This window comes from Oncorhynchus keta, chromosome 11 (genome assembly GCF_023373465.1).
Source record: "Oncorhynchus keta strain PuntledgeMale-10-30-2019 chromosome 11, Oket_V2, whole genome shotgun sequence".
Taxonomy (NCBI): domain Eukaryota; kingdom Metazoa; phylum Chordata; class Actinopteri; order Salmoniformes; family Salmonidae; genus Oncorhynchus; species Oncorhynchus keta.
This window is the reverse complement of record NC_068431.1, coordinates 16,637,407-16,751,784: the sequence shown is the minus strand read 5'-3', so window position 1 is coordinate 16,751,784 and position 114,378 is coordinate 16,637,407. Positions and strand designations below refer to the sequence as shown.

At 44.1% G+C, this 114,378-nt stretch overlaps 2 protein-coding genes across 2 annotated transcripts; one reads left to right on the top strand and one right to left on the bottom strand.

Moving 5' to 3' along the window:
- Positions 1–822: 822 nt before the first annotated feature.
- Positions 823–10,341, top strand: LOC118389830 (S-phase kinase-associated protein 1). Its single transcript, XM_035779704.2, has 6 exons — positions 823–988; positions 1,767–1,863; positions 2,026–2,099; positions 3,087–3,230; positions 4,323–4,463; positions 9,687–10,341. Exons 2-6 carry the CDS (start codon positions 1,767–1,769, stop codon positions 9,720–9,722), a joined length of 492 nt encoding a protein of 163 aa, XP_035635597.1. The 5' UTR covers positions 823–988; the 3' UTR covers positions 9,723–10,341.
- A 46-nt stretch (positions 10,342–10,387) lies between these two features.
- On the bottom strand, positions 10,388–92,048 carry LOC118389828 (lymphoid enhancer-binding factor 1-like). The gene is made up of 12 exons (XM_052529607.1): positions 91,639–92,048; positions 91,432–91,501; positions 90,530–90,633; positions 35,082–35,205; positions 30,775–30,862; positions 23,453–23,539; positions 21,687–21,797; positions 21,234–21,396; positions 20,450–20,557; positions 14,096–14,144; positions 13,588–13,660; positions 10,388–12,340 (listed from the first exon to the last, which is right to left on the bottom strand). The coding sequence occupies exons 1-12, from the start codon at positions 91,819–91,821 to the stop codon at positions 12,055–12,057; spliced, it is 1,446 nt and encodes a 481-aa protein (XP_052385567.1). The 5' UTR covers positions 91,822–92,048; the 3' UTR covers positions 10,388–12,054.
- Positions 92,049–114,378: the final 22,330 nt, after the last annotated feature.

Below are 114,378 nucleotides of genomic sequence, written 5' to 3'. Positions count from 1 at the left end.
TGTAGGGAAAAATACTTCGGATCCAACAACCAGTAAACCACTGCTAATTTCCCAAACATGTGTAATTGTTGATAGTTGTCGAAAGGTAACATGGCAATACACAAATTATGGTGAAAGCGTGCCATCTAATGGCAGGACTCGAAGTTACAACCCGGAATGTGTGTCAAGGTAAAGATTTAAGCAAACCAGACGGCACTAATTTCTTATTTTTGTTTACATTTACGGCTAGCCTGGGGCGATCTCTCACGCTCAGACAATTTTATAAAAGAAAAAGCATGTGTTTAGTGAGTCCGCCAGATCAGAGGCAGTAGGGATGACTAGGGATGTTTTCTTGATTAAATGAAAACCTTGTACAATTTTCCTGTCATGCTACGCATTCAAAATGTAACGAGTACTTTTGGGTGTCAGGAAAAAAATACCTTATTTTCTTTAGGTATATAATGTAGAAGTTGTAAAAAAAAAATACAAATGGTGAAGTACAGATACTTTCCATCAATGCTGTAAGGTACCTACTATTAAAATAACGTTCCAAAAAAGGGTAACAGTGATTGATTAACCCCATCACTGACATGGGGTTCAAAGAATATGTTAACGTATTTTTTACTTGGCAAACAAAAGGACTGCACAAAGAGTGACACAATTACGCTGATTTGTTTCATTACGCTGGGACCATTGAGAGTAACATGCGCAGATATAATTTTATACATTTTGGACGCAAAAATGTACATAAATGTTACGTTACAGGATATTAACATATTAGCATAAAAATAGATACTGGGTGAAATTCTGTTTTAATGTAGCTAAATGGGGAAAATCACTCCTAATGTACAGGCATATCACAAGACTACTTATTTGCTTCCCCACATTTGACAAAGCGAAAGCTTAGCTGGCTGGCCATCTAATATAGGTCCACTGGCTGCCTGTGCTTCGGTCTGGCCCTGTTGACGTTTAAAAAAAAATCATCTGAATTTGCTTTAAAACGTTCATAGTAAGTAACGGCCATTTAAATATGATGTAGTTATGTCTTTGTGGAATAATGGGTGTTTTGAACGTATTATTCGTATGTCTAGCTAAATGGAAATCGGTTGAATATGATTGCTAGTAAGACGCGGGGCCTTGCTGACAACGCTGAGTTAGCTAGCCGCGTTAGCTTCGTTTCCTGGCTGTCGTTCGCAGTAACCGTTAGTTACTGTTACCAAAAAGTATTATTGTTAAATGTTATGCGTAACGCTAGCTAGCTAGCGTTGAGTCGGTCTTATTTCAGCATTGGACCGCTTCAGACTCCCTTTTTGTTGACAGTTGCCCAGACTGTAACGTTAGCTGGAATCGAGGTTAGCTCATGTAATATTCAACCTATACTAATGGATAGCTAGTAAGTTAGTGCGTGAACTGGTAGTTAGCGAATTAGCTTGCTACCGTTTGCTAGCTAAGTAACCTGTCTACCATGCCATGTAAGATTTTAAAACATGTTAAGTGTTTCGGTAACGTTAGGTACCGACTAGCGTTAGGATACTTCGCTAGTTAGCGAACGTTAACGTTAGTAGCTAACAGCATCCACGGAAATGGCCTTCTAGCTAACATTAGCTAGCCACCTTAACTAATGTCGCTAACGTCAGCTAATTGTTAGGTACTTGGTTTGTTAGCCAAGTAGGTCTCTGTGTCACCTAGCGATATAAAATGTACTTTATGGCCCCCGATATTAGTCATCACTCTGCTCGGTAACGTTCAAGTCTGAAGCTGACAACCGTTTTCCTCTTATTTTACAGATGCCAACAATTAAACTGCAAAGTTCAGATGGAGAGATCTTTGAGGTGGATGTGGAAATAGCAAAGCAGTCTGTGACAATAAAGACAATGCTGGAAGGTATGTAGCTAGCTATGCACTCTGTAGTTAGGCGTTTGTAACATGAGGTTGAACATCATTGACGTAGCATACATAGCTATCAGTAGTTCAGACGGTAAAATACATTTATCAAAACTGTCTTGCAGCATCTGTGTGCACTTGTCTAATGGTTGTCCTTGACAGATTTGGGTATGGATGATGAAGGAGATGATGATCCAGTCCCCCTCCCTAATGTGAATGCGGCTATCCTCAAGAAGGTAAGTGGAATGGACACACTGTCACAAATCCCATATTTGGTGCAATGGACTGAGGGACAGGTAAACTGTGTGGAGATGGCCATGGAGAACCTTAGTAAAAAGTGCCTGCTTCCAACCAGAGCTTGCTTTATTATCAATAATTCCATTCTCTGTTGTATTGTACATTCATTCTATCCATAGTGGTACAATTCAGTTGAACCCAAACCAGGCTTGGCTTTTCTCCAAGAAGTGCAACATTTTGGCACAATTAGAAACTGATAAAAGTTAAACTTGTAGACCGAAGGATGGTCTCAAACCTGTAACAGAGATCCTTACCTATGTGGGAGGCACTGTGAGAGTCCACGCTGATGGTAGGGATTAACACCACAGTCCAGTGTTCATGTGGCCATGGATGATTTGAAGAGTATAACATAACAAAAGCACCTCTCATAATCACGATAAACAAAATGCTGAGATTGTCTGCATCAGGTGTTTCGTCCATCCAACCAGTGCTAGTTGGATTAATACTGTGTGAAGGGTTGTAGGATTAAAGTTTACTTTACTTATTTCCTCCCTGTCAAATTGTACAATGTCTTGTGTATGCGTCTCTCCAACTGAGAGACAAGCTGCTTTGTTCAGCAACTGTATCCATGTAATTAATGGATCTAATTTTGTTTGGGGGAAATTACATTTTGTTTGGAGAAATGTGTTTGCATAGTTAGACAACTTACATGTCCTGCCTGGCTTGTGGTGAAACTTGAAGTTCAAGTAAAATGGAAAACCAATCTTGATGGCTGTCAGTTTGGCGCTTACACCTGTAGAATAGCATTTCTATCTCTGCCAGAAGCATGAAGCTCCATACAGAAACTTTCCTGTGTGCTCTGTGACCTCCTTCCTCGACTTAGGCCTTTTTAAACGGGACTGAATGGAAGAAGGACGCATGGCATGTCTGACTGTTGATTCTCTCAGTGTGCTTGGACTAGTTGTTGTTCACTTTCCTCCCTACAGGTTATCCAGTGGTGCACCCATCACAAAGATGATCCCCCTCCCCCCGAGGATGACGAGAACAAGGAGAAAAGGACGGATGACATACCCGTCTGGGACCAGGAGTTCCTCAAAGTGGACCAAGGGACCCTCTTCGAACTTATTCTAGTGTGTACATACCGCCTCCCACTCACAGGTAGCCTAGCGGTTAAGAGTGTTGGGCCAGTAACCAAGAAGTTGCTGGTTGGAATCCCCGAGCCGACAAGGTGGAAAAGTCTGCTGTTCTGCCCTTGCGCAAGGCAGTTAACCCCCAACCACAACAACTGCTCCCCGGGTGCCCGATGACGTGGATGTCGATTAAGGCAGCCCCCCACACCTCTGATTCAGAGGGGTTGGGTTAAATGCGGACGACACATTTCGGTTGAATGTATTCATTTGTGCAACTGACTAGATAACCCCTTTCCCACTCACAGAAAGAGTTTGACACCTGCCCACTTACAAGGAGGTAGTGTCTCAGATCTTGAATTTAATTTAGGCAATGGTTAGCTCGCTGAACATACTGTTGTACAGCACTAGTGAAGTGCTTTGAGTGACAAGTAGGTGCTTAATAACATGTTATAATTAGAGGGCCTATAATTACTAAAGGGTCTTACACACAGGGAGTCAATAACACCGGCGACGCCGCCCAGTTTATAAAGCATCAAACTTTGGTGGTACAAGTAGTGGCTGTTATACCTCTGGATTATCCCAAAAAAACAACCCAGAAAAAGGCATCCAGCCCCTGTAATTTGATTGGTCAATGAGGGGAGGCAAAAGTAACATTTTTGTATTTATTTTTTACCTTGAGCGTCCAATAAATTTCCTATGTGGGCGGCAGGGGAAGCCCCTACCTGTGGTAGTGTCAAGGTGCTTATCTGCCGCCGGCTTTGCATTGAAACATATGGAGGCGGCTGCGTTTTCTTTTCCTATCTATATGTAGCTCAGGAAGTCCGGTATGTGTATTACATGAAACAAGCACACTTAATGCATTGGTTATTTTGCAGGAATTGTGCAAAACATTTTTGTAGTGCTGGGGGCTCTTAGGATCTGTGACACAAGTATATCATTTGAGCAGCAGGTTTGACCCATTTCCTGAAACCTGTTCACATAGCCTAAGCTTAGGGCTGAAATAGTTCACGTGGAAGCCAGGCATGTCAAAGCATTTGCAGTTGCTTTCATTCATCCTCATTCTCCTTTAATTTGATCTTATTTTATGTTTAGGCTGCAAACTATTTAGACATCAAAGGACTGCTAGATGTCACCTGCAAGACGGTGGCCAACATGATCAAAGGAAAGACCCCAGAGGAGATCAGGAAGACGTTCAACATCAAAAATGACTTCACAGAAGAAGAGGAAGCCCAGGTAATAAGACCTTCTGTGGTTCTCAGGACTCCTCCCAAATGGCACTCTATTCTCTACCAGTGGTACCCCTTCAAACATTCAACCTCAAGCTGCGTACCCCCTCTAGCACCAGGGTCAGCACACTCTCAAATGTTGTTTTTTGCCGTCATTGTAAGCCTGCCATGCGCACACTATACGATACATTTTTTAAACATAACGAGTGTGAGTTTTTGTCACAACCCGGCTTGTGGGAAGTGACAAAATAGCTCTTATAGGACCAGGACACAAATAACAATATAATCAAAGAGTCTGTCTTAAATAATTTTCCACACAGTCTGTGCCTTGATGTTTTGATGCTAGCGAGGGACGAGAATCCGCTCTAACATAGGTACGTGGTTGCAAAGGGCATCAGTGTCTTAACAGCGCGATTAGTCAAGGCAAGACACTGAGCGCAGCCCTATCCAGAAGTCTGGCACTGGCTTCTGATTTAAATTATATTCTTTACTGAACCGCTTGTTGCGATTTCGATGGGGCTCTCTTGTTCAGATATTGGTAAGTGGACTGGAGGCAGGGCATGAAAGGGATAACGAATCCAGTTGTTTGGGTCATCCGTTTCGGGAAAGTACCCGCGTTATTGCGCATCCAGCTCACTCGGGGGCTTCGCTATATCACATTTGACATTGTTCGTAAGCTTGAGTTCATTTGCACGCAAAAAAATCATATAATTATGGAAAGACCTGTGTGTTGTCCTTGTTAATGCAGACAGAAAAGAGCTCCAACTTCTTAATGATAGCCCCAATTTTGTCCCGCACATTGAATAAAGTTGCAGAGTCCCTATAATCCTAGATTCAGATCATTCAGACGATAAAAACATCACCCTGATAGGCCAGTGGTGTGAGAAACTCATCATGCAAGCGTTCAGACTAGTAGAAATTATGATCAGTAAAAAAATGTTTTAACCTCATCTCTTAATCTCTCAATTAAAAAAGTATCAATACTTTGCTTCTTGATAACCAGCACACTTTTTCTGTATGTTGTAAAACAGACCCCACATGGTCGTTGCCCATATCATTGCATGATGCAGAAAATACACGAGAGCTTTATCAAAGTTAACCATTTTCACTGTAGTGTCTAAAACCTTTTTCAGGCTGTCAGGCATTCCCTTGGCAGCAAGAGCCTCTCGGTGGATGCTGCCGAGTACCCAAGTGGCATCTGGAGCAACTGCTTGCACGCCACTCCACTATGACTCCCGATCATGGCTTTTGCGCCATCAGTACAGATACCAACACATCTTGACCACCAAAGTCCATTTGATGTCACAAAGCTGTCTCAGTCTTAAAAAATATCCTCCTATGTTGTCCTGGTTTCCAGAAGAGGATCTCCTCCTTAATTGAACCCCCCCCATAAACGTACCGGACATACAGTTGAAGTCGGAAGTTTACATAAACCAAATACATTTAAACTCAAGTTCTTCACAATTCTTGACATTGAATCCTCGTAAAATTCCCTGTCTTAGGTCAGTTAGGATCAACACTTTATTTTAAGAATGTGAAATGTCGGAATAATAGTAGAGTGATTTTATTTTTTTAGCTTTTATTTCTTACATCACATTCCCAGTGGGTCAGAAGTTTACGTACACTCAATTAGTATTTGCTAGCATTGCCTTTAAATTGTTTAACTTGGGTCAAACATTTTGGGTAGCCTTCCACAAGCTTCCCACAATAAGTTGGGTAAATTTTGGCCCTTTCTTCTTGACGTTCCTGGTGTAAACTGGGTCAGGTTTGTAGGCCTCCTTGCTCGCACATGCTGTTTCAGTTCTGCCCACATTTTCTATAGGCTTGAGGTCAGGGCTTTGATGGCCACTACAATACCTTGACTTTGTTTTCCTTAAGCCATTTTAACACAACTTTGGAAGTATGCTTGGCGTCATTGTCAATTTGGAAGACCCATTTGCGACCAAGCTTTAACTTCCTGACATGTCTTGAGATGTTGCTTCAATAACTTTCTTACCTCATGATGCCATCTATTTTGTGAAGTGCACCAGTCCCTCCTGCAGCAAAGCACCCCCACAACATGTTGCTGCCACCCCCGTGCTTCACGGTTGGGATGGTGTTCTTCGGCTTGCAAGCATCCCCCCCTCTTCCTCCAAACATAACGATGGTCATTCTGGCCAAACAGTTCTATTTTTGTTTCATCAGACCAGAGGACATTTTTCCAAAAAGTAAGATCTTTGTCCCCATTTGCAGTTGCAAACTGTAGTCTGGCTTTTTTATGGCGGTTTTTGAGCAGTGGCTTCTTCCTTGCTGAGCGGCCTTTCAGGTTATGTTGATATTGTACCCGTTTCCTCCAGCATCTTCACAAGGTCCTTTTGCTGTTCTTCTGGTATTGATTTGCACTTTTCGCACCAAATTACTTTCTTCTCTAGGAGACAGAATGCGTCTCTTTCCTGAGCGGTATGACGGCGGCGTGGTCCCATGGTGTTTATACTTGCGTACTATTGTTTGTACAGATGAACGTGGTACCTTCATGCGTTAGGAAATCGCTCCCACGGATGAACCAGACTTGTGGAGGTCCACAATTTTTTTCCTGAGTTTTTGGCTGATTTCTTTTGATTTTCCCATGATGTCAAGCAAAGAGGCACTGAGTTTGGAGGTAGGCCTTGAAATACATCCACAGGTACACCTCCAATTGACTCAAATGATGTCAAATAGCCTATCAAAAGCTTCTAAAGACATGACATCATTTAAAGGCACAGTCAACTTAGTGTATGTAGTACACTTCTGGCCCACTGGAATTGTGATAGTGAATTATAAGTGGAATAATCTGTCTGTAAACAATTGTTCGAAAAATTACTTGTCATGCACAAAGTAGATGTCCTAAGCGACTTTCCAAAACTATAGTTTGTTAACAAGAAATTTGTGGAGTGGTTGAAAAACAAGTTTTAATGACTCCAACCTAAGTGTATGTAAACTTCTGACTTCAACTGTACAGTTGTGGCCAAAAGTTTTGAATGACACAAATATTAATTTTCACAAAGTCTGCTGCCTCAGTTTGTATGATGGAAATTTGCATATACTCCAGAATGTTATGAAGATTGATCAGATGAATTGCAATTAATTGCAAAATCCCTATTTGCCATGCAAACGAAATGAATCCCCCAAAAAACATTTCCACTGCATTTCAGCCCTGCCACAAAAAGACCAGCTGACATGTCAGTGATTCTCTCGTTAACACAGGTGTGAGTGTTGACGAGGACAAGGCTGGATATCACTCTGTCATGCTGGTTGAGTTTGAATAACAGGCCGGAAGCTTCAAAAGGAGGGTGGTGCTTGGAATCATTATTGTTCCTCTGTCAACCATGGTTACCTGCAAGGAAACATGTGCCGTCATCATTGCTTTGCACAAAAAGGACTTCACAGGCAAGGATATTGCTGCCAGTAAGATTGCACCTAAATTAACCATTTATCGGATCATCAAGAACTTCAAGGAGAACGGTTCAATTGTTGTGAAGAAGGCTTCAGGGCGCTCAAGAAAGTCCAGCAAACTTTTGGAGGATGGCCTGGTTTCAGTTCAAGAAGGGCACCAAAGAAGCCGGACCTACTGATATTCTGCAGAAGGTACAGGGATTGGACTGCTAAGGACTGGGGTAAAGTCATTTTCTCTGATGAATCCCCTTTCCGATTGTTTGGGGCATCCGGAAAAAAGCTTGTCCAGAGAAGACCAGGTGAGCGCTACCATCAGTCCTGTGTCATGCCAACAGTAAAGCATCCTGAGACCATTCATGTGTGGGGTTGCTTCTCAGTCAAGGGAGTGGGCTCACTCACAATTTTGCCTGAGAACACAGCCATGAATAAAGAATGATACAAACACATCCTCTGAGAGCAACTTCTCCCAACCATCCAGGAACAGTTTGGTGACGAACAAAGCCTTTTCCAGCACGGAGCACCTTGCCATACGGTAAAATGATAACTGAGTGGCTCGGGGAACAAAACATTGATATTTTGGGTCCATGGCTAGGATACTCCCCACACGTTAATCCCATTGAGAACTTGTGGTCAATTCTCAAGAGGCGGGTGGACAAACAAAACCCCACAAATTCTGACAAACTCCAAGCATTGATTATGCAAGAATGGGCTCCCATCAGTCAGGATGTGGCCCATAAGTTAATTGACAGCATGCCAGGGTGGATTGCAGAGGTCTTGAAAGAAGAGAAGGGTCAACACTGCAAATATTGACTCTGCATCTACTTCATGTAATTGTCAATCCTTTGACTCTTATGAAATGCTTGTAATTATACTTCAGTATTCCATAATAACATCTGACAAAAATATCTATAGACACTGAAGCAGCAGACTTTGTGAAAATTAATATTTGTGTCATTCTCAAAACTTTTGTCCACGACTGTATACCAGGAGCTGTGCCAGGCCCGCCACGTCTATTGACACATCCAGCTGTAACGCATATAATTCACTGGCTTGTACGCAAAGTAGTTATTGTTTCAAAACATCTCCTGCCATGTCACTGATGAGTCGTGAAACAGTGTTGTTTGATGAAGAAATTGTCTGTATAGTTTTTTGAGGCCTTTTCCTCCAGCATTGTTCCAGCCATATCTGCGGTAGCAGGAATAATGAAGTCCTCCACAATAGTATGGGGCTTGCCTCTCTTAGACACTTGGTAGCTCACTATATAAGACGTTTCTAGCCCTTTCTAATGAATGGTATCTGTTGCTTTTATACATGTCTTACAACTCGGAAGTCGTCTTTATCCTCACTCAACTCCCGTGGCTTCACTTTTTAAATGGTATGCTTTGTTTCTGAATGTCTGCGCAAGAGTGGAGGTTTCCAGTGAGAGAGTAACAGTTAATGTGATTGGATGTTAATTATTTGTTATTTCACTGAACACTAGATGGTTTAATTTTATTTTTGGCAGTGAAACGAGGCTCCTCAGGCGAGAACCATATGCATAGCCCTGTTGGAAAATATAAATGTACTGTTTGAAAATGTGAAGTATTCATTTAAAAATATATATAATTTGCGTACCCCAGTTTGGGAATACCTTCTCTATACTATTCTAGTCTATACAGTGCCTTACTTTTGATTTGACCAGCGCCTGTAGTGCACTATATAAAAGGAATAGGGTGCCATTTGGGTCATAACCTCAGTCCTGAACACAGAGCTCTTGTGATATTATGCATATGACTTGATGTGACACTCTGTGTTGCCTTTCCATTGTCTCCCCCCTCAGGTACGCAAGGAGAACCAGTGGTGTGAAGAGAAATAGAGGAGGAGTCTTCCAACACTAACACACTGAAAGGATTGTTCTAGTAATTGGTTGCACTGCGTTGTTCATACTTGTTAATATTACATTTAGTCTATTAGAGTGACAGACCTCCCCCGTGTACTCATCGCATGACCATTTCCATTGCTTGTATGGTGTGAAATAATAAAATTAGCTATTTCATGTTTTTACACATTTTACTTCACTTTATATTCACGAGTCTGGGTTCTGGGTTTTCGTTCCAATTTCTAGAGTAGCTGCACCGCTCTCTCCGTTTTCAATTGCTATAGTATTTTTTTTTAATGAACATGTTTACATCTTCTTTTTGTTGAGTCAACTGAAATGATGGCTCAATACTGAATTTTATAATCGCAGCCTCTTCTGTGCCGTAGTTTTAACGTCATCTTAGGGAGACGGGCGTTAATAGGACATTAGAAGTGGGGGTAAATGTGTGAAATGTCCCGTGGACTGGAAATACTTGTTGAAGTGTCTGTGCCGTCTTTCACACAACTTATGGTATTTGGATTGGAATCTTTAATCAGTTCTGCTCTGAAAATGACATTTAGGATTACTATTCAATTCCAGGAGTAAGTAAATGAATTAAAAGAATGTCTGTCTGCTGTTTTGATTGCTTGTTCATTTGATGTGAAATAGTAAGGAGACTGATCCAGATTTTCAAAATACTTTAATACACAAAACAAAAATGAGTATTACATCGAGAGCAGAAGTTGTTCAATGTGTTAAAAACAAATACAAAAGGTGGACTGTTTAGTACACAACTTTTTCCTATGTGCAGTTCTTTATATGAGCTGTGTGGCATCTTATGGACTATCAGCCTATAGTATCTCCAATGGAAGCAGTTTAATGCTTGCAAGCAGTAAATGAACCATTGTTTTTTTCACATGTATTTTTGGTACACTAAGGTGGAACATGCACACACTGAAAATGACATCTGTGGTAACTTCAATGAAAGGCAAAGCTAATGCAAAACTCATCCACAAAATGTGTTTTCTCTGAGAAGGAAAATGTAAAAAAAAACATGTATTGCTTCAGAAATGGTTGAGAGACTAAACAGAACTTTTAAAAACCCTTTACATAACATAAAATGTTATTTATAGAGGGAATTCAACATTTATAAAACTTTACAACACAATGAAATATGGTACCCATTTGGTGTTTAGTTTACAGAATAGAACGTTCATTCAGTGTGAGGCAGGCCAGAGACTGCTGAATGTATTGTCCACCTTGATTAAATCTATCTGGCGTTGTCTACATCCATACATTAGTCCCGCGATATCTGACACCACTGGATCGATTTTTACAGAACCTGGGTGAATGATGCGTCTTGCCATAGAGATCTGGCATTTACAAAATGACAGATTGGCCCAAGGGGGCCACTATAGTAATCAACTAAATTTCCAAACTTTAAACAAGCATATGTCCTGTCCCGTTTGAGCCACTCATTACTTTTTAACATTTTATTTTTTACATATATGCATCTCCTTAAGAGCAACACATTTCCCATTAGAACCTATAAGCTCGGTCCATTACATACAGCGAAGGATAATTATTACTTAAAAAAAAAAAAATAATACACAGAAAATACGTTCTAATTGTCACTACCTGGGGGTGGGACACTGAATCATTCGTGGGGATGACATGTTTACTGTTGCCTTGTTTTTTAGTTATATAACTGCATCCATATGAACAAACACCAAGAATGTTGTAATTCTGTGTGAGAAACCTACATCAAAATAATGTATCTCAAGAATTTAACTGACAAGCAGGAAGTGCCTAAAACAAATGAATATAACATAGAGATGATTCTCTCCAAGGGGAGACAACATGTTTACTCAGCGAAAAAAATATATAATTTCTACCTTATAGTTTCAACCTTATACCACATTGTTAATCAATATAAATACTATATGTTGGAAAAGGTTCCTTTGACACATCTGAATGTAAGTCTTATGAAAAGGAGGAGCACAGTACTCTGTAAAAATCTTTGGAAAAGGAATCAATTTGACTTGAGGCAGTTTGAATAGAAGCAGTCATCCCTGTACATACAGTACTGCCTTCAGTACAGCAATGTGAAAATGACATGAGCACTTAATAAATCAGTCATGTGTCAGTCAGTCATATTGATGTGAATGTCATCCTTGATCCTCTCCCTGACTCGTTGGCTCCCTTGTTGTTTGGGGATATTTGTGGTGAAGGTCTGTCTCCAGTGTGTTGCTTCCCACTCCAGGTCTGGTCCTGATTGAGTTGGGTTGTGTCTGTGTGTTGGAATGGTGGGAGGCAGTGTGAGAGGGGACAGGGCAGGTGAGGCTGCTGGCTAGTGAGACTTGGGCAGGGTACAGTCATGATGATGATGGATATTGTCGTGCTGTTGGGATGATTCTATTAAAGCTTTGAAAGACAGTTCTGTGGTCGTGGATTTTGAGAGGATAAGGGGTGTGTGTTTGCTGGGCAGGAGGTGCAGGGGGTTGTGCAAGGGGGAAGCAGGCTGAGGGGGGATGCCGTCAACGGGGGAGAGGGGCGAGTCTATAGCGCTTCCATCGGAAGAAGTGGGGCTGGTGCACCATCCTCCTTGAAGGTATCGAATGCACTTCTTTTTCCTCCTAGGAACAGTCAAGAGAGTTATCTGTGAATAAAGCGTGGATGCAAAGTGTCACCAGAATGAACTTTTTACTGTTTTCAACATGATTGAATTGAGTTTTCGGTCAAGTCGAGAGATATTTAACTGCAAATCCATTGAATACCATTGAATATGTATAGATCATTCAATGCCATTTCCTTGATATTTGTGGTTGTTGTAATGAACATTAAATGTTGTGTTCTAAGCTTAATTGTTAACAAACAGCAGCTGTTTGCCTCTTCTTCAACCAAATGCAAACCAAAGTAGCACACCTTATCTCATGATCATTACCAGAATATAACGTGAGTCACTTGGTGCCACCGCAAGTAAAGGCGCGAGGACATATTTAGAGAGAGAGAGGGAAGGAGGAAGAGAGGGAGAGCGATTCTAAATGTCAGAGTTCACCATCAAAAGCTGCACTGCCTGACCACATGAATGGAGAAAGTTGAGGGCTGATGAGCATGAGAAATGCTATCAAAGTGCAGAGCAGCAGTGCATGTGCAAGAGATTGCGTTCATCTGCGGTGATCAGGATTCTCACTAACCACATTCGCCTCCCTTTGTTCTCTCGCAACACACACACAGTGGTAAGGAGATTTCCATGATGTGACAGCGTGGTGGGGAAGACACTGGCATGATGGAGTTGAGGGGAGTGGTGGCACAGTTGGTAGAGCATGGTGCTTGTAACGCCAGGGTAGTGGGTTCGATTCCCGGGACCACCCATACGTAGAATGTATGCACACATGACTGTAAGTCACTTTGGATAAAAGCATCTGCTAAATGGCATATATTATTATTATTATTATGAGTGGCAGGCTTTCTTCACACCTCTACACTGATGTTAACAGATTGAGTTGGTAAAAAAGGTGCTGATGATGAGCATGACCCATCCTCCATCCACTGCTTTGTCATTTCCACCGATAGCATAACCAAGAAATGGCTGTTTTAAGCAGAGAGCACCTCTGTGTGAAACCTCTTTCTCCCCTCAGACATACAGGACCCCTCCCACTTTCCTTTGATCAGCATCACCCACCAATCCCTGAGGAGACACCCCATCACCAGCCAGTAAAGCAGCTTTAGCCCCCCCCTGCTGGGGTTCTCTACCTGTAGGGGGCAATGTGGGTCACAAAATAGGTTAGTGAGACGAGTGCATGCAGAGCGGAGCACAGCAGTAGGCTGAGGCGCGCTCACAGAGGAGGGAGAGAGAGGTAGCAGACCAAGAGGTACACACCTGCAGGGACCGCACCAGTCCGTTTGTTGGTTGAGGCCGAAGCGAGCTCTGCATTTCTTAGGAGAGCCAGGGTCTGAGCACAAGGCAGCATGCGCACACAAAATAAGTTATGAAAGAGAAGGAGATGAAGAAAGAGAGAGAGGGTGATGGAGAGAGAGATCAGATCAAGAGGTCAGGGCAGAAGTTGAAGCATTGACAGAGATGGTAAATCAGAACGCCATCAAATCAAACTGTTAGTGCCCAATTACTGAGTAGGAGCCAGAACAGAGTAGATGGAGCAGGACTCCATTCAGGACACAGACCATTAGAGAGGAGAGGAAAAGCTTTCACACCCTGTTAGTTAGAGCAGCAGTGACCCAGTCAGAGTACAAACCAATAATAGACGTGGGTACGGCTAGGGGACCAGGAAAGTTGTTTCAAGCGATTGAATAAGGGTTGAATAGAATATCGTATTGAAGCTCAGGGTTGGTCCAGGAGTTTGGCAGAGAAGAGAGAGAGAGGACATTACCTGCTGAGGAGTCCTGCTGCTTCTCTCTTTTTCTTCTCTTCTTCTTGCCCTGTTGGAACACACAACCAGACACACAGAGAGTCAGTAGGGGAAACACAACCAGACACACACAGAGTCAGTAGGGGAAACACAACCAGACACACAGAGAGTCAGTAGGGGAAACACAACCAGACACACAGAGTCAGTAGGGGAAACACAACCAGACACACACAGAGTCAGTAGGGGAAACACAACCAGACACACAGAGAGTCTGTAGGGGAAACACAACCAGACACACAGAGAGTCAGTAGGGGAAACACAACCAGACACACAGAGAGTCAGTAGGGGAAACACAACCAGACACACAGAGAGTCAGTAGGGGAAACACAACCAGACACACAGAGAGTCAGTAGGGGAAACACAACCAGACACACACAGAGTCAGTAGGGGAAACACAACCAGACACACACAGAGTCAGTAGGGGAAACACAACCAGACACACACAGAGTCAGTAGGAGGAACACAACCAGACACACACAGAGTCAGTAGGGGAAACACAACCAGACACACAGAGAGTCTGTAGGGGAAACACAACCAGACACACAGATAGTCAGTAGGGGAAACACAACCAGACACACAGAGAGTCTGTAGGGGAAACACAACCAGACACACAGAGAGTCAGTAGGGGAAACACAACCAGACACACAGAGAGTCTGTAGGGGAAACACAACCAGACACACAGAGAGTCTGTAGGGGAAACACAACCAGACACACAGAGAGTCAGTAGGGGAAACACAACCAGACACACAGAGAGTCTGTAGGGGGAACACAACCAGACACACAGAGAGTCAGTAGGGGAAACACAACCAGACACACAGAGAGTCAGTAGGGGAAACACAACCAGACACACAGAGAGTCAGTAGGGGAAACACAACCAGACACACAGAGAGTCAGTAGGGGAAACACAACCAGACACACAGAGAGTCTGTAGGGGAAACACAACCAGACACACAGAGAGTCAGTAGGGGAGACACAACCAGACACACAGAGAGTCTGTAGGGGACACACAACCAGACACACAGAGAGTCTGTAGGGGAAACACAACCAGACACACAGAGAGTCAGTAGGGGAAACACAACCAGACACACAGAGAGTCTGTAGGGGGAACACAACCAGACACACAGAGAGTCAGTAGGGGAAACACAACCAGACACACAGAGAGTCAGTAGGGGAAACACAACCAGACACACAGAGAGTCAGTAGGGGAAACACAACCAGACACACAGAGAGTCTGTAGGGGGAACACAACCAGACACACAGAGAGTCAGTAGGGGAAACACAACCAGACACACAGAGAGTCTGTAGGGGAAACACAACCAGACACACAGAGAGTCTGTAGAGGGAAACACAACCAGACACACAGAGAGTCAGTAGGGGAAACACAACCAGACACACAGAGAGTCTGTAGAGGGAAACACAACCAGACACACAGAGAGTCTGTAGGGGAAACACAACCAGACACACAGAGAGTCTGTAGGGGAAACACAACCAGACACACACAGAGTCTGTAGAGGAAACACAACCAGACACACACATAGTCAGTAGGGGAAACACAACCAGACACACACAGAGTCAGTAGGGGAAACACAACCAGACACACACAGAGAGTCTGTAGGGGAAACACAACCAGACACACACAGAGTCAGTAGGGGAAACACAACCAGACACACACAGAGAGTCTGTAGGGGAAACACAACCAGACACACAGAGAGTCAGTAGGGGAAACACAACCAGACACACAGAGAGTCAGTAGGGGAAACACAACCAGACACACAGAGAGTCTGTAGAGGGAAACACAACCAGACACACAGAGAGTATGTAGGGGAAACACAACCAGACACACAGAGAGTATGTAGGGGAAACACAACCAGACACACAGAGAGTCTGTAGAGGGAAACACAACCAGACACACAGAGAGTCTGTAGGGGAAACACAACCAGACACACAGAGAGTCTGTAGGGGAAACACAACCAGACACACAGAGAGTCAGTAGGGGGAACACAACCAGACACACAGAGAGTCTGTAGGGGAAACACAACCAGACACACACAGAGTCAGTAGGGGAAACACAACCAGACACACAGAGAGTCTGTAGGGGGAACACAACCAGACACACAGAGAGTCTGTAGGGGAAACACAACCAGACACACACACAGAGTCAGTAGGGGGAACACAACCAGACACACAGAGTCTGTAGAGGGAAACACAACCAGACACACAGAGAGTCTGTAGGGGAAACACAACCAGACACACACAGAGTCAGTAGGGGAAACACAACCAGACACACAGAGAGTCAGTAGGGGAAACACAACCAGACACACAGAGAGTCAGTAGGGGAAACACAACCAGACACACAGAGAGTCAGTAGGGGAAACACAACCAGACACACAGAGAGTCTGTAGGGGAAACACAACCAGACACACAGAGAGTCAGTAGGGGAAACACAACCAGACACACAGAGAGTCAGTAGGGGAAACACAACCAGACACACAGAGAGTCTGTAGGGGAAACACAACCAGACACACAGAGAGTCAGTAGGGGAAACACAACCAGACACACAGAGAGTCTGTAGGGGAAACACAACCAGACACACAGAGAGTCAGTAGGGGAAACACAACCAGACACACAGAGAGTCAGTAGGGGAAACACGTTTCTATGTTATCTGTACGTGATATCTCTATGAAGACATGGGAGAACCATGTTATGAAGTTCACCATGTTCATGAGCCTCGTGTAGCAGAGACGCCCAATTCACAAGTCATGGACTGGGGTCTGAGGACAGTTGATGATCATTCAGGCCACAAATGACTATATTTAAGTGTAAATATCCACAGTAATGGATTCTCCTGCCACCACCATACTAGAGGTCGACCTCTACACCATGCTGTTTTAAAGTCCATGGGCTATACAGTGGGACCTTAATGGCAGCACAGACACGGTCGGGGTTGTATTGCTGAAGAGAGTTATTCAGTCTGGAGTGGCATATTGTGGAGAGGATGTGGGAACAGCTCTTTGATGCCTACGTAGAGACTTGTCTACCCTCGCTGCTCCCTGAAGCAGAGTGTGTGTGGTTATGACCTATGGGAGAAAACCCCACGACTGTGTGGGTGGCCTTCCTTTTCCTGTTTTGCTAACAGATCACATGACTACCCTTGTTTTCTGGCTTGTGTTTGGGAACGGTAGACTATAGCAGGGGGTAGACTATAGCAGGGGGTAGACTATAGCAGGGGGTAGACTAGAGCAGGGGGTAGACTAGAGCAGGGGGTAGACTATAGCAGGGGACTATAGCAGGGGGTAGACTATAGCAGGGGTAGACTATAGCAGGGGGACTAGAGCAGGGGGTAGACTAGAGCAGGGGGTAGACTATAGCAGGGGGTAGACTATAGCAGGGGGTAGACTAGAGCAGGGGGTAGACTAGAGCAGGGGTTAGCCTATAGCAGGGGTAGACTATAGCAGGGGGTAGACTAGAGCAGGGGGTAGACTAGAGCAGGTGGTAGACTATAGCAGGGGGTAGACTATAGCAGGGGCCTAGGGGTAGACTATAGCAGGGGGTAGACTAGAGCAGGGGGTAGACTAGAGCAGGGGGTAGACTATAGCAGGGGGTAGACTATAGCAGGGGGTAGACTATAGCAGGGGGTAGACTATAGCAGGGGGTAGACTAGAGCAGGGGGTAGACTTGAGCAGGGGGTAGACTAGAGCAGGGGGTAGACTAGAGCAGGGGTTAGCCTATAGCAGGGGGTAGACTATAGCAGGGGGTAGACTAGAGCAGGGGGTAGACTAGAGCAGGTGGTAGACTAGAGCAGGGGGTAGACGAGAGCAGGGGGTAGACTATAGCAGGGGGTAGACTATAGCAGGGGGTAGACTATAGCAGGGGGTAGACTATAGCAGGGGGTAGACTATAGCAAGGGGTAGACTATAGCAGGGGGTAGACTAGAGCAGGGGGTAGACTATAGCAGGGGGTAGACTATAGCAGGGGGTAGACTATAGCAGGGGGTAGACGAGAGCAGGGGGTAGACTATAGCAGGGGGTAGCCTATAGCAGGGGGTAGCCTATAGCAAGGGGTAGCCTATAGCAGGGGGTAGCCTATAGCAGGGGGTAGCCTATAGCAGGGGGTAGCCTATAGCAGGGGGTAGCCTATAGCAAGGGGTAGCCTATAGCAAGGGGTAGCCTATAGCAGGGGGTAGCCTATAGCAAGGGGTAGCCTATAGCAGGGGGTAGGCTATAGCAAGGGGTAGCCTATAGCAGGGGGTAGCCTATAGCAGGGGGTAGCCTATAGCACGGGGTAGCCTATAGCAAGGGGTAGCCTATAGCAAGGGGTAGCCTATAGCAGGGGGTAGGCTATAGCAAGGGGTAGCCTATAGCAGGGGGTAGCCTATAGCAAGGGGTAGCCTATAGCAGGGGGTAGGCTATAGCAAGGGGTAGCCTATAGCAGGGGGTAGCCTATAGCAGGGGGTAGCCTATAGCACGGGGTAGCCTATAGCAGGGGGTAGCCTATAGCAGGGGGTAGACTAGAGCTGCAATTAGTTTTAATGTGTTTTGGGACAGCATTTTCTCAGACTATTTTTTGCATCTTTGGTGAAATCAGAAGATAGATACACAGAAATAGACAAAGTGTTAAAGAGTAAAATGTATGTTCACATAAAAAAAACTTCATCCATAGTACATTGCGTCATATTAATCTGATTTATACTAAATCAGATGCAGTCGTAAAAGCTTCATGCACAACCTCATTGACAATGCCACCACTACCAGCCCGTAACCCTCTTCACCCTAACCAGCTAATCTCACAACTATCCACAGCCAAGAGAGAGAGAGAGAGAAATGAGAGAGCCAAGTCCCTGTCGTGTGTTATGATACAGAAGCCCAAACTCTATCAAGCCAAGGAAAGGAAATAGGATGTGTAAAAGATCTCCAGGAAGGAAAGAAAGTGACCGTTCTCCCTTTGAGACTCATCCTGTGTGTTTTCATATGGGGTGAGAGAAGACTGGCAATTCTAGTCCAGAAAAACCACCTCCCATAGAAATACATGCAGATACATAGCTTCCATAACATTAGCCACCTCCCCTCTGTGCCGGCCCTAAGGGAGGATATAGCCTAACAGTGGTCCCCCAAAGCCCAGAATCCTCTCCAGCCCAGCTCCCAGCTGTCCTCTCTCTCTCAACAGTCCGAGCCTCACTGCCTGAGGAGAGCAAGCCAAAGCCACCCTGCTGTTAGTAGAGCGGGTAAGGGGGGTAAAATGTGTGCCCTACCCAATCAGCTTTACTCTTTTCCCCCGCGCACCCTCTAAGGCCTGCATCCTGGAAGAGTTCAACAGCAACTTCACAATTGAGCATAGCACAGAAGAGTAGTTAAGCAGCAACAAACATTACATAGAGACGTTAACATGTCTCTACTACACATCATATTTATCTGAACAGTATTTAAAGAAATTCTCTCAACTACTTATTAACTCATTTTACAAGCAAGCCCACTACTAATTACACATTTCATAGTCAGTGCACTGTTACAACAGAAAAAGGTGCCCTCCATGCATAGAACTACCAGTGAAATGAAAACCTATTCAAATAATACAGAGATGAGGGGAGCGGGAGGTTTGCAGCTGACTGTAATGCTATGTTTAATAAAAGCAAAACTCATCGTGCGTCACTAACAGCGAAGCACTCAACAGCCAATTAAATCACCTCCCTGAACAGCCATTAATGACCAACTAATGTCTAGTACCATCTATCTCATTCTCAAACCCCACTAAAGGAATGGCATGCCAAGAGGTTATAACACTGTTCATAACACTACAGTCATAGACTAGTCCAACATTTCCCAAACTCTGTCCTCAGGACCCCAAGGGGTGCACGTTGTGGTTTTTAACCTAAAACTACACAGCTGATTCAAATGATCAAAGCTGGATGATTAGCTGATTATTTTGGATCAGCTGTGTAGTTCTAGGGCCAAAACCACAACGTGCACCCCTTGGGGCGGTCCCCAGGAGCGAGTGTGTCAAACCCTGGACTCGTCTCTCTAACATGATCTGCACTGATACATTACATACAATGTGCCAAATAAATACTGTCTAGATCGGATAGAATAGGTTCTATTTCTATGTGTAGACACTAGCCTTAATGATTGACAGTTGGCAGGGTGGGGTGATCATGCTGTGTGTGTGTGTGTGTGTGTGTGTGTGTGTGTGTGTGTGTGTGTGTGTGTGTGTGTGTGTGTGTGTGTGTGTGTGTGTGTGTGTGTGTGTGTGTGTGTGTGTGTGTGTGTGTATGTGTGTGTGTGTGTGTGTGTGTGTGTGTGAGCAGGAAGAGGCGGCCCTTACGTAGTTGTCTCTGGCGGACCAGCTGGGGTAGAGTTGCATGTGTAGCTGCCGCTCCTTCCTGGCCAGCTCATAGTACTTGGCCTGCTCCTCCCGGGTCAGGGCGTGCCACTGCAGGGGAGACACACACACACACACACGCAAAATAAAGAAACCATTTAGATGTTGTTCATTAACCTAGCCAATGATGCAGAGACAATGATGAGATCAGAACTGTGTCATCAGTTCCCATGACTACAACCTCTGTGCAGATCGTGTCTAATAGGTGGATGATATAAACACAATTATAAACTGGGTGGTTCCAACCCTGAATGCTGATTGGCTGACAGCCGTGGTATTTTTAAGCAAAACGGCCCGAGGAGGTGTGATATATGGCCAATATACCATGATTAAGGGCTATTCTTAGGCACGATGCACAACGTCGTACATAAGAACTGCCCTTATCCCTGGTATATTGGCCATATACCACACCCATATAAGGCATTATTGCTTAAATGACTAACAAATAAAGGAAAGCCCACTGTTCCAAGTTTTGAGACAATACAGACAACATCACATAGGGTATTCATCACATTTAGATAATTCTGCATCCTGGTCAATGGTATTGTGTCAGCAGTCAGTCAGGTGAAGGGGGTAACTCACAGGGTAGTAATTCACATTACTGACATATTCCTCTCAAGTCCATCTCTCATGTGTGAAATTAACAGCAGGGGATGAGATGAGGGATTTGGGAAAGAATCTGTCTATGCTGCGTGAGTATTCATGGATGTGTGTTCTTGCTGCTCACCCTTCGGCCCAGTATCTGGTTGATGGCAGCGCTCTCCTTCAGTGTGCACTCAGCGATCACCTTGGCCCTCATCTCCTTCATGTACAGCATGAAAGCATTCAGAGGCTTCTTGATCACCGGCTTCTTGGGCTCCTTCTCCCGCTTGGGCTCCTGGTGAGGCTTACTGAGTGAGTGAGTGAGTGAGTGAGTGAGTGAGTGAGTGAGTGAGTGAGTGAGTGAGTGAGTGAGTGAGTGAGTGAGTGAGTGAGTGAGTGAGTGAGAGAGAGAGAGAGAGAGAGAGAGAGGGACCCATGGTGAATATGTACACAGGAGCATTCATCCATCTACGCTTTTAATACACTTTAAATGAATGCAGGAATGGGAGACAACGGTACACATTGTATGCCATGTAGATCCCACATTTCCTTTGATAGACAGCTCTAGGAGGTAGTGTAGAGATGTGGCGGTACTTACGCGTACATGTTCCTGTCATAATGGTCCAGTTTGCCTGAAGGGGGCATGATGGCTGGGTGGGGGATCCCTGTGGGGTGCATGCCTGGCCCCAGCATCAGAGAGTGAGAGAACCTAGAGGGAGGGAGGGAGAGAGAGAGAGAGAGAGAGAAGGGAGTAAAATAGAGGAGGGAAGGTGGTAGAGAAAGAGAGACAGAGACCATAGCATCAGAAAATACGCTTCATTTTTATATATGTCTCTACATGGCCATGAAGCGCTGAAGCACGAGGGTGGTTTGTTGGCCCTTTAAGCATAGGCTTCCAGACAGTCCTCTCAGGGCAGTAGGACTGTGAGCAGTATCACTCAATGCCAGTAGATGGAGCTCTAGTCACTCTCAGAAAAAAAACTAGGAAACGCTGGTAGATACTCTATGTTTCATTAAATACTTATTTTCAGTTTGTGGAGTTGTTCCCCACTTTGCTGCTATAACAGCCTCCACTTCTGGGAAAGCTTTCCACTAGATGTTGGAACATTGCTGTGGGGACTTGCTTCCATTCAGCCACAAGAGCATTAGTGAGGTTGGGCACTGATGTTGGGTGATTAGGCATGGCTCGTAGTCGTCTTTCCAATTCATCCCAAAGGTTTTCGATGGGGTTGAGGTCAGGGCTCTGTGCAGGCCAGTCAAGTTCTTCCACACCCATCTTGACAAACAATTTATGTATGAACCTCATTTTGTGTATGGGGGGTATTGTCATGGTGAAACAGGGAAGGGCCTTCCCCAAACTGTTGCCACAAAGTTGGTAGCACAGAATCATCTAGAATGTCATTGTATACTGTAGCGTTAAGATTTCCCTTTACTGGAACTAAGGGGTCTAGCCCAAACCATGAAAAACAGCCCCAGGCTATTATTCCTCCTCCACCAAACTTTACAGTTGGCAGTATGCATTTGGACAGGTAGCGTTCTCCTGGCATCCACCAAATCCAGATTTGTCCATCGGACTGCCACATGATGAAACGTGATTCCTCACTTCAGAGAACATGTTTCCGCTGCTACAGAGTCCAATGGCGGTGAGCTTTGCACCCCTCCAGCCAATGCTTGGCATTGCGCATGGTGATCTTAGGATTGTGTGCGGCTGCTCGGCCATGGAAACCCAGTTCATGAAGCTCCCGACAAAGAGTTATTGTGTTGACGTTGCTTTCAGAGGCCGTTTGAAACTTGGTAGGAGTGTTGCAACCGAGGACATACGATTTTTGTGCGCTAAGCACTTCAGCACTCGGCGGTCCCGTTCTGTGAGCTCGTGTGGCCTACCACATTGCGGCGGAGCCGTTGTTGCTCCGAGACGTTTCCACTTCACAATAACAGCACTTACAGTTGACAGGGGCAGGTCTAGCAGGACAGAAATTTGACAAACTGACTTGTTGGAATGGTGGCATCCTGAAGTCACTAAGTTCTTCAGTACGATCCATGTTTGTCTATGGAGATTGCATGGCTGTGTGCTCAATTTTATACACCTGTCAGCAACGAGTATGGCTAAAATAGCCGAATCCACTCATTTGAAGGGGTGTCCACATACTCTTGGCCATGTAGTGTATGTGTTGATATACAGTTGCAGCGCATAGCAGTTGGCACACACACAAAGCCAGGACACAGACATGTTGCAGAGGCCCCTGTACAAGGCAATAGCAAAGGGCACATGGGGGGAGCAAAAGCATTGGTCTGGAATAGTGGTAGGGGGTATGTATGATGCCATGCCCTCCCCAGACTGAAGCAGCTCAGCTCATACTGTACCTGGGGTAGGAAGAGCTGTTGGGGAGACTGGAGGAGTAGGGCTGTCTGAATCCACATGAGGACAGGGGATAGACAGGCTGACTTTGCCTGTGGTTGAGGGGGGACAAATAGGGATGCAACAGGGGTCAACTAGGCTGCTGGCCAAATCCTCACTACCTGACTTCCTAGAATATATTTAGATAGTCTATTCCCACAGGGTACCGTATCTCAGATGGGACGTTAAACGGGTGTCCTGACTCTCTGTGGTCACTAAATATCCCATGGCACTTAATCGTAACAGTAGGGGTGTTAACCCTGGTGTCCTGGCTAAATACCCAATCTAGCTCTCATACGATCATGGCCACCTAATAATCCCCAGCTTACAATTGGCTCATTCGTCTCCCCTGTAACTATTCCCCAGATCGTTGCTGTAAATGAGAATGTGTTCTCAGTCAACTTACCTGGTAAAATGAAATACATGCCTCTCTGACTGGTAGTGTGTTATGTCTAATGGAAGTCTGGCTTCTCAGTCTACTAGCTAGCCAATGAGGGGCTTGATCCTGACTGGTTAAGGAGTGAAGCCCATCCTAATAAGGTCACCTGGGGAAGGAGAGTTGTTTGTTTAAGAGACAAGAGAACCTCATCCATGAGCTTCATGTCAGTGAGAGCTCCATGTGGGACTGTGTAGGGTCCTCGGCCAGCAGAGGCTAGACTGGGTTAACCTCACTGAGGGTCCTGCTGAGTCCCAGGCCAGCAGAGGCATGACTGGGTTAACCTCACTGAGGGTCCTGCTGAGTCCCCGGCCAGCAGAGGCATGACTGGGCTAACCTCACTGAGGGTCCTGCTGAGTCCCCTGCCAGCAGAGGCATGACTGGGTTAACCTCACTGAGGGTCCTGCTGAGTCCCCGGCCAGCAGAGGCATGACTGGGTTAACCTCACTGAGGGTCCTGCTGAGTCCCCAGCCAGCAGAGGCATGACTGGGTTAACCTCACTGAGGGTCCTGCTGAGTCCCCTGCCAGCAGAGGCATGACTGGGTTAACCTCACTGAGGGTCCTGCTGAGTCCCCTGCCAGCAGAGGCATGACTGGGTTAACCTCACTGAGGGTCCTGCTGAGTCCCCTGCCAGCAGAGGCATGACTGGGTTAACCTCACTGAGGGTCCTGCTGAGTCCCCGGCCAGCAGAGGCATGACTGGGTTAACCTCACTGAGGGTCCTGCTGAGTCCCAGGCCAGCAGAGGCATGACTGGGTTAACCTCACTGAGGGTCCTGCTGAGTCCCCGGCCAGCAGAGGCATGACTGGGCTAACCTCACTGAGGGTCCTGCTGAGTCCCCTGCCAGCAGAGGCATGACTGGGTTAACCTCACTGAGGGTCCTGCTGAGTCCCCGGCCAGCAGAGGCATGACTGGGTTAACCTCACTGAGGGTCCTGCTGAGTCCCCAGCCAGCAGAGGCATGACTGGGTTAACCTCACTGAGGGTCCTGCTGAGTCCCCTGCCAGCAGAGGCATGACTGGGTTAACCTCACTGAGGGTCCTGCTGAGTCCCCTGCCAGCAGAGGCATGACTGGGTTAACCTCACTGAGGGTCCTGCTGAGTCCCCTGCCAGCAGAGGCATGACTGGGTTAACCTCACTGAGGGTCCTGCTGAGTCCCCAGCCAGCAGAGGCATGACTGGGTTAACCTCACTGAGGGTCCTGCTGAGTCCCCAGCCAGCAGAGGCATGACTGGGTTAACCTCACTGAGGGTCCTGCTGAGTCCCCTGCCAGCAGAGGCATGACTGGGTTAACCTCACTGAGGGTCCTGCTGAGTCCCCTGCCAGCAGAGGCATGACTGGGTTAACCTCACTGAGGGTCCTAGTCCCCAGCCAGCAGAGGCATGACTGGGTTAACCTCACTGAGGGTCCTGCTGAGTCCCCAGCCAGCAGAGGCATGACTGGGTTAACCTCACTGAGGGTCCTGCTGAGTCCCCTGCCAGCAGAGGCATGACTGGGTTAACCTCACTGAGGGTCCTGCTGAGTCCCCGGCCAGCAAAGGCATGACTGGGTTATCCTCACTGAGGGACCCGCTGAGTTCCCTGCCAGCAGAGGCATGACTGGGTTAACCTCACTGAGGGTCCTGCTGAGTCCCCAGCCAGCAGAGGCATGACTGGGTTAACCTCACTGAGGGTCCTGCTGAGTCCCCTGCCAGCAGAGGCATGACTGGGTTAACCTCACTGAGGGTCCTGCTGAGTCCCCAGCCAGCAGAGGCATGACTGGGTTAACCTCACTGAGGGTCCTGCTGAGTCCCCTGCCAGCAGAGGCATGACTGGGTTAACCTCACTGAGGGTCCTGCTGAGTCCCCTGCCAGCAGAGGCATGACTGGGTTAACCTCACTGAGGGTCCTGCTGAGTCCCCTGCCAGCAGAGGCATGACTGGGTTAACCTCACTGAGGGTCCTGCTGAGTCCCCTGCCAGCAGAGGCATGACTGGGTTAACCTCACTGAGGGTCCTGCTGATTCCGCTGCCAGCAGAGGCATGACTGGGTTAACCTCACTGAGGGTCCTGCTGAGTCCCCTGCCAGCAGAGGCACGACTGGGTTAACCTCACTGAGGGTCCTGCTGATTCCCCTGCCAGCAGAGGCATGACTGGGTTAACCTCACTGAGGGTCCTGCTGAGTCCCCTGCCAGCAGAGGCATGACTGGGTTAACCTCACTGAGGGTCCTGCTGATTCCCCTGCCAGCAGAGGCATGACTGGGTTAACCTCACTGAGGGTCCTGCTGAGTCCCCTGCCAGCAGAGGCATGACTGGGTTAACCTCACTGAGGGTCCTGCTGAGTCCCCAGCCAGCAGAGGCATGACTGGGTTAACCTCACTGAGGGTCCTGCTGAGTCCCCTGCCAGCAGAGGCATGACTGGGTTAACCTCACTGAGGGTCCTGCTGAGTCCCCTGCCAGCAGAGGCATGACTGGGTTAACCTCACTGAGGGTCCTGCTGAGTCCCCTGCCAGCAGAGGCATGACTGGGTTAACCTCACTGAGGGTCCTGCTGAGTCCCCTGCCAGCAGAGGCATGACTGGGTTAACCTCACTGAGGGTCCTGCTGAGTCCCCTGCCAGCAGAGGCATGACTGGGTTAACCTCACTGAGGGTCCTGTTGATTCCCCTGCCAGCAGAGGCATGACTGGGTTAACCTCACTGAGGGTCCTGCTGAGTCCCCTGCCAGCAGAGGCATGACTGGGTTAACCTCACTGAGGGTCCTGCTGATTCCCCTGCCAGCAGAGGCATGACTGGGTTAACCTCACTGAGGGTCCTGCTGAGTCCCCTGCCAGCAGAGGCACGACTGGGTTAACCTCACTGAGGGTCCTGCTGATTCCCCTGCCAGCAGAGGCATGACTGGGTTAACCTCACTGAGGGTCCTGCTGAGTCCCCTGCCAGCAGAGGCATGACTGGGTTAACCTCACTGAGGGTCCTGCTGATTCCCCTGCCAGCAGAGGCATGACTGGGTTAACCTCACTGAGGGTCCTGCTGATTCCCCTGCCAGCAGAGGCATGACTGGGTTAACCTCACTGAGGGTCCTGCTGATTCCCCTGCCAGCAGAGGCATGACTGGGTTAACCTCACTGAGGGTCCTGCTGAGTCCCCTGCCAGCAGAGGCATGACTGGGTTAACCTCACTGAGGGTCCTGCTGAGTCCCCAGCCAGCAGAGGCATGACTGGGTTAACCTCACTGAGGGTCCTGCTGAGTCCCCTGCCAGCAGAGGCATGACTGGGTTAACCTCACTGAGGGTCCTGCTGAGTCCCCTGCCAGCAGAGGCATGACTGGGTTAACCTCACTGAGGGTCCTGCTGAGTCCCCTGCCAGCAGAGGCATGACTGGGTTAACCTCACTGAGGGTCCTGCTGATTCCCCTGCCAGCAGAGGCATGACTGGGTTAACCTCACTGAGGGTCCTGCTGAGTCCCCTGCCAGCAGAGGCATGACTGGGTTAACCTCACTGAGGGACCCGCCGAGTCCCCTGCCAGCAGAGGCATGACTGGGTTAACCTCACTGAGGGTCCTGCTGATTCCCCTGCCAGCAGAGGCATGACTGGGTTAACCTCACTGAGGGTCCTGCTGAGTCCCCTGCCAGCAGAGGCATGACTGGGTTAACCTCACTGAGGGTCCTGCTGATTCCCCTGCCAGCAGAGGCATGACTGGGTTAACCTCACTGAGGGTCCTGCTGAGTCCCCTGCCAGCAGAGGCACGACTGGGTTAACCTCACTGAGGGTCCTGCTGATTCCCCTGCCAGCAGAGGCATGACTGGGTTAACCTCACTGAGGGTCCTGCTGAGTCCCCTGCCAGCAGAGGCATGACTGGGTTAACCTCACTGAGGGACCCGCTGAGTCCCCTGCCAGCAGAGGCATGACTGGGTTAACCTCACTGAGGGTCCTGCTGATTCCCCTGCCAGCAGAGGCATGACTGGGTTAACCTCACTGAGGGTCCTGCTGATTCCCCTGCCAGCAGAGGCATGACTGGGTTAACCTCACTGAGGGTCCTGCTGATTCCCCTGCCAGCAGAGGCATGACTGGGTTAACCTCACTGAGGGTCCTGCTGAGTCCCCTGCCAGCAGAGGCATGACTGGGTTAACCTCACTGAGGGTCCTGCTGATTCCCCTGCCAGCAGAGGCATGACTGGGTTAACCTCACTGAGGGTCCTGCTGAGTCCCCTGCCAGCAGAGGCACGACTGGGTTAACCTCACTGAGGGTCCTGCTGATTCCCCTGCCAGCAGAGGCATGACTGGGTTAACCTCACTGAGGGTCCTGCTGAGTCCCCTGCCAGCAGAGGCATGACTGGGTTAACCTCACTGAGGGTCCTGCTGATTCCCCTGCCAGCAGAGGCATGACTGGGTTAACCTCACTGAGGGTCCTGCTGAGTCCCCTGCCAGCAGAGGCATGACTGGGTTAACCTCACTGAGGGTCCTGCTGAGTCCCCAGCCAGCAGAGGCATGACTGGGTTAACCTCACTGAGGGTCCTGCTGAGTCCCCTGCCAGCAGAGGCATGACTGGGTTAACCTCACTGAGGGTCCTGCTGAGTCCCCAGCCAGCAGAGGCATGACTGGGTTAACCTCACTGAGGGTCCTGCTGAGTCCCCTGCCAGCAGAGGCATGACTGGGTTAACCTCACTGAGGGTCCTGCTGAGTCCCCTGCCAGCAGAGGCATGACTGGGTTAACCTCACTGAGGGTCCTGCTGAGTCCCCTGCCAGCAGAGGCATGACTGGGTTAACCTCACTGAGGGTCCTGCTGAGTCCCCTGCCAGCAGAGGCATGACTGGGTTAACCTCACTGAGGGTCCTGCTGAGTCCCCTGCCAGCAGAGGCATGACTGGGTTAACCTCACTGAGGGTCCTGCTGAGTCCCCTGCCAGCAGAGGCATGACTGGGTTAACCTCACTGAGGGTCCTGCTGAGTCCCCTGCCAGCAGAGGCATGACTGGGTTAACCTCACTGAGGGTCCTGCTGAGTCCCCAGCCAGCAGAGGCATGACTGGGTTAACCTCACTGAGGGTCCTGCAATGTGTATGACATGGCTGTGTGGAGGCTGGATGGATGGGGGGTGGACTTAAACAGGATCCTTTGATATGCTGCAGCCCCCCCAGCCCCATTCGTCCCCCTCCCCAGCCCTCCTCAACCCCAGGAGGTCCCTGGGATCACGGTAAGTAAAGCAGGCTCAGTGTTAGGGATGCTCCCATGTCCATAGGCCTCTCTCAGGGAGAGGCCCATTAGGAGCAATTTGTCCTTCTCCTATCCCTGTAAGAGTATCAGCTATTCAAACCATATGAGTAATCTTGATCAATTTCTTGCTTAACCCTGTATCGGAACGTCTTTGAAACAAATTAACTGTGTATCTTAGTGCAGTCTGCTAAAGTAGGCTGTCCCTAGAGTGGGCTGTCCCTAGAGTGGGCTGTCCCTAGAGTGGGCTGTCCCTAGAGTGAGCTGTCCCTACAGTGAGCTGTCCCTACAGTGGGCTGTCCCTAGAGTGGGCTGTCCCTACAGTGGGCTGTTCCTAAGAGTGGACTGTCCCTACAGTGGGCCTTCCCTAGTGGGCTGTCCCTACAGTGGACTGTCCCTACAGTGGGCTGTTCCCCAAGTCACGTGCCATATAGTGGCCAGAGAGGGACACACCACACCACACAGTGAGTCCTATCCAGCTCTTTGTCATGACAAAGGAGTCCCAGTGGCTGACATCTCTTCCCCAAACAAAGAGGGACACAAGAAAACCAAACAAACATGATCTGCACTAAGAAGATTACAAGTTTGTAAACAAGATGATTTTTTGACAATACCACAGCAAGTCTGTAGTGACTGTTAACTTAAGTGTCTGAAACAAAAGTGAGTTCGGTGGTGGAGGGACAGACCAGGGAAACAGCAGCAATCTGCCTCGTGCCGAGCGGAGTCTGTTTAGGGATTGCCAATGTCCTTCACCAGCTTTAAAGACACACAGCATGGATGTGAATGGAAGTAGTCTTAGCTGACATTCCATTGGAGTAAACCAAATCCCCATCACATTTAAGAGAAGCCAACAACTGTTCAGGGGGATTTACACAAAGTTATTCTGACAATATAATAGCAGTTATAATAAAATGGATTTGTAAAGTTGAACTCAAGACAATGGATGGATTGTTAGCCAGAACGTGTGTTTCAACAATGTCATCTGAGATTATGGGTGTTAAAACATGCTCTGATTTGGCATCGTCTACACTTTCTGTGATGCTGGGAAGGCAAGGGAAGGCAATAGTTTAATTCTGAGGACTCTAGACTAGATATGACCACTGAATCCAAGGCAGGGCATTCATATCCTAGGAGGTGACCTGTTCATTACTGTATGTGTGACCCCAAGACAACAAGCTATAGAGGGATGAAGTGGTTGCTATAGAGTGATGAAGTGGTTGCTATAGAGGGATGAAGTGGTTGCCATGCAATTAATGTGGCTTAGGTGAGACTGAACTGGTGGATGTAGCTAGCAGGGGCCAGTGGTGCAGGTCAGTGTGGTGTATGTGTTTGTGTGTATCTGTTTGTGTAAAAAAGGAATAGTAAAATAATAATGTTTTATCGTCACATACACAGGATAGGTGCAGTAAAATGTGTAGTTTTACAGGGTCAGCCATAGTACTAAGGCGCCCCTGGAGCAAATTGGGGTTAAGTGCCTTGCCGAAGGTCACATCGCCAGATTGTTCACCTTGTTGGCTCGGGTATTCGAACCAGCAACCTTTTGGTTACTGGCCCAACGCTCTAACCGCTAGGCTACCTGCCGCCTGTGTGCCCATGTGTGTGTGTGTACGAGAGAGTATGTGAGTGTGTGTGTGTGTACGAGAGAGTATGTGAGTGTGTGTGAGTTTGCATAAGACTTACCAGCCCATGGAGGGGGGCATCTGTCCTACACCGCCAGGGGGTAGGGAGTAGAAACCTGAGATGTCTTGGGACTGGGGCCTGTGAACGCCTGGAGGGGACACGCAGGAGAAGACACGCTCATTAACTAAGGGCCCCTGACTCAGCAAGGGCCTCATTACCTGGCTGGGCACCTACCATTACACACACAGGTCACACACACACATGCACACACACACGCATACACACACAACCACCCCATTCTCATACATCCCTGCTGTGTGTGTGTGTGTATGTATGTTGGAAGGGTCAAGGGGGTGTTGATGTAAGATGTACGAGAACTAAGGTCAAAGGTTTCCACCAGAGGCCCCCAGCATCTTGTTGATCCAGTACATCTGACTCACTACCAAGTGAAGTGGAAAAAAACTCTGTGAACTAGGTCTTTCATTCCACTCCTTTGTAACAGCCTGCCTCCTGAGAAAATAACATTGCCATTCTGAGCTTCTGTCGTCTTCTCCTTGGGCCAGCTGTTTTTCTGTTTGGTCCCTGATGCCTGAATCGCACCACCAACAATAGCTTTATAACAAAGGGATCTTGATCCAAGTTCCTTCCCATGATGTGTCAGTCAGTCAGAAGCTCCTGAGAAGACGTGATGTTTTCCATTATGGAGATGGAATCACATAAAAGAGCAGCGTCCCAACACAAAACAAAATGGCTTTCTCCGTGCCTTTCAAAGGAAGTCATTTGTCAACAGCGAGCACCTAGCACTTAAGCACAACCCGAAGGTAACCTATATTTGTTACAGAAGAATGCTGCAGATGACTGTAATTTGCCATTGCTGTAGGCCTGTTTCTGCACTGGACCATCTATAAATCTGAAGGACTGGAATGTGAATGAGTCAACGTGACTCTCTCATCCTCCCCTCCAGACCCGTCCCTCCCTCCCTCCAGACCCCTTCCTGAAAAAGCCCATGTCCTTCGTGTAGCTTGCAGTCTCAGTCTCTACTCTCCAGAGTCCAAACACAGTTACATCACACAAACGTCTGATGAGATTGCACTAGTAATACCTACATTTAACTTCAACTTCCAGTTATTCATTTCTTGCCTATTTTGTTGCTCTACTAAGTCTTACAGTAAATAACAACATGAAATACTCCTGGAATGACCATTTAAAAACATATGTGAAATGACATTAGACCCAGAATCAGTCGCCAGTAAAAGATCAAACTGGTTAGTCATATAACTTCAAGATGTTGTTAGGATATACTGTTTAAAATAGCATTTCAATACTGATGACCTTTTACTGTTACCAAAACCACAATAAGTGAAACTGCTATCATATCACAGTTCTAAATGAGTGGCCAGTAGCTCAGGTGCTGTGCCCTGAAAACGTCTCAAAGACAAACCCCAGTACAGTACAGTAGTTTTGGTTTCTATTGAACTTCTCTCTTTTTCACCCTAATGCAGCAAAACAGTCACATCTGACAACTGCACACGTGAACAAATGTGACAAGATGGTGTGACTTTGGTTCGGTATGATGGTTGACACACTGAATGACTAATAGTACAGGTCTGTACTGAATGCACTGACTGACAGATTAAATGACAGACTGACACGTTGACTGATATGCAGGCAGAATGGCAGAGTGAGGGAAAGGAAGATGGATGGAGGGTATGTGAGGGGCCTATTGTCAGAGAAGCTGCTGGAAACTCACACTGTCAGCTGTAGTCTCTGTACACTGCATTATGAGGTATGATGTGAAATGTGAGCTTCCTGCAGTGTAAGGTGTCAGGTAAGTGGGGTGTGATGTGATTATGTGTGAGCTAAGAGGGTGAGGTGAGAGGGTGTGAGAAGGGGGTAAGGACTAGGAGGTATCAGGTGTGTACAGGGAGGTCTAGACCTCTCATTATGGGGTGAGTCACTGGCATCAACCCTCACATCACTCCTGGGCATTGTCATGTTTCTTAGCTAATACACTGCCCAGCCCCAGTATAGACAAGGAGTGGCAGAGCAGGGGGATTCCCAGCTGGAGACAGAGAGATTGTCTGGGCTGATGCCTGCTACCATGTACTGTTCTGTGAGAGGGGCCTTCACTCTCTTCCCCTGCCCCCGTCTGAGTGGTCAGAGAAAGGTTGGGGCCTTCCTCTGACCACAGGCAGTAGTACTGACAGACAGACACAGTCTTGGCCACACTCCAACACTGATCGCTATTCAGCCCAGGTCAGTCTTCATCAGATCACTACAGGAGGGCATTTTCATCAGCTCGTTTTTTAAAGCTGTGTTTGGGTTAAAATGTAGTTTTTCCCTTCCACTGAAAATGAATCAGATCTATAGAATTGATAAAAATGAAATTGAACACGTGTGTCCATCGCTATCTCTCTGTATGTGAGTAGTAAGCTCATGTGAGGAGATGTTGAGGAGAGTGATGGAGAGCTCGTGGTGTGTAAGTCTCTGAGGGACTATGTGAGCCAAGTGTGCGAGCGACTGTGAGAGCGTCCTAAGCAGAACCTTGTGGATGGCCCTGTGTGATTGTCACCCTAATTGCTTCCAGCTCTCTGTGTGTGTGTGTGTGGCAGGCAGCCCCTCTTGGGGATGCGACCACTTCAAGTGCGGTGGTGGGACAGCCGGAGGCTCCCTGGAAAGAAGGGCTTGTCTCTAGCCGGCATCCCAAATGGCACCCTTTTCCCTACATAGTGCACTACCTTTGGCCAGGGCGCATAGGGCTCTGGTGTTAAGTAGTGCACTATACCGGGAATAGGGTGCCATTTGGGATGCAGATCCTGTCTCTGGGCTGCAGCTGCTGCTCGGCTCCACACGGCTCCACTGCTGCAGCTCAGGAATCAGGGGTGGAGTTTGTGTGCGTGTTAAAATTAAGCAGGAAGTACCACTTCACGTTTGTTCAGGAGAAGGTTAGAGGATGATTATGCTTCTCTGCTGTGGTGACTGACAGGAGAAGGCTAGAGGATGATTGTACTACTCTGCTGTGGTGACTGACAGGAGAAGGCTAGAGGATGATTGTACTACTCTGCTGTGGTGACTGACAGGAGAAGGCTAGAGGATGATTGTACTACTCTGCTGTGGTGACTGACAGGAGAAGGCTAGAGGATGATTGTACTACTCTGCTGTGGTGACTGACAGGAGAAGGCTAGAGGATGATTGTACTACTCTGCTGTGGTGACTGACAGGAGAAGGCTAGAGGATGATTGTACTACTCTGCTGTGGTGACTGACAGGAGAAGGCTAGAGGATGATTGTACTACTCTGCTGTGGTGACTGACAGGAGAAGGCTAGAGGATGATTGTACTACTCTGCTGTGGTGACTGACAGGAGAAGGCTAGAGGATGATTGTACTACTCTGCTGTGGTGACTGACAGGAGAAGGCTAGAGGATGATTGTACTACTCTGCTGTGGTGACTGACAGGAGAAGGCTAGAGGATGATTGTACTACTCTGCTGTGGTGACTGACAGGAGAAGGCTAGAGGATGATTGTACTACTCTGCTGTGGTGACTGACAGGAGAAGGCTAGAGGATGATTGTACTACTCTGCTGTGGTGACTGACAGGAGAAGGCTAGAGGATGATTGTACTACTCTGCTGTGGTGACTGACAGGAGAAGGCTAGAGGATGATTGTACTACTCTGCTGTGGTGACTGACAGGAGAAGGCTAGAGGATGATTGTACTACTCTGCTGTGGTGACTGACAGGAGAAGGCTAGAGGATGATTGTACTACTCTGCTGTGGTGACTGACAGGAGAAGGCTAGAGGATGATTGTACTACTCTGCTGTGGTGACTGACAGGAGAAGGCTAGAGGATGATTGTACTACTCTGCTGTGGTGACTGACAGGAGAAGGCTAGAGGATGATTGTACTACTCTGCTGTGGTGACTGACAGGAGAAGGCTAGAGGATGATTGTACTACTCTGCTGTGGTGACTGACAGAAGAAGGCTAGAGGATGATTGTACTACTCTGCTGTGGTGACTGACAGGAGAAGGCTAGAGGATGATTGTACTACTCTGCTGTGGTGACTGACAGGAGAAGGCTAGAGGATGATTGTACTACTCTGCTGTGGTGACTGACAGGAGAAGGCTAGAGGATGATTGTACTACTCTGCTGTGGTGACTGACAGGAGAAGGCTAGAGGATGATTGTACTACTCTGCTGTGGTGACTGACAGGAGAAGGCTAGAGGATGATTGTACTACTCTGCTGTGGTGACTGACAGAAGAAGGCTAGAGGATGATTGTACTACTCTGCTGTGGTGACTGACAGGAGAAGGCTTTCCCACTGGCTTGGCTGGTGTGTGTTAGGATGAGGGAGATGGTAGGTTGACCTACCTTTCTGACTCATGTCTGTGGGCAGGTGAGGGGGGCTGGGGTTGAAGTGGTCGTTGCTGTAGGGCAGCAGGGACGTCAGGGGGTGCATCCCGTGAGACTGTTGGACCACTGAAACTTTGTTGGACTGCAACAGAGAGTGAGGGGGAGACAGACAGAGAGAGAAAGACAGACAGACAGACGTAATTTTAAGCATGGCTTGGAACAAACAGATGTGCTTTGGAAGCAGAATACATTTGCTCCCATTCGGTTGGCTGGGGATTCGGGGAGGGGTGGAGGGTGTGGGGGTACATTTGATCGATAGGACTTTGATGATCAAGGGAGGCTGCGTGAGAGCTTGTTTGCTTTCATGTTTCTGTTTACAAATGGCTTTCAATAACTTAGGTGAAATCCAGTTATTTCTAATGCCAACAGCATGCTGTGTGACATATGATATGTCACAGTGGTTACCATGTTGGAGGTATTCACCCGTTCTTGGACACAGTTCCAATAGCAGAGCCTTTCATATGTTGTCAGTGTGTGTATGTGTTTGAAAGAAGTTTGGCTGAGGCATTGATTTTCATGTGTATGTACATACTTCAGAAAAGTTCTGTTTCTCTCTGCTGCTCTGAAGACTCCAGCAGCAGCACAACAGGGAGAGGCTGAAGCTCGCCTGGCCGGCTTCACATTGGCCCCCTGCTGTTTTATAAAGTCAATGCCTTATCACTTTAAGGAAGTCCTTCCATGCGTGCCGACACACATTACTAAAACCCACTTTCAACATTACCCCTATCCCCACCTGATTACATCACATCTAAACCTCTTAACACAGGTTCCCATCAGTATGATGTGGGAGAGCTAAAACAAAATACTACCACTACTTGTAATGTTCCAAACACACAGCAACACAACATCAGAGCTGAGAGAGAGAAAGAGAGAGGTATCGCAATAACTACCGTGGGATATGCATCAACAGCAACCATGGGAAAATCCGCTGCATTGCCATTAACAGCAGACTCGTACATTTCCTCTGTGAAAACAATGTACTGAGCAAATGTCAAATTGGCTTTTTACCAAATTGCCATATGATAGAGAACGTATTCATCCTGTACACCCTAATTGACAAACAACCAAAACAAACCAAAACAAAGGCTAAGTCTTCTCATGCTTTGTCGATTTCAAAAAAGCTTTTGACTCAATTTGGCATGAGGGTCGGCAATACAAATTGATGGAAAGTGGTGTTGGGGCACAAACATACAATATTATAAAATCCATGCACACAAACAACAAGTGTGCGGTTAAAATTGGCAAATAACATACACGCAGAAACTGGCCCAAGCCCCCCTGCTTCTCCGTCGCCCAAATCCAGACAGCTGATGTTCTGATAGAGCTGCAAAATCTGGATCCCAACAAATCAGCTGGGCTAGACCATCTGGACCCTCTTTTCCTAAAACGTTCCACCGCCATTGTTGCAACCCCTATTACTAGTCTGTTCAACCTCTCTTTCGTATCGTCTGAGATCCCTAAAGATTGGAAAGCTGCCGTGGTCATCCCCCTCTTTAAAGGGGGAGACACTCTAGACCCAAACTGTTACAGACCTATATGTATCCCGCCCTGACTTTCTAAAGTCTTCGAAAGCCAAGTTAACAAACATCACCGTCCATTTCGAATCCCACCGTACCTTCTCCGTTATGCAATTGCAATTATGCAATTTCCGAGCTGGTCACGGGTGCACCTCAGCCACGCTCAAGGTCCTAAACGATATCATAACCGCCATCGATAAAAGACAGTCCTGTGCAGCCGTCTTCATCGACCTGGCCAAGGCTTTCGACTCTGTCAATCACAGTATTCTTATCGGCGACTCAACAGCCTTGGTTTCTCTAATTCCTCGCCTGGTTCACTAACTACTTCTCAGATAGAGTTCAGTGTGCCATTCTTTGGACGCTGTGTTAACAAACCTCCAAACGAGCTTCAATGCCATACAACGCTCCTTCCGTCGCCTCCAACTGCTCTAAAATTCTAGTAAAACTAAATGCATTCTCTTCAACCAATCTCAGCCCGCACCCGCCTGCATCACTACTCTGGAAGGTTCTGATTTAGAATATGTGGACAACTATAAATACCTAGGTGTCTGGCTAGACTCTAAACTCTCCTTCCAGACTCATTAAAAACTTCTTAGGGATAGCCCCCTTTTTTTTCAATTTTCACCTAAAATGACATACCCAAATCTAACTGCCTGTAGCTCAGGCCCTGAAGCAAGGATATGCATATTCTTGGTACCATTTGAAAGGAAACACTTTGAAGTTTGTGGAAATGTGAATTGAATATAGGAGACTATAATAAAATAGATCTGGTAGAAGAAACTACAAAGAAAAAAAACTAACAAAAATTCCCTTTTTTCTACCTTTTGAAATGCAACAGAAAGGTCCCACTTCTAACCATTACTCTGGTTGTAATTCCGATGGTGTCCACAAGATGGCGGCAGTGTATGTGCAACGTTTCAGGCAGATAACTTGAAGTATGAGCGAACTACATGACATTTAGTGTGAAGTCACCCAGGTACATTTGGGCAAATTGTGAAGGAGACATTTGCATTTATATAAAAGATTTCTGCAAGAAAATCGTCAAATCTGTATACTTGGACTTTTCCAGTATTAGTATTTCCAGTATTAGTAGCCATATTATAAGCTCAACATTTGCAAAACAACCAGTTTTCATAACTTCATAACTCTGAATATTCTTATAATTTTTGTCCAAAAGGAAAAGGCATGCTGTCGCACAAGGTTAGCAGCTACATTGTGTGACAGATACAGGGTTTCCGTAAATACTCCAGTAAAGCCCAGCTCATTGGCTATCTAGCTAGTTTTGTTTGACAAAGTTAGAGTCGATCAAGTGAAGACCGCCCACGTCATCGGTGTGCCATTGGTGTGCCATGTCTGACCAAATTTTGTGTCCTATAGGATATACTACACCCCAAATGATATAGTGAAGTCTGGTTACGCTCTAGGATCACTGAGGAATACATACAAACATGATTTGACTGGTCGAAACAACGTTCAGGGTTAGATTTTCACAGATTTCTTTCTTTGCAAATTGATCGAGTGGAAATACAAAATCGATCGTGTATGCCATGTGGAACTCTTTAGGATATGAAAAGGGATTTTATCTAACAAAACAGCTCTTCATGTTATCTCTGGGACCCTTTGGATGATAAATCAGAGCAAGATTTCAGAATGTAAGTACAAATTTCACCTTCAAAGGTGAATTTATCAAAACTATCGCGGTGAAAAAGTGTTTTGTTGTTAGGAGCTTTCCTCAAACAATAGCATGACATTTTTTCACAGTAATAGCTACTGTAAATTGGACAGTGCTGTTATATTAACAAGAATTTAAGCTTTCAGCCGATATAAGACACTTACTGTGGGGAGAACATGTATTTGATACACTGCCGATTTTGCAGGTTTTCCTACTCACAAAGCATGTAGAGGTCTGTCATTTTTATCATAGGTACACTTCAACTGTGAGAGACGGAATCTAAAACAAAAATCCAGAAAATCACATTGTATGATTTTTAAGTAATTAAAATTGTTTTACGTTTATTTCACTATTGTTTATTATCTACATTCCTTTGGCAATGTTAACATATGATTCCCATGCCAATAAAGCCCTTAAATTGAAACTGAATTGAGAGAGAGAGGGGGGGTGGGGTCTACAGTATATTCAGGAGTGAAGGGGCTTTATTGGCATGGGAAACATATGTTAACATTGCCAAAGCTCTCGCTCTCTCTCTCTCTTTGCGTAGCTCTCTTTCTCTCTCTCTGAGGGTCTGAGGGTGATGTACCATCATAACATTATAGCCACACAATTTAATATTTACATCTTTGCCTTCCTAAAGGCAATTAGCCATCCTTGAAGTGGTTCTCTATGTGTGTTCCTTTTCTACACACACTCATAGAGACCAAATTATTATCACCCTCCCTCTATTAAACCACGTTGTAACGGGATACACGCATAGGAGCGAGTGCACACAAATATGCCTCCCCACACACACACTCACACTCACACTCACACTCACAGAAAGGTGAATTAACTCAAGACTTCAATCTAACTCGTATCTAAATCTTTGGTCTCCGATAACATCAAAGACAAAATTCCAATTAGATATTAAACCTTTTAAAGTACGGCAAACGCACTGCGCTCATCCTTCAGTAATCTAATTTCACTTAAAAGGACATATATTAGCATATTGATATTGCCTTTTATCTGGCGGGGTTGTGTTTGAACAGGAATCCGGTGTTAAATAAGAGGTAATGGTGTTTGAGACATCACTGGGAATTAATGATGGATGATGACCTTCCCCCCCCGATGGCCAATAGGCTACACCTTGACCCTTGTCTCTGCCGCTTCATTCCCTATGCTGATGAAACACTTTACACATAATGTATTCTTTGGTGTTCATAGACCTAAGAAGGTTTTTTGAAGCGGAAATTAGGGGTCCTGTTCGCAGCACGGCCAGAGTGCTTTGAGAGTAACGTCTTTAATCTCTATTTCATCGTTGATACATTAAACACACTCACTTCTCCATTGTTCATCATCTTGGCCCTCTGCTATATATCAAGGTTGAATGAGCTACAATCATTTGGATTGAATGGTCTCGTTTGGGGCTTTCAAGTAGGTTAAAAAATACATTGTTCTTAATCGACTCACCTGTATAAATAAAGGTTGAAAAAAAGAGAGATAAAATCCAAATCAGAGTCATGTTGTTAATTTGTAGTTTTGTAACATTGTCATGAATTAAGATAAAAGATAAAATAGCACTAATAAAACACTCATTTCACACGTGAATCAGTTGCAAGTTCCCATGAATTGCCGTTGTGTTAAGTACAGAAAACTGCTATGGTTGTAATGTCATGTACTGTTCATTACGTTACAGACCTTGTTCCCACTGCACTGCATACAGTGTCGGCTATCTGACGCCCCTGTGAAATCCCACATTGAGTGGCTGGGATGCAGACACAGACAGGCAAGTACACAGATGAGCAGGACGGGCGACAGATGTGACTTAACCCATCCACTGTACCAGCGCCACACTGAGCCAGAGCCTTGCTGTGGTGCACTAGGCATTACTCATACACACACCCTCAGGTTTGTGTGTGAGCAGTGGTATAGAGGGGAAAATTACCCACACCTGACTGTGTGAGAGTGAAAGGGCTGGCTGAAGGGGCACCGAAAGTCATCAGAATGAGACCTGAGACATTTACATTCTGTTTGATCCTGGAACTGGCTCTGTGCTATATATGGATACAGGTCAGCTAGGGATGGAAATCATTTTAGGAGTGGATGATTAGGTTTCTATAAAAAGACTGAGACAGTAAAACAACAACAACAGCAAGTAGAAGGTTGTTGTGGATAAGAGTGATGCTGTTTGGACATTTGTGTGTGTGTGTGTGTGTGTGTGTGTGTGTGTGTGTGTGTGTGTGTGTGTGTGTGTGTGTGTGTGTGTGTGTGTGTGTGTGTGTGTGTGTGTGTGTGTGTGTGTGTGTGTGTGTGTGTGTGTGTGTGTGTGTGTGTGTGTGTGTGCTTTTGTGGATGTGTTTATGAATGTGTCCCACTGGGTACAAACTGGTTGAATCAACATTGTCAATGTATTGTGATGTGGAATCTACGTGGAAAATACATTGGATTTGAAAAATGTAATCTTTATAAACTGTTGTTTTGAGGTGAAATTTCTACCACAGGATTATGTCATCGTGGTAACCAAATTTCAACATAGACAAAGGTTGTATAAAATATGTTGAATTTGGACCTTTAAAACAATGTCAGATCTTCAAGGTTATAACCACTATCAGAAAAAAATATTTATCAATCTACAGCTACACTTTGGGCTCCTATCCAGGGTTTTAACAGCTCTGTTTAGCTATGATATTAGTCACTTACTATTACCAATGTGCGTGAGAATGATTGATGAGAGATCTCCACTTAAAAATGAAATAGATTCACTGTTCCTATCAAACTCATTCCAAAGCGCAGGTGAAAGCAAATGAAATGTAACCATATATCATCAATGATGCTATTTAGAACATTATAGTGCCTTCAGAAAGTATTTACACTCGTTTACTTCTTACACATGTTGTTGTGTTACAGCCTACATTTGAGATTTTACTGGTCTACACACAATACCTCAAAATGTCAAAGTGGAATAATGTTTTTATTTTTTTATTTTTACAAATTAATAAAAAATGAAAAGCTGAAATGTCTTGCGTCAAAAAGAATTCAACCCCTTTGTTATGACAAGCCTAAATAAGTTCAGGAGTACAAAACAAGTCACATAATTAGTTACTTGGACTCACTCTGTGTGCAATAATAGTGTTTAACATGATTATTGAATGACTACCTCATCTCTGTACCCCACACATACAATTATCTGTAAGGTCCCTCAGTCAAGCAGTGAATTTCAAACACAGATTCAACCACAAAGACCAGGGAGGTTTTCCACTGCCTCACAAAGAAGGGCACCTATTGACAGTGGTGGAAAAAGAACCCAACTCTCATATTTGGATAAAAGTAAAGATACCTTAAAAGAAAATTACTCATGTAAAAGTCACCCAGTAAAATACTACTTGAGTAAAAGTCTAAAAGTATTTGGATTGAAATGTACTTAGGTATCAAAAGTAAAAGTATAAATCAATAAACATGTCTTATATTAAGCAAACCAAACGACACGATTTTCTTGTTTTTTAAATGTACGGATAGCCAGGGGTACAGTTCAACAATCAGATGTCATTTACAAATGAAGCATTTGTGTTTAATGAGTGCCAGATCAGAGGCAGTAGGGATGACCAGGGATGTTCTCTGTTTAATGAGTCTGCCAGATCAGAGGCAGTAAGGATGACCAGGGATGTTCTCTTGATAAGTGTGTGAATTAGACTGTCCTGCTAAGCATTCAAAATATAACGAGTACTTTTGGGTGTCAGGGAAAATGTAAGGAGTAAAAAGTACATTATTTTCATTAGGAATGTAGAGAATTAAAAGTCAAAAGTAAAAGTCAAAAATATAAATAGTAAAGTAAAGTACAGATACCCCCAAAAAACGACTTAATTAAGTAGTAGTTATTTTAAAGTATTTTTTACTTAAGTACTTTACATCACTGCCTATTGGTAGATGGGTTAAAAAGAAGAAAAAAAGACATTGAATATTCTTTTGAGCATGGTGAAGTTATTAATTACACTCTTTGTGGTGTATCAATACACCCAGTCACTACAAAGATACAGGCGTCCTTCCTAACTCAGTTGGCAGAGAGGAAAGAAACTGCTCAGGGATTACAGCATGAGGCCAATGTTTTCAAGCATGGTGGTGGCTGCATCATGTTATGGGTAGGCTTGTCATCGGCAAGGACTATGGAGTTTTTTAGGATAAAAAGAAAAGGAATAGAGCTAAGCACAGGCTAAATCCTAGAGGAAAACCTGGTTCAGTCTTCATTCCTGGGAGACAAATTCACATTTTAGCAGGACAATAACCTAAAACACAAGGTCAAATCTACACTGGGGTTGCTTACCAAGATGACATTGAATGTTCCTGAGTGGCCTAGTTACAGTTTTGAGTTAAATCGGCTTGAATCTATGTCAAGACTTGAAAATGGCTGTCTAGCAATGATCAGCAACCAACTTGACAGAGCTTGAAGAATTTTCTGGAGAATAATGTGCAAATATTATACAATCCAGGTATGGAAAGCTCTTAGAGACTTACCCAGAAAGACTGACAGCTGTAATCGCTGCCAAAGGTGCTTCTACAAAGTATTGACTCAGTGGTGGGAATACTTATGTAAATGAGATATTTCTGTATTTCATTTTCAATACATTTGCAAACATTTCTAAAAACATGTTTTCACTTTGTCATTCAGGGGTAATATGTGTAGATGTGTGAGAAAAAAATTAATACACAACAAAACATGTGGAATAAGTCAAGGGGCATGAATACTTTCTAAAGCCACTGTAGCATTTACAAAGTCATCACCAGTGATTGTTTCAATTCAACCCAGAATTCAACAGAAATAGACAATACAATAAGCCTATGGTTTCAAGCTCTGGTTGATTTCAAATGTAATGATAATAATTGATGTTGTATTGTGTTTAGTTGTCAACGCAACCAAATATCAGCATTTGAAGGAGATCTACTGCTTGGATAGTTGTACCACTGGCTTTAATTCCAGTCTACAAATGTATTATTATTATGTTGGATTCACGTCTCCATCTCAAACAAAAATGTGCATTTAAAAGTGCCTTTCAAGTTTGATTTGATTTAGTCCTGTTCTTTAACTTTGATTTTTGGTTGAGAACATACATTAATCCAACATATCAATAATTAATTTGTAGACAAACTGGAATTTCAAGCCAGACTAAGTTAGTGGCACCTAGTCTTGACCTACACTTGATTTAGACTAAATAAATTGGCCTACACTTGATTTAGACTACATTATTGCAAGCTAAATGTTTCTAATCAGTGACAGATTAGCAAACTAATAGACGAGCTATACCACCTCCACGTTTTAACCAAATGTACAGACGGAGGCCGAGGCTAATAAGTGTCTGGAGTGAAGAGCAAAATAATCCACTTATTAACCAAATGTACAGACGGAGGCCGAGGCTAATAAGTGTCTGGAGTGAAGAGCAAAATAATCCACTTATTAACCAAATGTACAGACGGAGGCCGAGGCTAATAAGTGTCTGGAGTGAAGAGCAAAATAATCCACTTATTAACCAAATGTACAGACGGAGGCCGAGGCTAATAAGTGTCTGGAGTGAAGAGCAAAATAATCCACTTATTAACCAAATGTACAGACGGAGGCCGAGGCTAATAAGTGTCTGGAGTGAAGAGCAAAATAATCCACTTATTAACCAAATGTACAGACGGAGGCCGAGGCTAATAAGTGTCTGGAGTGAAGAGCAAAATAATCCACTTGTTAAACTACTTATATAACATTTTGGCAAGATTATCTGAGCAACACTCACCTCAATTTAGCTAACATTTCCCCAGCCTAATTGTAGCATAACCAATATCCAAAAAACTAAAATCTGTCATTAATTGATTCATCAAGACGAGTCCACACGCTTGTCTCATAGCAGGATGATGTCACTTTCCCAATCAAAGCGGTGCTGAAATTATCATCTAGTTGACCACACGCAGCCTGAAGCAGGTAGGCTATTGCTTAAAATGTATTACAACGATTGGATAACTTTGGGAGTTTCAGTCAACAACAATTTGATACATGCCTTCAATTGCATTAGCCTACTTTATTGCATTATTTTCATCATTCAGTGATATTTATTAACACATAAGAAAACAGTGCATGTTTAATGGTGGGCTGTGCCAAGAGATGGGTGAAGTGACATGCCTTGCCAAGTTTAGAACTGCCAGGAGGCTGGTTAACGGGCATTGCCTAGCATAGTGAATGCAAATTATGGCTACATTTCATACTAAGCCGTAGGCATAACTTAACCGAAATTATTACTAGATTGTTAGGTCAGAAATCAAACGTTTTGGTTTTAATATCGGCAATACCTTTAAGATATAAAGAAAAGTCTGAAACAAGTTGGCGGTATGGTAAAGTTGGCAGAAAAAGGTCTTCGTATGGAAGGGAGGAGGAAGAACTGCGTAACCTGAGTGATAGGGGGCGGGCTTGGTGTGTGTGTGGGAAGCAGCCACAAGAGAACAAAAAGAGAGTAAACTATAAAAACTGACGTTACACACGGTTGAGTGGCGTTTTAAAATGTTTTACACACGGTTGACTGCCGTTTTAAAATGTTTTACACACGGTTGAGTGCCGTTTTAAAATATTTTACATACGGTTGAGTGGCATTTTAAAATATTTTACATACGGTTGAGTGGCGTTTTAAAATGTTTTACACACGGTTGACTGCCGTTTTAAAATGTTTTACACACGGTTGAGTGACGTTTTAAAATATTTTACACACGGTTGAGTGCCGTTTTAAAATATTTTACATACGGTTGAGTGGCGTTTTAAAATGATTTACACACGGTTGAATGGCATTTAAAATATTTTACATACGGTTGATTGACGTTTTAAAATGTTTTACACACGTTTGAGTGGCATTTAAAATATTTTACATACGGTTGAGTGGCGTTTTAAAATGTTTTACACACGGTTGAGTGGCATTTTAAAATATTTTACATACGGTTGAGTGGCGTTTTAAAATGTTTTACACGCGGTTGAGTGGCATTTTAAAATATTTTACATACGGTTGAGTGGCGTTTTAAAATGTTTTACACACGGTTGAGTGGCATTTTAAAATGTTTTACACACGGTTGAGTGGCGTTTTAAAATGTTTTACACACGGTTGAGTGGTGTTTTAAAATGTTTTACACACGGTTGAGTGGCGTTTTAAAATGTTTTACACACGGTTGAGTGGTGTTTTAAAATATTGCATATGATATGGATCTCTTGCGATATGTATATTGTGCATGCCAATATTAATCATTTTATGTGAATTTGATTAATTGTGCAGCCCTAATTCAACCTTAAAATGAGTAACACATCCATGGCCACATTTCGAGGTTACTGTAACTATACATTTCTTATGCACTGTAATCATAAAGTGAGGATTTTCAAGATAGCATACATAGGTCTGTGCAGGTCTGTGCAGGGCTTCACAGTTGATCACCATGTACTTGTAATGTAATCTCAACTGCAACCCTGGTCATTTGGTTCTGCTATCAGATGCACAGTGATAACACATCAATCTGTTGTATAAATAAACCAAACATTTGACATGGATTTTTCCACTGGAATTTGGTTGTGCTTTTAGATGGTTGAAAGCATAGTGGTAACAACACATTGGAAATTCAACTAACTTTTGGCTGTCTTTTTGATTGGGTGAATATAGGCTGTAATCTCATTGATCAACGTCAGCACCAAATATTACCCAATGAACCACATTGATATGATGTAGTGTGCCCAGTAGGGTGTGTTTGTGTATACATGTGTTCCACATGAGGCTGCTGAGGGGACGAAGGCTCATATTAATGTCTGGAATGGAGTGAATGGAATGGCATCAAACACATGGAAACCATGGAAACCATGATGTATTTGATTTCATTCCACTGATTCCGCTCCAGTCATTACCACAAGCCAGTCCTCCCCTATTAAAGCGCCACCAACCTCCTGTGATGTGTTCTCCATATGTGTGTGTGTACCCTATGTGGATATCCACTGCCCTGGGTCCATGTCCAGTGGCTGACGGTCAGGCAGAAGTACTCCTGTCACTGACACTCCCTGCCAGTATAGCACCAACAACAGCCAATCACACAGAGTAGGAGGCCCAATCTGGAAGTGATTGTGCCTCTCCAGAGTTACCCAAAATGAGCACCACTTAGTTTGAGGTTTGAGAACATCAAAGCCCAGGCAGACATAACAACGCACTGAACGCAGCCATGTATAAAGACTAAAATACGCACACACACAACACTGTGGACATCTATGTTGGTGGGGCAGATGCTGGGCTATGTTGGTGGGGCAGATGCTGGGCTATGTTGGTGGGGCAGATGCTGGGCTATGTTGGTGGGGCAGATGCTGGGCTATGTTGGTGGGGCAGATGCTGGGCTATGTTGGTGGGGTAGATGCTGGCTATGTTGGTGGGGTAGATGCTGGGCTATGTTGGTGGGGCAGATGCTGGGCTATGTTGGTGGGGCAGATGCTGGGCTATGATGGTGGGGCAGATGCTGGGCTATGATGGTGGGGCAGATGCTGGGCTATGTTGGTGGGGCAGATGCTGGGCTATGTTGGTGGGGCAGATGCTGGGCTATGTTGGTGGGGCAGATGCTGGGCTATGTTGGTGGGGCAGATGCTGGGCTATGTTGGTGGGGCAGATGCTGGGCTATGTTGGTGGGGCAGATGCTGGGCTATGTTGGTGGGGCAGATGCTGGGCTATGTTGGTGGGGCAGATGCTGGGCTATGTTGGTGGGGCAGATGCTGGGCTATGTTGGTGGGGCAGATGCTGGGCTTTGTTGGTGGGGTAGATGCTGGGCTATGTTGGTGGGGCAGATGCTGGGCTATGTTGGTGGGGCAGATGCTGGGCTATGTTGGTGGGGCAGATGCTGGGCTATGTTGGTGGGGCAGATGCTGGGCTATGTTGGTGGGGCAGATGCTGGGCTATGTTGGTGGGGCAGATGCTGTGCTTTGTTGGTGGGGCAGATGCTGGGCTTTGTTGGTGGGGCAGATGCTGGGCTATGTTGGTGGCGTAGATGCTGGGCTATGTTGGTGGGGCAGATGCTGGGCTTTGTTGGTGGGGCAGATGCTGGGCTTTGTTGGTGGGGCAGATGCTGGGCTTTGTTGGTGGGGCAGATGCTGGGCTTTGTTGGTGGGGCAGATGCTGGGCTTTGTTGGTGGGGCAGATGCTGGGCTATGTTGGTGGGGTAGATGCTGGGCTATGTTGGTGGGGCAGATGCTGGGCTTTGTTGGTGGGGCAGATGCTGGGCTTTGTTGGTGGGGCAGAGTGTCACCTCTGTGCAGCACTATGGAAATGCTCCATTGCAGAGCCATTCTGTCTCTAACTTAACAATAGATGGGACTGAGGGACAGGCGGACAGGCCAAACCACTGTACAAACATGCAGACTAACCATCTCAATCTAAATCTAAATGAGCGCAGACAGACAACAATAAAGATGTGTTCAGCTCCACTGAAATAGTCTTTAATGGTCTGGTTTAAAACTTAACTAACATAGTCACAGGAAGTAGGGGTGCTGAGGGTGTCTCACAAAGTCTCACAAAAGCAGTGCACTGAGGCTTTACTAGTCCTGTATTAGCGGAATGATACAGCCGGCTGAAGACCGAACCCCCCTCACGTCATTGAAAAAAGGTCAGCCCCACACCCCCAAACTAGTTCCCGCTGCTATTTTAACTAATGGTCTTCCTGTTCATATCATCAGAGGAGTCATCCGTAAACATAATATTGACGCAGAATTAAGGGAAATGAGATGACCACAGAAGTCATAAATCCTGGTGAAAACACACACTTCCTCCTCTTTATGGTTTATCAACACAATAGATAAACATTTTAACACAGAGACCCAGAAATATTTGTTTTTCTAGTGGTGTTCTGTTCACAGAACGAGACATATTTGTTTTTCTAGTGGTGTTCTGTTCACAGAACGAGACATATTTGTTTTTCTAGTGGTGTTCTGTTCACAGAACCAGACGTTTGTTTTTCTAGTGGTGTTCTGTTCACAGAACCAGACATATTTGTTTTTCTAGTGTTCTGTTCACAGAACGAGACATATTTGTTTTTCTAGTGGTATTCTGTTCACAGAACCAGACATGTTTGTTTTTCTAGTGGTGTTCTGTTCACAGAACCAGACATGTTTGTTTTTCTAGTGGTGTTCTGTTCACAGAATGAGACATATTTGTTTTTCTAGTGGTGTTCTGTTCACAGAACGAGACATATTTGTTTTTCTAGTGGTGTTCTGTTCACAGAATGAGACATATTTGTTTTTCTAGTGGTGTTCTGTTCACAGAACGAGACATATTTGTTTTTCTAGTGGTGTTCTGTTCACAGAACGAGACATATTTGTTTTTCTAGTGGTGTTCTGTTCACAGAACCAGACATATTTGTTTTTCTAGTGGTGTTCTGTTCACAGAACGAGACATATTTGTTTTTCTAGTGGTGTTCTGTTCACAGAACGAGACATTTGTTTGTTTAATGACGTTTTATACTCAGAACCAGACCATAAGCAGTGAAATAAGAGCATTGTCAAAGCGGCTGAAAGTATGACTTGTCTGGTTATTATTGGGTGTTCATTGTTTGTGTGAAATGTCAAGACTTCCATATGGACCGTAGTCTCTGACCTCGTTGGGGGCTGTGGTAGGGAATGGGGTTGGAACCACGTTCTGAGTCCCATACAACGCACGTGACCTTTTGTGAATCCACCCTTTAACTTTACAGGGTAAAGATCCCCCTTCTAAATGTTCTTAAAGATCCCCTTTGAATCAAATCCCGTCAGTTAGTGGTTGAATGGTCTGACTGTAATAGTGTTCAACAGACTATACATTCAGCACTGTGTGAATCATAGTGAAACCTGTCCTCTACGGCGGATGGGACAGCTTTCACTCACAGCATGTTTCTGAAAGCAGACTTGGCAGCCCGCTGGGAAATACCACAGCATATCAAAAAACCCTGCCATGAACTAAAAATATACTATCATCATTAGACTTATTGACTTCTAAAACTGATCACAACTTCCTTTATCAATGAAAACCCCCTCTATACTGTTTCACTGTCATCCTTTTTCTAGAAAAGTACAAGAATGCTGAGGGTTCTGGCATTAGAGAGAGAAATTGAGAAGATATGCGAAGAGTGGGGTGAGAAGGAGAGAAGTGAGAATAGATGAGAAGAGGGGGTGAGAAGGAGAGAAGAGGGGGGTGAGAAGAGATGAGAAGAGGGGGGTGAGAAGAGATGAGAAGAGGGGGTGAGAAGAAATGAGAAGAGGGGTGAGAAGAGATGAGAAGAGGGGCTGAGAAGGAGAGAAGAGGGGGTGAGAAGAGATGAGAAGAGATGAGAAGAGGGGGTGAGAAGAGATGAGAAGAGGGGCGTGAGAAGAGATGAGAAGAGGAGGGTGAGAAGAGATGAGAATAGATGAGAAGAGGAGGGTGAGTAGAGATGAGAAGAGGGGGTGAGAAGAAATGAGAAGAGGGGTGAGAAGAGATGAGAAGAGGGGGTGAGAAGGAGAGAAGAGGGGGGTGAGAAGAGATGAGAAGAGGAGGGTGAGAGGAGATGAGAAGAGGAGGGTGAGAAGAGATGAGAGGAGGAGGGGGTGAGAAGAGATGAGAAGAGGAGGGTGAGAAGAGATGAGAAGAGGAGGGTGAGAAGAGATGAGAAGAGGGGGTGAGAAGAGATGAGAAGAGGAGGAGAAGAGATGAGAAGAGATGAGAAGAGGAGGGTGAGAGATGAGAAGAGGGGTGAGAAGAGGAGGGTGAGAAGAGATGAGAAGAGGGGGTGAGAAGAGATGAGAAGAGGAGGGTGAGAAGAGATGAGAAGAGGAGGGTGAGAAGAGATGAGAAGAGAGGAGGGTGAGAAGAGATGAGAAGAGGAGGGTGAGAAGAGGAGGGTGAGAGGAGATGAGAAGGGGGTGAGAAGAGATGAGAAGAGGAGGGTGAGAAGAGATGAGAAGAGGAGGGTGAGAGGAGATGAGAATAGAGGGTGAGAAGAGATGAGGAGGGGAGTAGAGATGAGAAGAGGAGGGGGTGAGAAGGAGAGAAGAGGGGGTGAGAAGAGAGAGAAGGAGAGAAGAGGGGGGTGAGAAGAGATGAGAAGAGATGAGAAGAGGGGCGTGAGAAGAGATGAGAAGAGGAGGGTGAGAAGAGATGAGAAGAGGAGGTTGAGTAGAGATGAGAAGAGGAGGGTGAGAAGAGATGAGAAGGGTGAGAAGAGATGAGAAGAGGGGGTGAGAAGGAGAGAAGAGGGGGGTGAGAAGAGATGAGAAGAGGGGGTGAGAAGAGATGAGAAGAGGGGGGTGAGAAGAGATGAGAAGAGGAGGGTGAGAAGAGATGAGAAGAGGAGGGTGAGAAGAGATGAGAAGAGGAGGGTGAGAAGAGATGAGAAGAGATGAGAAGAGGGGGTGAGAAGAGATGAGAAGAGGAGGGTGAGAAGAGATGAGAAGAGGAGGGTGAGAAGAGATGAGAAGAGAGAAGGGTGAGAAGAGATGAGAAGAGGAGGGTGAGAAGAGATGAGAAGAGGAGGGTGAGAAGAGATGAGAAGAGGAGGGTGAGAGAAGAGATGAGAAGAGGAGGGTGAGAGGAGATGAGAAGAGGAGGGTGAGAAGAGATGAGAGGAGGGGGTGAGAAGGAGAGAAGAGATGAGAAGAGGAGGGTGAAAAGAGATGAGAAGAGGAGGGTGAGAAGGATGAGAGGAGATGAGAAGAGGAGGGTGAGAAGAGATGAGAGAGAGAGGGGGTGAGAAGAGATGAGAAGAGGAGGGATGAGAAGAGATGAGAAGAGGAGGGTGAAAAGAGATGAGAAGAGGAGGGTGAGAAGAGATGAGAGGAGGGGGTGAGAAGAGATGAGAAGAGATGAGAAGAGGAGGGTGAAAAGAGATGAGAAGAGGAGGGTGAGAGGAGATGAGAAGAGGGGGTGAGAAGGAGAGAAGAGATGAGAAGAGGAGGGTGAAAAGAGATGAGAAGAGGAGGGTGAGAAGAGATGAGAGGAGGGGGTGAGAAGAGATGAGAAGAGGGGGTGAGAGAGAAAGAGAAGAGATGAGAAGAGGAGGGTGAGAAGAGATGAGAGGAGGGGGTGAGAAGAGATGAGAAGAGGGGGTGAGAGAGAAAGAGAAGAGATGAGAAGAGGGGGGTGGGAGAGAAGAGAGGGAGAGACATGAGAGCGAAAAGAGAAAAGACAGAGAGAGGGGTGATCTCATCCCAAAGTAACTGAAATAATACCCAGAGGTAAGGCATGGTAAGTTAGGCACCAGCCCTCTCTCTGGTTTACCACTCAGACCTTCCCTCAGCATGGCTACTGCTTGGCCGTCTCAATCCTCAGTGAGCCGCCCACCAACATACTAATTACAGAGTCACACGACAGCCCTCTGTAGCTCCCCCTCACATGATAAGACCTAGCGGGGTCTGCTACTCGGTCTCCAGGAGTGTGTGTGTGTTGTGTGTGTGGGTTGGGGATCTGTCAGGGAGGGTTGGTCCAGTGCACCGCAGGGCAGGGTAGGGGTGGGGTGTGCCAGAGTGTCCTCTACTCTCCACACCACTTACTGGGCTCTTTATTAAATGGTGGGAACATCAAAGGACTGGGAGAAGAGAGGAGTGTCTTTGATGGTGGGTGGGGGGGGGGCACTGTACTTCCACTCTGAACTTTGGACTACATTTGTCATAGTATGGAAGTGGTAACTGTTTCAGTCCAAGAGGTCCCTTTCAGTTCAGACATCTCAACACTTCCCCTCAGAATGACATGACCGAATTGTGTAAACTCCACCCCAAGTTCCCGTGTCATGAATCAGTCTATAAAGTGTAAATGGTGTACTCTACTTTCCAGTGTTTACAAACAAAGCAATGTGAATGTCTCTGAAATATTTCTGTCTAGTCAGAGAGCTCCACTGATTTGAGATTAGAGATGAGCCTCTTCTTTCTATCAGAGGGGATGATGAAAGAGGAGGGTGATCGAGGAGGATGATAGAAGAGGGTGATAGAGGAGGATGATAGAGGAGGATGATAGAGGAGGGTAATAGAAGAAGATGATAAAGGAGGATGATAGAGGAGGATGATAGAGGAGGGTGATAGAGGAGAGTAATAGAAGAAGATGATAGAGGAGGGTGATAGAGGAGAGTAATAGAAGAAGATGATAGAGGAGGGTGATAGAGGAGGGTAATAGAAGAGGGTGATAGAAGAAGATGATAGAGGAGGATGATAGAGGAGGGTGATAGGAGGGTAATAGAAGAGGGTGATAGAAGAAGATGATAGAGGAGGATGATAGAGGAGGATGATAGAAGAGGGTGATAGAGGAGGGTGATAGAGGAGGATGATAGTGGAGGGTGATAGAGGATGATGATAGAGGATGATGATAGAGGAGGGTGATAGAAGAGGGTGATAGAGGAGGATGATAGAAGAGGGTGATAGAGGAGGGTAATAGAGGAGGGTGATAGAGGAGGATGATAGAAGAGGGTGATAGAGGAGGGTGATCAAATAGGGTGATAGAGGAGGGTGATAGAGGATGATGATAGAGGAGGGTGATAGAGGAGGATGATGAAATAGTGTGATAGAGGAGGGTAATAGAGGAGGATGATAGAGGAGGGTAATAGAAGAGGACGATAAGAGGAGGGTGATAGAAGAGGGTGATAGAGGAGGGTGATAGAGGAGGATGATAGAGGATGATGATAGAGGAGGGTGATAGAGGATGGTGATAGAGGAGGGTGATAGAAGAGGGAGTGATAGAGGAGGGTGATAGAGGATGATGATAGAGGAGGGTGATAGAGGAGGGTGATAGAGGAGGATGATAGAAGAGGGTGATAGAGGAGGGTAATAGAGGAGGGTGATAGAGGAGGATGATAGAAGAGGGTGATAGAGGAGGGTGATAGAGGAGGATGATGAAATAGGGTGATAGAGGAGGGTGATAGAGGATGATGATAGAGGAGGGTGATAGAGGAGGAGGATGAAATAGGGTGATAGAGGAGGGTAATAGAGGAGGATGATAGAGGAGGGTAATAGAAGAGGATGATAGAGGAGGGTGAAATGTCTCAGAAGAGGGTGATAGAGGAGGGTGATAGAGGAGGATGATGATAGAGGAGGGTGATAGAAGAGGGAGTGATAGAGGAGGGTGATAGAGGTGGGTGATTGAGGAGGATGATAGAAGAGGGTGATAGAGGAGGGTGATCAAATAGGGTGATAGAGGAGGGTGATAGAGGATGATGATAGAGGAGGGTGATAGAGGAGGATGATGAAATAGTGTGATAGAGGAGGGTAATAGAGGAGGATGATAGAGGAGGGTAATAGAAGAGGACGATAAGAGGTGGGTGATTGAGGAGGATGATAGAAGAGGGTGATAGAGGAGGATGATGATAGAGGAGGGTGATAGAGGAGGGTGATAGAGGATGGTGATAGAGGAGGGTGATAGAAGAGGGAGTGATAGAGGAGGGTGATAGAGGAGGGTGATAGAGGAGGGTGATAGAGGAGGGTGATAGAGGAGGGTGATAGAAGAGGAGGGGTGATAGAGGAGGGTGATAGAGGAGGGTGATAGAGGAGGGTGATAGAGGAGGGTGATAGAGGAGGGTGATAGAGGAGGATGATGAAATAGGGTGATAGAGGAGGGTGATAGAGGATGATGATAGAGGAGGGTGATAGAGGAGGAGGATGAAATAGGGTGATAGAGGAGGGTAATAGAGGAGGATGATAGAGGAGGGTAATAGAAGAGGATGATAGAGGAGGGTGATAGAAGAGGGTGATAGAGGAGGGTGATAGAGGAGGATGATGATAGAGGAGGGTGATAGAGGAGGGTGATAGAAGAGGGAGTGATAGAGGAGGGTGATAGAGGTGGGTGATTGAGGAGGATGATAGAAGAGGGTGATAGAGGAGGGGAAGTGAGGAAGGAGGAGTAAGTAAATAAGGAGGAGCGGTTGGTTCTCCCCCAATCAGTGAAGTGAGATAAACAGATAATTCGTGGACAAAAGAGACCTGAGGCAAGTGACCAATCAGAACATTCTTCAATAAGACTCCATCTAGCTGTCACAGTTATTACAGCGTAGCTCTCAACACCCTGCACTTTACTGCTGATGAAGATGAACACTGTATGTCTAGCTGACTGTCTAACTCAATCCTGAACTCCCTGCTCTTCATAGAGGCACAAACAAACTAGTGCTGATTGAAACGAGACCCACCACCCCTGATGAAATCTACCCTGTCCCTGATTCTGCTTTCAGCTGCTCAGTTCAATGGCTATTGCTAAAATCAACGGATTAATCCATTCAAAACCAGCACAAACAGTCCACACACATCCTAGCTGACTAGACTCCATTTCAGTGTGAATGAAGTCTCTGATGAAGTCTACCTAACGGAGTGGAGCAGAGACAAGCTTTGCCGAATTTAGCTCTGACTACATCGATTTGCCCAAAGTGAATACTTAAAAAAGAATAATAATGAAATGCTTACCTTGCACCTATGTTCATCCTCTGTATTTGCTTGCCATTCTTTGTTTGCTGAATTCCATACAACCACAGACTGTTTCCTTGTTGAGATTCAATTGGCACATGCGCATTTTCGCTGAGTTGCCATTTTAGAGCAACAGCAATGAGCAAACAGTCTGTGGTTGTATTTGATAACGTTTATTTAAAAATTATGGATTTCAGCAAACAAGTAAAGGCACGCAACTACGCACGCCTGGTCTCTGCTCCACTCCGTTGGTGGAGTTCATCAGAAACTTCCTTCACCACGGAACAGCATTTAGTATAGGCCCTCAAACCATCACGGTCACCTAATAATCCCCAGTTTACAATTGGCTCATTCGTCCCCCTCCTCTCCCCTGTAACTATTCCCCAGGTCGTTGCTGAAAATGAGAACGTGTTCTCAGTCAATTTACTTGGTAAAATAACGAATATATAAATAAATGAGGCAGCTACACATGCCCAAGTCTTATCTTTCTACAGTATCTATCTATATATCTATCTACAGTATCTATCTATATATATATCTACAGTATCAATCTATATATCTATCTACAGTATCTATCTATATATATATCTACAGGATCTATCTATATATATATCTACAGTATCTATCTATATATATATATCTACAGTATATATCCATATATATATCTACAGGATCTATCTATATATATATATCTACAGTATCTATCTATATATCTATCTACAGTATCTATCTATATATATATCTACAGTATATATCTATATATATCTACAGTATCTATCTATATATATATATATATATATATCTACAGTATCTATCTATATATATATCTACAGGATCTATCTATATATATATCTACAGTATCTATCTATATATCTATCTACAGTATCTATCTATCTATATATCTACAGTATCTATCTACAATATCTATTTAAATATCTATATACAGTGTCTATCTATCTACAGTGTCTATATATATATATATATCTACAGTATCTATCTATATATCTATCTACAGTATCTATCTATAAATATATCTACAGGATCTATCTATATATATATCTACAGTAACTATCTATCTATCTATCTACAGTATCTATCTATATATATCTACAGTATATATCTATATATATATCTACAGTATCTATCTATATATATCTTTCACAGTATCTATCTATATATCTATCTACAGTATCAATCTATATATCTATCTACAGTATCTATTTAAATATCTATCTATCTATCTATCTATCTATCTATCTATCTATCTATCTATCTATCTATCTATCTATCTATCTATCTATCTACAGTATCTATCTACAGTGAATATCTACCTAAAAAAAATGTTGTGTGCATATGTATTCACCCCCTTTGCTATGAAGCCCCTAAATAAGATCTGGTGCAAGTCACATGTCAAGTCACATGATTAGTTAAATAAAGTCCACCTTGCAATCTAAGTATCACATGATCTATCACATGATCTCAGTATATATACACCTGTACTGAAAGGCCCCAGAGTCTGCAACACCACTAAGCAAGGGGCTCCACCAAGCAAGCGGCACTATGAAGACCAAGAAGCTCTCCAAACAGGTCAGGGACAAAGTTGTGAGAAACAGATCAATGTTGGGCCATAAAATATATCTGAAACGTTGAACATCCCACTGAGCACCATTAAATCCATTATTTAAAAAATGGAAAGAATATGGCACCACAGCAAACCTACCAAGAGAGACCACCCACCAAAACTAATGGACCAGGCAAAGAGGACATTAACAAGAGAGGAAACAAACAGACCAAATTCCTTGAAGGAGCTGCAAAGCCACAGAACAGCATTTGTCCATAGGACCACTTTAGACCACACACTCACAGAGCTGGGCTTTACCTAAGAATCCCCATTGCTTAAAGAAAAAAATAAGCAAACACGTTTGGTGTTCCCCTGTAACATGTGGGAGACTCCCCAAACATATGGAAGAGGGTACTCTGTCAGATGAGACTTAAATAGAGTTTTTTGGACATCAAGAAAAACACTATGTCTGGCGCAAACCCAACAGCTCACATCACCCTGAGAACACCATCCCCACAGTGAAGCATGGTGCTGGCAGCATCATGCTATGGGGATGTCTTTCATCGACAGGGATCTGGTCAGAATAAGGAATGATGGATGCTAAATACAGGGAAATTCTTGAGGGAAACCTGTTTCAGTCTTCTATATTTGAGACTGGGACGGAGGTTCCCCTTCCAGCAGGACAATAACCCTAAGCATACTGCTAAAGCAACACTTGAGTGGTTTAAACATTTAAATGTCAGGCCTCAATCCCAATAGAATATGTGGTATGACTTAAAGATTGCTGTACACCATAACTCATCCAACTTGAAGGAGTTGGAGCAGTTTCTAAGAATGGGCAAAAATCCCAGTGGCTAGATGTGCTATATAGAGACACCCCAAGAGACTTGCAGCTGTAAGTGCTGGCAGCTGTAAAGGTGGCTCTACAAAGTATTGACTTGGGGAGGGTTTGAATAGTTATGCAAGATCAAGTTTAAAGTTTTTTCTATTATTTCTTGTTTGTTTCACAATAAAACATATTTAGCATCTTCAAAGTGGTAGGCATGTTGTGTAAATCAAATGATACCCCCCAAAAAAATCTATTTTAATTCCAGGTTATACAGGCAACAAAATAGGAAAAATGCCAAGGGGGTGAATACTTTAAGCCACTGTATGTAGCTCCAGGGTGCCAATATTTTGTCCATGCCATTTGTCTTTATTTTCTAAAATAAATTGGTTCATCAATGTTGAAAACCAATAACAAGGTGTGGAGACCAAATGTTTCTTTCAATTTCAAGTTATTTTAGAAGAAATAGGGAATTATTTTAGAAAAGTGCAAGGTTGCCTATCTATCTATCTATCTATCTATCTATCTATCTATCTATCTATCTATCTATCTATCTATCTATCTATCTATCTATCTATCTATCTATCTATCTATCTATCTATCCAGAGATAGTTGGATCGAGGAGGGGTTCTCTCCTTTCATACCATAATTCAGTCTGTGATTAATTCCCTTTGCCCATGTGGCTGAAGTTATTCCAGTGGATATGCCTCCCCCCCCCCACCTTCCTCCATACAGCCCCCCTCCCTTCTTCCTCCTCCTCCCCCCCACCTTCCTCCATACAGCCCCCTCCCTTCTTCCTCCTCCTCTTCTCCCCCCACCTTCCTCCATACAGCCCCCCTCCCTTCTTCCTCCTCCTCTTCTCCCCCCCACCTTCCTCCATACAGCCCCCTCCCCTTCTTCCCCCCCACCTTCCTCCATACAGCCCCCTCCCTTCTTCCTCCTCCTCTTCTCCCCCCACCTTCCTCCATACAGCCCCCTCCCTTCTTCCTCCTCCTCTTCTCCCCCCACCTTCCTCCATACAGCCCCCTCCCTTCATCCTCCTCCTCTTCTCTACCCCCCCACCTTCCTCCATACAGCCCCCTCCCTTCTTCCTCCTCCCTCTCCCCCCCACCTTCCTCCATACAGCCCCCTCCCTTCTTCCTCCTCCTCTCCCCCCACCTTCCTCCATACAGCCCCCTCCCTACTTCCTCCTCCTCTTCTCTACCCCCCACCTTCCTCCATACAGCCCCCTCCCTTCTTCCTCCTCCTCTTCTCTACCCCCCACCTTCCTCCATACAGCCCCCTCCCTTTCTTCCTCCCCCCCCCACCTTCCTCCATACAGCCCCCTCCCTTCTTCCTCCTCCTCTTCTCTCCCCCCCCACCTTCCTCCATACAGACCCCTCCCTTCTTCCTCCTCCTCTTCTCTACCCCCCACCTTCCTCCATACAGCCCCCCCTTCTTCCTCCTCCTCTCCCCCCACCTTCCTCCATACAGCCCCCCTCCCTTCTTCCTCCTCCTCTCCCCCCCACCTTCCTCCATACAGCCCCCTCCCTTCTTCCTCCTCCTCTTCTCCCCCCACCTTCCTCCATACAGCCCCCTCCCTTCTTCCTCCTCCTCTCCCCCCACCTTCCTCCATACAGCCCCCTCCCTTCTTCCTCCTCCTCTTCTCTACCCCCCACCTTCCTCCATACAGCCCCCCACCCTTCTTCCTCCTCCTCTCCCCCCACCTTCCTCCATACAGCCCCCTCCCATCTTCCTCCTCCTCTTCTCCCTCCCCACCTTCCTCCATACAGCCCCCCTCCCTTCTTCCTCCTCTTCTCTACCCCCCACCTTCCTCCATACAGCCCCCCACCCTTCTTCCTCCTCCCCCCCACCATCCTCCATACAGCCCCCAACCCGCTATTCTCTCCTCTCTCTCAGAGCCCACCTGCTGGGCTGGGGCCCTCTACGTGCCCGCCCGTGGCACCAGGAACAAGGCATGCCGTACCCATGGTTACCGCCCCTGCACTGTGTGCTGTGCGCAGCAAGGCCATGAGGCCCGCTCTGTGCCGACTCACCCCTCTCAGTTCTCAGCCCTCAGTGTGTGTGTATGTGAGAGAGAGAGAGAGAGAGAGAGAGCACTGCCCTGTTCTGAAGCATAGTCTGCTGCTCCCGGACAGACAGATGAGAGGTGGAGCTCCACAGCCGGAGCATTTAGACTGGGTGTGAGTGTGCTGCTGCATCATCAAACCACTTAATGTGACTTAATTAAACCTAAACTTAAGCCTGTGAGGAACCTCCTGTTGAGAAACATCCTAAACCCCTGGATTTTCCTGAAGTAAGACCTTGGACGTACTGTACTGTATATATTCGTTGCCCTACCAATATGATCAACCCCTATGCTTGATACACTACATATACATTGATTAAAAGGTTTAGAACTTGTTGGCAAACCATATAAAGTTTTGAGCATGTCGTTCCATGTATTTCATTTGATTCCTAAGAAGTGTCTTTACGGTAAGCATTAAACACACCTGGAATCTCACTGCTATCTGCGTTAGCTGGCTAATTAGTGCAATGTCCTTAGCTAGCTAGCTATGTTGTGCCAGCTAGCGAATATAATAACAATAGCTAGCTAAAAATGTGTCTATGTGCTGGCAATATGGGATTATGGCAAGTAAATACAATTGTTTCTTCACCATCTTGCTAGGTAGTTATTTAGATGTGGCCATCTGACTAGTATCAACAAGAGCTTTCTACAAATTAGCAACATTAGCGCAGATAGCTTGGAATCTAGACCATAAGCAATACACATGGATATGCATTGCCAAACAATGCTACTGCCACCTTCTGGTGTGGAGTATTTTAACAAGGCTGAGTTGCTGACGAATTCCGAGGTCTTTGCTGTGTGAACACAAAAGAGATTGATGGCTGACACTCTGTTCAGAGGTGCTAAGTACTGCCGTCAGTTTGACAATCCTACCAGTGTGTGAGCTTTTAGGAAACAGCCTCAGTAATTTGCTGCTTTAATTGTAGATTTGAGACTCAAACCCCAGCTGTTTGTTTGTTTGCTCAATCCTTTGAGTGAGGAGAGAACGGCGACGCAAGTCGAGATAGATAGAAACTGAAAGAAAGAGCGAGAGAGAGAGAGCTAGTTCCCTCTGTGGAAATGGGACCGTTAAAACATATGTGAGCCTGCCTGGAAGGCTAATGGTTTGTTATTGAACGAGCGTTCGATTATTGACCAGTCTTCCAGAGCTGGACCTCATGTTAGGCTTTAAATCCACCAGCCATTCCGATTTAAATCCACCAGGCTCAGATATCACAGGGCCCAACGCTCTGATGTGGCCACAGATATCATTCAAACTCAACCGAGAAGAAGCCAGCTTGAAGGAGCCTTGTTCTGTGGGTTCTGTCTATGAAATAATATTTTGGAATGCCTTGTATACTTGCTAACCAGAACTCCCCCTAGCTGGGCCCGACATACTGTTCCCATTTTCATATGAGCGGAAAAAAACATCGCCTGACATCACTCCAGATTAGGAATATGTTTGGGTGAGTAGTTATGACAAGTTAGTCAAAGTGATGCATACAGTATTTCAGCAGTTTTCATTCTTGGGCTGGAGAGTTTCGCAAAGGCATATAGTGGCTTTCGTGCTCGATAAATAGTGTCAGTTCGGGTTTTAGAAGCTATGTTGAATGCATGGAAGGCCCCCAAACCATTGAATTGGGGAATGGGGATCATGAAAAACCTTTGCTCTGTTAAATGATCATCACCACATTTATGCATTCAGCTAACTCCGAGTAGGGGTTTGAAGTGAAGACGAGCAACAGACTGAGGCCTTTTAGATCACTCCTCCAGGGATACAATACAAGCTGTATCCATCCTAGGGTTGCAAAGGGAGGGTATATTACTGGTAACTTTCAACGTTTACCAGTAAACTAACAGAATTTTGGTAACTTTTAAATATTTTATGGAATTTTATCACATGACATCTAGTGGTTGTTTTAGGATACTTCAGATTATCACAGTTGTCTGTAATCCTCTCTGGCCCTCTGTGTGGCCTTATTACATGTAAAAAATATATATATCAATTAATAAAATAAGATTATTTAAAAAATACAAAATTGAATGACAAAGCTGTAAAACACTAACCTAAATATAAACCATCAACTAACACATTTCATTGCAGCTATCCGGTGTATGTGACAATTAACCATTTATGTCTATGGGTAAACAGGGTTGACGTGTTATTCTAGCCTGTCTGTCTATGGGTAACAGGGTTGATGTGTTATTCTAGCCTATCTGTCTATGGGTAACAGGGTTGATGTGTTATTCTAGCCTGTCTGTCTGTGGGTAACAGGGTTGATGTGTTATTCTAGCCTGTCTGTCTGTGGGTAACAGGGTTGATGTGTTATTCTAGCCTGTCTATCTATGGGTAACAGGGTTGATGTGTTATTCTAGCCTGTCTATCTATGGGTAACAGGGTTGATGTGTTATTCTAGCCTGTCTGTCTATGGGTAACAGGGTTGATGTGTTATTCTAGCCTGTCTGTCTATGGGTAACAGGATTGATGTGTTATTCTAGCCTGTCTATCTCTGGGTAACAGGGTTGACGTGTTATTCTAGCCTGTCTGTCTATGGGTAACAGGGTTGATGTGTTATTCTAGCCTGTCTATCTATGGGTAACAGGGTTGACGTGTTATTCTAGCCTGTCTATCTATGGGTAACAGGGTTGATGTGTTATTCTAGCCTGTCTGTCTATGGGTAACAGGGTTGACGTGTTATTCTAGCCTGTCTATCTATGGGTAACAGGGTTGATGTGTTATTCTAGCCTGTCTGTCTATAGGTAACAGGGTTGACGTGTTATTCTAGCCTGTCTGTCTGTGGGTAACAGGGTTGATGTGTTATTCTAGCCTGTCTGTCTATAGGTAACAGGGTTGACGTGTTATTCTAGCCTGTCTATCTATGGGTAACAGGGTTGATGTGTTATTCTAGCCTGTCTGTCTATAGGTAACAGGGTTGACGTGTTATTCTAGCCTGTCTATCTATGGGTAACAGGGTTGATGTGTTATTCTAGCCTGTCTGTCTATGGGTAACAGGGTTGACGTGTTATTCTAGCCTGTCTATCTATGGGTAACAGGGTTGATGTGTTATTCTAGCCTGTCTGTCTATAGGTAACAGGGTTGACGTGTTATTCTAGCCTGTCTATCTGTGGGTAACAGGGTTGACGTGTTATTCTAGCCTGTCTGTCTGTGGGTAACAGGGTTGATGTGTTATTCTAGCCTGTCTATCTGTGGGTAACAGGGTTGACGTGTTATTCTAGCCTGTCTATCTGTGGGTAACAGGGTTGACGTGTTATTCTAGCCTGTCTATCTATGGGTAACAGGGTTGACGTGTTATTCTAGCCTGTCTGTCTGTGGGTAACAGGGTTGACGTGTTATTCTAGCCTGTCTATCTATGGGTAACAGGGTTGACGTGTTATTCTAGCCTGTCTATCTGTGGGTAACAGGGTTGACGTGTTATTCTAGCCTGTCTATCTGTGGGTAACAGGGTTGACGTGTTATTCTAGCCTGTCTATCTGTGGGTAACAGGGTTGACGTGTTATTCTAGCCTGTCTATCTATGGGTAACAGGGTTGACGTGTTATTCTAGCCTGTCTATCTATGGGTAACAGGGTTGATGTGTTATTCTAGCCTGTCTATCTCTGGGTAACAGGGTTGACGTGTTATTCTAGCCTGTCTATCTATGGGTAACAGGGTTGATGTGTTATTCTAGCCTGTCTATCTCTGGGTAACAGGGTTGATGTGTTATTCTAGCCTGTCTGTCTATAGGTAACAGGGTTGACGTGTTATTCTAGCCTGTCTGTCTGTGGGTAACAGGGTTGATGTGTTATTCTAGCCTGTCTGTCTATAGGTAACAGGGTTGACGTGTTATTCTAGCCTGTCTATCTCTGGGTAACAGGGTTGATGTGTTATTCTAGCCTGTCTGTCTATAGGTAACAGGGTTGACGTGTTATTCTAGCCTGTCTATCTCTGGGTAACAGGGTTGATGTGTTATTCTAGCCTGTCTATCTATAGGTAACAGGGTTGATGTGTTATTCTAGCCTGTCTGTCTATGGGTAAACAGGGTTGACGTGTTATTCTAGCCTGTCTATCTATGGGTAACAGGGTTGATGTGTTATTCTAGCCTGTCTGTCTATAGGTAACAGGGTTGACGTGTTATTCTAGCCTGTCTATCTCTGGGTAACAGGGTTGATGTGTTATTCTAGCCTGTCTGTCTATAGGTAACAGGGTTGACGTGTTATTCTAGCCTGTCTATCTCTGGGTAACAGGGTTGACGTGTTATTCTAGCCTGTCTATCTGTGGGTAACAGGGTTGACGTGTTATTCTAGCCTGTCTATCTGTGGGTAACAGGGTTGACGTGTTATTCTAGCCTGTCTGTCTATGGGTAACAGGGTTGACGTGTTATTCTAGCCTGTCTATCTATGGGTAACAGGGTTGATGTGTTATTCTAGCCTGTCTATCTATGGGTAACAGGGTTGATGTGTTATTCTAGCCTGTCTATCTGTGGGTAACAGGGTTGACGTGTTATTCTAGCCTGTCTATCTGTGGGTAACAGGGTTGACGTGTTATTCTAGCCTGTCTATCTATGGGTAAACAGGGTTGACGTGTTATTCTAGCCTGTCTATCTATGGGTAACAGGGTTGATGTGTTATTCTAGCCTGTCTGTCTATAGGTAAACAGGGTTGACGTGTTATTCTAGCCTGTCTATCTATGGGTAAACAGGGTTGACGTGTTATTCTAGCCTGTCTATCTATGGGTAACAGGGTTGATGTGTTATTCTAGCCTGTCTGTCTATAGGTAAACAGGGTTGACGTGTTATTCTAGCCTGTCTGTCTGTGGGTAACAGGGTTGATGTGTTATTCTAGCCTGTCTGTCTATGGGTAAACAGGGTTGACGTGTTATTCTAGCCTGTCTATCTATGGGTAACAGGGTTGATGTGTTATTCTAGCCTGTCTGTCTATGGGTAAACAGGGTTGACGTGTTATTCTAGCCTGTCTATCTCTGGGTAACAGGGTTGATGTGTTATTCTAGCCTGTCTGTCTATAGGTAACAGGGTTGACGTGTTATTCTAGCCTGTCTATCTCTGGGTAACAGGGTTGATGTGTTATTCTAGCCTGTCTGTCTATAGGTAACAGGGTTGACGTGTTATTCTAGCCTGTCTATCTCTGGGTAACAGGGTTGATGTGTTATTCTAGCCTGTCTATCTATAGGTAACAGGGTTGACGTGTTATTCTAGCCTGTCTGTCTGTGGGTAACAGGGTTGATGTGTTATTCTAGCCTGTCTGTCTGTGGGTAACAGGGTTGATGTGTTATTCTAGCCTGTCTATCTATGGGTAACAGGGTTGATGTGTTATTCTAGCCTGTCTGTCTATGGGTAACAGGGTTGATGTGTTATTCTAGCCTGTCTGTCTGTGGGTAACAGGGTTGATGTGTTATTCTAGCCTGTCTATCTATGGGTAACAGGGTTGATGTGTTATTCTAGCCTGTCTGTCTGTGGGTAACAGGGTTGATGTGTTATTCTAGCCTGTCTGTCTATAGGTAACAGGGTTGACGTGTTATTCTAGCCTGTCTGTCTATAGGTAACAGGGTTGATGTGTTATTCTAGCCTGTCTATCTCTGGGTAACAGGGTTGACGTGTTATTCTAGCCTGTCTATCTCTGGGTAACAGGGTTGATGTGTTATTCTAGCCTGTCTGTCTGTGGGTAACAGGGTTGACGTGTTATTCTAGCCTGTCTGTCTCTGGGTAACAGGGTTGATGTGTTATTCTAGCCTGTCTATCTCTGGGTAACAGGGTTGATGTGTTATTCTAGCCTGTCTGTCTGTGGGTAACAGGGTTGACGTGTTATTCTAGCCTGTCTGTCTATGGGTAAACAGGGTTGACGTGTTATTCTAGCCTGTCTGTCTCTGGGTAACAGGGTTGATGTGTTATTCTAGCCTGTCTGTCTCTGGGTAACAGGGTTGATGTGTTATTCTAGCCTGTCTGTCTATAGGTAACAGGGTTGATGTGTTATTCTAGCCTGTCTATCTCTGGGTAACAGGGTTGATGTGTTATGTGTTATTCTAGCCTGTCTGTCTATAGGTAACAGGGTTGACGTGTTATTCTAGCCTGTCTATCTCTGGGTAACAGGGTTGACGTGTTATTCTAGCCTGTCTATCTCTGGGTAACAGGGTTGATGTGTTATTCTAGCCTGTCTATCTATGGGTAACAGGGTTGATGTGTTATTCTAGCCTGTCTATCTATAGGGTAACAGGGTTGATGTGTTATTCTAGCCTGTCTGTCTGTGGGTAACAGGGTTGATGTGTTATTCTAGCCTGTCTATCTCTGGGTAACAGGGTTGATGTGTTATTCTAGCCTGTCTATCTCTGGGTAACAGGGTTGATGTGTTATTCTAGCCTGTCTATCTATGGGTAACAGGGTTGATGTGTTATTCTAGCCTGTCTATCTATGGGTAACAGGGTTGACGTGTTATTCTAGCCTGTCTGTCTGTGGGTAACAGGGTTGATGTGTTATTCTAGCCTGTCTGTCTATGGGTAACAGGGTTGACGTGTTATTCTAGCCTGTCTATCTCTGGGTAACAGGGTTGATGTGTTATTCTAGCCTGTCTGTCTATAGGTAACAGGGTTGACGTGTTATTCTAGCCTGTCTATCTCTGGGTAACAGGGTTGATGTGTTATTCTAGCCTGTCTATCTATAGGTAACAGGGTTGACGTGTTATTCTAGCCTGTCTGTCTGTGGGTAACAGGGTTGATGTGTTATTCTAGCCTGTCTATCTATGGGTAACAGGGTTGATGTGTTATTCTAGCCTGTCTGTCTATGGGTAACAGGGTTGATGTGTTATTCTAGCCTGTCTGTCTGTGGGTAACAGGGTTGATGTGTTATTCTAGCCTGTCTATCTATGGGTAACAGGGTTGATGTGTTATTCTAGCCTGTCTGTCTGTGGGTAACAGGGTTGATGTGTTATTCTAGCCTGTCTATCTATGGGTAACAGGGTTGATGTGTTATTCTAGCCTGTCTGTCTATAGGTAACAGGGTTGACGTGTTATTCTAGCCTGTCTGTCTATAGGTAACAGGGTTGATGTGTTATTCTAGCCTGTCTATCTCTGGGTAACAGGGTTGACGTGTTATTCTAGCCTGTCTATCTCTGGGTAACAGGGTTGATGTGTTATTCTAGCCTGTCTGTCTGTGGGTAACAGGGTTGACGTGTTATTCTAGCCTGTCTGTCTCTGGGTAACAGGGTTGATGTGTTATTCTAGCCTGTCTATCTCTGGGTAACAGGGTTGATGTGTTATTCTAGCCTGTCTGTCTGTGGGTAACAGGGTTGACGTGTTATTCTAGCCTGTCTGTCTATGGGTAACAGGGTTGATGTGTTATTCTAGCCTGTCTGTCTCTGGGTAACAGGGTTGATGTGTTATTCTAGCCTGTCTGTCTATGGGTAACAGGGTTGACGTGTTATTCTAGCCTGTCTGTCTATGGGTAAACAGGGTTGACGTGTTATTCTAGCCTGTCTGTCTCTGGGTAACAGGGTTGATGTGTTATTCTAGCCTGTCTGTCTCTGGGTAACAGGGTTGATGTGTTATTCTAGCCTGTCTGTCTGTGGGTAACAGGGTTGATGTGTTATTCTAGCCTGTCTGTCTATGGGTAACAGGGTTGATGTGTTATTCTAGCCTGTCTGTCTGTGGGTAACAGGGTTGATGTGTTATTCTAGCCTGTCTGTCTATGGGTAACAGGGTTGATGTGTTATTCTAGCCTGTCTATCTCTGGGTAACAGGGTTGATGTGTTATTCTAGCCTGTCTGTCTGTGGGTAACAGGGTTGATGTGTTATTCTAGCCTGTCTATCTATGGGTAACAGGGTTGATGTGTTATTCTAGCCTGTCTGTCTATGGGTAACAGGGTTGATGTGTTATTCTAGCCTGTCTGTCTATAGGTAACAGGGTTGACGTGTTATTCTAGCCTGTCTGTCTATGGGTAACAGGGTTGATGTGTTATTCTAGCCTGTCTGTCTATGGGTAACAGGGTTGATGTGTTATTCTAGCCTGTCTGTCTATAGGTAACAGGGTTGACGTGTTATTCTAGCCTGTCTGTCTATGGGTAACAGGGTTGACGTGTTATTCTAGCCTGTCTGTCTATGGGTAACAGGGTTGATGTGTTATTCTAGCCTGTCTATCTATGGGTAACAGGGTTGATGTGTTATTCTAGCCTGTCTGTCTATAGGTAACAGGGTTGACGTGTTATTCTAGCCTGTCTGTCTGTGGGTAACAGGGTTGATGTGTTATTCTAGCCTGTCTGTCTGTGGGTAACAGGGTTGATGTGTTATTCTAGCCTGTCTGTCTGTGGGTAACAGGGTTGATGTGTTATTCTAGCCTGTCTGTCTATGGGTAACAGGGTTGATGTGTTATTCTAGCCTGTCTGTCTATGGGTAACAGGGTTGACGTGTTATTCTAGCCTGTCTGTCTGTGGGTAACAGGGTTGATGTGTTATTCTAGCCTGTCTATCTATGGGTAACAGGGTTGACGTGTTATTCTAGCCTGTCTATCTATGGGTAACAGGGTTGATGTGTTATTCTAGCCTGTCTATCTCTGGGTAACTAGCCTGTCTATCTCTGGGTAACAGGGTTGATGTGTTATTCTAGCCTGTCTGTCTGTGGGTAACAGGGTTGATGTGTTATTCTAGCCTGTCTGTCTGTGGGTAACAGGGTTGATGTGTTATTCTAGCCTGTCTGTCTATGGGTAACAGGGTTGATGTGTTATTCTAGCCTGTCTATCTCTAGGTAACAGGGTTGACGTGTTATTCTAGCCTGTCTGTCTATGGGTAACAGGGTTGATGTGTTATTCTAGCCTGTCTGTCTATAGGTAACAGGGTTGATGTGTTATTCTAGCCTGTCTATCTCTGGGTAACAGGGTTGATGTGTTATTCTAGCCTGTCTGTCTATAGGTAACAGGGTTGATGTGTTATTCTAGCCTGTCTATGTCTGGGTAACAGGGTTGATGTGTTATTCTAGCCTGTCTGTCTATGGGTAACAGGGTTGATGTGTTATGCTTGACCTGTTCAGTTTTCCACCACAAAACACCAGCAAATGGCCAAAAAGTGTAGAACCAACTCACCTGCTTTTACACTATGATTTTACTATTAGATGTTCAACGTTTCTTTAAAACAAGAGTTATCCTCACGCAACAGGGTTAACCTCACGAAACAGGGTTAACCTCACGAAACAGGGTTAACCTCACGTAACAGGGTTAACCTCACAAAACATGGTTAACCTCACGAAACAGGGTTAACCTCACGTAACAGGGTTAACCTCACATAACAGGGTTAACCCCACGCAACAGGGTTAATCTCACGCAACAGGGTTAATCTCACGCAACAGGGTTAACCTCACGAAACAGGGTTAACCTCACGTAACAGGGTTAACCTTAAAATGAGAGACAGGTGTAAATGAATCACTAAGGCTTTACAATGATGGTGAAATTTTGGGTTGATGGACAAAATGCTTTCATAGACTACATAATATCTTCACTATTATTCCACAATGTAGAAAATAGTAAAAAAATCAGGACAAACCCTGGAATTAGTAGGTGTGTCCAGACATCTGACTGGTACATACATATAACAGGAGAAAATAAACATGGAGTGTGTAAGAATGACATCATACAGACTTCAGTATATTAGATCTTACATGTTTTAAATATTACCCCTTGAAACTCATTATCAAGGGATTTAGTAAAAACCGTTCTGTTCTTAATGCTCCACATAATACAACCACTCTGACGAGAATGAGCAGACTTCAGAGCAACACAGACAAGAGCCAGACCACACACAAAGCAGAGGTGACACTACCTACGGATAACTCCTTGTAATTTGATGTCTCTGTTTTATCCAGTGAGCACATGAGCTAGTAATGTTCCTAATCAGATTGCATTTAAAACCAGAGAAGAATTCAGTCAAGATTAAGAATGTCGTCTCTCGTCTTCGTTACTAAATCTACAAATGTATTTGACTCTCCATAAAAGTTAGTTACAGCAGAAAATGAATATACAAGGTGTCGTCAACATCTACAGATGGCTTGGGCTATGCAGAAGAGTGGGCTGTTTTCCTTCTTCACCGCGTATTATAACCAACCATTCTATTACAAAATCTCATTTATAATAGAAAATCCACACTATGAACACTCAGAATATCCTCATAATTGTTATACCAAATAATAGCATAAAAACAGGCCACCAACCAAATAGAGTTATAAAGCTCCATGGAGTGGAACCTTAATGCATTTTGAGTGGAGAGAGAGAGCCAGATCAATTGATTAAAGAGATCAATGGCACCGCTACACCGACCGGACACACAGCTCGTTCTGAGGGTCCGCTGCTCGCCATGAGGGTGTGTGTCTGTAATGTACCATTTTACCACCTTCGCCCCCCACTTCTGTATCATCCACCCCATACACATCACACATCAATTAAAGCCTTTCCATTTGCCTGCCCTTGTACACTATTAGCACCCGGCTCTCCATCTCTGTGTGTCTTTAATCTCCAGGAGATGTTCCCATTGATGCTAGTATTGATTTGATGTTCAGGCTATTCCTTTCATCTTGTAGAACTCAAAGACCTAGAGAGGAGAGTCATCCCATCCCCATCCTCAGCATGTTGGGAGAGCTTTAACCCTCTATTGGCTGTCTATGTTGCATTAGAAGACAAGCTACCTATCACATCTATCCACCGCCGTCCTCAGAGAGAGATGCTGCAGATGATCCTCAATGATTTAAAGACTGAGGGGATTCTTAGCTTCAGATCAGTGCGACCAGTAGTGTAGTGGAGGGTATATGCAGGTATACGTTGTATAACCACTTTCTTTCAGTGGACGTTGCATACACTCACTTCTTAAACCCACTGACGAGAATCAAAGTAGTGTAGTGGAGGTAAAAGACATCAATTAATAAGGCTAATGGAACAGATCACAATGTTTAGCTTACGCCTGAATGGTCCAAAATGCAATTAGTAGGAAAACCATGTCCTAAAATGTGCAACATACGACCTGTTTCTTGGACAGAGATGGAAATATCAGAGGAAGTGTTTCTATGGTCAGATTTAGGCTTGGCATGCCTCATAATATAAAGTACAACGTCCAGGTTTCAAACAATTAAGGAACAGGAAAAATATAGACACTAATGATAGGAGTAACCGTCTTCTGGCAGATGGAAAGGCTTTCCCCAAAACCTTCTCAATTAAATGTTAACCTACCTGGCAGAATGATATCAGGATTATTTGCATCAATCCAGTGGCCATTTGTTTTGCAAACTCCATCTCATGTGCGCTACAGACACACCAGTAACCAAACAGTGCTAGGTGCCTGCACACTTCAATTAAAGGCTAACGATATTCAAAAATCGACATTTCTGGATTTTTACAGACCTCAAAAGTGGTCTCCTGATGTGGTTTAAGCATTTTTGTGAAGTTAGAATATTCAATTGTGTTGTTTTTCTATTAAAAAAAGTGTGACCTTACAGCGAAAACCAGATTTAAAAAAATTATTATCAGAAACCTGTGAATTTCTGACTCAATTGACAGCCTCAATTATCTATTTCAATAGTATGCCTATTATTAGCTGTGAAAGACCAATATGGGATTTATAATTTTAGGTCATTCAGAGTACAGACATTTTCACACAGGGCGCTATTTCTTCGCCGGGCGGGCCTTTTCTTTGCTGGGCGGGCCATTTCTTTGCCGAGCGGGCCATTTGGGAAATTTCTGGCAAAATTAGAGTATATCCACTGCTCCAGGCACCACTACACACTGAGGGCATCAGTGGAAGTGACGGACGCTAAGACACTATAGACAAGACAGAGTTCGCTGGGCAAAGTTTTGCATCTGAGCAGTTGAGGAACTAATTACTGTTTTGCATGGTGGAAAGCTCAGCACGGTCCAGTGAGTGAAGGCAGACAGACCAGCTTCTCCCCAGAGCTCTGTGTAAAAGGAGTGACTCACACTGTCTGCATCCCAAATGGCACCCTATTCCCTATATAGTGCACTAATTTTGACCAGGGGCCCATAGTGCAATCTTACTGGCCACTTCTGAAAGAGTCAGCTTCTCCAGCAACAGTCAGTGCACTAGGAGCCAGGAGTCAGCAGAGCTTTGTGAGAGCCAGCAATGAGCCAACCCAGCGAGGGCACAACCACAGAGCAGTACTCCCAGCCCCAGGGGCCCCCCTGCGGCCCAGCATCACAGAGAAGCACTGTCATCACTGGGTTACTCCTCCCGGTCGGGCCGCTTGGCCTGAATGCTCCCCTCCGCTCCACCCGGGTTTTCTAGAGAACATGTTGCCAGTGATTCTGGGGACGCTGCCAAGCTGCCTAGCAAGAGGGTGGTATTGGGCAATCGATCATCTGTACAAATAACATAGTCAGCCTCCTCACTGTAATTTTCACCCCAAAATAAAGTGCCATGCAAGGCCCTTCTCCTTTGCTCTGCCTCTCTCAATCTCAACCTAAAATAGTTGCTGAGAGGGCCGGAAGGTACTGCATGGCTGGAACATGGTCTGGCACGACCCTGTGCACTCCTTCCATCCCTTCTGAAACAATAGGCCTTATTTGTCCTGCAGTCGGGTGAATTGTTTGGCGATGATTTGTAATGTAAATATGCGGTTGCACGTGAACACTGCTCCCCCCGAGTGAGCTCCCCGGCCGCTGCTGCATCCCATAATTGCTCCCTGACTCTCATCTTCCAGCGTGGGGTTTGGCGGAGCCAAGACTCTAACCAGAAGCAGCCTCCCAGATTTACGGCAACAGTGTGGTCCTCAGATGCAGCCGTAGATATGTCCCCCGGCCTCGTTTCATCGCAATCCAAAAGAAACATGGAAAAGACGAGTGTGTGTGCCTCGGCACCGCCGGCCGAACCCGCTCCTTCCAGGCAGGCTTCCCTCCCTGCTACTGCGCCTGGGACGTGGGATGTGCTGGGAGGGAGGCTGCTGGGGAGAGGGCATGGTTCTGACACAGACCTATCGCTCTCTCCTCACATCCCATTATCCATGACCACAGCACACAATGCCACAAATCTAATATCTGACATTGTTGCCTTCTTATACATGGAGTGCTCCCTTCTGAACTAAAAACCCTCTGAATTTAATGAACTTTTGTATACACTGCATCTAATTTAGTTCTTCATTCAGAGCTGAGGGTTCACAGCTCCCTCAGATGGTGCGGCCGAAGAGAGAATAATGTACCTGACAACTGGGTTTAAAATAGAGTAGCTACCTGCAAAGGTGTAAAAAAATAGATTTTGGGACATTTTGCTCCATTTGTGACAGCCGCAGTAGGAAAGATGCAGTTGTGACAGAGCAGGTCGGACCTCTGAAATGTTTCCGTCGTCCTGCGCCCTGTTGAGGAACTGCTGTGTTGTGTTGCTCAGGTGACACACTAACAAACCTGAGCTTTATTTTCCATGGTAAACCACGAGAGGTTTACCTTCGCACAACTGTACAGAATGAGACGAGCGAAACACACAGGACAAGCTGCAGACAAAACCATCTACAGTGTACCTGGAATCTATTCTTAACACAACTTCCTAGCAACAAAGCACAGTATTCAGTAAATCACAAAGGTAACATTTACTGGGTAATACAAATACCAGAGATCACAATCACAGTCTTTTAGAGGAAAGTCGTTTCTTCATGCATTTCATCTCATGGTACAGAAGTTTCATAGTGAGGATATCGTCTGTGTCCGAAATGGAGTCCTATGGGTCCTGGTCAAAAGTAGTACACTATATAGGGAATAGGGAATAGGACCTGCCTTATGCTATACATGCACATGCTGCACAATACTGACACACACACACACACACACACACACAGACACACAGCAGCCATGGAACAGTGGCGTCTTTTTCTCATCAATGTAACTCACTTTAAGATGTCCTGTGTTGCATGACGTTGATTAGCCAATGTCCTCATCCATGTCGCCAATGTAACTCACTTTAAGATGTCCTGTGTTGCATGACGTTGATTAGCCTATGTCCTCATCCATGTCGCCAATGTAACTCACTTTAAGATGTCCTGTGTTGCATGACGTTGATTAGCCTATGTCCTCATCCATGTCGCCAATGTAACTCACTTTAAGATGTCCTGTGTTGCATGACGTTGATTAGCCAATGTCCTCATCCATGTCGCCAATGTAACTCACTTTAAGATGTCCTGTGTTGCATGACGTTGATTAGCCTATGTCCTCATCCATGTCGCCAATGTAACTCACTTTAAGATGTCCTGTGTTGCATGACGTTGATTAGCCAATGTCCTCATCCATGTCGCCAATGTAACTCACTTTAAGATGTCCTGTGTTGCATGACGTTGATTAGCCAATGTCCTCATCCATGTCGCCAATGTAACTCACTTTAAGATGTCCTGTGTTGCATGACGTTGATTAGCCTATGTCCTCATCCATGTCGCCAATGTAACTCACTTTAAGGCATCTCCCTCTGGTAAAACCACTGCAGAAGTAACCCAGAATCACATCGAACAAAAGATGCCCTGAAACAAATGCTTTAAAAGTTGTCAGGTTTTAAGAAATAATAATAATAAACAGTTGTTTATTATATTAGTTAAGTTAGGCCTATGAAATACTATGACACTCATATCCATTTGTAAACTTGGCATTAGAAGCTGACCGTACTATGGACAAAAGGGACGTTCGGAGACTTTCTTCCTTCCTTGTTGTAAAATCAACAGTCATCACCCTTGTTTCCCCTCATCAAAAATGTTGGCTTGAATTAATGAGAAGGGACATATATTTGAGCTGGGATGGCTCTCTGCTTTTAATGAAGACAACTTTTTGGCACATTAACTTGGAGCCCTCTTTCTACAAAAAACCCCAAGAGAGGATAGAAGTAGGACGACGATGGCGTCCCTTTGAGACTTGGACCACAGAGAGAGGAGAGGGGGCCCGGGGTCCTCTGTCACAATGATCTCATTCTAATACGACAAGCTGCTGAGATGGAGCAAGGGGAGCATAAAACGCCAGGGAGTCGATGGCTTCCTAAATGACACCCTATTCCTTATATAGGGGCCAGTAGTGCATTATGTAGGGAATAGGTGCCATTTGGGACGCAACTTCCTCTGCGCTTCCAGTCAGTTTGACTTGATAAAAACCATCCACTCTCTGGCTTCCATTCAGAAAAGGCAGCCAACCACAGTGAGCGGCCTATTCCTCCAGGAACACAACAGTGCTCGCTCTCTCTCTCTCTTAGTCATCATGGCATCTACTCATGACTGTTTCCTTTCTGCTAATACACACATGCTCTCCCATTGCATTTTAAACAGCAGTTTAAAACTGCACGAACGAACCCTTCTCATATTTCATCTTTAGATAGGATAAAGGGAGGAACACGATGATCAGACAGACTCGGTACTGGTACCCCCTGTATAAAGCCTCATTATTGTTATTTTGTTAAAACTTTTTTTATTTTTTTAACTTTAGTTTATATAGTAAATATTTTCTTAACTCTATTTTTCTTAAAACTGCCTAAGTTCTTGGAAGTAAGCATTTCACTGTAAGGTTTACCTGTTGTATTCAACATCTGTGACAAATAAAATGTGATTTGATTTGACTCACACAATAAAATACTTTGTTTACAATATGACAGAGTGTAAGTGACCAGAGAGAGGCGTAGGTTAGTTACTGTGTAGGGCCTGACAGGGGAGTTATGCTGTCTTAACGGATTACGGTTACGGTTGTTCCCTGTGTGCTGCTTGCTGTGGACGGCCGTGAAATGGTTAAGGTGCTGCGAAGGTGCCTCTGACTGTTTCAAGTCGTTCGCAGTGAGGTGTACCAGGTGCACACGCGGTTACTGGCTTCTCATTGTTTACTGCTAACTCTCTTCCGCTAGCGCTCTGCTGTACACTCCCTCTCTTTACTCCCCCTCTAGAAATCAGATAAGGTACTGAGAGAAAGGAGAGGAGAGAGAGAAAGAGGCTTGTTTCACCCTCTCTCTATCCTACCTCCCTCACTGTCTATGTTGAGTGTTTTCCGCATGCATACACGTTAACGCACACACTAACACAAAGAGTAGATAAGTCGTCTAACCACACTAGACATCACTGTATTCACACAAGCTCTTCGACTTGGCATTGATATACAGGATGTATGTCAGAGGCCCAGCCACCACAATGCCTACGCACACACACACACACACACACACATACACACATTAACGCTATAAAACCTGCACATCAATGTCCCAAACTACAGTGATATGTGAACTAGGTCTGACATCCTAAATGTTTCCTAACTCAGACAGCAACAATTGGAGGTGTGACAGAGGTGAGTGGCAGGGACTTCAAACAGGCGTCATTACATCTGAGGCAGGAAGGGTCTCCCTCTGTATCCACAGCACACAGGCTGTGTCCCAAATGGCACCCTATTCCCTATATAGTGCACTACTTCTGACTAGAGGCTCAAGTGAATAGGGTGCCATTTGGTACGCAGACCGTCTGTATCCACTACACACAGTCTTTCCGTTACAACCTCCCTTTAAGCTCAGGCACGAAAGCACAGATCCGCGGCAGGGCTCTGCGGTTCCAGCTGAAATGGTGGAGCGTTTTACGTTAATAACTTTCATGTCCATTATTAAAAATGTTGATGCTATTTTTTGAAGCAAGATATTCATTTTTTCCTTCGCCTCAGCTTGTTTGATATCTACAAAGACCTTGCTCCCGATCCCATAAGCAAAGCCCTATTTTTAGACATGAAATGGTTTCCAGTTGGCTCCAGACGATCATAGAGGGAAAACCACAGAGAAAACCACATTCCATAACATTTGAAAGGAAGGCAGCGAGCAGCTCGGCGGAACTGGGATGCCTCTTGTTTAACTGGTAGAGCGACTGAGGCTCCGGCTCTGAGATGAAATGTCTTTTACATCCCCACAACAGCATTGCCTCAGTAACTACCACCACACCCACCTACTCTCTCTAAAGACGCCCCAATCTAAAGTGTGTGTGTGTGTGTTTGTAGGAATGTGTGCTTCCCCGTCTAGGAAAAAGAGAAAAAGAAAAGAGTAGAAATTAACTTTGGCTATGTCGTTTTTTCTCTCTCTCCCTCTCTCTCTCCTCATCTCTCTCTCTCTCTTTCTCCTCATCTCTCTCTCTTTCTCTCTTTCTCCTCATCTCTCTCTCTCTCTCTCTCTTTCTCCTCCTCATCTCTCTCTCTGTCTCCTCATCTCTTTTTCTCTCTCTCTCTTTATCCTCATCTCTCTCTCGTTCTCCTCCTCATCTCTCTCTCTCTCTCTCTTTCCTTATCTCTCTCTTTCTCCTCATCTCTCTCTCTTTCTCCTCATCTCTCACTCTCTCTCTCTCTCTCTTTCTCCTCATCTATCTCTTTTTCCTTTTCTCTCTCTTTCTCCTCATATCTCTCTCTCTCTCTCTCTCTTTCTCCTCATCTCTCTCTTTCTCCTCATCTCTCTTTCTCTCTCTCTCTCTCTCTCTCTCTCTCTCTCTTTCTCCTCATCTCTCTCTCTTTCTCCTCATCTCTCTCTCTCGTTCTCCTCCTCATCTCTCTCTCTCTTTCCTTATCTCTCTCTTTCTCCTCATCTCTCACTCTCTTTCTCCTCATCTCTCACTCTCTCTCTCTCTTTCTCCTCATCTGTCTCTTTTTCCTTTTCTCTCTCTTTCTCCTCATATCTCTCTCTCTCTCTTTCTCATCTCTCTCTCTCTCTCATCTCTCTCTTTCTCCTCATCTCTCTCTCTTTCTCCTCATCTCTCTCTCTTTCTCCTCATCTCTCTCTCTTTCTCTCTCTCTCTCTCTCTCTCTCACACACACACACACACACACACACACACACACACACACACACACACACACACACACACACACACACACACACACACACACACACACACACACACAGCTGCTTTTATATGGCTGTGTGTGTTTGGGAGCCCTCCCTGCCTGCAGTAGGAAGTGCATCATTATATCCGGGCCCCTGTCTCAGAGATGAGTACACACACGAGGAACCGGCTCTGACAAGACATATCAGCTTACTCTTCAGGGACTGTCTGAGACCTACAGGAATGATACAGCTCCACGCTGCTTCAAACAAACCACAGTCTCACCTTGGAAAACAATCCAGGCGGGCACATATACTCATTTCATTGTCTTCTACACACAGTGGAATGAAGTTCACAATGTGTGGACGATTATCCTTTCCCTATCTAAACATTGTTTCAGAAACATTGTGAAGGCAAAAAAATGAAATAAACATGGCAATGGATGGATATAAGACCATAAGAGATGTTAGCTGAAAATGTTAGGGGACATTACTATTAATGTTGAACAAAGATTGACTTTACCCTTTGGAGTCAAGGATATAAAAATAAACTAACTAATTCATTGGAGAAATGAATCAGCCTGTTTAAAAAAATTAAAATAAATGTTCACCCCCTTTTCTCCCCAGTTTTGCTAGAGCACAATGGGACAAGGACATCCTGGCTGGCCAAACCCTCCCCTAACCCTGACGACGCTGGGCCAATTGTGCGTTGCCTCATGGATCTCCCCGTCACGGCCGGCTACGACACAGCCCGGGATCGAACCCGGATCTGCAGTGATGCATCAAGCACTGCAGGGCCTTAGACCGCTGCGCCATGTTCAGCCTATCTGGGAGTAGAATCTGTCTCTCTTTCTCTCTCTTTGGGATTTTGTTCCCATATGATTTACAGGGATTTTTTTCCGTCTGTCTCCCTTTGACAGTTAGATGCTCTTCCAAACACTCACACTTTTAGAATTCAATAAAATACCTTTCTAATGAAGTTATTTTAATGTTGGTAAGTATGGGGCTGACTGTCCCCAGCCCTCCAACTGCCCTGCTCTCTACCAGAACACACACGTAGTCAAGCACAACATATGACCTTATGTGGTTACATGCGACAGATACCCTAACATGCCTCTTCTAACAAGCCTCTTCTTGGATGGCTTGGCAGAACCCCTAAAATCCAACATGTTTGCATGTCAACACAGATTTCAATGCCAATCTCCCCTTTCAACACAATACAGTTCAACATGCAACTTTCAATGCCATTGCAGTATCTGTGTAGTACGTCTCTGGAAGTGGTCCTACAAGGCACCCTATTACCTATATAGTACTACTTTTGACCAGGACCCATAGGGCTCAAAATAGTGCACTGTATAAGGAATAGGGTGTCATTTGGGATGCAACCAAGGAGTGGTCGCACAAGGCCTTGGGCTTAACCTTCCCTTTGCTGGGGTCAAGCCACGGCTCATCACCACCACCACCACCACCATGGCTGCCCAGCCCACCCTCTAACCCCCGCCCATCCACCCAACCCAGCCCCTGAATGAGCGAGTGCCCATCCCCAGACCCAGTGGAGCCACCCCAGCCGCATGGGCAAGGCACACATGGGTGTGATCACAGCGGCTTAATCCTGCCCCATCTGATACCCATCTAACAGCAGCCTTCACCCACGGCCTCACCCACCCACCACCACCACTCAGCTCTGGTTTCCTCCTGCTGCTGTGTGGCTCTGCCGCTCAGCTTTGCCACGACTGGGCCTGTCCCTCGCAGCAGAGGACAAACGTCACATGACCATAGCTGAAGTGGGCAGCACAACCTGTGACTGAAGGATGTGTTCCTGTGTGGCCTCTTGAAAGGAACCTACAAAGCTTGTAATCATGTTACAGAATGTGTTTATGTAATCTATGCATTTCCTGTCCCCTACCCCTTCAGTCTAATTATAACCATTTGATGATTGGCTGACAACCATGGTATATCAGACCGTATACCACGGGTACGTCAAAACACTTAGTTTTACCGATCCAGTTACGTTGGTAACCAGTTTATAACAGCAATAAGGCTCCTCAGGGGTTTGTGATATACGGCCAATATACCACAGCCAAGAGCTGTTTCCTGGCACTCCTCGGGCCTTATTGCTTAATTAGAATACACACAGACCCCAAACACATAATAGTCCTAATCTGACATTGTGACGTACATGACACACCTTTATAACATGCCTAATCCACATAGGATAGGTAGCAGGAACAGAGTGTACATGCATGGCCAACACAGCCCAACACAGTACCACTTTCCTCACTGTTAGAAGGCATAGGACTGTTAATCCTGACCGGAGCAACAGTCAGTCAGATAGCCTAGTGGTTAGAGCGTTGGACCAGTAACCGGAAGGTTGCAAGATGGAATCCCCAAGCTGACCAGGTAAAACTCTGTCATTTTGCCCCTGAACAAGGCAGTTAATCCACTGACCGTCATTGAAAATAAGAATTAGTTCTTAACTGACTTGCCTAGTTAAATAAAGGTAAACAAATAAAAAGTAATGTGTGTCACTCTGTGATGCTACGGCTAACTCTGAAATGACAGTGATTAAGGTACCGGTGATAAGGGACAGTTTCATGTTGTGGTGAAACATTCCACCCCAGCAGGCCTGTGCAAAGGAAGCACATCAAGCTGAGATTTCCACCCTGCTCTAAGCACACATGGTACAGCCCGTCGACAGAAGACACACGTGGTACGATCCGTTGTAGCTGGGTAAGACAGAAGACACAGCAAAAATAGGTAGTAAAGTTTCTTACAGAGCCAGATGAGAGAGAGCACATGGAAAATCCTCCTGACCAGTCAGTCATCATGTCAACAAGAGAGTGGACAACAAGCTCTCAAACAGGCTTGTGAATGGTCACACCCCATCATCCAACACACTTCTATTTCAAAGTGGAAAAACCAATGACTGATTTCCTGGCCCAGATGCTATAGATGAGATGACATCACAATGGATGAGCTAATTCACAAAGGAGGCATCCACTCACTCACTCCTGTCCTGCTAGCTAGCACCCAGGAAAACAATGGTAACCTGCCTGAATGTCACACCTCTAAGTCTCTCCAGGGCCCAGCATTCCAACATCACCCCTCCTTCTCCGCCTGGCCCTCTTCCAGGGGTGGGTCACGCTGCTGATTTCCCACCCCAACCTGACACATACCAAATGGCCAGGGAGTTAGACACAACAGGGTGAGAATGAGACATCTGTGACCCAGGCAGGCCATTAAAGCTGCATCCATCAGCCCAGTGTCACTCACTCTACCCAGGATACAGTGTCCCCAGCCTGGACACCCCAGCTCCAGAGAGCCCCATCCCAGACATACACGGCCTCCCCCTCCCTCCCCACCAACCCATAGAGCAGAGGCTCGGCGAGCTCTAAGGTGCCCACATGTTTTGTTCAGCCATCTTCAAGCTCTCTTTCCTCTTGCTTTTCCTACACAACAATGATGTTTTTTTCATAAACATCATCCTAAAACATAAAAGCGATACCACCCTCTGACAACAATAATCTAAAGTCACCGTTCTATAACACTTTTTCTCTCCCTCTTCTAAACAACTAGTGGCTGTATATGTATATCCTGTAAAATAGGATTCATCTGAGTAGGTGATGCTGTATGAAGACCGCATGTGACGGCACTGTGAAATACAGTAACAAGAAATGAAACAAAACCTGCTTCGCATATGTCACATGGTCACCCTCGTCATTTCATTTCAATTAGGTAAACAGCAAACAATATCAACATGTGTAAAACTACAGTGTCTTAGTAACACAGGTACCTCAGCCCCAGATGGAGAACTCAATGTTTTGATAATTACACATTGACTGGGTAAAAAGCAGGTTACCTCGTGTTCCTGTACTTTGTTATGCTTCGGTAACCCCAGACAGGACTATATTTACACCTATTTGCATAGTGGAGACTTAGAAGGAAGGCGTTCTATTTAAACCCTGTGCTGTGCTGTTCTCTGCTGTGCTGTGCTGTGTTCTGCTGTGCTGTGCTGTGCTCTGCTGTGCTGTGCGGTGCTGTGCTGTTCTGTTCTCTGCTGTGCTGTGCTGTGCTGTTCTCTACTATGCTGTGCTGTGTTCTGCTGTGCTGTGCTGTGCTGTTCTCTGCTGTGCTGTGCTGTTCTCTGCTCTGCTCTGCTGTGCTGTTCTCTGCTGTGCAGTGCTGTGTTCTGCTGTGCTGTGCTGTTCTCTGCTGTGCTGTGCTGTTCTCTGCTCTGCTGTGCTGCTGTGCTGTGCTGTGCTGTTCTCTGCTGTGCTGTGCTGTGCTGTGCTGTGCTGTTCTCTGCTCTGCTCTGCTGTGCTGTGCTGTGCTGTTCTCTGCTGTGCTGTGCTGTGCGGTGCGGTGCGGTGCGGTGCGGTGCTGTGCTGTTCTCTGCTCTGCTCTGCTGTGCTGTGCGGTGCTGTGCATCCCTGAGTGATCAACATGTTCCTGTAGTTTATTCACTGCAGTCTGAGAAGCTGAGCATCTGGGCTGGATGTGGGACGATGCTGCTCTCCCACCTGCTTTATTCAGCCCGGCTCTGCAAACAACCCCAATGGAGCCACTGTTTGGTTTTCTCCCGTCAGCCAATGAGTTACCTGGGTGCAACCCCCCCCCCCCACCCCCCCCCATCTCCTTACCCCCCTGCCCACCTGTAAAGTCCTTGCAGACAAACACAAACAGGGGCCCAGGAAGACACAAGCAGCGCTGAGCGGCTCCTGGTGGAAGATTTAGAAGACTGAACAGTGTTTATTACAGACGTGCTCTGCTCACTGCTGAGCCTCTCTCCTCGGTGAGTGGCACTCTTGTAAAAAACGTTATTAAACCTGCCATTGAAACTGAGATTTTTGAGTCAATGACTATAAAAGAGAAACGTCAGGAGCAGACGCTGGAACACCCCCCCCCCCCTTTCAGGAGAGCTCTTTAATGGACTAAAAATTGGTCGGAAATCAAGGAGCGCGTCTTATAAGTGGCGTGTGTGACAGGCAAAATATCAATCAGAAAAACACACACTTCCTCTACAACACCTGTCTTTTACTCTGCTTCTCCTTCTTCTTCTTCACCCACCAGAAAATAAATAAGTGCATGAATAATTACAGCTATAAACACCTCGGGGGATTCAACAGGTTTTTGATATTTTCTAAATGTTTCCGCCTCTTAAAATAGGCTGCTACACATTTTCACTTGAGGCTTATTTACAGCCATCTACTTCAAAGCTCTGAGGATGAAGGCCCCTTATCATCATTTGTATTAAAATCTGCAGCCTCTCTGTCATTTCCTGCTGTTCCTTTTTAAAGCGTTTGCTAACTTACCTGAGGGTCAGAGAGAAAGAGAGAGTGTGGTCTCACCCTTTGCGTCCAAAATGGCACCCTATTCCCTATATAGGCTTGGTCAAAAGTAATGCACTATATAGGGAAACGGTTGCCATTTGGGACAGAGTCACACCCTCACTGTTAGCCTGCCCTGTCCCAGTACGGAACTGCAATGTATTGTCAGCATCACTACACAATGTGTACCAGCATGCTTTAGTTGGTCTCAAAGTCAAAGTTCAGTACATAATGTACATTCTCTGACTGACACGGCTTTCTCGGAGTGTTCTGCTACGGTCAACACATCTATTAGACTATTCCGCCACCGCCAGCCATCATCCTTGATCATTTCAATCATCTCCTGCTTACATGTTAAATGACAACAAGGAGCAGTTTTGGGGCTGTCGCAAGTTTCCAAGTAGCTTGTTCACACACAAAAGCGGGCGCAAAGCTGCTTTTCTTTAGCGTAGCATAATCCAGCACCACTGTTTCTTATCGTCGTCAGTCAGAGGCACAGAGCCCCAGCCTCTGGGCTTGTATGCAGGGTTTACAGGGCCTACCCAGGGACTAGGGCCTGGTTAAACAAGCCAGTGTCCCTGCTAGAGTTTACCCAGGGACTAGGAGCTCTAGTGTTTACCCAGGGACTAGGAGCTCTAGTGTTTACCCAGGGACCAGGGGCTCTACTGTTTACCCAGGGACCAGGGGCTCTACTGTTTACCCAGGGACTAGGGGCTCTAGTGTTTACCCAGGGACTAGGGGCTCTACTGTTTACCCAGGGACTAGGGGCCCTAGTGTTTACCCAGGGACTAGGAGCTCTAGTGTTTACCCAGGGACTAGGAGCTCTAGTGTTTACCCAGGGACTAGGCGCTCTAGTGTTTACCCAGGGACTAGGCGCTCTAGTGTTTACCCAGGCTTTGGGAGAGAGAGAGAGAAAGAGAGGGAGAGAGAGAGAGAGAGAGCGAGAGAGAGAGAGAGAGAGCGAGAGAGAGAGAAAGAGAAGGAGAGAGAGAGAGAAAGAGAGAGAGAGAGAGAGAGAGAGAGAGAGAGAGAGAGAGAGAGAGAGAGAGAGAGAGAGAGAGAGAGAGAGAGAGAGAGAGAGAGAGAGAGAGAAGAGAGAGAGAGAGAGAGAGAAAGAAAGAGAGAGAGAGAGAGAGAAAGAGAGGGAGAGAGAGAGAGAGAGAGAGAGAGAGAGAGAGAGAGAGAGAGAGAGAGAGAGAGAGAGAAAGAGAGAAAGAGAAGGAGAGAGAGAGAGAAAGAGAGGGAGAGAGAGAGAGAGAGAGAGAGAGAGAGAGAGAGAGAGAGAGAGGGCTGAACTGGTAAAGTAACATTGAAAGATTTTTTCCTATTTTCTGCATGAGGATACTCAAAAAGTTCACTGACAGAATGTAAGAGGAGCACCGAAAAGCTCAGTTAACAGCATTAAGCCGTTCATGAAAACTTACTCCGATATATTTGAAACAAATAATTGGCCTTTTAAAGGGGATTCACTGCTTAGCTCTATGCAAGTCCTCAAGTTTCAAAACAACAAAGAAACAATGTGAACACATCCGTGATGAACTGTTCTTTACATTCTAATTAAACAGGGTAAGTGGGATATGATTTAAACATTACATTACTCATCTCATAGGTATATACTGTACTCGATACCATCTATCTGGCCTATGCCGTTCTGTACCATCACTCATTCATATATCTTTATGTACATATTCTTATCCCTTTACACTTGTGTCTATAAGGTAGTAGTTTTGGAATTGTTAGGTTAGATTACTCGTTGGTTATTGCTGCATTGTCGGAACTAGAAGCACAAGCATTTTGCTACACTCGCATTAACATCTGCTAACCATGTGTATGTGACAAATAAAATTGATTTGATTTGATAAACCAGCCAGTCTGTCCGCTTGACAAGTTAGCGCCTGTGATCCACATCTTCCACATCACAGGCTCTCTTGGCTCTGATGATTGTCCTGACTGTCTAGCTCTCCATGAGTACAGCCCACTGCTTAAAATCCTCCTGCGAGTCCTCACCCCCCCCGGGACTTAAGGCCATCAGATAGCAGTGACACAGGATAGGTAGGGATGGGTAGGGATAGGTAGGGATGGGAAGGGATGGGAAGGGATGGGTAGGGATGGGTAGGGATAGGTAGGGATGGGTAGGGATGGGCAGGGATGATAGGGATGGGTAGGGATGGGTAGGGTAGGTAGGGATGGGTAGGGATGATAGGGATGGGTAGGGATGTGTAGGGATAGGTAGGGATAGGTAGGGATGATAGGGATAGGTAGGGATGGGTAGGAATGAGTAGGGATAGGTAGGGATGGGTAGGGATGTGTAGGGATAGGTAGGGGTGATAGGGATAGGTAGGGGTGATAGGGATAGGTAGGGATGGGTAGGGGTATGTAGGGGTAGGCAGGGATGATAGGGATAGGTAGGGATGATAGGGATGATAGGGATAGGTAGGGATGATAGGGATGATAGGGATGCTAGGGATGGGTAGGGGTATGTAGGGGTAGGTAGGGATGATAGGGATAGGTAGGGATGATAGGGATAGGTAGGATAGGTAGGGATGGGTAAGAATGGGTAGGGATAGGCAGGGATGATAGGGATGGGTAGGGATGGGTAGGGATGGGCAGGGATGATAGGGATGGGTAGGGATGGGTTGGGACAGGTAGGGATGGGCAGGGATGATAGGGATGGGTAGGGATAGGTAGGGATGGGTAGGGATGTGTAGGGATAGGTAGGGATGGGTAGGGGTATAGGGGTGGTAGGGATGATAGGGATAGGTAGGGATGATAGGGATAGGGGATGGTAGGGATGGGTAAGAATGGGTAGGGATAGGCAGGGATGATAGGGATGGGTAGGGATGGGTAGGGATGGGCAGGGATGATAGGGATGGGTAGGGATGGGTTGGGACAGGTAGGGATGGGCAGGGATGATAGGGATGGGTAGGGATAGGTAGGGATGGGTAGGGATGTGTAGGGATAGGTAGGGATGGGTATGGATATGTAGAGATAGGTAGGGATAGGTAGGGATGAGTAGGGATGGGTAGGGATGATAGGGGTAGGTTGGGATGGGTAGGGGTGATAGGGATAGGTAGGGATTGGTAGGGGTAGGCAGGGGTAGGCAGGGATGATAGGGATAGGTAGGGATGATAGGGATGATAGGGATGCTAGGGATGGGTAGGGGTATGTAGGGGTGGGTAGGGATGATAGGGATAGGTAGGGGTGATAGGGATAGGTAGGGATGATAGGGATGATAGGGATGCTAGGGATGGGTAGGGGTATGTAGGGGTAGGTAGGAATGATAGGGATAGGTAGGGATGATAGGGATAGGTAGAGATGATAGGGATAGGTAGGGATGGGTAGGGATGGGTGGGGATGATATGGATGGGTAGGGGTGGGTAGGGGTGATAGGGATAGGTAGGGATGGGTAGGGGTAGGGGTATGTCCGGGTAGGTAGGGATAGGTAGGGATGGATAGGGATGATAGGGATGGGTAGGGATGGGCAGGGATGATAGGGATAGGTAGGGATGGGTAGGGATGATAGGGATTGGTAGAGATGGATAGGAATGAAAGGGATAGGTAGGGATGGGTAGGGAGAATATGGATAGGTAGGGGTAGGTAGGGATGATAGGGATGGGTAGGGATAGGTAGGGATAGGTAGAGGTAGGTAGGTATAGGTAGGTGTAGGTAGGGATAGGCAGGGATGATAGGGATAGGTAGGGGTAGGTAGGGATAGGTAGGTATAGGTAGGGGTAGGTAGGGATAGGTAGAGGTAGGTAGGTATAGGTAGGGGTAGGTAGGGGTAGGTAGGGATAGGTAGGGGTAGGTAGGGATAGGTAGGAGTAGGTGGGGATAGGTAGGGATAGATAGGAGTAGGTAGGGATAGATAGGAGTAGGTAGGGATAGGTAGGAGTAGGTGGGGATAGGTAGGAGTAGATGGGGATAGGTAGGGATAGATAGGAGTAGGTAGGGATAGATAGGAGTAGGTAGGGATAGGTAGGGATAGGTGGGGATAGGTATGAGTAGGTAGGGATAGGTATGAGTAGGCAGGGATAGGTAAGAGTAGGTAGGGATAGGTAGGGCTAGGTAAGAGTAGGTAGGGATAGGTAGGGATAGGTAAGAGTAGGTAGGGATAGGTAGGAGTAGGTAGGGATAGGTAGGGATAGGTAAGAGTAGGTAGGGATAGGTAGGAGTAGGTATAAGTAGGTAGGGATAGGTAGGGATGGGTAGAAGTAGGTAGGGATAGGTAGGAGTAGGTATGAGTAGGTAGGGATAGGTAGGGATAGGTAGGAGTAGGTAGGGATAGGTAGGGATGGGTAAGAGTAGGTAGGGATAGGTAGGAGTAGGTATGAGTAGGTAGGGATAGGTAGGAGTAGGTATGAGTAGGTAGGGATAGGTAAGAGTTGGTAGGGATAGATAGGAGTAGGTAGGGATAGGTAGGGATAGGTAGGGATAGGTAAGAGTTGGTAGGGATAGGTAGGGATAGGTAAGAGTTGGTAGGGATAGGTAGGGATAGGTAAGAGTTGGTAGGGATAGGTAGGAGTAGGTAGGAGTAGGTAGGAGTAGGTAGGGATAGGTAGGGATAGGTAGGGATAGGTAAGAGTTGGTAGGGATAGGTAGGGATAGGTAAGAGTTGGTAGGGATAGGTAGGGATAGGTAAGAGTTGGTAGGGATAGGTAGGAGTAGGTAGGAGTAGGTAGGGATAGGTAGGGATAGGTAGGGATAGGTAGGGATAGGTAGGGATAGGTTAGAGTTGGTAGGGATAGGTAGGAGTAGGTAGGGATAGGTAGGAGTAGGTGGGAGTAGGTAGGGATAGGTAGGAGTAGGTAGGAGTAGGTAGGGATAGGTAGGAGTAGGTGGGAGTAGGTAGGGATAGGTAGGGATAGGTAAGAGTAGGTAGGGATAGGTGGGGGTGAGAAGGAGAGGGGAGATTAGAAGAGAGAAGACTGAGAATGAGAAGCGAAAGAGAGAAGAGAGTGATAGAGGAGGCAGAAAGGGGAGAAAGGTATAGAGAGAGAAGGCAGAGAGAGAAGGCAGAGAGAGGAGAGAGAGAGAAGGCAGAGAGAGGAGAGAGAGAGAAGGCAGAGAGAGCGATAGAAGGCAGAGAGGAGAGAGAGAGAGGGCAGAGAGAGGAGAGAGAGGAGGCAGACAGAGGAACGAGATGGATGGGGAGATGAGAATGAGTGTAATGTGGTGAGGATAGAGCTAGAGAGGAGGCAGAGAGAGGAGCGAGATGGAGAGATCAGGAGGAGTGTATTCTGTTAGCTCTCATTCAGAATCCTCCATCCACAGGGGTTTGACTCTTCCAGGCGAACCTCTTCTACTGATCCCCTCAAATTAAACAATGTCTTGTGGTAATCCAGAGCATTACTAACCCAACCCGATTCACAGCTACTCATTCAGAAGGAAGCTTTGTTCAGAGAAAAGCTAAGGGAAATCTAGTAGAGAATCTGGGATTGTCTCAAATCGCCTTCTTTAGACACCGTCTCTGGAAGGACAACTGATATCTACATTAATGTTAGATCCAGAACGTAATTCCCTGGCCCACGAAACAACGCTGTAACAAGCATATTAGGATGCACTCGGCTTAGGAGGAACACGCTTTCCAGCCTCATGCCTTTTGTTTTGAGACACTGTAAAATCATTTCTGTGAACAGAATAGATGTGAGATGTTTGTGAAATTCTTTTGAAGAGTTTAATAACATTAATCATGAAATAATTATTGTTATTCAAATATCTGGGGGAAGAATTAGCTAATTAGACGATCTGTTTAGTGAGGCGTTTGAACTCATGAAGGAAATGTACATCTTTTCATCATAAAATTGTTTTAGAATTCTCCTTTCAATAGTCTAATACTAGTCATATGGATAGTATACAAAGTCTTGTTTTTACTAGGACATTTGGCAGCCTAAACAACAGACAAAAAATAATAAACATTATCTGACAATTAAAAAGAACAAAGAAAAATAAAAGCACCAAATGAACCCCTGTAAAGATGATAGACCACCTGAGCTGAGATAGAAGCAGAGAGCCTGCCTGCGGGGGGAGTGAATACAGGCATCACTTTGTTCAATGTAAACATTTCAACTGGAGAACCAAACAGGAGGGGATCCACAGCACTGTGTCCCCTCCCGCCCCACTGCCATGTCCCAAGCTATAATCACCATCTACACCATCCTCCCTTCCTTTCAAGTGGCAGGTCGATAGAGCTGCAGCTACAGTGCTTCTGCCGGGTAATTACAAGGGAAGCAACAAGTGAGCATTGTATGAAGCCGAGGAGACACACTCACACACAGAAGAAAGTGCTCTTTATTCCCAAAACAATCTTTGAGAACCTCTGTGCTTTGCGCTGTGAGGCAATTAAGGATAAGACGTTGGGGATGCATTCATGAGAAGAAAGAGGTGGCAGCACATTCATTTCTGCACATAAAAATAGTTGAGAGTAGTTTTCACAGTGTGTGTTTACTACGTAATGATAACTGATGTCTATGTAATAACGTCTCAATAAAATGTGTCCCGTTTTTTATAAATTATCTGATGCATTTGGAGACAAACGTAGCCATTACTTATAATACAAACAGTTTTTGGTCTATATAAGATTTGTCTCACAAACGTGCATACACACACACACACACACACACACACACACACACACACACACACACACACACACACACACACACACACACACACACACACACACACACACACACACACACACACACACACACACACACACACACACACAAACGTGACACCTTTAGGTAATTTGAGTGACAACATGACTAGGTCTCAATGCTGAGCCCATTTGAAACAGAGCTTCTGATTGTGCTAGCATTTCATTCAGAACACATCAAAGAAAGACTGTTGGAGTAGAATGAATTATGACAGAAACATATGCTTTTTCAAAACACCATGCTTAATATGAGAGTGCTTACTGTTATTACAGATTTAACATCGAAGAATGAGCTTCACCTGATGAAAGATGCATAGTTCCATGTTGAAAGGGGCAATCAGCAGTTTCTACATGCATTTTTGGACTTATAAATGAATTATATGCGCCCATTGATTCTTGAAGAATATAACTTATAAATGTCGTACCCCTTCAGAACCCAAAATGTAAGCTTGTTTTACTCCAATGTTTGTAAACAAAGTAAATGTAAACAAACACTGTAAAGCTTAAAAACATGGTAAAAACTATAATTTTGAGATCATGGATGGTCTGTCCTTGCATCCATACCTCTGTCTTTGAATTTGAGAGTGGTAACTTTTCTCCAGTCCTATCCCCCTTGCTTTTTACCTAAACAGTTGTGGGGAGCACACTTTTATATTGTTTCAACTGCTGATTGCAGCTTTAAGTTATACGTTTTAAACCACCAACCAATACACAGAGAACATACAAAAGTGTAAGCAAAATGAGGGAGTCAACACATTGAGCATGTTTACATGCTCATTTATAATTCGATATTTAACTGATTTTGGTAGTAGGCCGAATAAGGCATTAGTCATGTAAACACATTACTCTGCAATCTTAATCAGCGTACGGTCATAATTTAATAAGCATACGCAAATTAAAACACCTTGTTTTCTGAGCATTCTGTCATATTATTAGGACATATAAACACCTTAATCGGAGTAACAGTGGTGTATTTGATTTGCGCATGTGATAGCACCAGCCGAGAGCCTCTCTCTTCAGCGCTAGTGAAGTGAGTTCTGAGTTCGGAACAACCAGAAGTATGCATCTTAAAAGTAGTTTTCAACTACAAACATTATACAGTATATACCAACTCAGAATAACATGGTCACTGTGGTAGAAGGTTTATTTTGATTTGCAATTTTCTGCATTTATTAAAAGTCCCAATCAGGTAGCCTGATTTCAGATGTGTCCATGTAAACAGGATTATTAGGGAAATTGTTCTTGCAAAGCATGTAAATGTATTAATCGAGGTATTATAGTAATCTGTCTATCCACAATAATCATATTATTGCGTGCATATAACCGTTCTCAGTGTCAGTTAGTCCCGCCTTAAAATGTGTTTTGTTTTTGATGTGCTGCCGGTTCCGAACATATTCAAGGTTGTATGGGGGTGCGGATGATCAGACAGTGATACATGGGTGTACACGTACGACTTTAGATGGTCTTTATTTAACTTTCTAATTTCCTTAGTTTGTTGTCCTTGCATACTTCTGGTATAATAGACACATTGTTTCATTCCGAGACTTGGAATAATGATCCATAATGATTCAACAGAATGAAGAACTCTACATTGTGATGTAGAAGGTAACGTGATGTGGACTTACAGATGGGGACATGGATCCGTTGGGGATGTATGGGTCAGGCAGCATGAGAAACGGGTACCCTGGATATGCTGTTTTATACATCCCTCCATCTTGATGTTTGGACACTGTGGAGGAAGACAAAGATGTGAGATGAGATGTTTTCTGATATTAATTTCACTTCAAATAAATACTTTTTGGTTAACTATTGTAGTTCAAACAGTTATAATTAGCAGTGTTTTACTATTGAAAAAAGTATATTGGACAAATAATGATAGAGCTCTTCGACAGATTGTTACAGACTTGTTCAGTACTGTAACATATTTGTGAGACAAAGTGACAGCCGTAATCTTGCATCACAAAAACACAGCCAAACCCCAACCCTTTGTTGTTTGTCACCCAATAGAATGGCTAGCGACCGATCTCTCCAGTCTAGAGTGTTGATGGTAACTTCAAATGTGCAATGCATCTTTACAGGCTGTCCAAACAGAGGGTCATTGATCCACATGGCTTGTTTTCAACCTTTCAGCTGAATGCATAAGTGGACAATGTTTTGTGAGTTACTTGACATATTCAAACATTGTTAATGAACTAGAGAGCATTTCTAACTTTAAATAACTTGTAGCTGCCCAGAGGTTCAGCACAGCAAGCATACGTTTGTGTTTTTGGCCGTTTTTGCCCCATTGGGACAATATATAAACCTAATGTTAAGTTACAGCATGCTTTAATTTAGATTTTCTTTAGGACTTTCAGACTGAAGCTACTTGAAACCTTATTACCATGTTATAACCTATGTAGCCCAGGGAAAGCAACACCTTCCTTTTAGAGTCAGTCTATGATGCAACAGCACAGTAATGTCAGAAATCACAGACAACTTGTTTTACTGAGGTATAGTTAGCCTAATTCAGCTCCTGTCTAGTTCTTACCGCTGTCGAGATGCTCCCGGTGTTTCTCTTGATAACCTCTATGATCGTTTTGCTGACTTCGTCTGACCGCCTGAGTGTCCAAAGCAACATTAAACATAGATTAGTAACCTACGAATGACTTTGAAGAGCCAAAAGTTTAATACCAAGACCCCTTTCAACCTTACCAACAGCGCATAACATAACTTTCTCTCTCTGTAGTCTACCTACCGCTGCGTTCGAACTTTGATTTGTCTCCGATTCATTCACCAGAGACGACTTGAGGTCAGCTAAGTCCCTTTCTGTGAAAGCGTTTTCTTGAATTTTCTCATCTTGTTCGCCTTCATCCTTGAAGGATATCATTTCATCGTTTGCTCCTTGATCATCTCCTCCGCCACTACTGAGCTGAGGCATGTTGCTTTGAAAATTACCCTAATCAGCGGAGTGCTCCTTTGAAAAAAATTAATGAAACTTCCTATTAACCCAAACCTCCCTAAATTGTTGCGCTCAGATACGGCCAAAGTATAAAACAAAACAAAAGTTGCTCTGCTGTGGAGCGGCCCTGCAAGTTGAAAGTAATGTTGCTCGGCAGCAACAAATAGTGCATTTGAGCTCGAAACAAGGCGACTCCCAACATCAAAGATCGCCGACCAGTGATTGACAGATTCGATGACTTGTTGGGGGTTGTTTCAGCAGAGGGTTCCGCTCTTAAAGAGACATCACCTCAGAGCCTGTTGGCCATGTTCATGTCTTTTAACACTTCATCATGGATAAAGTTGCTTGTTTTTAGCAAAGACTGAACCGAAGTCCTGGATATAAGACACGTGAGCAAACGGTCTTTCAGATTCTTCTGCATTAATAGATATTTCCCACAACGCAGTCTAGTTATGTAACATTGTTATAACATTGTTATACATTTGAGTGGTGCAGTGGTATAAGGCCTCTCAGTGCTTGAGGCGTCACTACAGACACCCTGGTTCGATTCCAGGCTGAATCACAACTGGTCGTGATTGGGAGTCCCATAGGGCGGCGCACAATTGGCCCAGCATCGTCCGGGTTTGGCCGGTGTAGTAATCATTTGTTCTTAACTGACTTGACTAGTTAAATAAAGGCAAAACATATATATATATATATACATTGTTGAACACACACACTTCTACCAGACTCTTATTATGATTGCTAAATACTGCACAATTTAAAACACTTGTCCTCCAATTCCCCCTTCCTCAAAACAGGTATAAATATTGTACTATAAATTGTGCCTTTCTGTGTTTTACTTATGCTATTTTCTTTATGTTCGTATTCTTAGATTTGATTATTTCTTATTGTTGTTGCATTGTCGAGAAGGAACCTGCAAGTCAGCATTTCATTGGATGCACATGTTGTGTATACCATACATAGGACATATAAAGAGAGAGAGATCAGGGATGCTGAGGGTTAAACATAGTTCCTTCATATACACTACATATTTAGAAACAAAACCATAAAACCATGTTCGCCCAACATTTGTGAAGTAGTAGAAATATTGATGTGAGATTTGTATTGACATTGTGAGAACATCAGAGACATGTAGGGCATCCCTTGTAAACCATCAGAAAATGAGTCAAGCTCATCAATAAAAGAGGCATGAAATGTTGCTGCTAGTCTCTAGAGCACATGGATTCAGTTGTAATCTCAAAAAACAGCAACTTGCTGGAATGAAACTATTTGATCGATGCAAAACAAATTTGGGGGGGAAAACAGAATGTAGTTCAAAGATGTAGACTTGGTGTCTGGGTGCCTTGTCAAACAAGTAGGGGAGGCCGGGGTTGGTTGTCACTTTTTACCCATGTGTATTTCTCAGCACCAGTGCATCTTACAAGACTCTTTTCAACATTAATAGAAAGACCAAGGTATTGGGTTGAAATAGGAACCCTTTTTATCATCATATCTTATTCTGACATGGGGTATATATTTATAAGCCATCAAACACACTCTGTCAACTTGCGACAACCAACCCCATCACAGGGTTGGTTGTCACATAGTATGGGGTTGGTTGACACAATGTTTGCTAGTAGCGTATTCCCTTTGTAACAGGAATTGAAGCAATTTACCAAACATTCTTAGAAATAGCCTTTCTTAGATCGAACTATACTCCTAACAAAATTCAGCATTTTATGCCTTGAGAACAACTTGTGACATTTACAGTAAATTTGTGTGTGTATGTGTGTGTTTGTGTACTAGTGTGGGTGTGTGACAGAAAATAATTGTGTGAGATGCAAGACGTTTCACAGACACGTATTTAGACTACCTGCATTCTAAATTCTACAGTTCTATATATGGTTTATACATCGGTCAAGGCATCTACATTATATTCCAATGTCCTGGCGACGTCTTTCCAATGTGCATAATGTCTCCACACTACATACTCCCAACACATTTTGATATGTTGGCCAAAGGTGTTTACTGGGAAGAGAGGTCTCTATAGCAACAGCAGAAAAGAGCTTGGTATTTATTGAATACTGGCAGTGGAAATGTCCCTGAACACTATGGTTATAATGGAGTTGATAGTGACAACTAACCCCACATTCCATGTGACAACCATCCCCAACCACCCCCCAAATGCTAATTAAGATGCTAGTTACCACATGGCTTGACCAAGCAACTCAGAAATAGGTTTGGAATGTAGCTCTCCCTTTCCTCTTTTCTACAACATTTTTCATGTATACTGCCATAATTCAAACGTTCATAAAGAAAATACCAATACATCTCATTTTTACTTTCACCTATGAAAAGCACATAAATCCCCTCACCTCAATGTAGTGGTGGAGTGATAAGCCGAAATCTAGTTTCTCTTGAGCAGTGGTGTAAAGTACTTAAGTAAAAATATTTTAAAGTACTACATAAGTCGTTTTTGGGGGTATCTGTACATTACTATTTATATTTTGTACTACTTTTACTTCACTACATTCCTAAAGAAAACATTGTACTTTTTACTCCATACATTTTCCCTGACACCCAAAAGTACATTTTCAATGCTTAGCAGGACCGCAAAATGGTCCAATTCAAGTACTTATCAAGAGAACATCCCTGATCATCCCTACTGCCTCTGATCTGGAGGACTCACTAAACACAAATGCTTCATTTGTAAATTATGTCTGCGTGTTGTAGTGTGCCCTTGACTATCCGTAAATTTAAAAAACAAGAAAATTGTGCTGTCCGATTTCCTTATTATAAAATTATATTATAAAATCCTTATTTGAAATTATGTATACTTTTACTTTTGATACTTAAGTATATTTTTGCAATTGAATTTACTTTTGATATTTAAGTCTATTTAAAACCAAATATTTTTAGACTTTTACTAAAGTAGTATTTTACTTGGTGACTTTCACTTTTACTTGAGTCATTTTCTATTAAGGTATCTTTACTTTTACTCAAGTATGACAATTGGGTTCTTTTTACACCACTGCTCTTGAGTGATAAATCAGATTCAGCCTTAACTGTGCGATGTAGTAAGGAGTTGTAGTTTCCAACAGGCCAATTTTCTATAAAGTTTAGCGCATAAAGCTGGGTAATTAACTACAATGTCCATAATCCATTGCACAGCTAGTTGTGGTCTTTGTGTCTTTTATGCTTACGACAGATGAGTTTCAAGTTTTAATGTCACATGCACAAGTACAGTGATTTGCCTTTCTTGTAAACTCAAAACCCAACAATGCAATAATAAAAAACAATGTAATACTAGAAAAAACACAATAAAGTATGTAAGTAAGTAAGTAAGTAAGCAAGAATACTATATACAGGAAATATTTAAGGGGTAAGGGGACTAGGCAACAGGATATAAGATAAACAGAGTAGCAGCTTGCATGTGAGTGGGTGTGCGGGTGCTTAGAGTCAGTATAACTGTATGTGCAAATTATGTGTGAGTGAGCAAATGATGGAGTGAGAGGCAGAAGAATGTGTGATTGTGGAAATAGAGAGCAGGTGTTGCTTCGCGAGGTATCCCTACCTGAAAATACATGCTCTAAGTGATTGATAGTTAGTATTCAGCAGTCATAAAATGATGCCTTATTTACTTTGAAGATCTACAAAATAGTAATTTTGTAAGACCGCATATGCAGCAGCTATATAGAGAGGAGATGATGAATTGGAATGAAATAATAAAGTAATCAAATAAAACAAATGTAATATACACAACAATTGAAATATTTTGGTGAAGTTATGTGAATAAATGATGGTAAATAAGAGATAAGCAGTAAATGGGCAGCCACTACCATCATGGGACTTTTATTCATTGTTTTATTCTGTGTTACATCATCCAACCCAAATAATCGAAACCAAAATCGAAAACCGTGATTATATTTTAAATAATTGACCTGAAATCGAACCAACCTCAAAAAGTACTAATCGCTCAGCACTACCTCCATGTTTTGTCATGTTGACATGAATTGACCAGGTGGATGAGTTTTTTCAAAGAATTCACACATTTTAATTTTACAATTACTACACAGCACCCTCTAGATTGCGAGTAATAAGCACTGTGACAACCAACCCATGAGACAACCAAAACAATTCTCCCCTGACTATTTAAAAAAAATGTTTTTTTCACTTCATGCATTTTTTATGCTGATACAGTAGCATGGTCTTCTGAGTTTTAATTGAGAAATATTTATACGCGCCCATGCTGTGACTTAATATTTGACTTAATCTGTTGCCTTGAAAGAAAATGATGAACCACAGCTGGGAAATAGAATTAAATACAAACAGAAAATGTGCCTAGTATTTGCATAAAGCTGCATATTTATACAATATTGGCCATGCATATTAATAAAAAGATTAAAATGAGCAGTTTAATGTATGCAAATCTAAATTATAAATGAGTTGTTTAAACTCCTTGTTTATTCGCATTGATTAAATATAGACAGCTGTTTTTCGTAGAACCAGTTTCTCTATGTTGCTTACTTTACAAGTTCTCGCATCTTTGGGTCTCTCTTTGTGTGCTTACATTGGTTTCACATATCCTTGAGGTGGTGTCTGTGCTTGTTCCTTCGTTGGACTTGACTGTGTGTGAGTTTTGGATCTGATTAATATGATCGATCTTTGTTGACCTCAAATCCTTCTTATCAGTCTGTGCGTTTGCATGACTCACTCACACACCAGCCTCTGTATCCTCCTCTCTTATCTCCTCTATGGTAATTGCAGCCATGACGTCAGTAAATTATACTCTCTGCTCTCTCTGCCTTAGGGGGCAGGAAACACCAAAAAAGGAAAGAAAAAAACACTGCCTGCCAACAGTAGCACTTCATGTCGAGAGAAAAATATACCATTGGTAATATTGCTTCAGGCAGCAGTTTATGGTAACCCAATGCAAATATTAATGGCACATAAGTAGTTACTATAATGTCAACGGGTTGAACTCAGATCAAGTTTGTAAGACAGAACTATGTCTGGGGGTGATGTTGTACACATGATATGGAATCTTGCAACATTTATCGAGTTCCACCGAAGTTAACCCTGTTTGCTATACATGTTGGTGCATTGGCGTCTCGGATATGCATTTTCCTTCTCAGATATCACTAAGCCTGAACAATTGGAATCATGAAATGATTTCAAGTGAGAACTTTGGTTTTTAGAAATTATTTTTCAGTTTCTTAATCATTTGCAAGGGAAACCACTCTCTTTTGTACAGATTACAGCACAAATGATAAATTGCAGTTCCTATGAAACAAATTATATACTCTGCTTTCTAAATAAACTTCAGGCACATTAAAGCAGCAAAGTAATTAAATCATATCCTTTCATTGAGGCTACACCACATCGAAGGGAACAGCTCTTAACTGGAACCACTTGTGTGCGTTTTATTGGTAGTTTCCCTCCAACCAAAAACATGTTCTCTCAAGCAGCGTCCAATGTGCAATACTGAACCTTAGCAAATCTTTTCGACAGTCTAGTTTGATATATCTTTTCCCCCATGAAGGATTCCATCATTCAACAAATATGAAGAGCCCTTGAATGTGAAACCCTGTAAATGAGAGTAATTCATCAGATGTGTGAGGTTACTATTTCTTATAGCTGTTGTCATCGAACATGGGAAAGGTTTTTGGTCAACTAAATCGATGTGAGGACAATATTAACATTACATTTAAGTCCGTTTTTACCATCTCCTCTTTGGTCACTATGAGAGTTCCACATGTTGTATCTGAAAGTGGTGGCATGCCTAACGGTGTTAAATGGAGAAATGGAATTGCTATTCCTACTTTGTTTTCTTTTCCTAATAGGTCTAATACAATCTTTGAGTCTCCTGTTGTTCTGAAATCTCAAAGTAATCTGACTTGTATTGAAAAAGGTTTGACATTTTTACATCTTAACATTCGTAGTTTATTACCTAAAAATGGATAATGTCAAGATCTGCTTCTCTCAGACAGACCCTGATATTTGTATTTGATCTGAAACCTGGTTAACTGATAAACCCTGGACTCTGATGTTGCTATGGATGGTTACAATGTGTTTAGGGTTAATAGGAAAGGCAAAGGGAGTGGTGTTGCTTTTTACACAAAGAATATTGTTTCTGTGTCTCTGTTAAAGGCTACATCCTGTCCTAAACTATTTGAATTGTTGGCTTTAAGTCTTCAGCTCAGTTCAAACTCAAAAATAACAGTTATAGGAATCTAACTCACTGATTTAGTTGCCATTTTTACTGCCCCAGAGGTGTGGATCGCTGGAGATTTTAATCTTGCATGGGGAATGTAGGCTGCTGACTGTTTAAAGGATATTTGTACTAATCTAAATTTGTCCCAGCTGATTACAAAGCCTACTCGTCCAAACTTAAAGGACCCTTCTGAAATCGACTTTGATTGACCTCATATTTACAAATACTCCAGAGAAGTATGCTGGGAGTGGGGTATTGGGGGTAGTCAGTTGTCCAACTGAATGTATTCAACTGAAATGTGTATTCCGCATTTAACACACACCCTAATTTTCTTTGGATATTAGTGACCACTGTCCCATTGCATGTGTCAGGGATATACGGATGCCTAGATCCAGACCTCGTTTTATCAATTTTAAACATTTAAATTAACAGGCTATTTTTTGTGACCTTTGTTTTGGTGACTTTGATTGTAATTGCATCTATACCCGACCCAGAGTTGGCTCTGAACCACTTCTCAAATGTTTTCAATTCTATTGTAGATTAACATGCTCCCTTTAAAAAAATGGAGAATTCAAAAATAGGTCTTGCCTTTGGTTCAGTCCAGAGCTACTGTATCTGAAGTCATACACAACAGAGATGCTGCCTGGGCCAAAGCTAGATTCACAGACTCATGCCCAGACTGGCAGTCTTTCAGGCAATTTAGAAATCTGTGTGTAAAACTAGTTAAAAAAGCAAGATCAGATGATGTTAATACACTATCTGAATGTACAGGGAACACAGCTACATTTTGGAAAGCTGCTACGTCACTGAAGGGTTGTGTCTCCTCTTCTCTCCCCCAATAAATTAATTTAGATTCTGGCAATATTACTGACAAAATTGATATTATTAATGCATTTAATCACCATTTTATCTCTGCGGGATATATATTTGAATGTATTTCAAAGCCAGCTCGTGAAAATAGTAGTTTGTCTACTCTATTGAATGATAATGAAAATGCTTGGTCAGGAGTTTTGTTTTCGGAAATTCACTGATGAAGAAGTCCTGAATGCTTTGCTAACATTAGACAAAAAAATCCACAGGGGCTGATCATTTGGAGTCTGGTCTGCTTAAGTGTGCAGATCCCTTTATTGCTGCCTCGGTAGCCCACATTTTAATTAACATTGTTATCAGGAAGTATTCCAAAAGCATGGAAATCCGTATATATGCGGCCACTCCATAAGGGATACAAATGATCTTGACAACTATCACTCCATTACTAGACCACCTTCTTTAGCTAAGATTCTTAAATCCTTGGATAATGTACAACTTCGTTCCTTTTTATCTGATAACTGTATTTTTAATATAAACCAATCAGGGTTTAGGCCTGGGCATAGTACTACCACAACAACCACGCTAATTGTTAATGATCTTGTCAATGCCTTGGATGTTAAAAAGAGCTGTGCTGCCTTGTTTATTGACCTGTCAAAGGTGTTCGACACTGTTGATCATTTTGTTTTGCCTGAGAAGTTATCAAAAATAGGCCTGGGATATACAGCCTGTTTATAGTTTCAGAATGATCTTTTTTTATTTATTTAAATGATCTTAGCGACAGAACTCAGGCCATCTTAACAGATGGGGTTGAATCTGAATTTCTTGAGATTCAAAAAGATGTTACTCAGGGTTCGATTTTGGGTCTATTATTCTTCACATTGTATATTAATGACATAGGAAACACTGTTGATACTTGTAACATTCATCTCTATGCAGATGACACAGTTTTGTATTCCTGTACCACCTCAGCATGACTGATTCAATTCTGAAATCACTTACAGATATTAAATGAGTGTTAAATGCAAGTAAAACCAAGCTGATGCTTTTCTCTAGGTCACGAAATGTTGACCCTGAGGACCTGCATATTTGCGCTTCAAATGGAGCCCAAATTGAGCTTGTTTCTCAAAATAAGTACCTGGGTGTCTGGATTGATGAGAAGTTGTCCTTCGTAAAGCATGTAGAAAATGTGACTAAAAAGCTAAGATCCAATATTGTTTTTTAATATTGAAATAAATCATGCCTCAGTATTGAAAATAGGAGAAAGATTGTTCAAACAACGCTTCTCCCTGTATGGTATTTTAGTGATGTTGTTTACATGCATGCGTTTTGAAACCCTTGGACACAGTCTACCATTCCGCAATACGTTTTATCACGGGGGACAATTTTAGGACTCATCATTGTAGTCTGTATAAAAATGTGGGATGGACCTCTCTGTCTGTAAGAAGAGAGTTGCATTCTCTTTGATTTATTTCCAAAGCAATCTGACAGAAACTGCCTCCATATGTAACTTCATTAATGAAGTTTAGAATCCTCAGTTACCAAACCCGTTCTCAGGAACGGATAACACTAGAGATCCCTTCAGTCTCCACAGATTTGGGGAAATCTGCGTTTTGTTTTTATGCCCCTAATTTGTGGAACACTCTGCAGAGTTCACTGCAGCTACATGTACTGGTGTCACTCAGGCAGTTTACATTATTGATTACGGACCTCTATGTAGTTGAATGTGATTGCTTTCATTAAATATATTTATTTTGCTATTGTGTGCTGAATTGTATCAATCAATCAATCAATCAATCAATCAATCAATCAAATGTATTTATAAAGCCCTTTTTACATCAGCTGATGTCACAACGTTCTATACAGAAACCCAGTCTAAAACCCCAAACAGCAAGCATTGCAGATGTAGAAGCACGGTGGCTAGGAAAAACTCCCTAGAAAGGCCAGAACCTAGGAAGAAACCTAGAGAGGAACCAGGCTCTGAGGGGTGGCCAGTCCTTTTCTGGCTGTGCCGGGTGGAGATTATAACAGAACATGGCCAAGATGTTCAAACGTTCATAGATGATCAGCAGGGTCAAATAATAATAATAATCACAGTGGTTGTAGAAGGTGCAACAGGTCAGCACCTCAGGAGTAAATGTCAATTGGCTTTTCATAGCCAAGCAGTCAGAGTTAGAGACAGCAGGTGCGGTATATTATAATTATATACAAAACAATTATATTTTTTATATACACATATATGTGTATGTTTTATTATTCTGTTTTTATTGTAATGTATACAGGGCTCTTTTGTAAAATATATTTTTAATCTCAATGTGACTCCCTGTTTAAATAAAGGTTAAATAAAAAAATGCCATAAAGTATGCTATGAAGCAGGGTTGGAGTCCATTCCATTTGAATTCCAGTCAATTTAGAAAGTAGGCCTAATGCAAATTGCAATTCCTAATTTAAAAAGCATTGAAGATAATTGTAATTTCAGTGTACTTCCTGAATTGATTGGAATTTAAATGGAATTGACCCCAACCCTGCTATAAAGGGCATAGGGTGCAATTTGGGACACACCATATATTTGACCTGGAAGGTTCTTTCTCCTTCTAAACTGGAGTTTGATGAAAAATATGTAAAAAGGCATTTCTGTCTGTTATCCCCTCTATAATTATCTAGGACTTTCACACAAACACTATTTGAATACATCTCTGAGGTCTACATAATTGATGTGTCCCCTCTGAGTGCGAGGCAGAGTCAAACTGAGGATAATAAGCTCAGCAGAAAAGGAGACATTAGAAATGTAATAGTGATTCTGCAATATGCACTTGTTTCTATGAAGGTTAAATAAAGCTAGGTTACTTTGAATGCAACATTTAAGTTAAAAGGAGGTAAATTGCTAAGTAAAAAGTAAGTTAACTATGTGCCTCATTTTGAGTAAGGGAACGAGTGTATTAAGGAGAAGAAAGTGGCAAACCATTATTGGAAAGGGTCCATCTTCCCTCACAACTGCTTAGCTCATGTGCTTTTAAAGTTGTTCGTTTTAAAAGAGCTGGACTGGCTCATAAAAAAAGTCTCTCTGATGAGACCTTCTGAAAGGACCTACCATACAGAGACAAATGTTGCATCCCAAATGGCATTCTATTTCCTATATAGTGCACTACTTTTGACCAGGGCCCATGAGTGGGGTATTGTGATGACTGTTCTACCCTAGCCCTCCCCTACTCTGTAGTCAGGGCTGTAGGGAAAGGGGGATACCTAGTCAGTTGTACAATTGAAGGAATTCAACTGAAATGTGTCTTCCGCATTTAACCCAACCCCTCTGAATAAGAGAGGTCCAGAGGGCTACCTTAATCCACATTCACGTTTTCGGCGCCCAGGGAACAGTGTGTTAACTCAGGGGCAGAACGACTGATTTTTACCTCGTCAATCTTTCGGTTACTGGCCCAAAGCTCCTACCCACCAGGGCTGTAGTGTTGTCTGTTACTGAGGACAAGGCCTTGGTCCTGAGGTTACTGTGCCCTCCCCTCCCAAGCAGAGACTGAACCTTGGCAGTGGAGGGAGAAACCTGTTGTAATCTGTGAGGCAGGAAACAAAGGGCCTCGTTAATGCAGAGACTCGCAGGGACCTTTGATGTGGAGCCAAGCCATTCACTCCTCGCTTCTTCCACACACACAGGCATGCGTGTGCCCACACACTCATTAAGGCACACACACACACACACACAGATGCACGCACAAACACACTTACACACACAGATGCAAGTACACATGCACTCAAAGAAATAACTGTAGAAAGAAATATACTCTTTTCCCCTGCCCCTGAGTTGGAACGTGTCTGCTATTTAGAGATACACTAGATTGAAACAATGATGTCTGTTTGTTCAAGATGCACCACAAGGCAGAAGGTTGCTTCAGTGGAAAGATATTTTTTTTTACTGCAACTTTTTAACTCATTGACTTTATTCCATTGCTTGTTGATCTTACGCCAACATTTCCACGTTGCAATTATTTAAAACAACAGTGCAACCTTATTTGGCATCACCACACAACTTCACAATTGTATTCGAGTGTAACCCTAAAGTCATTGACATGCAAAAGCAAGTTTTAGCTTGGATTTGTGCTACAGCGAGTGAGTCGGCCCAGCCCCGCCTCTGTACCTAACTTGATATTAGCGGTTTTGCTGATATTGGTTGGTTGTTACCACAGTCCAGCAAGGTCTGCTGTGGTTGAGTAACTATCTCCCTGATGAGGTTTTTATCCAGGCAAAGTCTCTCACATAAAGAGAGACTGTGCCTCTATATGTGTGTGTGCAAGCATCTGTATGTGTGTGTGTCTGTCTGTATGACCTTGTGTCATATTTGTGTGTGTGTGTGTGTGTGTGTGTGTGTGTGTGTGTGTGTGTGTGTGTGTGTGTGTGTGTGTGTGTGTGTGTGTGTGTGTGTGTGTGTGTGTGTGTGTGTGTGTGTGTATTTGTGTATTTGTGTATTTGTGTGTATGACTTGTGTGCGATGTGTGTGTCTGTGGTCTGAGCACTGGATTCCATAGGTAGACAAGCATGAGAACCTTGGTGGGAAGGCAGCAGGGTCTGACCACAGCAGTGGGCAGCTGAAGGCTGATGCCTGAGGCCCCCCTGACTCCCTGCCCCAGTTAGACCATAAATGGGTGGGGTTGAAGGCATGTGACAGGAAATCCAAGAGGAATGAGTGTACTTCAGCAAGTGAATAGAGTGGCAGGAGCGGTACGGTGCGAACAAACTAACATACACGTATGCACTTTTATACTGTATAGTTATTACAATGTACTTAAATGGCTTAATATATAATTGTACAAAACACACACACACACACACACACACACACACACACACACACACACACACACACACACACACACACACACACACACACACACACACACACACAAATGTACTTTTGTTATTACTTCAGTTTATGAAACTGTATGGATATGAATATGACGTCACTAAGAAAGCCACCTCAATACAGTACATCACAATGAACAAGATAATTACAGTTACAATTCTGCCATTGTTGTGTTTCTTTTTATTGGTTTGAAGAGTGAAAAAATGAATGTTAGATAGAGAAAGATCAGTCACCAGGGCTTCCTTTAGTCTGATGGCACAGCTATTAAATGTGTGCATTCACAGTGGTCGCTTTCTAGTGGTGAGTGGGCGAGTTGAATTTTTGAGTTGACAGTTAACAGCAGATTCCGGGATCAGTTTTTCCGCTGTTAGTGGGCTGATGTGGCCGAGTAGAGGATGTGGATTCTCATGATGGATCATTGTTTAGGTTTGAATTGTGTATGTGCGTAGCCATGTATCCATGTATCAAGGGGATGGCAGGACTTAGGCACACATGCATGTACAGTGGGCTCCGAAATTATTGACACCCTTGATAAAGAAGAGCAATAAGGACTGTATAAAATAAATAATTCAAATACTGAGCTATATTGCATACTCCAAAAATGTTTTATACAAATTATTATTTATACTAATACAATTTCTCAGAGAAAGAGATTTTATTTAACAAGTTATAAAACAAATATTATTGTCCCCCAAAAAAATATTGACACCCCTAAAGATTCTTAAAAATAAATAGAGAAAAAGTTTAGTATTTGGTCCCATATTCCTAGAATGCACAAACACACATGCATCTATTATCTGGGTACCAATGTTTCACAAGACCCATACAGAAGCCACCAATTGATACCTGCCAAGGTGCAGACAGGCAAGAAAGCAGTTTGTGTAAGTATGTTCAGACTGAGTGCTGTTATTCCTGCTTTAGGCTAATGAGATAACTTGGCAGACCACATGTATATCCTTATGTGGACATGCCCATGAGACTCCTGTTCACAGGGTCTCGCTTTAAGACAAGATATCCACAAAGATCATACATGAGCATCAATCAACATGAAAGGAAATAGAGGAAATTATATATAATAATAACAAAGCTCATAAGCAATAGAATGGCAAAAGTCTTACCAAACTTGATACATATCAAACAGAGTTTATAAAAAAATAGACACTTACAAACAAATACAAGAATATGTTTCAGTATAATACATTAGATATAGATTCATAAATAATGCCTGTTGATCCCAAAAAGGCCTTCAACTGTCTTGAATGTCCTTTTCTATTCAAAACTTTGGAAGCCTTCAACTTTCTAGCTGGAAAAATACATTTAATAAAGATATATAAATATCATAAAGCAAAAATATACACACGTAATACTGTACATCATCTGATTAAATTGCTTTAAAAGGGGCACAACACAGGGATGTCTTCTCTCCCCCTCCTGTTTGCACTGGCAAATAACTGCTTGAAGAAAGAATTAGACAGGACCCAAACGTAACAGGTATCAGTATTGGTAAACATGAATATAAACTAAACTTATTTGCCAATAATCTCCTGATATACCTGACCAATATTGAAAATGCAATGCCCCCCTTGAAAAGAATAACTCATTATATACAGTAATCCTTTAAGTGGACCACAAAACTATCAAATACTTAGAATCAGTGGTGTAAAGTACATTAGTAAAAAATACTTTAAAGTATAAAATAAAGTAGTTTATTTTGGGTAACTGTACTTTACTTTGCTATTTATATTTTTGACCCGCTTTACCTTCACTACATTTAAAAATAATAATTTATTGCCCCTTTTTCTCCCCAATTGGTAGTTACAGTCTTGTCCCATCGCTGCAACTTCCATACTGATTCGGGAGAGGCGAAGGTCGAGAGCCATGTGTCCTCCGAAACACAATGGAGCCACACTGCTTCTTGACACAATGCCCGCTTAACCCGGAAGCCAGCCACACCAATGTGTCGGAGGATTTTGATTTAAACAAATCAAAATATGTTATATTTGAGATCCTTCATAGTAGCCACCCTTTGCCTTGATGATAGCTTTGTACCCTCTTGGCATTCTCTCAACCAGCTTCATGAGGTAGTCACCTGGAATGCATTTCAATTATCAGGTGTGCCTTCTTAAAAGTTCATTTGTGGAATTTCATTCCTTCTTAATGCGTTTGAGCCAATCAGTTGTGTTGTGACAAGGTAGGGGTGGTATACAGAAGATGGTCTTTTACCAAATAGGGCTAAGAACAGCTTAAATAAGCAAAGAGAAACAAATGTCCATCAATAGTTTAAGACATGAAGGTCAGTCAATCCAGAAAATTAAGAATGTTGAAAGTTTCTTCATGTGCAGTCGCAAAACCAGCAATCGCTATGATGAAACTGGCTCTCATGGGGACCGCCACAGGAAAGGAAGACCGAGAGTTACCTCTGCTATAAGTTCATTAGAGTTACCAGCCTCAGAAATTGCAGCCCAAATAAATGCTTTACAGAGTTCAAGAAACAGACACATCTCAACATCAACTGTTCAGAGGCGACTGCGTGAATCAGGCCTTCATGGTCGAATTGCAGCAGAGAAACCACTACTAAAGGACACCAATAATAATAAGAGACTTGCTTGGGCCAAGAAACATAAGCAATGGACATTAGACCAGTGGAAATCTGTCCTTTGTTCTGATGAGTCCAAATGTTATATTTTCAATTCCAACCGCTGTGTCTTTGTGATATGCAGAGCAGGTGAACGGATGATCTGTGTAGTTCCCACCGTGTGGGGGTGCTTTTCTGGTGACACTGTCTGTGATTTATTTAGAATTCAAGGCACACTTAACCAGCATGGCTACCACAGCATTCTGCAGCAATACGCCATCCCATCTGGTTTGCGAATTGTGGGACTATCATTGTTTTCAGCAGGACAATGACTCAACACACCTTCAGGCTGTGTAAGGGCTATTTGACCAATATGGAGAGTGATGGAGCGCGGCATCAGATGACCTGGCCTCCACAATCACTCAACCTCAACCCAATTGAGATGGTTTGGGATGAATTGGACCACAGAGTGAAGGAAAAGCAGCCAACAAGTGCTCAGCATATGTGGGAACTCCTTCAAGACTGTTGGAAAAGCATTCCAGGTGAAGCTGGTTGATAGAATGCCAAGAGTGTGCAAAGCTGTCATCATGGCAAGGGTTGCTACTTCGAAGAATATCAAATATAACATATATTTTTATTTGTTTCACACTTTTTTGGTTACTACATGATTCCATGTGTTATTTCATAGTTTTGATGTCTTCACTATTATTCTACAATTTTGAAAATAGTACAAACAAAGAAAAACCATTGAATGAGTAGGTGTGTCCACACTTTTGACTGGTACTGTATGTGTAGAATTTATTATACAATAGACAACATCCACAAAATGTACATCACAATGACAGAGTCATGTCTTAAAATGCAAAACTAACAATGGCTCAATAATCCATGCCTTCTGGGAATGCTATAAAGTCCAAACGTTATGGACGGAGTTAGAAAATTGGCTGTCAAAAGTATTTTAAAATTACTTTTAATCCTTCTGTCTGCATATTTCAAGACATGTCATATGAGGGTGCAGTGAGATTTGTAGATTTGTAGTGTTTGAAAAAATAAATACAGTTGTAGATTGAGAAAATCTTATTACATGGCCCCTTTGCTATAAACAGTTTTTGTGTATCACAAGAAGCAATGCATATGAACCATTCATAAAAGAACAATAGCATCAACATTAATAAATGGATGGATTTTCAGCTCTTAATCCCAGCAGCACCAGCAGCCTTCACAAGTGAATGGAGGATAGAAAATGTGGTAAGACTATTACAAGCGCCAGGATAGTAAAGAACACAGCAAAAACTCCTTTGTCTGATCTTGTGAATTTCTAAGCATTATGAGAGCCAAACAGCCTCTCTGAAGCCAAGGTCAAAAGTGGGGAGTGTCACACAGAAAAAAAAAATCATCCCAGACTTTTTTACAAGCTGGCAAAATCCATGGAAATAAAGGGAAAATATTTAGAGAGCTGTTGCTAATTGGTTGCCTGAGGAGTGGTGAAAGCCGAGGATCCGACTTAACTTCTCACTCAGGGACAAAAAGGTCAAGGGAAGAGGGGATACCTAATCAGTTGTACAACTGAATGCATTCAACTGTAATGCGTGTTCCACATTTAACCCAACCACTCTGAATCAAATTGTGGTGTGATGGTTAAGTAAATAATGGTGAGATGTGTGATGAAAATGAAAGCTCTGTAGCTACATATACTGCACATGGGACAGTGTGTCAATGGTACTAATGCATGTAGGCTAACAAGAGCACTTTCGTACAGTGGTGTAAAGTACTTAATTAGTACTTTCCAGTATTTTTACTTAAGTTGTTTTTTTGGGTATCTGTACTTTACTTTTGATATTTTTGACAACTTTTACTTTACTACATTTCTAAAGAAAATAATATACTTTTTACTCTATACATTTTCTCTGACACCCAAAAGTACATACATTTTGAATGCTTAGCAAGACAGGAAAATTGTCAAATTCATGCACTTATCAAGAGAACATCCCTGGTCATCCCTACTGCCTCTGATCTGGCGGACTCACTAAATACACATGCATCATTTGTAAATTATGTCTGAGTGTTGGAGTGTGACCCTGACTATCCGTAAATTAAAAAACAAGAAAATGTTGCCGTCTGGTTTGCTTAATATAAGTAATTTTAAATTATTTGTACTTTTACTTTCAATACTTAAGTATATTTCAGCAATTACATTTACTTTTGATACTTACGTATATTTAAAGCCAAATACTTTTAGACTTCTACTCAAGTAATATTTTACTGGGTGACTTTCACTTTTACTTGAGTCATTTTCTATTAAGGTATCTTTACTTTTACTCAAGTATGACAATTGGGTACTTTTTACACCACTGCTTTTTTTAATTAAATATTATTTACACAGAAATTATATGGATTACACCATTGCAACAACATGTCAACCAATTTATGAGTTTATGCAAGAAACACTATTTTCCACTGCTTCTTACAGAACTGCGGGACACTTTTCTTTTACCAATGTACTGTGTGGAATTGGCCAGTAAGATAATTCATAGGACCAAGGACTTAGCAAAGTGACTAAGGCTGACCCCTTGAGGAATAAGAAGGGAATTAGTGGAAGCAGTTTTTCTACAGTAACCTACAGGGCCAGTCTGGTCTTGTCTATCGGTGGACAAACATGATTTTTGACCCTTTATCTGACTGTAAAATCCCAGCTCAGACTCAGAGAGCACAATGCCAACTTTCAACTTCACCATACCTGTCTATTTTCTGTCTGTTGTCTGTCTGTAACTCCGTCGCAGCACCATTTCACCAAGTCAGATTCCTGTACATACAAATGTTTTTGGCAAATCTGATCAAGGTTTCTAAATGAAAATATGTGATTTGTTCTGTTTTTTAAATTTGTGGTATAATTACTTAGAATCAGATCAGTACTTTACAGTCTTAATTATTATTTATTCTTGTCTGTGTCACTGCCAGAGAATTCTAGAGGTTTAAGGAACGTTCTTTCAAAATGAACTAGCATGTCCTATAGTGCTATATCAGAAGCCACATCACTCATTTTACAACACTTAGAAAAATGATTTGGTCCAGTCTGGGATTGATCCAAATTCCCTGCAACAGATGTATTTTAACCCATGGAAGAAGATATAGTATGAAATAGAAAACCACTGGATTCATAAGACATTTCACTATGGTTGGAGCACTAATATATTACATACTCGCACATCATTTTTATCATGACATCTGTCAAGTGAAAAAATACTGACGCCAGAAGAATTATGCTTTAATTCGATGAGTCTGCCTTCATTTTTGATCACGCAACTTATTTTCTCGATGGTGAACTACTTTCCAAGACAATAATGTAATGACAACCGTCTGTGGTATTTGATTAGTTGTCTATTACCAAGACACTTAAATCATGCACTTTGTATATGAAATCATATCCAAATTTCCCCCTCAAAGAAAACATCTATAATTCATAATTTCATCATGTCTAATACATTTTTTCAATTGATGAGAACAGTAAAGATATAATTATCATTTTGCCACAGTGACACCAATTGTACACTATATATACATAAGTATGTGGACACCCCTTCAAATTTGTGGTTTTGGCTATTTCAGCCATACCTGTTGCTGACAGGTGTATAAAATCAAGCAATCTCCATAGACAAACATTAGCAGTAGAATGGTCCGTACTGAAGAGCTCAGTGACTTTCAACGTGGCACCGTCATAGGATGCCACCTTTCCAACAAGTCAGTTCATAAAATTTCTGCCCTGCTAGAGCTGCCCCGGTCAACTGTAAGTGCCGCCGCGAAGTGGTAGGCCACATAAGCTCACAGAACGGGACCGCAGAGTGCTGAAGCGCGTAGTGTGTAAAAATCTTCTGTCCTCGGTTGCAACACTCACAACAGAGTTCCAAACTGCCTCTGGAAGCAACGTCAGCGCAAGAACTGTTCGTCGGGAGCTTAATGAAATGCGTTTCCATGGCCGAGTAGCCGCACACAAGCCTAAGATCATCATGCACAATGCCAAGCGTTGGTTGGAGTGGTATAAAGCTTACCACCATTGGACTCTGGAGCAGTGGAAACAAGTTATCTGGAGTGATGAATCACGCTTCACCATCTGGCAGTCTGACGGACAAATCTGGGTTTGGTGGATGCCAGGAGAACACTACCTCCCTGAATGCATAGTGCCAACTGTAAAGTTTGGTGGATGAGTAATGGACTGGGGCGGTTTTTCATAGTTCGCGCTAGGCCCCTTAGTTCCAATGAAGGGAAATCTTAACTCTACAGCATTGTAGACGATTCTGTGCTTCCAACTTTGTGGCAACAGGTTGGGAACTTGACTGGTCTGCAAAGAGCCCTGACCTCAACCCAATTCGAACACCTTTGGGATGAATTGGAACTCAGACTGCGAGCCAGACCTAATCGCCCAACATCAGTGCCCGACCTCACTAATGCTCTTGTGGCTGAATGAAAGCAAGTCGCAGCAGCAATGTTCCAACATCTCGTGGAAAGCCTTCCCAGAAGAGTGGAGGCTGTAATAGCAGCAATGTTCCAAAATCTTGTGGAAAGCCTTCCCAGAAGAGTGGAGGTTGTTATAGCAGCAAAGGGGGGACCAACTCTATATTAATGCCCATTATTTTGGAATGAGATGTTGGACGAGCCTTCACATACTTATGGCCATGTAGTGTATGTAGGCATGTACTAATGAGAACTGTCAGCTCAGTTGGCGATTGATTTACTTGTAAAACAAAAACAAAATATTATCCAGTGATATTAAATATTTTGCCGTTGTTTATCGGACAATACAGTCATTGAGCTGGATTTATGAGGGAGGGCCTTGTAATCGTTTCACTGCGGCTGGGGCTAGTCTGTGTGAAACTGGGAAAGGCGGGGTTAATTAAACCAATCCAAAACAAATAAATGTTTGGCAACCCATGAAAGGCTGTGGGAAACGTTCTGAGATTGAACCGGCTTTGGAATCCTAAACCTCAAGCTTTGATGGTTTTGACTTGATTCAGAGACTGAAAACAGAGATTGGATGTCCCAATTGGTGCTGAACTGTTTCACCCTCTTTTTATAACCAAACAGGCATGGGTATGATGCACACTGATACCTATTGTTAAATGTATATTTATTAAAGTAATTGATTACATTTAAAATTCTCACACTGTATTTTCCATTTTAGGACATCTGGATTCATGCAGCTGAGATTTCTCTTCACCCTGGATAATGTTATTACATGGAAATACTATCAGGAGATAAGCCACTGTATTACACAGGAAACTGCTGTGTTACATGGGAAGCTGCTGTATTATACAGGTAGCTACAGTATTACACAGGAAGCTACTGTATTAGACAGGAAGCTGCAGGACGATGTTGTGATGATAGTGTGGTAGTTATATCCTTGCAGAAAATAAACAATGACCCCTGAACAAGGTGATTCATAGTCAACTAACTCTGTCCCTGTAATGACAAGCGAAACCCAACCCTAAACCATACTTACTCATGTATTTGGGAGAGAGCGTTTGGTGAGAGTTTGTATGTGTGAGAAATAGATTTGAACAGGCTGCTTCTCACAGTATATCATCTAGTTGTGGATAAATCCTGGGAACAAACATTCTCCCAGGCCTGGTCGGCTACATTTAATTTACAGTGAAGTCACCCTGGAAGTGCTACACAATCAAACAGGAAAAACGTCAGTACAGAGACAAAGTGGAGTCGCAATTCAAGACGTATGTGGCAGGGATTACAAAAGGAAAACCAGCCACGTCGCGGCTGTTCTTTTTGCTTCCGGACAAGCTACAGTGCCTTGCAAAAGTATTCATCCCCCATTGGCGTTTTTCCTATTTTGTTGCATTACAACCTGTAATTTAAATGGATTTTTATTTGGATTTCATGTAATGGACATAGACATAATAGTCCGAGTGAAATGAAAAAAAAAAAACTTATTTCAAAAAATTCTAAAAAATATAAACGGAAAAGTGGTGTGTGCATATGTATTCACCCCCTTTGCTATGAAGCCCCTAAATAAGATCTGGTGCAACCAATTACCTTCAGAAATCACATAATTAGTTAAATAATGTCCACCTGTGTGCTATCTAAGTGTCACATGATCTGTCACATGATTTCAGTATATATACACCTGTTTTGAAAGGCCCCAGAGTCTGCAACGCCACTAAGCAAGGGGCAGCACCAAGCAAGCGGCACCATGAAGACCAAGGAGCTCTCCAAACAGGTCAGGGACAAAGTTGTGGAGAAGTACAGATCAGGGTTGGGTTATACAAAAATATCCAAAACTTTGAGCATCCCACGGAGCACCATTAAATCCATTATTAAAATATGGAAAGAATTTGGCACCACAACAGACCTGCCAAGAGAGGGCCTGTCCACCAAAACTCACGGAGCAGGCAAAGATGGCATTAATCAGAGAGGCAACAAACAGACCAAAGATAACCCTGAAGGAGCTGCAAGGCACCACAGTGGGGATTGGAGTATCTCTCTCACTTTAAGCTGTACACTTCACAGAGCTGGGCTTTACAGAAGAATGGCCAGAAAAAAAGCCATTGCATAAAGAAAAAAATAAGTAAACACGTTTGGTGTTTGCCAAAAGGCATGTGGGAGACTCCCCAAACAAATGGAAGAAAGTACTCTGGTCAGATGAGACTTAAATTGAGCTTTTTGGCCATCAAAGAAAAAGCTATGTCTGGCACAAACCCAACACCCCCCATCACCCCGAGAACACCATCCCCACAGTGAAGCATGGTGGTGGCAACATTTCATCGGCAGGGACTGGGAAACTGGTCAGAATTTAAGGAATGATGGATGGCGCTAAATACAGGGAAATTCTTGAGGGAAACCTGTTTCAGTCTTCCAGAGATTTGAGACCGGGACGGAGGTTCACCTTCCAGCAGGACCATGACCCTAAGCACACTGCTAAAGCAACACTCGAGGGGTTTAAGGGGAAACATTTAAATGTCTTGGAATGGCTTCGTCAAAGCTCAGACCTCAATCCAAATGAGAATCTGTGGTATGACTTAAAGATTGCTGTACACCAGCGGAACCCATCCAACTTGAAGGAGCTGGAGCAGTTTTCCTTGAAGAATGGTCAAAAATCCCAGTGACTAGATGTGCCAAGCTTATGAAGACATACCCCAAGAGACTTGCAGCTGCAATTGCTGCAAAAGGTGGCTCTACAAAATGTATTGACTTTGAGGAGGTGAATAGCTATGCACGCTCAAATGGTCTGTTTACATTTTTTTTTGTTATTGTTTGTTTCACAATGAAAAACATTTTGCATCTTCAAAGTGGTAGGCATGTAGTGTAAATCAAACCCCCCCAAAATCTATTTTAATTCCAGGTTGTAAGGCAACAAAATAGGAACAATTCCAAGGGTTTGAATACTTTCACAAGCCACTGTAAACACCTTCTTCGCCCGCTTTGAGGGTAACACAGTGCCACCGACGCGGCCCGCTACCAAGGATTGTGGGCTCTCCTTCTCCGTGGCCAACCTAAGTAAGAAATTCTATCACGTTTCAGGAGAAGACCCAGATGCAGACAGTGTCGAATTAAAAGTTTATTACTAGAACAGGCAAAAAGACAGGTCAAGGGCAGTAATCCAGGGTGGTGTGGCAAGTTTTTCTTTTCTCTTACCTTTATTTAACTAGAAAAGTTAGTTAAGAACAAAACCTTATTTTCAATGATGGACTGGGAACAGTGGGTTAACTGCCTTGTTCAGTGGCAGAACGACAGATTTTTTTTACCTTGTCAGCTCTGGGATTTGATCTTGCACCCTTTCCGTTACTAGTCCAACACTCTAACCACTAGGCTACCTGCTTCCCAGAATATTAGGCAGTCTCGGGGTCAGGGCAGGCAGAGGTCTTTAATCCAGGGTGGTGTGACAAGATACAGAGCGGCAGGCACAGGGCCAGGGCAGGCAGAATGGTCAAAACCGGAACTAGAAAAAGCCAGGAGCAAGGGGAAAATGCTGGAAGTTTTGACAAACAAAAGGAACTGGCAACAGACAAACAGAGATCACAGGTATAAATACACTGGGGATAATGGGGAAGATGGGCAACACCTGGAGGGGGGTGGAGACAAGCA

What these genes read in the sequence shown, in the direction of transcription:
- LOC118389830 (XM_035779704.2), top strand. Translation starts at nt 1,767, where the DNA reads ATGCCAACAATTAAACTGCAAAGTTCAGATGGAGAGATCTTTGAGGTG. An exon ending in ATGCGGCTATCCTCAAGAAG is followed by an intron (nt 2,100 to 3,086) that starts GTAAGTGGAATG and finishes TCCTCCCTACAG; the next exon opens with GTTATCCAGTGGTGCACCCA. An exon ending in CCCTCTTCGAACTTATTCTA is followed by an intron (nt 3,231 to 4,322) that starts GTGTGTACATAC and finishes TTTTATGTTTAG; the next exon opens with GCTGCAAACTATTTAGACAT.
- LOC118389828 (XM_052529607.1), bottom strand. Translation starts at nt 91,821, where the DNA reads ATGCCTCAGCTCAGTAGTGGCGGAGGAGATGATCAAGGAGCAAACGAT. An exon ending in ATCAAAGTTCGAACGCAGCG is followed by an intron (nt 91,502 to 91,638) that starts GTAGGTAGACTA and finishes TTGGACACTCAG; the next exon opens with GCGGTCAGACGAAGTCAGCA. An exon ending in GGTCCGCCAGAGACAACTAC is followed by an intron (nt 14,145 to 20,449) that starts GTAAGGGCCGCC and finishes GTGTTCCAACAG; the next exon opens with GGCAAGAAGAAGAGAAGAAA.